The 144,179-nt window shown below is 36.7% G+C and overlaps 10 protein-coding genes, 1 long non-coding RNA gene and 1 pseudogene across 25 annotated transcripts in view; 9 read left to right on the top strand and 3 right to left on the bottom strand.

Annotated features, from left to right (window-relative positions):
• Nucleotides 1–10,768: 10,768 nt before the first annotated feature.
• LOC104603460 (uncharacterized) lies at nt 10,769–15,994 on the top strand. Its single transcript, XM_010267494.3, has 5 exons — nt 10,769–10,899; nt 11,076–11,794; nt 14,634–14,917; nt 15,033–15,260; nt 15,351–15,994. Exons 2-5 carry the CDS (start codon nt 11,377–11,379, stop codon nt 15,861–15,863), a joined length of 1,443 nt encoding a protein of 480 aa, XP_010265796.1. The 5' UTR covers nt 10,769–10,899; nt 11,076–11,376; the 3' UTR covers nt 15,864–15,994.
• A 4,793-nt stretch (nt 15,995–20,787) lies between these two features.
• On the top strand, nt 20,788–21,486 carry LOC148802741 (ubiquitin-like domain-containing protein). Its single transcript, XM_088897971.1, has one exon. It carries the CDS (start codon nt 20,788–20,790, stop codon nt 21,484–21,486), a length of 699 nt encoding a protein of 232 aa, XP_088754097.1.
• Nucleotides 21,487–26,206: 4,720 nt separating this feature from the next.
• LOC148802740 (ubiquitin-like domain-containing protein) lies at nt 26,207–26,908 on the top strand. The gene has a single exon (XM_088897970.1). The coding sequence runs from the start codon at nt 26,207–26,209 to the stop codon at nt 26,906–26,908; it is 702 nt and encodes a 233-aa protein (XP_088754096.1).
• Nucleotides 26,909–37,614: 10,706 nt separating this feature from the next.
• Nucleotides 37,615–38,310, top strand: LOC104603573 (ubiquitin-like domain-containing protein). The gene has a single exon (XM_010267639.1). The coding sequence runs from the start codon at nt 37,615–37,617 to the stop codon at nt 38,308–38,310; it is 696 nt and encodes a 231-aa protein (XP_010265941.1).
• Nucleotides 38,311–55,322: 17,012 nt separating this feature from the next.
• Nucleotides 55,323–56,030, top strand: LOC148802739 (ubiquitin-like domain-containing protein). The gene has a single exon (XM_088897969.1). The coding sequence runs from the start codon at nt 55,323–55,325 to the stop codon at nt 56,028–56,030; it is 708 nt and encodes a 235-aa protein (XP_088754095.1).
• Nucleotides 56,031–72,363: 16,333 nt separating this feature from the next.
• LOC148802738 (ubiquitin-like domain-containing protein) lies at nt 72,364–73,056 on the top strand. Its single transcript, XM_088897968.1, has one exon. It carries the CDS (start codon nt 72,364–72,366, stop codon nt 73,054–73,056), a length of 693 nt encoding a protein of 230 aa, XP_088754094.1.
• Nucleotides 73,057–73,835: 779 nt separating this feature from the next.
• On the bottom strand, nt 73,836–74,374 carry LOC104603574 (histone H3.2-like; annotated as a pseudogene).
• A 23,836-nt stretch (nt 74,375–98,210) lies between these two features.
• On the top strand, nt 98,211–98,897 carry LOC148802737 (ubiquitin-like domain-containing protein). The gene has a single exon (XM_088897967.1). The coding sequence runs from the start codon at nt 98,211–98,213 to the stop codon at nt 98,895–98,897; it is 687 nt and encodes a 228-aa protein (XP_088754093.1).
• A 4,101-nt stretch (nt 98,898–102,998) lies between these two features.
• LOC148802736 (ubiquitin-like domain-containing protein) lies at nt 102,999–103,694 on the top strand. The gene has a single exon (XM_088897966.1). The coding sequence runs from the start codon at nt 102,999–103,001 to the stop codon at nt 103,692–103,694; it is 696 nt and encodes a 231-aa protein (XP_088754092.1).
• Nucleotides 103,695–104,831: 1,137 nt separating this feature from the next.
• Nucleotides 104,832–105,541, bottom strand: LOC104603461 (histone H3.2). Its single transcript, XM_010267495.3, has one exon. The coding sequence runs from the start codon at nt 105,422–105,424 to the stop codon at nt 105,014–105,016; it is 411 nt and encodes a 136-aa protein (XP_010265797.1). The 5' UTR covers nt 105,425–105,541; the 3' UTR covers nt 104,832–105,013.
• A 3,473-nt stretch (nt 105,542–109,014) lies between these two features.
• HEN1 (double-stranded RNA binding protein-related / DsRBD protein-like protein) lies at nt 109,015–136,017 on the bottom strand. Of its 15 annotated transcripts, none has more exons than XM_088897728.1 (13): nt 135,642–136,017; nt 133,559–133,718; nt 133,388–133,454; nt 133,179–133,272; nt 131,526–131,873; nt 129,684–129,773; nt 124,603–125,057; nt 123,902–124,147; nt 122,271–123,214; nt 121,375–121,526; nt 121,180–121,296; nt 114,297–114,434; nt 109,015–109,689 (listed from the first exon to the last, which is right to left on the bottom strand). In XM_088897728.1, the coding sequence occupies exons 5-13, from the start codon at nt 131,796–131,798 to the stop codon at nt 109,252–109,254; spliced, it is 2,853 nt and encodes a 950-aa protein (XP_088753854.1). In that variant the 5' UTR covers nt 131,799–131,873; nt 133,179–133,272; nt 133,388–133,454; nt 133,559–133,718; nt 135,642–136,017; the 3' UTR covers nt 109,015–109,251. The 15 variants fall into 15 exon arrangements, with proteins under 15 accessions (XP_088753854.1, XP_088753852.1, XP_088753857.1 ...); XM_088897726.1 differs by lacking the exon at nt 133,179–133,272 and adding an exon at nt 134,535–134,583 and having other exon boundaries at nt 135,642–135,984; XM_088897731.1 differs by having other exon boundaries at nt 135,720–135,982.
• A 704-nt stretch (nt 136,018–136,721) lies between these two features.
• Nucleotides 136,722–144,179, top strand: part of LOC148802735 (uncharacterized) — a 7,671-nt gene continuing 213 nt past the window's right edge. The window contains exons 1-3 of the long non-coding RNA XR_016082035.1: nt 136,722–137,211; nt 143,066–143,164; nt 143,759–144,179. The exon at nt 143,759–144,179 is cut by the window's right edge and continues 213 nt beyond it. This is a non-coding gene — a long non-coding RNA (uncharacterized LOC148802735). The remainder of the gene's footprint in view (nt 137,212–143,065; nt 143,165–143,758) is intronic.

The following is a 144,179-nucleotide window of genomic DNA, read 5'->3' as shown; positions in this document are numbered from 1 at the left end:
CTGCTGCCTAGTTGGGCTTCCTTGTATGGCGTGGGACCCAAACATTGATCTACACTTCAGCCACATGGGTTCAGCCTAGCCTTTGTTACAAGGCCTGGCCGAATACACTGCTATGGATAGTGCACCCCCTGAAACTCATCTTATGGGCTCTATGGGCCCAACACTTACCCTAAGTGGTCCCTGGGCCAAGCCACCTTGTAACACCCAGGGACTGTGGGTAGATGCAAGATTAGCCCATCAGGTATTATCCTCAATGGTCTTATAGTTAACCTCTCAACCCATAATGATCAAACACTGCCCGACAAGGGAGGACCTCTCCCTCGACTGCAAGGAACAGTGTTGTACTCTCTGCTTACATGGATCCCGGGAATTAAAACATTTTGCAAATCATTTCGAAACCATAACATATATTTATATATATATATATATATATATATATATATATATATATATATATATATAAATATATTTTGCAAAACAAAATCTCAACAATTGAAATCGGCTGTCGGCAGTCTTGGTTTCCATCAGAGAGAGTGCATCCCCGATCATTACCTTTGTCTGACAAAGGGGCTGATCCTGTCACTATGATCACCCACTCAGATGAATTCTCGGACTGTCCCAACATACCTAGGTTTTGACCTCCGCTAAGGATCTTACTGATTGGTACATCAAAGATAGCCCAATTCGACACCTAGTGTAGTATCATAATCGAGTCTAGGGGTCAAGTGTAACTTTCTAGTTTTGCCCATCTATCTCCAAGGTCCAGGGCAATACTGGAAATCTAGTCCGGTTCAAAGGTTCTATTAATCCTACACTGCATGTGCTTCGGGTTTCACCCTGGTAGCTGAGACAAGCCACCCCAATAGTTGGCAGCACACCAGTGTCAGCCTTGGCAAGATAAATCTCCCTAGACTTACACAATGGCTGTGAACATTCTAAACTAACACAAGTCTCATTAAGTGTCCAGTTTAAGGGTATTACACGGAAACACACCATAGGAACATGAATCAAATGTGTACTTTATTCATTTATAATAAATTCATAATGTACATATTTCTGATCGAAGCTAAGGACATACAACTGTCTAACACTATTCTCCTCATTTGACATCACAAATACACTCAATGCCCTAGGGATACAGATTGTCATTTGGGGTTACTGTCGGTGAAGCACTCTAAATTGTCTGACCAAATATCGTCGGAGAAGGATTTCTCCTTTCTTTGTCGTTCGCCTTGTGGCCTGACTGAAAAAACCCATCTCTTATTTGCCATGTTGCGGAAAAACCCATGAAAACAGATTTGAATGACATCCAAACTAAAGGTAAAAAAGAGATAAAGAGAAACGAGCACAAAATACATAGATTTATGTGGTTCGATTTATAGTCTACGTCCACGGGTGAAGAAAGAATAGAAATCCACTATGAAGTTGTCAATGGTGAAGAAATATAGAGTTGTGCCCTCACAGAAAAAACCCTAAGCCCCTAAATATACCCAAAGTCTCACTCATCTCTCACAAGACAGACTCTATTTACAAGAGAGAAAACTCCCAAAATACAAATTCTTCGTATTCGGTTCTGAGCTATAAGATGAATATGGATCGGGTCTATAGTGCCATGACGGTTACACCCCTGTACCCCCAATGGTGTTTTGTGGTGGGCTACGGGTTTGGACTGGCCCTATACATCCACCACAAACCACTATGAAAATTTGCCTTCGGGCTTTTCTCAAAATAATTCAGAGCGAATTCATGAAACGGGTGGCCACAAAAAATTTAAGGCACAAACATAAGATGCCACAATGATAAAGCACCCATCTTCCTAAGCCTCCAAAAGCAAACTTGACTATTGGAGGGAGCTATGAGAAGGAGATGAAATAGAGATACGTTATGAACAGAGGAAAGAGGTGGAAGGAGTTTTACACCAAAAAAATCAATGTGTTTTTTTTACCTTGATTATTGATGTAAAAGTCTTTCACAATAAAGGTTTACACCAATCTTTGGTGTTATTTTACAATCCATCCTAATAGCCACAAAATTGGGTTAAAATGTAATATTACACCAGTCCGCATTTACACCGCAAATAAACATGGTCTTACTGAATGGGCATTTAAAAATAGGTTTAAAATTTGGGCTTCTTAAATAAGTATTTATTTACAGGTATAAACACTTATTTGTACTTATTTTCCAAACACAAGCAAATGCTTATTGGTATGGCGTTTGCTCAAAATAAGTGATTATTAAATAAGCAGTAAAAGTTATGAAAGGATAAAGTAGACATTGGCTGTATTTGGGAGTGCTTCTCCAACGGGCCTTTTGTGTTTTTCACGTTGGAAAAATCAAAAGCCAGTCAAAAGGTGGTTTGGAAAAAGGCTCAAAACAGTTTTTTTTTTTTTTTTTCTTTCTTCAACAAAAAAAGTCGAGAAAACAAAAACTCCATTTGGCTTTTCATATTTGTAAGGACAAGGAGTTATTGTGAACAAAAAGTGTATGAATGCTTCGGTCGCTAAAACTGATGGCATGTCCATTTATGAGGTGGAACAAGTCACTTAACGTCTAAGCATTGTAAAGGTATTAGTTAGGTAACTCTTAAGGTTGTGTTTGTTTGCAGTGTAAATATGAACCGGTGTAATTAAGTATTCTGGTCTGTATTTATCGACGCTTGGATGGAGTGTGGTCTTAAAATTCTATTCTCAATAGAGTTAAAATTCAATAATATAACATCAATAAATATTTACATCAGAGAATATCACACTTTTCATTTGGACAAGTGCAAGTGCGTGAGAATACAAATCTGAAAAAGAGTGTAAATTCTTCTTCACTTTTGCTTTGGGTTGCACTTTATTTTGATTTAGGTTTGAGGTAATTTACATTGCAAACAAACAAAAGAAAAAGAAGGTAAATTTTAAATTAAAAATAAATTAGAATTTATTTCAATTCATCTGCACTTTCATTCACATATTGGTTGCACCAGTGCAACTAAAATTGCAGTACAAACAACTTAGGCCTAAACGAATCAAGGGATGAATCAAATCCATTGGGCTGACGACATTCATCAATTAGCTGAAATGGTCAGTCAGCATTAGAGGTGAATTCGAGTCGAGCCGAGTTGAATACTTGACTATTCGAGTTCATCTCACAGGAATAGTATCAAGTTCAAGCTCGAGTTCAAAGTCAACTCGGTTCATAGCTCGTAAGATTGAACGTAAACTTCATGAGTCAAGCTTCATTGAGTTCAAGCTCGGCTTGATTATCAAATAAGCCTATATGTCAGACTAATTTGACTCGAATCTCGATTTAAAACAAGTCGAACTAAACTTTTCACGAACCAAACTCGAGTAGCTTCTGAAAATCTTGGTGCGCGACCAATCCTAATTAATCTAAATATAGAGAAAAGATCAAATCCGTACGTTTAGCTGTCTAGAGAGCCTCACGTGCAACCTTTGTTCTAACCATGAACCAGCTATTCAAAGTGTACAAACATCCATGAAAAAGGGGAAAAAAGCGTTCGATGATAAAGACTTGGTCATGGTGATTGGCTAATGGCTAATTGTTCCAACCCTCCATTAACACGACTTCCATTGTAGTGATCGAAGGGTTACAGTGGTTATGGTGAATGTTGCTTTCATGGGGATGGTGACTGATCATCAACTTTCCAACACTACTAAAATCAGAAGCCAATCCATTTCTTCTTTCTATTCCACGCCGATGATATTTTTATCTTGGGAGACTGACTGGAGAGGTCGGTGAAGCCAAAAGGCTCATACATACAATAATGACAGAAATTGAAAGTTAGGTTTTCCATTGAAAATATTTGCAGTGATGCGGCCTATCGGTACTATTTTTACATCCTTCAGGTTTGCCCTCGTACTTTTTGTCTGATTACTTTTTCCTTTCTTTTTCCATCTTCTGGTGGTCAAAGTTCTTCACATATCATGTGTAGATAATTTTCCCATCTAAAATAATATAATTTTTTAGGGTGAATTATTTCTTTTGTATTTATTATTATTATTATTATTATTATTTTTCACGAAATGTAGCTTTGGCCCTACAAGTGCGGGGTGGCTCAGTTGATACATTAACTGGTTTAGACTCCAGATCTCCTGCCCACTAGACCTTGTCCATGCTTATCCACAATACACCAGCCCCCATGAATTGGAAACATCTCTCCCTGCATATTACTATGCAGATGATGAAATGTTCTCCATGTGTGACTGCGATAAATGTGGACAAGATTCTTGTGGGCAGGAAACCCAGACTCACTGATTTGTTCTAATACAGAGGCGGATTTAGTTCTTTCTCCCATCGATTTTAGGGTGTGGGTTTATTAGTATAGTGTTGTGCTATTCAACAGCCCTTGCAGGAATTCGGGGCATATGTCCAAATACCCAAAAAGAAAAAAAAAAAAAACATATCAAATTGGATGTATTGTACCCATTAAATAAAGGGTGTTTTGGAGTTTGACCAGTTTTAGGGGTAGGCAGGCCTAAGTGTGATCACTTCTTATCAAATTATGAAGAAAGAAAACAAAAAAAAAAAAAAAACGGAGCGTGCCCTTAATTTGTATTGCATATTAAGCATATTGGTACTTTGAACCTTGATCACAAGATAGATATGCAAGCCCATTGGTCACAAGATACAGTGCTAAAGGAATATAGTTCTAGAAAATCTTAGTATACATGGTTTTCAAAATTGGATCAACCGGATGGTCGGACCAGAAAAACTGGGAACCAGTCAAGTGATAGGTTTCGTTTTTCCCAAAAACCATTGATTTTGGTCAGCAAATTGCTGACCCGGGTGGTTAATCATTTGAATCATTCGAACAATTTTGGCCAACTGTTTGGTTTCAATGGTTGGACCGTTTGACCCGGAAACTGGACCCCTGACCGGTTCATTCTCCAAATCGTTTTTAAAAACCTTGTTAGTATATATAAAATATTTTTTTGGTAATTTATATATTCATATATTTATGAAATAATTATATATGCGAATATATGTAAACATTTTGGTGGATTGGGCCTGGATTGCCCAAGGCATCAATCTAACCCAACCTGAAGTTCAAATTCATATTTTTCAACATTGACCGGTCCGACCCTAACCTGATCTTTCAACCTAATCTAACAAAAAAATGTGCTCGGGTTTAGGTTAACCCGGCCCAGATTGCATCCCCTACACCCAATTAAGGTATCATACCTAAAGTATTGGTAGTCATCATAATCAATCAACTGGTATTGACTCAAATTCACATGTGCCTTTGATTGACTGAAGTTTTGCAAGGAACATACATATCAAGTATCATGGACATTGTCTCTTTTATATATATTTTTCTTTTTGGCATGAATGGCCGTAGAAGTCATCCATTAAAACTCATCACATGCCTGGTCAATCAAGTGGATTTGGCCCAGTTCATGACCCAGATTAGCTAGCTGTTATCTTTCCCTTTGTGTTTGAGTTTGTGAGTAGAAACGTCTTGTGGGTAGTAGATCTATACTCCTTGTTAGGGTACTAGAAACGTCTGAATTTGTGGCCACATATATACTCCTCTAACCTTGTGGGAGAGGGCACCTCTTGGGCTGCAAGGCACATGATCAAATGCATCACACACTTGGCTATTTAAAGGCATTTCCCCTTAAGGTATAGTTCTCTTCAATTTTTTGATTCTCTAGCCTTCTCTTTGCTCTTTTGCTTCCTTACCCTTGCTCGGCCCAAACCAATTTGCCCCCTACAGCTTGGCCTGACTGATCCTTTCATTTCTTATTGATTTGAGCATCGAAGTGCCTTTTCCGAAGACCTCATCTTTGAGACCTCTAAGTGCAATTTGGCTGTAGGTTCTGCTCCTGAGCCATTTATCCTTCTACCTTGGCTCATTCGAGTCGGTAGGACTTCATCTGTTATACATCCACCTCAGTTCAGACAACATTAGAACTCATAACTTGTTGTCCAGGTGCTGTTTGTAGCAGATCCTACACCCATACCTTACCATGGAAAGACTCCAATTACAAAAATTTGGTAACACACCTTATTTATGTAAGGGTACCAAGTGACTATCTCAGCTATTGGGTTATTGGCTAGTATCATTGACTGACTAATTAGTTAAACATAATAAATACCATTAATGTCAGTAGGAGATTGTCTTGATCTCTCTAGATGGTCTGATTTGGTCCACAAGTCCACAAAATCTGCACATCATAAATATATCCGTATTTATATATTTTTATTCATGGGAAGATGTTTCCAATGTATAACTGCAAGAGCTATAAGGTGGATTTGAGGAACAAATCCCATTTATCTCTCGGATATTCTTGGAAAGCTCCTTTAGACCTAAACATTCTAACTCATTAATTTGGAGATGGAAACAAGTTATGGTCAGTCCAGTTTCAAACTCTAAAGTTAACTCAGTTGTACCTAAGTAATAAGTACTTACTATAAATGATCTCTCCCTAAAGCATGACCAATATGTCAAGCTGCATGGTTAACCTTTAGGAAATATACCCAAACTTATGTAGCCAATGTCTTGATAGCTTCATTTTGGGTCAATTCTCAATAAAGCGGCAACTGATAGATAGTCCTCTCCATGACGGCTCTCACTCTGATAATAGATAGCCCTTTTCCTCTGACAGTTTGTATTTTAATCCAAAATCCAAATAGCCCTTTTCCTATGGCCCTTTTTTTGTAATTCTCACTTTGTTCTAGATACCCATCTTCCTATATACTCTCCTTCATAATTGAAACTTTAAAACATGGTGATAGGCCTTCATACCATTTGTTACATACTTAATAATATATGTGAGAACTTTTAGGCCCCTTTCATTTTTCAGTAAGTTATTTGTTCAGGTAAATGCAGTTATTTGGGTAAGTTTTTTTTGAGAAACAGTTATCCGAATAGGTACATTTATCTAAGTTCTTTTATTTCTCATGTTAATAAGACAATGCCCATTTTAACTATAAAAATTCATTATTAAAAAGGGCATTTTTGTTCCATTCAAATGTTTATAACTTTTTCCGTCAGTGGGAAAGTTATTTATCCACCTAAGAGATGGATATCACTTAAGTGGATAAGTGATACCCAAAAAAATAAACTTTACCTAATCCCCACATAAATCTAAAAAAATAATATAAAATTCTTGATCAATGAGAACCAAAATCTGATTGACCAAATTTTCCCCTCTTAAAAATCCTAAAAAAAACGCCCCCTTAAAATTATTTAAAACACATTAAACCAAACCAACTTTCTCTGTTTAGACATTAAATGAAAGCTTGGCGGTTCACGGGCGTATGCATATATCCAAGGGATGCTTAATTAATTCTATTTCCTAAGGAGGGATAACTAATTAATTCCTCCTTAATTAATTAGTACAGACGTCATTCACTCATCATCCTCTTTTATTTCCTTACGTCACACTGTTGACGCCAATGAGTATACAAAAATGTTAAAAAATAATAAAAAAATTTGATTTCATTAAATTGACATCGATCGTGTCCAGAACATCATCAAAAAGCAAGTGCTGGTTTGAAGGAAGAGGTACAAATCTTGTATAGCTTTTCCTACTTTTCTTTTCCTTTCTTCATTTTTTCTTTCAAACCAAACACAGCCTAAGGGAGTTTATGACAATCAAGGTTTTAAATTTCAGAAATTTTAAAGCTTATGAAGATTAAGTGCCCCTTTAAGTAGGGGTGTTCATGGTCTAGTTCGGTGTTGTTTGGAGAAGATCTCAGACTAAACCAATAAATTACGGTTTGAGAAATTTCTAAATTAAATCAAACTGTTTTGGTATGGAAACCAAACCAAATCAAACTGTTTTATTATATTTTGATGTGGTTTCTAATATGGTTTGGGGATTGGATCATTCTATGGTTCTTTTGGGCTTAACCCAATTAGAAAGCCCAAATAACTCTCCTAAAAATTAAAACTTAAAACTTTTATTTATTATTTTATTATAAAATGAAGAGTTCATTATATATTTATAATTTCACGCATTCCATTTAGATATATTATATATAATATTTATATATCATATATTCATATTATATATATATATATATATATATATATAATTTTGGTTTACAGTTTACGGTCTGGTTCAGTTTATAAAATTCAATAAACTAAACCGAACCCATAAACCGCCATTTAGAAAATTTTGAAATCGAACCAAATTGTTCACAAGTATAAATTTTGAATTGTATAATGAATACCCTTACCTTTAGGAGGTATTTAGTAAAATTCCAGAAAGTCAATATAAACTTTCTGGATGCTTAAACCATTGCTCAAATATGAAACTATTTAAGTATCTTTTCCAAAACACCGATAACACAATGCACCCCAAACGCAAAATCCTCCCAAACGGGCTCTAAAGTTTTTATTGAGCCACTTTGAAAAATTCATACTAATTGTTTGGTGAAAGACATCATAGTTGAGTTTTATGGGTTATTCACCAAACATGACTTATAGGCTATCCTTGTTAGGCCCATCTCTACCAAAAGCCATAAGCCGCTGCCTGAAGTCCTCCCTTAGGCTGTCAGAAGACCAAGTTAGGAATAATTGTCAAAAAAAAAAAAAAACAAAAAAACAAAAGTTAAGATGGAATAGTACTGAGTTGACCAGTGGCTCAGTAGGCTCTAATTTTGCAAAACTGAGTAATAGTGACTTGGTCAAGAATTAACTCACAACTCAACATGAAATCAGTTAAGAAGTTTAGGTGAAAAAATAGAAGAAAGCTCAAAAAGATACCACAAAATGGTGAATATTAGAATAATTTTCAAAGTTCTACTGCTTATTTGCTACATATGTAGAAGTTGGTTAGATAAAGGAAAGAAAATGAGCAGCCCAGTGCATGAGGCTCCTACCAAATGGGGATATAAATTATAAAATATGGGAAAATATTAAAATAATGTAAATATATTAAAGGATATAAACATATAATTAAGCTTCAAGTAATCCAATTTATATGAGCTTCTTAGAGCACAAATTAATAAATTAATAAAAATGTATTTCAAAAACAAAAAAAGAAATGAATTGGGCCGAACTGTATGTATATATGGTTATTAGATTTAGAATAGCAAGGGACCATTAAGTAGAAAAGCCCTACTCTAGTTAAAGAAAGAAAAAAATGAAAACAGAAAACTCTCATATATTGTTGTTACAATATAAAAATCATGATTGGAATAAGTCCAATAGAATGACTCAAAATGTATTAAAAACCGAATTAAATGGTTTTTGGTCTGAGAATTATTTATATAATACTTTGTTGATTTATTCTGAGATTTTCTCTAAATTAGACTGAAACGTGAACGCCCCTACAAATCATTTAGGCAAACTGTTCAATTTTGGATCAATGTTTTGTGACTTTTGTCTATAACATTTTAATTTAAAAAGAAAAAGAAATAGTGTAAAATAATTTATTACAAACATTTAACTATAAACTTTAAATTACAAAAGAATCCAGTGTTTTCAATTTGTCGTTCACCCGATTGCACTGAACTGTTTGAACCATCACTCAACCATGATTCTAGATTTAGTTCTAATAAAATCCGAAATTTTGTCAAAAACCGTCCGACCTAGCCAATTGGATTGTTGATTCATTCAACTCGGTGGGTGAGCCACAAGCTGTATAATAAATATGTATGCAAACTTTCGGAAGCCATAATATTGCGCATGATGCCCAATTGAGGTATTTATTTATTTATTTTATTTTGGATAATTTTTCGAGATCTATGCATTCCAAGGTGACATAGGTGCCTTGTCGTGTTATTTTTTACAAATAAAAAATTAGAACTAAAATAAAAAATATAAATTACATATAAAATAATACACATATTACATGGGGAATATAATTTATATAAAAATATAAATTATATATATATATATATATGTGCGTATTTATAAATTAATGCATTAAATATGTAAAATATTAACATGAAATGATCTGACCTGTTCAACTTGCATGGTCGAACCAATGATCCACGACTCGAAGACAAAAACAGTTCAAACCTCTGGGTCATTTTTAAAAGATTGATAGAATCAATACAATTGACTATTATGTATTAGTATTAGAGTATATATTAAATAAATTAAATAGAAGGCATTCAATAGCATTGAAATTTTGATGACAAAAATCTGCCTCACGTGTATTTGCACGTGCCAGTCAACTGGTCCAAGAACAAGGACTCACCAATTAGGGTCACTTAAACCTTGGATTAGCAACCGCTTGACAGTTGACACCCATATTCACCTTCTTATCCTCATTAATCCTGATCCAACGGTGTTGAACAGGAACAGCTCCTCATTAATCCTGATCCAACGGTGTTAAACAGGAGTAGAGCCAAGAATTTTCCATGAGGGCCAAAACTTAAACAGATTTGGAGGGAGAAAATTAAATATGAATGGACTCACAGAATCACAGGGGCCAACCATTGGGGTGAGAAATGGGGAAATTTACGTATAAGACTGAATTTCAAGTGAGGATTTCTGAACCAAATGGGTGGGTCCCCCTGACTCCGCCCCTGGTGTTGAAGCAATGATCCAACGCAATCTAATATGACAATTCTTAGTGTTAATCCAATGGCTGAGAGCGTGAGATGAAGATCTTCTCTGGATATAGATTTGTGTGGGTCCACGCATATAAACTAAAGTTGTAAACGCCTATTTATTTATCTTAATTAATAGTGTAATTATTAATTAATACCCCCCACCCACCAACTTTCTCAAGCCTTGAATCACGATTTCAAACACCTGAACCGGGTTCGGAAACTTATTCCAATCCGACGATACGGATTTATCAATGAAGTCGAAGCGATGGAACGAGAGGTGGCAACAGCAAAAGCACCGCGGACGGAAAAAATACTCTTTATTTTTGAACGCTTCTCTGTTTTTTCCATGGCTGAGCCAAGATCATTCAACTAATCCGCGTACGCAACTGATTACTGAATTCTTGTTTTTTTTTTTCCGTTGATTTTTTTATTTTTGTATCTCTGCTTCATTTGTATAAATTTGGGATTCTTGGCGAAATTAGAATCCCACAAGCTTTCTTTTCAGAATCTTCAAACCGCTGATGTGAGAACTGAGGATTCTTTCTCTTCTGTAGATTCGTGGAAGCTGGAAATTGGTTTTCAGAGGAATTATAAATCTCAGGGGCTTTTCTCCTGTTAATCCATTTGATCTTCAACGATTTTGTCCACTCTATTCAGAAGAAAAGATTTTGAGGGATCCGTGGAATTTATTTCTTGAATGAGAGGAATTCTGCCATTCTAGTCTTTTATATAAAAGTCGGGCTTCGTGTGTCTGTGTTTCTGTCGGAATGGAGATGAGATTGTTGAGATGAGAGAAAGAGGAGGTTTGATCTTTGATGCTTCGAGTTCGAGTAAATTGATGAAGAAGCAAAGAAGATGACCATGGATCGAAATCAGAGATCCGAGAACGCGGAAGCGGCAGGGAGAGGGGGAGCGGCGGTGGCGATTGAATGCTTGAAAGGGAGCTCGAATGCCGACGAATGGAACGGGAACTTGCTCCAGACGGGCGATATCGTGGAGGAGCTCAAGATCGGGAGCTATATGTGTGTCAGATCTCCGTTCAAGAACGGCAAGAGCGGTGTGCAGAGGCTACTGCACGATTCCTTCAAGAAGAAGGTGACGTCGATTCAAGTTCGAGTCCGTCGAGGGACGGACGAGTTCATCGAGTTGCAGGCTTGCATCGTTCCGAACGAATCGGCCGGGAGGAAACAGTACATGCTTCGGTCGATCGGGGATCCTAACTACGCCGTCGGGTTTGCCGACCGGACGGAAATCGAGTGCCTGGAGTTGCAAGGTAAGACCTTTGACTTTTTGAGTCTCCCGCGTACTTTAATTGCACGGGTGAATGTCCTCTTCACTTCCGTCACTTGCCAACGTGTTCTTTTTACACGTGCGAGGACATATGAATTTACGATAACATCCCTAGAGTTGTTGATTTATCACTCACGGTCACAGCCCTCACGGGTTCGACACTTCGACTTCGACCATGATACCGCGGAAAAACTTGTAAGTTGTAACCAATGAACACATACAGGGATTCGACTGACGGAAAGACATGGTACCGAAAAACTTATAATCAATCAACTGGCAACATCAGGTTCAGTTGGTCAAAACCCTTTCGGTATCGTATCTTTTCAGCAGCATAGATTTTCTCATCGCAGAAATTACAATCATGAGCTTTGCATTTGATTTTTAGCCTTCAAAATTCCCAATCGTCAAGGACTAGAAAACAAAAGGAAAATAGAAGTACCTGCATTTCTAACCCCTGACTGCATTTGATTTGGTGCTGTAAATGATTCAAATTTTAGGTATACCAATATTCGATTCGATTTAATCCATTTGCGGCCCTAATTCTTTAGGAGGAACTTGTTTGCTTTGGGATCCCCCTTTGTCCAACCTCTATACTTAGTTGTTTTGATTGAATGATAATTTTGCTTTCAGAATATATTGAAGCTTGAGTTATTCCATGAGAGTCACCGAATGGCTCCAGAATCGAGATTTGAGTATCATTCAAATAGACATGATACATTGAAGGAGAGGCATAAAGGGTTACTAGTTTACTTTCTCAGGCTTGTAGTTATGGATGCTTTGATGCAATGAATTAAGGGCTTGTTTCAAAAGAAAAAAAAACAAAAAAACAAAAAAATAAACAAGAAAAAAAAATTGTTCTGGTTCTTGAAATGATTGCAAATAGCTAGAACACAAAACTGGGCAGCTCAACCATTCAGGAAATCCAACAGAAGTTGCAATTTAGAAAGTTCTTTTTGTTCTTTTTTTTTGAAAGTGAACAAACAAGCATTTACACTTAAAACATCTCATAAGATTTTATCATTGTAATTCAAATCTAACTTGAAAAACCATTCAGATCTTTTGTTGTGTTATTTGATTTTTAGCTTGACATGAAGAAAGGATGGGAACAAGGTTCAAAATATAAGCATACCAAAGTGTACTGGTAAGGTGAGAAGGATAAGGATGCACGTTGAACGAGGAAAAAACTAAAACAGATACTTCAAGAAGAAATACAATACAATAAACATATCAGAACATCTAGATATGAGACAATAACTTTATTGTAGATGCATCATCCAAGAGTCCAAGACAATCTAAAACTACATGTCGAAGATCCGTAAATATAAGTTTCCAAACAAAATTCATAAGCTATCATAACGTTTTGATTGCTAAATCAATTATTCTCCACTTTATCATTTTTACTTGTGTATTACAGAAGAAAAGCCAATTTAATCTTAAATTATTAATATGCTAAGTAATGGTTACATAACTTCTTAAAATTAAACTGCAAATATAAATTAAGATTTTAATATTTTTATTTCTATAAATAATAAATATGTGGTTACTTTTTTAAAAATAAACAATTTAGTAATTTAATGAACATTGAATCTTACTTAATTTACAAAACTATATCAGATCCATTAAAATTTCTAAGATTCATATTAATATCATATGCAATCCATAAACTTAAGTACTAAAATAATTATTTTGATTCTACTATTTTATTTCTATAAATTAATAATAGAAAAAAAAACACTTTTTGGCATAAACGTTGATGAATCAAGAGATTTGATAGATAATTCATAGATCCATTTTATAATTCGTTCCTACCATGAAAGTTATTTAAAATAAAATTATATTTAAGGACTAAACAAAAAAAAAAGCATTCTTCTTCTTTCTTCCGATGAGTTTTCTTCCCTTTCATTGCGAGAACTCAAGTGTTTTCATAGATAGAAACCTTCCCACAAGCATCTCTGATAAATTAAAAATAGGAGGTTTAGAAGTGAGAAAATATGTTGTAAAAGTGAAACCAGCAAACATCAATCGTTCTGCTACTGACAGGCACAGGTGGAAAGAATGGGCATCAACTATTCAACTGGTCTCTTTGGAAATGGATATGGTCCTATATCAAGCATGTGGTATTGATAGTTTTTATTCAACCATATATATGGTATTGATAGTTTAAACCATGGGCCTCTTTGGAAAGGGATTGAGGGTGCTGAAATGGTTTGATACGAGTTGTTTCTTTTTGTTCAACTGACAACTGCATCCAAACATTTTGGGTCTATGCTGATCACTGGTGTACAAGCACGAGGATTGGAAGGCTTTCGCATCCAATTCAGTTGCTCATCTTTTTTCTTTTTCTTTTGGTACTAAGTTGTACTCATCTAATAAAGTTCTGCTTGAATACATTTGGAGTGTGAGCCTAAGCCATATGCTTTTCCATGGCCTATAGAAAGATGACTATAATTCCTATTTATCTCTTGGGCTGATATGATTTCAGTTATATGAATACAATCTTTTCTGGAACTGTTGTTTGTCTGTTTGGTGGTATTTGGTTGCTTAAATATTTATATTATTAATTATTGATCTCTATTAATTTTAATATTATATCTGAAGCTTTGCATGGAATCTCGGCCAAAATAAATACACCCAAATGTTCCCCCATTTCGCGTCCTTAAATGTGAAATTTCACAAAATTTCATCAAAATTTAGAAGTTAGAACCATAAATTAGGTAGTCACTACTGCATTCAAAATAGATTTCATCAAAGTTTCGCATATAAACTAATTAATATGAAAATAGACTTTTCAAAAATGTGAAAAAAAAATTGTGGGTGCACAGGATCAAGAAGCTCCAGGGTGATGTATGCACTAAACAGAGCTCAGCTTCAAGATGGATACGTATCATATCCGTGGGAGAAGAGGATGCAGGAAGTACTCCCTGTGCACAATTCAAGCTGCTTTTTGTCTCTGCTCCTTCTTCCCAAGGCCTCTGACAGGGTTTCTTCTCGGTACAATGACCTGGAGGACACACTTTCCAGGGCCAACGCTTGGCTTAATGCGTCACAGGCCACTGGAGTACCCATTGTGTTCATGAATATACAGACAGAGTCTCTTCTTACCAAGGTAAATTCCTGATTCCTGAATGGTCACAAGTGTAGATTATTTCTTCCTGGATTTCTAGCATAAGATCTTATTTGCTGCTATCCTAATGCTTTGTGGTGTACTCGTGATTGAGCAGATATCGGGGGAAACAGCTTCATCCACTGTCAATGCTGGATCTTTATCTGACCTATCGAACCTTGCAAATGTGAGCCTCTATGGTTTTGAAGATTACCATGGGGTTGACATTGGTGTGGTGAGAGCAGTTCGTCTCTGGTATGCTCCCATTGGTGGAGAGTTTGCGTTGGAGATCCAATTAAGGGAAGGAGACACAAAGCTCGGATTTGCCATAAGTCGAACAGAAGAGGTTACTTCAATCACCCTCACGGCGAATTTTCTCTTCATAAGCAAAATTCTTTTATTTGGGTTTTACTTATATTTCTTCTTCGATGGACAGGGCTTCATTTACATTTCGTCTGTAATGGATGGTGAAGAGGACGTTGCCTCAACTCGATCAGGACTTAGAGATCTGTACAAAGAGGCTACTAGAGCTTGTAAGCTTCTGGTGGTCTCAAGAGTATCCAACCAGAAGGTTCTTCCTTGGATGGTGTCATCGACAGGAGCTATCCGGTGCTACGACACTGTCTCACTCAGCCAGAAGCTATCATTGCACCGCCATGCTTTGAGGCCGATTCTCATTCATGTGTTGATGTGGGATCGGGCATTGGCTTCTCAGAGTGGAGGTATTGCCAGGTTTAGGGCCAATCCGGTGCCAGTCATGCCCCTACCAGCTGAAATTCAGTTACCACGTCCTAGCAACGATAGCCAAATACTACCTTTACCACCTGAAGTTCCACTGCCACAGTCACCACGTATTGGTGAAGGACCAGAGCCCAGGTTTGAGAGAGACACAGCTGGTGAATTATCTTTCAGGTTCCATGATTTTTCGCTTTCAAGCAGTTGGGTATGACCTTGTTCTCCTTACCTGTTTGTTGTTGTAAATATATGATATTATGACTTGAGTTGATCTCCTTCTTCCTGTGTGCCACTGATCAATTGGTTGATTGATATCTAATGAAATAAAAGGTACAATTTGGTTCACCATTGTCAACGGATGGCTGTCAAACGTCATGTTGACGTTTGTATATCAATCTCCCAATTTCAGAGATTGCGGCTTGTGGTGCAGGGATTAGAATATTGACGGTCGTTGCTTGATTCGAGAATGTTCTTTTTTATGTTTCCAGAATACAGGACTAGAATTTTTACAGGTTTTAGGTGGGTTTGACATCTCAAAATGCCGATGGGTCCCAACTCTTTTCTCTCCGCATGCAAAAATGTGTTCAGTTTCAGTTTTGTATACTTTGAAAAAATAAGTGCAATATAAAATTCTTTTGGGGCTGCTTTTGATTAACTATGTCAAAATGTTACAATTTTGATGATTGCCCATGAAGCCATTCTCTACTCAGTATTAGGACCGGTTCAATACAAAAATAAAGCTTGGAGCTTCCTGTACAAACATAAGACCCAGGGCATGCATTAGTTGGTTTAATATTATGTTCTGCAATTTCTTTCCTGGATACTTTTAGGCTATGTTTAGTTTGAAGGAAAAAGGTAGGGAAAGAAAGGGAAAGGTAAGAAAACCTATACAAGATTTGTAAGGTTTTCTTACTTTTCTTTTTCTTTTCCTATTTTTTTTCTTCAAACCAAACATAGCCTTAAGATATTATGAATTCTGAAGTTAGAAACGAATTCGTTTGGAGGAACTAGGAATGACCCAAAGTGATAAAATGAGAAAATTGACTAAAATGGTTTGATCAGGTGATTGAAAAATGAATACCATCAATAATACTATAAGACAAAGTGATCTGCCACAAGTTAGACACTAAAAGGGTAGAAGTAGACCCAAAAAGATACAAATCAAAGTAGTAAAAAATGATCAAGGGTTCATAATTTAACAACTAATGTGAAATTACACAGAAAGATAGCCAAGATCATATAGTTGGAATAAAGTTTAGATGATGATGACAATAAATATGTACAACATTTTGCAATAACCTAACTAGATCTATTGTTAAATTCCAAATCCAACATTGGAGATTATTCCCGTTCACCAATGTGTGATTTTATTATTCTAAAACAGAAACAGAAACAACATCTGTGGTCAAGATGGCGCCACTTTTGCGGAGATCTGGAGTTAGGGCTATGCGTTGGGTCGGGCTGTCCTTTTAACACATTTGAGTTCAATTTTGGATGGGCTCTGGCCTGTTTTTGACCTTTCCCTTGGAGATGCCACTCAAAAGCCCAAGTGAATCTGAATAAATACCGGATGATTGGAGACCAATTGGACGATAGCTGACAGAAAAAAGAAAAAAATATATATTTTGAAGTTAAAGACGTATTAAACCTGTCAATGAAATCCAAAAATTCAGACTCCCGGTTTGATTAAATTATGCATTTCTGTAATCGAATCGGATTCGAATCTTACAATCAACATTTGATTAATAATCAGATCAGATTTGACCCATCTGATCTTATTAAAATCCGAATCCGCTTATATTTTTTGAATCACTAACTTGGTAACTCTTCTTCATTGCTGTCAACCCTGCTTTTGCTCGTGCTTCTTCTGCTTTTGCCTCATATCTCCGAATCATCTCCCCTCCATATAAATGTAATTCCAAAGATTTCGCTACCTTTAGGTCTTTTTTTCTGAGATTGGCTTCCATAGGGCAAACCCGTGCCCACATCGTTCCAACAATATTTTGCAATCTTGCATTGGGAATATCTCCCTATAAAATAAAGCATATTAAATAGTGAGATATTCTTAATGCAAGGCAGTAAAGACTGCTCTAACAAGTTTTGCCCTGACTGAAGCCAAACCCCTTTTTTTCTACTCAAGACTACACAGGCCCGGTCACCCCTCCCTCTATCTTCCTAACAATACCTTCCGGTTATTGATAATGGAAATGGAGCTACATTTTTAAATTTGACATACAAATGAAACCATTTTTTATGTTGGGTCAAATGGTTAACTCATGATATTAATAATTAAATAATTAAAAGTCTAGACACATCTTTGATATCATAATTGTTTTTTTTCCTCCCTGCAGGGGCTATACAACAGGGGGTAATCCTAGGGGGTCAAATGGATCGGATGATCCGATCTGATCTTTGATCTCATCTTATTAGGCCGAATTCAGATCACCTCTGTTTAGATCTTTGGATTGGATCGGATTTGGATCACCCCCTATCCGATCCAATATATATTGTATACTTATATATATGTATATATGTTATTTATTTATTTATAAATATATTTTTTTATTTTATTTAAATTAGTATATTTTTTTTTCTTTTAATAAGGGACATTAGTCAATCAAAATTTATAAATTAATAATATTACATTTACATTATAGGCATCCACAAAGTAATTTGGTTTGCTAAGCATGACCCCTTTTATTCCTATCAAATTAATTAAAGAAAATCATATGTTATGGTGCTCACAATTTATTCCTATTTTAGAACTTATGGCTTGCAAGATATTGCTAAAGGGAAGATCAAAGTGTCCACCAACAGAAATTACAAATCCAGATGATAGCAGTGAGAAGATATCCAATTCGGAACATGAAAAATGGGTTTGTTTAGATCAATGGGTATTCAGTTATTTTATTTTCTTCTCTGACTGAAGGCATCTTGTCACTAGTAATCGACCTCAACACTTCATATGCTGTTTGATCTATAACTACTCTTGCTTGATCGTTCTCTTCAACATCACAAGCAAGAGTCAGAGTCAGTCTTGTAATTATGTCTCCAATTGCAAAACTTGAAGAAGAAAACATCATCAATCTCAAAATAAATTTCAAAAAGCTAGAGCTCTCTTTGACATGCTCGCGGCTATACAAGCTCCTGTTTCCGAAGAAGACATCATATTGTACATCTTTTCAAGACTTAGCTTGAAACTCACTTTGAATCTTTTACTACCAGAACATATGATTTACATGGTCTCTTTGTCAGTCAGTCATGAAATCTGGCTTAGGACATGGCAAAGGTCGAGGGAGAGGAGGTGAAAGGTATAAAATTAGAATAAATGCTTATTGTATAAATACTTAAAAATAAGCTCAAATTTAGTACTTATCGAATAAGTGCTTATTTCAAAATAAACACTTATTTCTCAAATACTAAGTATTTATTGATATGGTCTTGACCTAAAATAAGTGCTTCACTTATTTTTAAACACTGCCAAACATGGCCCCAATCCTCATTATATCGATCTATGGAGAAAGGAAATCAGGAATCGTATATTGGGTCTGAGGCACCATGACTTATCACCTGTCACCTGTCCATCTTTGGTACAATCTGAATCCGATCGAAAGCACCTAACTATACACCATGGGATGTGGCTGTGAGCTAGCTAGCTGTCTGGACTCAGGAGCAATTCAATGTCAAACCCAACCTGACCCGTTCCGTATATAATATTCCAATACTTAACCAAGCCTATATATACATGTAGTTCAATGCTGCAGTGGCAATGGATGGGGATCTGGCACGAACTCACCTCGACAGAACCACCAATACAAAACCCAATTGAGGCTGATCTGATCCTAACCTGATAGGGTCGGGTCAATGTGGGTTACCTCTTAAGCTGACTTACTGACGTCCCTAATCCCTAGATCCAAATCAAAACTTGGCCCAATTTATCTTCTTAGTATGATCCATTTGATGGCAGTTGGCAAGTTACTGGGCCCTAGATCCACCAAAGGCCAACTTTAGAAGGGTAAGGAAATTAAGATAGGACTGCCAAAGGCCCGTGGGCCGTGGCAACTGGCAATCCCAATAGACCCAAACAAATCCAACCCAATAGCATTTGGGTCAATACAGGTATACCTACCTCGATCCAGCCCAAAGCAACAGGGATTCATACCCATTATTTCCTGATCAAATATAGTTGGATGTTGTTGGGAGAAAAGAAGGAAAAAAAAGCAAAAAATTATTCGGGTTTATCATTTTAAAATTTTATATTAGTATCCTGGATTTTGGATCTAGTGTCACTTTGGTCTCCAAATTTTAAAACATGACAATTTAATCCCTGGACTTTCAAAACATGACAATCTAGTATCTGCCATTAAGCAGTCTATTAATCAGCCATTAAGTGTCATTTGAAAAGACACAAATACCCTTCAAGTGCCATCTAATTCTCTTTATCAATCATCCAAACATTGATAAAAAATAAACAGTCCCAAATTCTTATTGCCTCTTCTGTCCAAGAAAGTTGGGATTACCAGAATACTCACTGAGATGTAACCCTAACTTTCTTGAATATAAGAGGTAAGGATTTGAGACTGTTCATTCTTTATCAACATGTGGATGGTTGATAAAGAAAATTAGATAACACTCAAAGGTCATGCCACTTAACAGTTGGTTAATGGATTGGTAATGACAGTGACATGTTCTGAAAGTTCAAGTTTTGAGTTGTTGCCTTTTAAAATTTCAGAGACGAAAATGGCACTAGCCCAAAGTACAGGAACTATTCTCAAATTTCCCCAAAACAAGAAAAACAATAAAGTTAGTTGGGTTTGATATCTGATATCTGATATCAAGCGTAGCTTCCATTGTTTCGTATTTTTTTTAGTATTTGATATCTGATATATCTGATAATCAGTTAATCACACTTCACACTCCCTCACGCAGAAATTGGGGAAACAGGGAATCTAATTATCATGGTAGTTTTATGTAAATTATGCTCAATAAGTGTGACAAATCACTTTATAAGTAGCCTTTCAATCCGGTCTTAGAGCCACTTCACTGAACTCAAGTCAGTGAGCTCTACCTGGAACAATATCTCTCCAGTATTAGTTCAGGCTTTATCAATTCCATCCAGTCTCTGATATAACTCGGCAATGGTGGTCATCAAAGTGAAACACGACGACAGGATATACACAGTCGAGCAGAGCTGCAAATTAGTCAGAGACATACGCAAGTATCTCCAGTTTCTTGTACCCTACGTAGATCAACTCCTATTATACAACGGAAGGCTGCTAGCAGATGTAAGGATGCCTTTAACTGATCTGGGTATTAACGAGGAGGATGATGATGAAGTGGAAATGATACTCCACGGGAAGCTTAGCCCTCGGATCATCACAGTCACTGCTCACACAGTGTACGGTGTGTTTTCCATTGAGATATCAACCGTCGACACAGTTTTCACTCTGAAAAAGATGATCGATGAGCGGGTGGGTATGTCTCCATGGCGCCAGAGTCTGAGTACACAGGGAGCTCCTATGAGTAACCATTGGAAGCTGGAGAGGTATGCAATTTCCACAACACTGACTGTTTTTGTGGCGGAGAACCTTCCCAACCCACGGTGGAATGTAGCCATTAATGTGGAGGTTCGCAGCAGCACTGGGCAATCAATGGTCTTAAATGTGGAAAAATATGACTCAGTTTACACACTGCATGGATTGATTCGTCGTGCGGGATTAGCTGATGAGGGTCGTGATTTCCATCTTGAATATGCAGGCAGGCAACTTGATGGGACAATGGACATAATTAGTTACGAGATTGAATCTGGGGAAACTGTGACTCTGATTTATCACTGAGATAGATCAAGAAAACGGTGATACATGATGGGTAGGATGAGAATTGTAGTAGTAGTAGTAATTAAAGAAGATGGTGATACATGGGCAAGATGAGAGGAGTAGTAGTAGTAGTATATGATGAACAAGATAACATGGTGAGAAGGGTTTGCTTTAAGCTTTAGATATATCAAATTATTATATGGTGTTTTGATCAGATTATCAGATTATCTTCTTATTAATTGGTGAAATGGTTTTGGAACCCTTTTAGTTTGTTAACATCGTTCCTGATTCATAAATTGCACATATATATGCTCTTATACAGATAAGTTTCTAAAAATCCTCACTACCCAAAATAAAAATGTTGATGATGATGAACTGATGATAATGGAGGTAATAAGAAGATCAATTTCTGATCAGTCAGGTTCTCTCCATTCAAGGAAGGGAATTTTTTCTTAGATATACAAAAACTAGAGTTATTTTCACTTCAGAAAACTACACAGAAAGACAGTTTAGAACACATGATCTTTCAGGAATATCTCCATTGAAATAAATAGCTAAACTTGTCGACAAAACTATTCATCTTTCAGGGATATCTCCACCAGTTTAGAACATATTTAAGTTCTTGGAATTCCCAGATTGATGATAAACACTCAGACAAATTAATACAGAATCACCTGCGTTACTATATCTTATAAGGAAACAGTAAACTGGTTAAAGAAGAATGAGATTTCACCGTCTCCCTATTCCATCATGACTTATTTTGTAGTATATATCCTTGAAATGGCAAGGCATCACCGAGACCAGTGACCAGCTTAATCTCATTGCAATATAGATTAATTTAATTCTTTATTTCCTTTCATATTTGATTACTTCTTTACATTGTTGGTTTCATTCAGTACTGTTGATGAAGCTCTCCACAACAAGCTCGTGCATGCATTCTAGCTATGCACTCCCCTCCGATCAGCCGTTCCAACTGCAGACAAAAGGAACTGGTTAATGTTAGTCAAGGAATTACAACTATTTTGTTTTGTCAGGAAATGCAAATTCAATGCTTCTAAAAAGAAAAGTTGTTAAACCATCCGAATAATTATGAAATAGTTGTTGTATTAAACCTTTCTGTGAAAGCAAAGATTGACAAAAGTAATAATTTTGAATATAGTGGCTCTATGAATGCCATCCCTACTCGTGCTGACAAATTCTCTTTTTTTCTAGTAAATGGGAAATGTAATTTAGAAAATTAAAGAAAATGCAATTTTCTTGCAGATTAGTATATATACTCTGAGCCTATTCTCACTTTAGTCCCCAAACTCCAAAAACGTGCCAATTTAGTATCTACTGTTAACTAGCCATTAGATGACCTATGAAAGGATGCAAATACCCTTTGGGTGTTATCTATTTTTCTTAACGATGTAGGGGATACTTGGCGGGCCTCAGATCATGCCATGTGACATCAACTAGATCAAATCCCAGTCATCTTGCTGCCCTTGGCCTCATATTTGACAACACTTATCAACCACCCAAATGCTCAAATATCCACCCATAAAGATAAGCAATTTGTTAAAAACCGATCTTCTAGTTGAATACCTTGTTCATTATTATTACTACTGTGAGTGTCATCTTGGGTGCACGGTGGAGGCAATAGAAATTGTGGTGTGTATCCTTGGGTGCATAGCACTGGGATTTCCTACTAACTCAATTTTACAATCCTCTCTACCAACCGAATAAAACAATGCCACCTATACCTAAACGTCTTTTGAGTCTTTAACTTTGCAAATAACACAGATGGTGTTATTACCTCTCTCTTCTCTGCTCGATGTTTTCTCTGGCCCATGGAATGACTACAAAGATAAAATTGAAGATGGGTGTTCTTGACCAAATTTTGAACTTAATGGAATCACTATGGCATTCCAAGATTTACTCAATGGAAAGGCAAATCATCACCAAAGATCGATTAAGGGAGGTTCTGGTCTAAAAGTGAACAGAACGAGTCTCATAATATAGAATTGTTATGGTTTGGATTATAGGCAGGGAATCAGTTGTCTACTAGCCTCCATATACAGTGGTAGATTTCCATTTAAAGGAGGAGTGAAGTTTGGGATGACCGACACTAAATTAGTTTGCCTTGTTCCAGTTGCAGAAAACAGAGCAATAGTGTCTATACTCAATTGAGTTGCAAAAGCAAAGAGGATGAAAATGGAATCAAAAGCAAGAAAAATAAGGGGATGTCTACCTATTCTAACCTGTTCAAAACAAGTTGTTAACAAGATTGATGCAGATTCAACATGAATTGGAGCTGGGATTTCCATACATCTTGAATAAGAGATTGACTTATATTTGAAGGGTTTTGAGAGATTTAGAGGGCATCAAAGAAGGGATCGTCCTAATCAGCATATATATAATGAGATAATTGCAGTGAGAAAAATTATGATGTTAGGTGACAAAAAATTATTGTCCCATGAATATAGCAAATTCCGGCAACACCAGAAAGGAGAGGCTGAGGAATTACAAAGAAATTGTGTACAAGAAAAAAAAAAAGATTTTTTTTAGGAAAAGATGTCTAATGAAAGAGCAATAACAACCAACCGTTAACTATTTGCACAGGTTAGGATTAATTCTAGAGCATGTTTAGAAACAGGTGGCGTTATTTTGTTGGGTTAGTAGAGAAGATTGTAGACTTCAAAGGCCTCTGCACTTGCGGGCAACCACCTACTCTGTGGCTCTCTCCTCAACAACCCGTGCAATTATAAATCCATTTGGATTAAATTTCCCAAACCAAGATCTGAACAGCCAAGGTTTTCTTTCGGTTAAAGAAACTCAACCCAAACTGAAAGTTCAGGTTTATCTTCTTCCAACCCAAATTCAGTTAAACTGAACCGGTTTGTTATATGTCAATCCCTGCACCCTTTGCCCAATAGATGGAAATTTCATGGCGTACAAATTTGATCACTAACTGAAGCGACTGTTTTTTTTTTTTTTTCTTTGACAAGACTAGAGAAAACTCCACAAGGAAGCTTATATAAAGCTGGGACAAGACAACAAAGCATCAAGAGAAGCAGAAAGGGACACGTGGCTCACATCTAATTCATGGTTTGCGTAATTCAAGGGTGGTCTTTTCATACTGTACAGGAAGTTAGAATGGATCAATGGGGCAAAGCACTCGACGCAAAGAAAATCTGTAGTTTCAGCAATCAGCACCAAATACAAAAGGAATTTCAAGTGTTGGACTACTTGATTATTGACCCTCTCCTTTACAGGATTGCAAGTCTCACTAGCAAAGCCTCGTGATTGGGATAGAACTCAGCTCAAAACTCAGTTTAAATTGAGCTGAATCAAGCTTTTTCATGAACCAAGCTAGAATAACTCATGAAAAGCTTCGTTCATGTTTACCCAATTTTTTAGTTCGATCTTCTATGCAAGTTTAGATAACAATCTTCTATCTGATCTATATACACTATCTTTTCCTCATAGAGTGAATATCTAGGTTCCAAGAATTAACACTCTATTATATTTATTCTAAACTGATCAGATCAGAAAATTCGTTTTTGTTAGGGGGAACCTAATCCATGGCACTGATGACAAAACCAAAGCTGCTTAACACCATGGCCTTGTTTTACACCAAATCCCTCTACAAACCCTAAACTCTCGCAAACTCAAATTCGTTTAAAAGCCAAAGATACATAAAAGAACCCCCCACTATAGCATATCGTATTCGGGTTGGACCCATAAACTGAATATGGATCGGGTCCATACCACCACAGAGAACTCCATTCCTGCACCCCTGGTGGTGGCCCAAGCCTTGCGCTTCTGGCCACTACTCAAGGCACAAATTCTCTGAGGTTTTTCTCATTTTGATTAGGTGACAGTCATGAAATGGATCACAATAAACAACTCAAGGCACAAATACGATGGAATGTGTATCACTAATGTCATTTGTAAATATTTTTAACATGTTCTACTTCTAAATTGGATCATAATATACTAAAAGCAATTTTAAACCCGACCAACTCACCTAGGCCCAAACAATTCAACCCAAGCGCAACCAAATCTGATGCCTGTCCAAGTTATATTGGATTGAGGCTTAAGCAAAGATTTATAAACTCAGGTTGGCCCTAGGTTGACCCTCAACCCGACTCAACCAGGATTAGATTCATTTTGCAAAACAAATTAGGCTCAAAAACCTTAAAATTTGATGAGCTTATCCCTAACTCCTACCCAAACCCAAACCCAACTTATATAGTTTTAGATTCCTGGTTAACTGAATTTACGTTGAAACTGCTTACAGTAGAGAGAAGTAGAGAGACAGTAAATTATATTTCTTCTTTTTCTCCCTTAAACTTTAAATGCAGTTGGAGTAAACTTGCAGGTGTTGTATCTTGCAATTCCCAAGTATTAATTTTAATTTGTGAGGGTGAAAGATCTGTCAAATAGATAACCGAGACTAAAAGAGAACCTTTTCTCCCTTGTCCAATTTTGAAATCTGAAAGTAAGTTATCATGCGTTGCTTCCTTTGTTTCCTTTTATTATATTTGATATCTGATCTCTGATAATCAGTTAATCACAGTCCCCATACTCCCTCACGCAGAAATTGGGAAAATAGGGAATCTAATCATCATGGTAGTTTTATGTAAAAGATGCTCAACAAGTGTGACAAATCACTCTATAAGTTGATCTCTGGAACCATATCTCCCCAGTAGTAGTTCAGGCTTTAACAACTCCAGTCTTTGATATAACTCGATCGGCAATGGTGGTCACCAAAGTGGAACACTACGATAAGACATACACAATCAAGCAGAGATGCAGTTCAGTCGGAGAAATACGCTATTATCTCCAGCCTCATGTACCCTACTATGATCAACTCCTGTTATACAAAGGAAAGCTTCTATTAGATGGAATGACGACTTTATCTGATCTGGATATTGATGAGAACGATTCTGATGAAGTGGAGATGAAACTTCACAGGAAGATTCGCCCTCAGGTCATCACAATCACCGTTCACACAGGGTACGAAACGTTATACCTTGATATATCAAGCTTCGACTCGGTTTCCGGTCTGAAAAGGATGATCGATGAGAAGGTGGGTATAGCTCCACATCGCCAGAATCTGACTACACTGGGAGCTACGATGTATGACCAGTGGACGCTGGATTTGTATGCAATTTCTACTACACCCACTGTTTTTGTGAAGGAGACCCCTCGGAACCCAGAGTGGAGTTTAGACATTACTGTGGAGGTTCCCAGCGATAGGGAATCAATGGTCATAAATTTAGAAAAATTTGACACAGTTTACACACTTCATGGAATGATTCGTCGTGCAGGCTTAGCAGAAGAGGGACGTGGTTTCCATCTTGAATGTGCAGGCAGAAGACTTGATGGGACAATGACAATGGCCATACTTCTTTGCGATATTCAATCTGGGCACACTGTAACTTTGATTTATCACTGATGGGATCAAGCATCGTGGATGGGCAAGATGAGAATAGTAGTAGTAGTAGTATATGATGAATAAGATTACATGGTGAGAAGAGTTTGCTTTAAGTTTTAGATATATCAAATATATTGTGTTTTCAGATTATAAAATTATCTTCTTGGATGTGAATGTTTGTATTTGATTGCAAAATCCTTACTTTATTGAAATTGGTTTGGAACCCTTTTAGTTTGTTAACATTGTTGTTGATTTACAAATTTACACACACACACATGCTCTTACATATATAAGCTTCTAATAATCCTCACTACCCAAATAAAAATGGTTGTTGATGATGATAATGGTTGATGATGACGATAATGAGATTCTCTCCATGTACCACACAGACTCACCAGGGATATCTCCAGTCAAATAACTGGTTAAAATTTTCGACAAAACTATTATCTTTCAGGGATGTCTCCACTATTTGATTGATCAATTACATGAAAAATACACTTGCACACATGTCTTAGAAAATAGTTTTTTCTCTTACAAAAACTATTTTCTTCCACCACAACCCATTGAAACCGTCTTGAGTGTCTGATGATCAGAGAATCCGAAACTTCTACCACGAACTTGACTACGAAGACCTCGTAGAAGATTTCCACTGTCAACACCATAGAGATCTCATGCGGAGCTCCCGCCCAAATCAGTAACTTAACAGCCTCGAGGTCCCTCCACTTGAGGTTATCCTCTACTACTTCGGCAAAGCCCCCCACGGCATTTCCCACCTCCCTGATAATTTCCAGGCACCAAGCATGACGGAAGTCCAAAAACTCCAACTCTCCATCAACTCTCGATACGGAGTCTTTTCCACTATCTGTAAAGCTTCCACCTACGAATCTAAAACAAAAAGAAAACGACCACCGGAAACGAGTCTGAGCTTTAGTTCAGATTTACAGTTCCATAATCGCACCACTTGAGACTATAACATTGTTAGCTGATGTCTCTCCGTGGTGGCAATTGGGCGGGTTGGGTTGGGTTTGGTTTGGGTTAAGTTTCAACCCAACCCATTTAACCCACCAACCTGTTAATGACCTAGTTATATAAAATTAAATGGGTTGGGTTCAACCTAAACCTGCTTTAACCCAATCCAACCCGTCCAAACCCATTAATCTTAACAAATAAGTTAGTCATAGCTTAGTGGTAATAGTAGTTGTTATTTACACAAGTGGTGAAGGTAGTTCGGGTCATGTTGTACGGATATGGGCCAAATTGGATGATCGGGCAAAGTAAGCGGGGCGGTTTAGGGTTCGGACCCCACCCGGTCCGACCCGTTCGGATTCGGGTTGACTCGGATAAGCTTGTGCCGGGTCGAGCCGGGCTGTGTGACTAATGGTTGGACTGGACAATCCAAACCGGGCAAAGAATAGTGGTACCAAGCCATCCCGCCTGAGGTCTATTTCGGATTTGGGTCGACTCAGATTGGTATATGTTGGATCGGGTCAAACCGCGTTGAACTGGTCTGGACTTGGGTCAAATTGATTTGGATTTATATTGGGTGAAGTGTGTTGATTAAGACAAAACTAAATTTAGTCAATAATTAATAGAAAATTAATGCATTAATTATAAATTATTTAATTCAAATGAAGAAAAAAAAAGCTAAGGATTTAATACTAATGTTCGTATGGTTAACCCAATGGTTATCCACAACCCAACCCATTTAAATGGACGGATCGGGTGACGGGTTGATCACACAACCTGCCAAGTAAATGGACGAGTTGGGTGGGTGAGATACTGGGTGGGTTGGGTGGGTTTAGCGGGTTGGGTGAAAAATTGCCACCCCTAATTTCTACTATCAAATAGCGTCTAAACTAGAATTCCCTCTCCCTTACTCCAGCTCTGGCAACACAGACTCTAAGGCCTACTAGAGCTAATGTGGGATATGCTACAACTAGAAATGTATCCTATGGTGTCGGTCCGATATGTTGTATTGGGCCTATTGGCATATATCGTATAGTGTCTATAGTATCTGCCGATATGGCCTAATTTATTCAAAGGTGGCATAAGCATAGAAATTTTCTCCCTTTTTATTATTTATTATTTTTTTTATTTTATGTCATTTTTGAAACAACTAATGAGATGCTCTCCTTCTCCACCTAAAATTTCTAGTAAGCTTCCTCCCCCACTTTCTCATAAATTATCTATAATTCATATTTATCTCCTACAATATCTCAAATTCTTATTTATTCTCTCCCCCACTTTTTATCTATATCTATCTAAAGAAATATTAAATTTAAAAATTTAAAAATTATCTAAATATTCTAACAAAATTATATAATAACTTTAAAATATTTATTCAAAATACAAAAAAATTATAATAGATTTAATAATATTCATATTATTAATAATTTTATGTTTTTACAAAATTCATCACAAAATTGTGTACTAACAAATTACGATTTTCTGGATTATTCAATTTAAATGTTAATTAAACCATAAAAATTTAACATCAAAAAAATAAAATATTATTTTAAATATTTCAATAACTAAATATCCTAAATAACAATATTAGAATTAGCTAAATAATTATATAACAAAATATTTAATAATATGTAATAACTTTAAAATAAATAAAAACAAAAAAACAAAAGAAATTTAAATATTTTATATATTACTTAGACATTTAAAAAACTAAATACTTTGAGTAACAAAATATTTAACATAACTAGATTATAAATAGTTAAAATAATGAAATTATGTAATAAATTTAAAAAATTTCTTAACAATAGAAAGATAATTTTAACATAATATACAAATTTATCATAATTTTTTAATTTACAACATTAATAACAAAATTACATAATAATAGTATAAGTTATAATTTTACAGATTATTAAATTCAATAAGTAATTAATATTTTAAAATTTAAGTATTGATATTATTTTGATAACTAAATAATATTGTAAATAACTAATTTCACTTATATCAATTAATAATTCTAGAAAATAACTTTCAAGAAAATTAATATTTATTGACAATAATTTTAAAATCTTAATCTATATTTATTATATATTTATCTATAATAAATTAAAATTTATTGTTTTTTGTGATAAATATATTTTCAATATCTAGGTAAAAAATTATTTTTGTTTTGTTATTTAATAGCAAATTTTTAATAATATTGGAGATTAAACTACTATTATTTAACTTCTTTAAATTTAATTTATTGTACTTATTGTATTTTTTTTATAATTTATTGATAAATATTTATTAGAGACTAAACTATTATTTGAGATTAAACTATTTATTAGGGTTGCATGTCAGGTAGGTTGGACTGGGTTTATGGTTAACCTAGGCCCGACCCTAAAATTTGGGCTTAAGGCCTGAGCCCAAACCGAGGCTGAGGTCAAGCCCGATCTTCCCAACCCGAGACCAGTCCACACTATAATTTGATGCACTCAGGTTGGGCTCGGACCAATTTAGGTTACCTAAGGGCTAGACCCGAGCCCAACCCGAAAAAAAAAAAAAAAAAAAAAAAAAAAAAAAAAAAAAAAAAAAAAAAAAAAAAACTGACTTCTTGGGCCCAAACCCAACCCAAAGACCAAAAGTCCAAGCCCAGCCCTTGTAAAATTTCTGGTTTGGGCCCACCCAAGTTGCACTCCTATTTATTGACTAATTTAATATATTTTTTAGTATTTATTGTATTTTTGTAATTATTTTATTTATTGTACTTTTATTAGTTACTTATTGTATTTTTATTATCAATATATTTTTAATAATTGTGTATTTTTGCTATAAATTTTCAATAGTTATTGGAGATTAAACAATTGTTATTTATTAGAGATTACATTATTAATTTAGTTGAAATTAGAAGTGCTCACAAGTTGGTTTGGCTTGGTTGTAGGATGTTTGGCCAACCAAATCGACCTAGTCAGGTTGGGGAGTTGGTCATCCGAAACCAACTAACTATTAGTGAAAACCGACCAACTCGGGTTGTATCGATTTGGGTCAATTTTCGATTTGGTCGGTTAGTTAAAAATATTTAATCTTAAAACTTAAATTTAAATTAAAAAATATATAGTGTCATTATTCTAAATAAATGTAAAAATTAAATTTATGATATAAAATATTTTAGACTAAGAAATATAGGAATTTTCCCATTTTCTTGTATTAAAAAATTATATTAAAAATATAAAACCATTGTATACTATTGTGTGTTTTTATCATTTAGCTTTCGCTTAACAAATTCAATGGATCGCATGGGTCCCTACTAGTTCACTACTATTAAAAATCAAACCTCACATGATTTGAACCCATGTCATCCAGCTTGACAACACCTAAGAAAGTATCCAATATTAACCACTAAGCCATCTTTTATTTCATGTCAATAAATGAAATAAATTAATATTTATTAATATTAATGTCTACATACAATCTAAACAAGCAACATACACTTATATTCAATAACTCCAAATACAAATCAATAATAATAATAATAATAAATAAAATTAGTATTTTATAAATCGATGGAATAAATAATTTATTAAATACACATATATATCAAAAAATAATTTTTAATTTCAAAAAATTTATACAAATAAAAATATTAATAATATAATAATTATATTAATAATAAAATGCCACATTAATATTAATTTTTTTATAAATTAATAATATAAATTTTAAATTTGATTAAATAAAAGTATATTTATTCTTTATAAAATATTTGAGAATATAATATAAATTGAATATATCAAGTCCACTAATCTACATTTATAAAGTAAAATATTTTTTATTTTATAAAATTGATAAAAATAAAAATATTAGTAATGGGATAATTATCTTAATAATTAAAATTTATGAATTTTCATATGATATACATCTTAAAAAATTTAATAGGTTTGATATATTTTAAGTTAAAGTTATTTGTTTTTTTATAAATTATTAATTGATATTTCAATTTACATTTTATAATAACATATTTATTGTTTACAAAAATGAAAACATTATTTACCAAACTTTAGGGAATTAATTTTTTAGTTGATTTTGTTGGTAATGTTAAAAATCAGAAATAGTAAAAAAGAAAAAAATGATATACTAATTCAAATGTAATAGTTGCATATATTTTGTGCCTTGGATTTTAATAGAAAATAAAATAATAATGGCTTTGTTCATCTATTAATGTGTAAAAGTTGACACTATTATGTTCTTTCTAAACTGAAAAGTTGTCAAAAAAAGCTTTAAAGGAATGCCTAAGGTGGTATAAAATGTTTTTTGTGTTAAGGGGAGCCTTATCCATTGCATTGATGATAAGACCAAAGCTGCTTAACACCACGTTTGGGCAGTGAACCTCTGTTTTACACTTAAGAGGTGAGAATTAGATGATGGATTCCTTCCTCTTGGGTAACAAGTTGTTGAATCAATCAACTACTATTGCCATTGTTTCATATTCTAATATGTCACTCTTAATTTTTCATTTTTGTGAGTAAAGAATTATTTTGGACTGTATCTTTGAGTTTACATTGTTTTAAAACATTTATCTCTAATGTCTTCCATATGTTCTATATTAGAGCTAAATTGATGAGAGTATAAAACTTAATTGATGACCAAAGTTATCAAAGCCAAAGGAAAACAAATCTAAAGTTGAAATAAATGCCCTCAAGTTCTAAAAAGAGTTAGGTTGGAACTATGCCATAGGTATTATAAAGCTAAATTGATGAGGGTACAAACTAGATCTTTTTCCATGGAACAATGCCATGAACTCAATTCCTATGCACTTCTTTGTTTTAATTAAAAGAATTAGGTTGCGTGCCTGATGTTAGCACATTGTGGAAGAATTCTTTTCTTGTTTTATGAACAAAAAGACATCTTGACTAAGATAAAGATATTTTTATGAAGACTAGTAAGCATGCATGTGCTTTGCATGTTGCAATTCTAGATGATAATAATGATAGTAATAATATATTCAAATTTATCTATAAATTTTGTGTATTTTTTATTTTTATATTTTTTTATCATTAATCAAATGCAGATTACAAAATCTATATCTGATTACATAAGCACCTCATCCAAATATGTGATAATCAGATTGAGTTGTGAAGTTTCAAGTATCACTGACAAGCCTATCTTTTGGCTAGACTTATTTTTTTAGTGTTTTCTCTTTTTGATGTATTAAATAGAGGGAATTGAATAAGGTGAAAAGTGGTAGATCAATTTGACTTGGTAGGCTGATCAATTTGATTTAGATTGTTGAATTGCTTAACCATCACTTGGATAAAAATGGTTTTGTTTTTGAGTCAGTTTTAAAATATATGGGTTTATATTGTTAAAAATATCGACATAGATCTAATTAAGAACATTTATTAGTGAAAAATAACTTAAAAATATAGGATTTAATAAGAGAAAATGGAATTTAATATCTTAAGTATAAGACTTAATGGGAGGGGATTAAATGAGATGGAAAGTAATAATTGAAATTACATTTTCAACCCTTACAATTAGAGATGGATTAAATACAAAAATATAGGCATTTTAGTAGCCATTAAAACTTGCACTAAAGCTATAATAAAATTTCTTTTATACATTTTCTCAAACAAAGAATAGAAGATAATTTTAGTCCAAAAAAAGTTTCATATTGCATCTACACTTTTGTATAGTATAGATATTTTCATATGAAAGAGTTTTTTTTCTCTTTTCTCATGATATTGGGTATCAGATTTTCCTTAGTAAAAGTTAAACTTGAAGTATTTAATGTGAACTTATATCTTGACCTTTATTTGCATACTTACAAAGCTCGTTCCCTTACATTAGTTTCTTCCAAAGTGGAAAGCTAACATATCTAAAAATTAGGAAACAATTATTTTATTAGCCCTTTCTATGAGACTAATGATAGATAAAAGTAACAATTTTGAATAGTGGCTCTATGCCAACTTGACTCGTACTAACAAATTCTTTTTTTCTATACACAAACATAGAATGCTAGTAATATAAATTTAGAATTCATCATGTAGTTACATCCCAATTTAGAATGCTAAACCACATGTAGGGCTATAACTTGCAAGGCTGTAACTAAAGAACCTAGATCTCAACAAAAACCCTACACACATGACATCCAATCATACATTGGAGACATCTCTTTATTAATTTCACATGCTTGTATGGACCCCCTGCTTTCAGAGTGTGTGTAGAGTTTTTTCTTACCCAAGATTCCATCACATAATCCAAGCACAACCCAATCAATAAAAAATTTTGAACTGATTGAGCTTCAGTCTTGGGACTTCAGCAAGGCTGCATTTGGCAAACTTAGGCATGAACTAAACTCAAGTTAGGTTTGGACTTAGACTTCGAGCAGCCCAAGTCCAATTTGATCTCATTTGAGCCTGCTCAATCAACATTCTATAATATAGCACTTACGTATATAGGTGCATTATATATTCATTCTATCATATGCACATAAGAATATTTTGTCATTTTACAACATTTAAGACTAACAATCTTGACCCCAACCTATTTGATCCATCCAATCCACCCACCTTGGAATCCACCCATACCCATCCAATCAATTTGTGGGTCAATATGGGTTGAGTAACCCAATAGGATCAGTGGAAAAGGGTTAGGGTGGGCTGGGTCGAGGGTACCCATTAGGGTCAGGATGGGTTGGGTCACGCGGATCAAGATGGGTTGGATCAAAGTCAACTTTATCTATACTCGAAAAAACAGAAGTTGCAACGATTCAAACTCAGGCCTCCTAACATGCCCACATCTCATTACACTTCCAAACCACCATGCCACATTTCATTTTGAGATTAAAAGTGAAATAAAATAGATTTTATTAACTTTCATGTTCACATGCAATTTTATACAAAAGCACTTCTTACAAAAGAAATTTTATACAAAAGCACATTTACAAAATCAATTTTATAAAGTAATTTTCTGAAAAGGGCTTTTATGAAAGTACTTTTATAAAAGTACTTTTACAGAAAAGCACTTTTATAAAAGTATTTTTCCGAAAGTACTTTTAGAAAAAAAAATTTACACGAAAGCACTTTATGAAAGTACTTTTATGAAAACACTTTTATGAAAGCATAAAAACACTTTTATAAAAGTAATTTTATGAAAGAACTTTTACACGAAAGCACTTTTATTAAAGTACTTTTATGAAAGCACTTATGAATGCATAAAAGCACTTTTATAAAAGTACTTTTACACAAAAGTACTTTAATGAAAGCACTTTTATAAAATTACTTTTATGAAAGTACTTTTATGAAAGCACTTTTATAGAAGTACTTTCATAAAAGTACTTTTGTGAAAGCACTTTTATAAAAGTTATGCATTTTTTTGCATTTTCTGCAATTTTTTGTTATTTTCTGCATTTTCTGTAATTTTTTGGTATTTTTCTATGTTTTCTAAATTTGTTTTGGTATTTTTCTGCATTTATACAAAATTTTGGAGCTTTCGTACATATTTTTTTTCACTTTTGGTGTTATTCATGCATTTCCTACAATTTTCTGGTATTTGTTGCATAGTTTTTAATTTTTTCTACAAAAGTTCTGAATTTTCTGTAATTTTTTGTTTTTTTTTTGTATTTTTCGTAATTTGTTGGTATTTTTGGTATTTTTTGAATTATCTGCAATTTTTCTACTATTTTCTGCACTTATCTATAATTTTTGCATTTTTGAGTATATGGGTTGACCTGACTTGTTTTTGTCATGTGGCAGTCTTGAAAGAAATTATTCTCTCAAAATTTATTATTTTGGGTATACGGGGCTGTCCCAACCCATTTTTGTATTTATAAGTGAGGGTAGGTGGGTTAGTATGGGTGAAGGTGGTTAAGGGTCCATATGGATGGGTCAATTGGGTCAATATGGGTGGGTTAGGGTTAGGGTGGGATATGACCCTTTAACAAGGATTGATGATGGATTATGGTGGGTTGGTATTCAACCCTTACCCAACCCAACCCACCCATTTGATACCCTTAACAACATTCTTATGATTAACCTAAGCTCATAATATAAATACACATATTTTGCATGTTATCAATACATAAACAACTATTATATAATACGTATGTGTTATGCAAAACCTAGTAAATAGAGATAATGAGAAGCTAGAAATACAGTACACACAGATTTACATGACTCGACTTATAGCCTACATCCACGGGTGAAGGAGAAATCGAAATCCACTATAAAAAATAAAACAATACTGGAAATTATAAAATTGTGTAAGCACTCTATCAAAAAAACCCTAAACTCCAATACACCCAAACTCACAAACTCAAAATCTTTTAAAAGCCAAAGATGTATAAAAGACAATCCTCCAAACAGCATATAATATATGATAGATCAGACCCATAAGCAGAATATGAATTGGGTCCAAGTTTTATTTATTGGGTTGAAGCTTAAGCTATGATTTATAAACTCAGATTAACCTCAGGTTGGCCCTAGGTTTGACCTTCAACCCAACTCAGCCAGGATAAGGTTCATTTTGTAAAACAAATTGAGCTCGAAAACCTTAAAATTTGATGAGTTTATCCCTAAGTTCGACCTCAACCCAAACCCAACCTATATAGTTATAGATTCTAGATTAAGTGAATTTACTTTGAAACAGCTTACAGTTGCATTTACTAATAGACCCAATCCTGACTGTTCTGGATATAAAGGAACCATATATTGGGTCAGACACGGCATGGGTCTTGGGACAATCTGAACCTGATAAGAAGCACCACCATCCCTTGAAAATTTGAATCCGGTTAGATATTAAGTAGCTAGAGAGACAGTAAATTACTTTTCTTCTTTTTCTCCCTTGAACTTGAAATGCAGTTGGAGTAAAATTGTTGGTGTTCTATCTTGTATTTCCCAAGTATTACTTTTAATTTGTGAGAGTGGAAGAACTCTCAAATATATAAGTGAGAGTGTGAGACTAAAAGAGAACCTTTTCTCCCTAGGCACTGCTCTTTATAATCTAAGATTAGGGCTGCCACCTCAGCCAAGTTTGAGAACCACTCTCATGCAATTGAGAGATTGGTTAGGTTAACTCTTACACATGTTTTCTTATATAAGAATTAGTGGTTTTGCCAAAGGGCCCACACCACTACAATATGATATGAACCTATGTGGGCTTGTTACAAATAGATTCCTGGGCCATGAGCCATTGGCCCTCGGCATACCGAGGCCCATATTGACCCACTTATTTGGCTTAAAAAATCACTTGTTTCCACGGTGGAGGAGTTGTTGGATCTATAGTGGATACTTGATCCCATTTACACATTTGAGAATCTTACCATCGAGTAAAACTAAAATCTTTAGTTTTTTCTATATATTTAAATATTAATACTTGGATCTCCCTTCGGAAAAGAAAAGGCTAGTTGGGCTTCTCATTTAGAAAGAAAAAGTTAATTGGGTTTGTTAATATCTTTGTCCCATTTTGGTATCTGGAAGTTATCATGCGTTGGTTCCATTGTTTCATTTTATTATATTTGATATCTGATAATCAGTTAATCACACTCCACACTCCCTCACGCAGAAATTGGGGAAATAGGGAATCTAATTATCATGGTAGTGTTTATGATATGTAGATTATGCTCAATAAGTGTGACAAATCACTTTATAAGTTGCCTTTCAATCCAGTCTTACAGCCACTTCCCTGAACTCAATTCCCTGAGCTCTACCTGGAACCATATCTCCCCAGTATTTATTCAGGCTTTATCAACTACTCCGGTCTTTGATATAACTCGATCGGCAATGGTGGTCATCAAAGTGGAACACTACGATAAGACATACACAATCGAGAAGAAATGCAAATCAGTCATAGACATACGCTTTTATCTTCAGTTTCATGTACCCTTCGATGATCAACTTCTATTATACAACGGAAATCTTCTATTAGATGGGAGGACGGCTTTATCTGATCTGGGCATTGAGGAGGAGGATGATAATGAAGTGAGGATGAAAGTCCACAGGAAGATTCGGCCTCAGATCATCACAATCACCGTTCACACAGGGTGCGATGTGTTATTCCTTGAGATATCAAGCGTCGACACAGTTTTCAGTCTGAAAAAGATGATCGATGAGCAGGTGGGTATATCTCCACGGCGCCAGAATCTGAGAACGCTGGGAGTTCCGATGTATGACCAGTGGAAGCTGGAGAGGTATGCAATTTCCACTACACCCACTGTTTTTGTGTCGGAGACACCTCAGGACCCACGGTGGAATGTAGCCATTACTGTGGAGGTTCCAACCACTGGGCAATCAATGGTCATAAATGTGGAGAAGTATGACACAGTTCACACACTGCATGGAATGATTCGTCGTGCGGGATTAGCAGATGAGGGACGTGATTTCCATCTTGAATGTGCAGGCACGCGACTTGATGGGACACTGGACATAATTAGTTACGACATTGAATCTGGGGACACTGTGACTTTGATTTATCACTGATGAGATTAACAAGACGGTGATTCATGATGGGCAATATGAGAATAGTAGTAGTAGTATTAGTAGGAATGATGGATCAGACTGATGGGTCGAGCTTCTTGTTTATCATATAATCCTTGTAATTCACTTCTCAAAGAGGTTGCAAGGATTATATGATAAACAGGAAACTCGACTCATCAGCCTGATTCATTATTCGTTCTAATTAGTAATAGTAGTAGTATATGATGAATAAGATAACATGGTGAGAAGGGTTTGATTTAAGTTTTAGATATATCAAATTAGTATATGGTGTTTTCAGATTATTAGATTATCTTCTTATTAATTGATGAAATGGTTTTGGAGCCCTTTTAGTTTGTGAACATATATATGCTCTTACAGATAAGTTTCTAATAATCCTCACTACCCAAATAAAAATGGTTGATGAGGATGAATTGATGATAATGGTGGTAAGAAGAAGATCTAATTCTGATCAGTGAGGTTCTCTCCATTCAAGGAAAGAAATTTTTTCTTAGATATACAAAAAGACACAGAAAGACAGTTTAGAACATCTCATCTTTCAGGGATATCTCCATTCAAATAAATAGATAAAATTGATGATAAAACTATCATCTTTCAGGGATATCTCCACCAATTTAGAACATATTTACATTCTTGGAATTCCCAGATGACTTATTTTGTAGTATCCTTGAAAATTTAGTTCTTTATTTCTTTTCAGATTTATGACTTCTCTTTAAGCTCTAGCCTAACAAACGAGCTTCAGCCCAACATTCTCCCGCACAAATGGGTTGTTGGTTTCATTCACTGTTGATGAAACTCTCCACAACAAGCTCGTGCATTCTAGCTATGCACTCCCCTCCACTCAGCCGTTCCAACTGCAGACAAAAGGAACTGGTTGATGAGTCTAAGGAATTACAACTATTTTGTTTTGTCAGGAAATGCAAATCCAATGCTTCTGATTTCTGAAAATGAAAGTTAAGTCATCCGAACAATAATGAAACAGTTCTTGTATTAGACCTTTCTGTGAAAGCAAATATCGACCCACAAAAGTAATAATTTTGAATGGTAACTCTGTATGCCAACCTAACTCGTTATGGCAAATTCTCTTTTTCTACTTCATATCAAGGTTTTAAAAACCGAACCTGACAACGAACTGGTCAGGGGTCCGGTTCTCAGGTCGAACAGTCCGACCGTACGAACCAAATGGACAGTCCATTATAAAAAATTAAAAAAATTAAAAAAATTAGAAAAGGCCAAAACCATTGGATGGTTTGAACGGTATGACCGTCTGGATCAGTGGTTTGCTGACTAAATCAACGGTTTTTGGCAAAATAACGGTTCTGGGGTAAAACGAAACCAGTCACCTGACCGATTCCTGGTTTTTTAGGTCCAACTGTCCGGATCGATCCGATCTGGTTTCGAAAACCATACTTCATATTATCATACACACAAGGAAATGTCGTTCAGAAAATAACAGAAATTTGAATTTCATTGCAGTGTTCTGTATCCATGCTTCATGTTATCATATACACAAGGAAATGTCGTTCAGAAAATAACAGAAATTTAAACTTCACTGCAGTGTTTTTTATCGTGGTGATGCATGTCGGTCGCGGTTCTGTCTCAGTCAGTGTTTTTGAACCATAATTGACCCGGATGGTCAGACAGTTCAGCCCAGGAACTGTCCAGTCAACCAGTTCCATTTCACCCTTAACCCATTCTTTAACCAAAAACTGATGACTTTGGTCAGTGACCCGCTGACCCAAGCAGTCAAACTAAACTCGTTCAACCCGAACAACAGTTATTTTTGACATTTTTATTTTTTAAATTAGAACAGGCCATCCATTTGAACCGGATGATCAAACCACTAACCCAAAAACTGGTGGCGAATGTAATTCCGGTTCCGGGTCATTTTTTAAAACATTGGTTTCAGTTATACATCAGTGCCACATAATCCCTTATGCTTAAATCTTTTCTTGTAGACTAATCAAGTGCAAACGTTTTATACTTTGAAACACAATACCACCATACCAAACATGGCACCATATTTACTTAGGGCTACAACTTGAGACTAGGGCTGCAAGTCAGGCTGGGATAGGTCGAGTTAAGGCCAACCCTAGCCCAACCCTAAGTTCTAAACCCCAACCCTAACCCTAACCCAACCCGACTAGCTCAACCCTAACCTAACCCTAACTAAATTCCTTCAACCCTAACCCAACCCAACCTTCTTCCCATCCCTTAAAACCTCATAGAATATCTCAATTTTAAAACTTAACTCAACTTTCACTACATATATTAATCCTATGTTTCATTAGTATTTGTTTGTTGACATTTTTTTTTGTTCTTTTGATACAAAATTCAAAAAAACAAGTGTTAGAAATGACTATAGTTTATTATGAGTTATGGATTACGATAAATTTTTCTTGGGCGGCAAACAACATAGACGACATGAAGAATAAAATTTTCAAAAAACATAAAATAATGTTATTAAGGTTTTAATCTTTCATATTAGGATTAAGTGAAGTGATGTGATTATCTTAAAAGAAATACATGATACTATGTGGTGGGGCTATACAAATGTCATGCATCTAAACAAACCAATGTATGTTATATATTACATATAACATATATTTATATATTACATGTACTATAGAGTCGGGTTTGGTTTGGGTTGGGTCGGGTCAAGTTGGCTAAGGGGTCAACCCTTAACCCAACCCAAAGTAAAGTCGAGTTCATGAATTTCAACCCTAACCCTAACCTAAACATCAACCCAACCCAACCCAACTTTTTCGGGTTGGATTCGGGCCAACCCGGCCCAAGTTGCAGTCTTACTTGAGAGGATCAAACCGGAACTTTTATACTGATTGGGCTTCAATTTTTAGGCCCTAGCAGGGTTTGGCCTAGAAAACATGGGACTATCTGAACTCAAGTTAGGGATGGGTTGAAACCTTGGTTAGCCAATCCCAATTTGATCCAACCGTGAGCCTGTTAGACATTCAATAATATACATACATCTACACATCTACACATCTACATATACATATATATTAATTATTTTAGGATACTTTTCATTTACATATGCATATGATTAACCCAAACTCATAGAATGCAAAAGCATAAGAAAATACACATATTATGCACATTTTTTCTCTGCACACACATATTATGTATGTTATCTATACACAAACATCTTTATCTAAAATATGTATATCAGTATATATAGTATTGGTAGTATTTGTATATATTTTTAATGTGCATTATTTCTGATTTGGTCTATAAAATGCACTCTAAAACCTTTTAAACCCAACCAACTCATACTGACCCAAACAAGTTCACCCAAGCACAATCAAGCCAAAGGCTGGCCCAAGTTATGTTGTGTTAAGCTAAGGTTTATAAACTCAGGTTGACCCACAACCTGGTCCAACCTGGATTCTCAGTTTGCAAAAGAAGGTAGACTCGAAAACCTTGAAAATTCATGAGTTTAGCTCACAAATGCGCCACCTTAGGTATATTAATTGACATCCCTAACAAAAATTTGACCCAACGTGTATGGTTTTAGATTCTAGATTTAATTAATTTTGAAACTGCTTACAATTGCTTTTACTATTAGGCAATAGACATAATCCTATTAAGGGACGTAGGAACTATTTTTTGGTCTTGGGCCCCCACGACTTACCACCTGTCCCATATTTTAAGAATCAGACCAGCCATTGAATTGGCAATTAAAAATTATATGGCCGTATTGCCTAATTGATGTGGCTCAATTGGTAGGATCTCTAGTTTTTTGTAGTAATAGGGGGGATTCGAGTCAAGCAAAGCCAAATATTTGGCTAGTCAAACTCGGTTCAGCAAAAAAATATGGCTCAAATTTGATTTAAGCTAAAAACATAAGTTTAAATTTGGTTTGACTCAAAAACTTATATGTTCAAGCTCAAATCGGCTTGAGCTTGACAGTGAGTCAAGCTTCATATGTACATTTAAAAGGAGAGACACAACTCCCTTGAACTTGTAATTTATTTGGAGTAAACTTGCAGTGAGACTCAAAGAGAAGCTTCTCCCTAGGTACCGCTATTTATAACCTAGGATTAGGGCTGCCACCTCAACCCACTTGATAACCACTCTCATGTAACTATGTTAGTAATGCCCCATTCGCTTTTCGGTAAAATCACTTACTTGGGTAAATGTATTTACCCATGTTCTTTTATTTCCCATGTAAATAAGGTAATGACAATCTTAGCCATAAAAAATCCATTATTAGAAGGGGCATTTTTGTCCCATCTAAGTATTGGCAACTTTCCCCTAGATGGGAAAGTTAATTTACCCACCTAGGAGATGGGTATCACTTACCCGGGTAAGTGATACCAAGGAAAATAAACTTTCACTAGTCTCTACATAAATCTGAAAAAAGAGCATGGGTTTCTTGGTCAATGGGAATCAAAATCCCATTAACCAACTTTCCCCCTCTCAAAATCTAAAAAAAGAACACCCCCTAAGTGTACATGTGCTTTGATATATGGTAATTCTAGACGATAATAATGATAGTAATGATATATCCAAAATTTTCTATAAAATTCTTGTATTTTTTTTTATATTTTTTCATTATTATTTGGATGCAGATTGCAAAATCCGAATCCAATTATGTAAACACCTCATATTGGGCTACAAAGTTTTAGGTATCAATGACAGGTCTACCTAATTGGATGAATTCTTCTTTTTGTAATGTCCTGTTTTCATAGTGTATCTTTTTTGTTCATTTATAAAAAAAATACAATAAGATTTAAAGAAATAAATAAATGAGATGAAAAGTAGTAGTTCAAATTATATTTTAAACCTTACAAATTAAACAAGGAGTAAATTTGAAAAATGGGTATTTTAATCAAAAGAAAGTTTCACAATCTTATTCATATTTGAAATAGTAGTGTAAATATAGAATTATAGATGTGTTTAATCTTTTTTATAATTTTTTTTTATCTGTGTAAAAATAATTTTGTTATGTATGCTTATTTTTTATTTAGTATAATAAATACATAAAATTATACATGTGCCCAAATGGTTTTTTTTTAATTTATGTATTTTCTATTTTTGTGTTTGCATATTTTATTATTTAATTATGACATTAAAGGTTGACACATTTGACCCAAAAGTTGAACTATTGATCTCCGCCAAATAGGAAAATAATTTTGTTTTTGGTTACTGATGAAGGGAAATTTGGCCCGACCTCGCAATCACCCGACACGTGGCAAAAGCAAACAACTCGGGACAGCAGAGCACCCAAAACGAGCACCGAAAGTAATGAAGTCCAAGCTCACTACCGAGCCCGAACTCCACCAGACCGCTCTACTAGGAGCCCGAGCTCCCTACCAAGAGTCCAAGCTCCCTACTGGGAGTCCGAGCTCCCTATTAAGAGTCCGAGCTCCCTATTAAGAACCCGAGCTCCCTACTGAGAACCCGAGCTCCCTACTGAGAACCCGAGCTCCCTGCAAGGAGCACGAACTACCTCGGGTCCCAAGCCTCGCAAAGTTGTGACCCGAGCTGACCCATGGCAGTTCGGAACACTCCCCAAACCGAGCTCAAGACATCTCACTCGCCACTCCAGCACTTCGCTTCCGAAACACCAGGCTGACCAAACGTACCTGACACCAAGGACGTCCGTATCCAAGGGCGGCGCACCTGACTGATTTGGGATCTGACGCCTGACAACCGCACTTCAAACGGCCTCCTGCTACCGCCACCTGCACCGTCGTTACTAGCCGCAGAGACGGCTCCAACAAAAGGAGCAGTGGTGGTTCTGTCCGGCCAGAGGAAATGACATCCGAACTGGCAGGAGCTCAGAAATAATCATGCCCGATCTGACAGAAGCCTGGAAGTGAGTGCGCGAGGTGGTTATAAAAGGCTCCTACCCCACAAGAACGAGGTATGCTAACTTTTGCGCTATCTGGCTTATCTTGCCTTTGAAAAGACTCTAACTTGAGCTTCAGAGCCCTTACGCCGAGTTCTCCCCGGAGCTTCTTCACTCCCTCTGTTTCAGGTCCCCTGCCACTCAGCTTAGAGGCAAGATCGTTGATAGCTAAGACCGGCCGAATTGTGCATCATCAATTGGCGCCGTCTGTGGGAAAGATTCAAAAGGCCTCCCTCCAAAACTCTCATACCCCTTTCTTCTTCTTTGAAAAACTCAACACTCATGGCCTCTTCCAGCAACGCCGGACGCGGCACAGAGACAAACACCACCGGGGAACAGCCTCAAGTTCCCGTGGTGTGTGTTGGACAGTTCACCATCCCCCTCTCGGTGGACGGAATTCCCAATCTGAATACGCCACAAGCAGTGGCGCCTGTAAACCTTCCTACCACAAACATCCCCTTTCCTCTCCCCATCGAGACTACCTTCACTGAACCAACCGTCGTCCCCCTGGCAGCTAGCCAAAATCGGTTGGACGACCTGATGCAGTGCATGCGGGCAATGCAAGCCCAGATGCAACAATTCCAGCAACACCAGCTTCACCAGCACCAAGTGTTGCACAACCTCTCCCAGTATCACTATCAACAGCAGTTCCCCCAACTGCCACCGAACCAACCACTACTTCCACCTCGCCACCCTGCTCCGAAGCCGGTCAAGGCCTCTCCGTAGGATGGGCGCCCCCACCAAGGAAAGGCCTCCAGGCCCCAGAACCCCCCAAACAGCCAGGCCTCGTCCCCAGGCTGGAGAGAAAGAAAAGTCATCCCCGCCTCGCAGCTCGCAGGCGGGTCGGGAACCTTGCCCGCGAGATCGACACCTCGGGGCTCCAAACCGGAGTTCCCACTTACCGATTCGGCGCACTAGAAGCAGCGGACTACCAGCACTCCGGGCCCATCGAGCTCGGCAACACGGAGGCCAGCAGCGCCAGTACAAGGCCCACTCAGCAGCGAAGGCGCCGTCGAGGTCGACGAACCGCCACCCGCGTCCTGTCAGAGCTCAGAGGCAAAGGCGAGATGAGCTCGGACGAGGTAGGAGTTGCCCCGATTCTCTCAGTTCCTTCCCCCCTCGCGTCAGAACTCCTGGCAGTCCCCTTGCCCAGAGATTTCAAGCTCCCACCTCTAGACAAGTATGACGGGTCCTTCGACCCCAACGACCACGTTGACGCTTTCCAGTCCCAAATGCACCTCGCCAGAGCCAGCGAATCATGCATGTGTGTGGCTTTCACCACCACCCTCAAGGGGGTAGCCCGCACTTGGTACAGGAACCTGGCCCCCGAGTCGATAAAGTGTTGGGCTCAGTTCGTGCAGGTCTTCACTGCACACTTTGTCACCAGCAAACGGTGCCCCAGAGCAGAGGAAAGCATCTTCGGGGTAGTCCAAAGGGAAGGAGAACCCATACGGGGCTACATCAAACGATTCAATGAAGCATGCTTACAGATACTGCGGTTAGACTCCGCGGTGCAGCTCGCCGTAGCAAAAAGAGGGGTGACACACAAAGAGTTCAAATGGCACATGGTAGCTAACCAGCCCGCGACCGTGGCCGAGTTTCTCAAGCTCGCGGACAAGTTCATGAGGACGGAGGAGGAAATCAACAAACGAACCGAGGGCGGAAACGAGAAAAGAAAGAGGGATGGCGAGCCCTCTAACTCAGCCGACCAAAAAAACCCGGCCCGGGACCCAAAATCGAACCAGTCATTCCGAGCTCCCCTACCAGTTCGGACGGATTACACGCCACTGAACACAAGGCGGACCGAGATCTTAATGACGATCAAGGACGCCCCGTACGTTAAATGGCCACCTCGCCTAAAGGGAAATCCGAACGAAAGAAACAAGAATTTGTATTGTAGTTTCCATAGGGACCATGGTCACAGTACCGAGCAGTGCAATAACCTCCGAGACGAAATAAAGGGGCTCATCCGTCGCGGATACTTAAGAAACTTTGTACAGCACAACAATAATAGCAATAAAGCGGATCGGCCAGACGAGCATGAAAAGGATGCCCCCGAAACTAGTAGCAGGCCTGCCGAACCGTTGCAGCGACAGCCTCTAGTAGAGAGGCCAATTCGGGGAACCATCCATGTAATTGTGGGAGGTTCGGTGGTAGCGGGGTGTACATCGGCGGCAGCCCGGACTTCAGTTCGCGAAGCGGTCCTCGAGGAGCGGAACCCTCCGAAAAGGCCAAAGACCGAAGAGCCAATCCTCTTCACGGAAGACGACGCGCGAGGAGTTCGCTACCCCCACGATGACGCGCTTGTCATTAAACTAAGGATCAGCGACTTCGAGGTTAGACGCGTACTCGTAGATTCGGGCAGCTCAGCGGACATCCTCTTCAAATCAGCGTTTGATCGGCTACAGCTGCCGAGGAGCGAACTAAAGCCCGCAAATACTCCCCTGGTGGGATTCAGCGAAGAGGAAGTCAGGCCCCTCGGAAAAATAACGGTACCTGTGGAAGTCGGCACGTGGCCTTGCGCGGTCGGACTCAACCACGACTTCCTGGTGGTCGCGACCCCCTCCCCATACAATGCCATAATAGGGCAGCCAATCACGCATATCCTGCGGGCGGTGGTCTCCACCTTCTATTTGGCCATGAAGTTCCCTACGGACTTCGGTGTGGGGGTAGCGCGAGGCAACCAGCTCGAGTCCCGCAAGTGCTACGTTGTCGCCAAGGCAGCCGGTGACCTCGATCTGGAGCGGCCCGCGGAACAAGGCGAAGAACGAGCCTCGCCCACAGAGGAAACAGTCGCGATCCCAACCTCGCCTACGGACCCAGCTCGCACACTCCAGATCGGTGCTTCCGTCGAAGAACCCCTACGGACCGAACTGGTAAGTTTTTTACTTCAAAATTTAGATATTTTTGCATGGTCCACGGCCGATATGCTCGGTGTTGACCCTGGCCTTATAACTCACAAACTTAACACTGACCCTTTAGTCAAACCCGTTAGATAGAAGAAACGGAACTTAGCCCCAGAGCGTTGGAAGGCGGTCGACGAGGAAATCGAGAAGCTCCTCGAGGTAGACTTCATAAGGGAAGTCCATTACCCGAGTTGGGTGGCCAACCCTGTGCTGGTGAAAAAGACGAACGGCAAGTGGCGCATGTGCGTTGACTACACCGACCTGAACCGAGCTTGCCCGAAAGACTGCTTCCCCCTTCATAGGATCGACCGCCTAGTGGACGCGACCTCGGGACATGAGTTGCTAAGCTTCCTGGATGCCTACTCAGGCTACAACCAAATCCGAATGGACCAGTCCGACGAGGAAAAAACCAGCTTCATAACCGAGTTTGGTCTGTACTGTTACAAGGTCATGCCCTTTGGGTTAAAAAATGCCGGAGCGACCTTCCAAAGACTTGTAAATAGGCTGTTTCGGCCCCTGATTGTTACAAAGATAGAGTGTTATATAGACGACATGGTCGTCAAGACACGGTTTTCACAAGAACTAATAAAAGACTTGGACTCTGTCTTCCAAATCCTGTGTCAATTTAGCATGAAATTGAACCCCAACAAATGTGTCTTTTGCGTCACCTCGGGCAAATTCCTAGGCTACGTTGTCAATCGGCGCGGTATCGAGGCCAACCCGGACAAGATAAAAGCCATCCTAGATATGAGACCGCCTCGGAAAGTAAAAGAAGTTCAGAGGCTAAACGGCCGCATAGCCGCTCTAAGCCGCTTCATGTCCAAGTCGGTAGATCGCTGCCTACCCTTCTTCAAAGCAATCAAAGGCAAAGGGTTCGAGTGGACCCAAGACTGCCAGCTCGCGTTTGACGAGCTAAAAGGTTATCTCGCCAGTGTGCCAACCTTAGCTCAGCCCGAGGAAGGCGAAGTCTTAGAACTATACCTCTCGGCTAGCGACGAGGTGGTCAGTTCGGTACTAGTAAAGGAAGCAGACCGGGTCCAACGACCTATATATTATGTTAGTAAAATCTTGCAGGGAGCAGAGACAAGGTACCTGCAAATAGAAAAGCTAGCGTACGCACTGGTGATAGCAGCACGGAAACTCCACCCGTACTTCCAGGCTCACACCGTCATCGTCCTGACCGACAAACCTCTGAGACAAGTTTTACTCAAACCTAAGGTTTCCGGCCGACTGGCGAAGTGGGCCATCGAACTCAGCGAGTACGATCTCCAGTACAAGCCAAGAACTGCCATTAAGGCCCAAGCCTTGGCAAATTTTATCGCAGAATGCACGTTTAGCCTCGAAGCCCCTGAGCCGGTCGAGCCCGAGATCCCCAGTTCGGGCGAGCTCGGAGCTCCCAAGCCAAACGAGTCCGAACCCCGTGAAGTAGTAGCCAGTGTAGCATCCCTCCTGGTTAGACCAAGCGGGAACTGGGATGAGGAGCCCTGGATCCTTCACGTAGATGGCTCCTCGAACCAACAAGGCAGCAGGGCTGGAATAGTGCTACGCGGCCCGAGCGGAACAAAGCTGGAATACGCACTATGCTTTGAGTTCGCGGCATCCAACAACGAGGCGGAGTACGAGGCACTGATAGCCGAGCTAAACCTAGCGCACAAGGTTGGAGCAAAGCACATGGTTATCTGCAGTGATTCCCAGCTCGTGGTCAACCAAGTTATAAGCGAATACGAAGCGTGCGAGCTCATAATGATTGCGTATTTGGCAAAAGTAAAGGAGGCCCTGCTCAACTTCCAGTCACACTTCATCAAGAAAATCCCGAGGTCAGAGAACGCTGAGGCCGATGCCCTGTCCCGACTAACTAGCACGAGCCACAACTTTAGGAGAACCGTGTACGTAGAGGACTTATCTCGGCCCAGCATTCTCGGTGGGGCAGAAGAGGTCGCTCCCGTCACTGAAGCAGAGCCGAGCTGGATCGACCCACTCGCGAGCTTCCTGCTAGACGGAACCCTCCTCGCGGACCGCAACGCAGCCAAGAGGGTGCAGCGCCAGGCAGCCAAATACGTCATGATAGACGAACGGTTGTACCGACGATCCTACACGCTCCCCTACCTGCGATGTTTGCGCCCAGCCGAAGCCGGGTTGGTACTCCACGACACTCATGAAGGCTTGTGCGGCGGACACCTGGGGGGCAGAGCCCTCGCCCAAAAAGCACTTCGACAAGGATACTACTGGCCAACGATGAAGACAGAGGCAATCAAGCTCGTTAGAAAATGCAACAAGTGTCAGAAGCATGCCAACATCCACCATCAGCCCGCTGCCGACCTCAAATACCCCACCAGCGACAGGCGGGAGAAAATTCCTAGTGGTGGCAGTTGATTACTTCACAAAGTGGATAGAAGCTGAACCCCTGGCAATAGTTACAGCCCGAAACATACAGAACTTCTTTTGGAAGAACATTGTATGTCGCTTCGGGCTACCTCGGGTACTGATCTCCGACAACGGCAAACAGTTCGAAGATATCAAGTTCCAAGAATGGTGCCAAAGTATGGGAATTAGTCAGAACTTCACATCGGTCGCACACCCACAGGCAAATGGCCAAACAGAAGTAATGAACAGAGCCATCCTCCGCGGACTGAAAGCACGATTAGACCGAGCCAAAGGTTTGTGGGCAGACGAACTACCAAGTGTTCTATGGGCTCACCGAACCACGGAAAAAACCGCCACAGGAGAGACCCCCTTTAACCTCACCTACGGCATCGAGGCGGTGATCCCGGCGGAAATCGAAGTGCCTACGCTGCGACTAGAAGCGTACGACGAAGAGACAAACGATGGCAAGTTACGCACCAACCTCGACCTACTGGAGGAAGTGAGGGACCTCACGCACATCCGAACTGTGGCCTACCAACAAAAGGTAGCTCGGTATTATAACGTGCGATTAAAGAAGAGGAACTTCCGCGTTGGCGACCTGGTTCTCCGTAAGGTCATGGTGCCCGAACCCGGCGTAGGGAAACCTGGACCAAACTGGGAAGGACCCTACAGAGTAAAGAAAGCACTCGGTGGGGGGGCATACGAGCTCGAAACCCTAGAAGGGAAACAAGTACCCCGAGCATTGAACGTCGTCAACTTAAGAAGATACTACCTATAAACCACCAAGGCAAGTACCCCGAAGCCTAGGTAGAAAACGAACTGAAGGATCAAAATGGTCAGTTCGGAAAAAAACGCAGCTCGAAGACAGGACAACCATCACTTAAACAAAAAGCCATTTCATTTCAGATAAAGGTGTACATTCAAAAAAAAAAGCCATTTCTTGAGTACATTATCAGAAGCCACTTGAACAAAAAGCCATTTTACAAGCCAGGGGCTACTTCATCATTATCAGAAGCCACTTCGACAACACCCAAAGGACCTGCCTCCCCCTCGGAGTCCGGTTCGGCATCCGCAGCATTAGCCATCTCTTGAGTAATGCGCTTAGTGGATATGGCGCTGGTATCGAGCTTGGGGTACATATTCCGGATCATCCACCGGCTTAGCTTGAAACCCCTCCTGTAGGAGTCCACCATCAGATCATCGAAATCCGACTAAGCAATATAATCACTAACAGCTTTCTTCTTCGCATCTTCGATGCCTTGAGAGAAGATCTGAGTCCTCTCCCTGATATCCTCCTGAAGATACTCGACCTGATGCTACAGGTCCAGCTTCAATTCCGCCATATGCTTCACCACCACTCCCATGGCCTCGGCATCTCTCTGAGACCTCGCCTGCCTAGACCGCGCGAGGCGAGCAGCCTCCTCGGCAGCTCGCGCCTGCCTCGAGCACCTCTCCACCTGTTTCGCTAAGGCGTGAATAGAAGAGTTCACCTATCAGAGGGAAACGGGATCAAAGGAACGAATAGAAGAATAAAGGCCGAAGAACTCTAAAGAAGGGAGCACTTACCACCATGGCATGAGTAACGACACGACAGGCCACTTGGTGCAGAGGGAGCTCGGTCCACGCCGCGAATTCCTCGGGAAACATGGCCTCCTTACTCCGTTGAAGAGCGTGAACAGGCGACAGCACACTCCTGAAGTCCCCCGGGGCCTCCGAGCCCGACGGCCCAGCTCGCGTATGGGCAGACTCGGAGTAAGCGGGAGCCCCTATGTGTGTGGTTTCGGCATAAGGAGCCCCCGCCGGCTCCTGCATAGGAGGAACCATCTCGGGCTCCATAGGTTGATCCTCCGCCGGATAGTCCGGCACCTCGGGCTCCGCACCCTAGGGTGGTTCGGCGCGAGCTCACTTAGCCACCCGTTTTCTCCTCTTCATGCCTTGGAACAAGTGCCCACCTCGGGTCCCTCGAGAGTCCATCGTACCTGCGAAAAGGAGTTCGGCATCAGTAAGACACGTAAAAGAAGAGCAAGACAGGATCGCTAGGGGAAGAACCTACCCGAACTCAGGCCAGCAGCAATAAGCTTGGCCTCCGTCAGATACCGTTGACACTCCAGCCCAAGCCGCACCCATTGCCGGAGGCCCTTTGCCGTCTCCTTATCGAGTGTGATGCCGGAGTCGGGAGCGGCCATCCCCCAGCCGGTCTGAAACGGCCACCCCAGTGCACTTCGCACCCCGAAATAGTCCCGCTTCCACGCCGGGACCTTATTAGGGAGTCCATGTAAGAGCTTGAAGCTTGGGCGAGGAGATAGGTAGTATGCCCGCCTACACCCGGGAAGGGGACCCGCTTGCTTTTTCAGCATTAAAATAGAGGAGAAAATCTCCAGATCCAAAGGAAAGTTCTCGTCACAGAATAAGGAGATCGTCCCCACTAAATTCCTAATGGAGTTCGGGTGAAGCTGGCCGACCGTCACACCGAAGTGGTTTAGAACCTCGACGAGAAGAGGATGAAAAGGCAATCGCAGCCCCGCAGCAAGCTGCTCCCGGAAAATCACGATCTCATCAGGACCGTGTTCCCAAGGGAAGCTACCCGTAGGGATGAAGTAGGCGTGCTCCCCGGGCAAGTTGTAGTAGTCTATGAGGGATTGAAGTCCCTCAGGCGTCATAGTCGAAGGGCCGAACTGATCTAAAACCCGGCCACGACGGGAGGTGGACGCCAACCTACCCGAGGCACCTCGGCCCGTAGGTTCAACCCCTTCCTCAGGACCTACATCGGGCTCACTTGAACTATCGGGGGACGCAAATTGGTTCGTAGAACCTACAACAGACCCGCTTGAACTGTCTGAACCCTCCGAACTAGAAATCAGAGAATGGAACGGGATTCCAAGAGCACTCACCCGGGAAGAAGACTGAAGTAGACCGCGAAAGCTCGAACAAGCAAGGAACCTAGGACGCGAGCTGAAGAGCCTGAACGCGAACTAAAACTTAGGCGCGAGCTCAAGAGGTACAGTAGCGAGGACGGACCCCCCCCCCCCCGCGCTATTTATATCCACAGCGGCCGGAAAGCGACGGCCCAGATCGAAGCCAATCCAACGGTCCACAGCCACGCTAAACCGCACGTCTTCCGAAGCCGACCAGCGCACGTCTTTCCGAAACTGACGAAGCGTCACGCACGTCCTGTCAGAGGACGTGGCGTCAACATGCAACTTCTCGAAACTGACAGGGTGTCGGTGCACGTCTCCTCACAATAAAAGCATCTGCAGCACGACTCCCGAACGGCTACCATCACGTCTCCTAAACGCACACCCTTTTTTGAAAATCAAATTAAAGCAAGCGCCCTCAGTACGGACCAAAACCCTCCTGATACCTTACGAACTCCCCGCGCCAAGACAGGACCCTTGTCGCAGGGAGTGGGGGGCAATTGATGAAGGGAAATTTGGCCCGACCTCGCAATCACCCGACACGTGGCAAAAGCAAACAACTCGGGACAGCAGAGCGTCCAAAACGAGCACCGAAAGTAACGAAGTCCAAGCTCACTACCGAGCCCGAACTCCACCAGACCGCTCTACTAGGAGCCCGAGCTCCCTACCAAGAGTCCGAGCTCCCTACTGGGAGTCCGAGCTCCCCATTAAGAGTCTGAGCTCCCTATTAAGAACCCGAGCTCCCTACTGAGAACCCGAGCTCCCTGCAAGGAGCACGAACTACCTCGGGTCCCAAGCCTCGCAAAGCTGTGACCCGAGCTGACCCATGGCAGTTTGGAACACTCCCCAAACCGAGCTCAAGACATCTCGCTCACCACTCCAGCACTTCGCTTCCGAAACACCAGGCTGACCAAACGTACCTGACACCAAGGACGTCCGTATCCAAGGGCGGCGCACCTGACTGATTTGGGATCTCACGCCTGACAGCCGCACTTCAAACGGCCTCCTGCTACCGCCACCTGCACCGTCATTACTTGCCGCAGAGACGGCTCCAACAAAAGGAGCAGTGGCGGTTCTGTCCGGCCAGAGGAAATGACATCCGAACTGGCGGGAGCTCAGAAATAATCATGCCCGATCTGACAGAAGCCTAGAAGTGAGTGCGCAAGGTGGTTATAAAAGGCTCCTACCCCACAAGAACGAGGTATGCTAACTTTTGCGCTATCTGGCTTATCTTGCCTTTGAAAAGACTCTAACTTGAGCTTCGGAGCCCTTACGCTGGGTTCTCCCCGGAGCTTCTTCACTCCCTCCGTTTCAGGTCCCCTGCCACTCAGCTCAGAGGCAAGATCGTTGACAGCTAAGACCGGCCGGATTGTGCATCATCAATTACTTTTAGAGTATGTATTTTATTTGCATCGTTAATAAAAATAATTCTTGTTTATTACACTTATTTTTTTAATTTGAATAATAAAAATATCATAAATGTGTCTAATTTTTTCTAAATTTTTGTAATTTTCTATGTTTATTTCTATTTACAAATTTTATTATCTCATTGTGACTTCATGGATTGGCCAATTTTAAAACATATGAGTTTATATTGTTAAAAGTATTGGACATAGATATAATTAGTAGCATTTATTAGTGTAAAGATAATTTAAGTATAGGATTTAATAAGAGAGAATGAGAGTTAATACCATAAATATAAGACTTAGTGAAAGACATTAATTGAATTACATTTTTAACCCTCACACTAAATACATTTTTTTTTTAATTTGCTTAACAAAAATATCATAAATGTGTCTAATTTTTTCTACACTTTTGTAATTTTCTATATTTATTCCTATTTAAAAATTTTATTATTTGACTATGACTTCATGGATTGACTAATTTGATTTCGATGGTTGAATTACTTAGACATCACTTGGATAAAGAATGGTTTTGTTTCTGAGTAAATTTTAAAATATATGGATTTATATTGTTTAAAAGTATTAGATATAAATCTAATCAATATTATTTATTAGTAAAAAATAACTTAAATATAGGATTTAATAAAAAAGAGAGGGAGTTAATATACTAAATATAAGACTTAATGAAGTGGATTAAATGAAATGAAAAGCATTAATTGAAATTACATTTTCAACTCTCATAATTAGAGATGGACTAAATACACAAATATGAATATTTTAGTCAAGAAAAATTTCACACCCTCATTGATACTTTTAATAATAATATAGATATAGATATTATAAATAAGAATTAGTGGTTTGACCAAAGGGCCCACATCATTCCAATAAGATATGATTCTATATAGGCTTAGCCCTGGGCCTATTGAGGCCCATATTAACCTTGGAGGTTATTATATAAGTTGAGCCCACTTATTTGGCTTAAAAACCACATGTACATCCATAGGCCCTACTATCCATATTCGGTACTTGATCCCATTTACTTGAGAATCTTACCATTGTTTTTTCTACACATTTCATTCAATATTAATAATTGCCAAAAAAAAATATTAATAACTTGATTCTCCCTTCAGAAAAGAAAAAGGCTAGTTGGGTTTCTCATTTAGAAAGAAAAAAAGTTAATTGGGTCTGTTAATATCTTTGTCCTATTTTGGTATCTGAAAAAGGTATCATGCGTTGCTTCCATTGTTTCATTTTATTATATTTGATATCTGATATCTGCAGGCAATCAGTTAATCACACTCCACACTCCCTCACGCAGAAATTGGGGAAATAGGGAATCTAATTGTCATGGTAGTTTTATGTAAAAGATGCTCAATAAGTGTGACAAATCACTCTATAAGTTGCCTTTCAATCCAGTCTTTTAGCCACGTCCCTGAGCTCCGGTCACTGAGCTAGCTCTCCCTGCTGGAACCATATCTCCCCGGTACTAGTTCAGGCTTTATCAACTCCAGTCTTTGATATAACTCGATCGGCAATGGTGGTCATCAAAGTGGAACACTACGATAAGACATACAAAATCGAGCAAAGGTGCAGATCAGTCGGAGAAATACGCTTTTTTCTCCAGTTTCATGAATTCTACGATGAGCAAATCCTGTTATACAACGGAAATCTGCTAGCAGATGGAAATACGGCTTTATCTGATCTGGGTATTAACGTGGAGGATGATTATGAAGTGGTGATGAGACTCTACACGAAGGTTCAACCTCAGATGATCATAGTCACCGTTCACACATTGTACAGTGTGGTGATCCTGGAGATATCGAGCACCGACACAGTTTTAGGTCTGAAAAAGATGATCGACGAGCAGGTGGGTATGACTCCACGGCGCCAGAATCTGACTACGCTGGGAGCTCCAATGCATGACGAGTGGAGGCTGGATAGGTATTTAATTTCCACAACACCCACCGTTTTTGTGGTGGAGACCCCTCAGGACCCACGGTGGTTGGTAGCCATTGATGTGGTGGTTCCCTGCAGTGAGGAGTCGGTGTTCCAAACAATGGTCATAAATGTGGAAAGATATGACACAGTTTTCACACTGCAAGCAATGATTCGTCGTGCTGGCTTAGTTGATGAGGGACGTCTTTTCCATCTTGAACATGCGGGAAGGCGACTTGAGGGGAGAGTGGACATAATCGGTTACGGGATTCATTCTGGGGAAACTGTGACTGTGATTTATGACTGAGATGAATACTAGTAGTAGTAGTATATGATGAATATGAAAACATGAAGTGATGAAAAGGGTGGGTTCTAAGTTTTATTGGGTAGATATATCAAGTATCTGGTGTTTTCTAGATGAGAGTAGCAGTAGTAGTAATAGTAGTAGTAATATATGATGAATATGATAATATGGTGAGAAGGGTTTGCTTTAAGTTTTAGATATATGGTGTTTTCAGAGTATTAGATTATCTTCTTATTAATTGAAATGGTTGCGGAACCCTTTTAGTTTGTTAGCCTTGTTGTTGATTTACAAATTATATATATATATATAATATATATATGCTCTTACAGATAAGTTTCTAATAATCCTCACTACCCAAATAAAAATGGTTGATGATGACGAATTGATGATAATGGTGGTAATTAAGAAGAAGATCTAATTCTGATCAGTGAGGTGCTCTCCATTCAAGGAAGGAATTTTTCACTTCAGAGAACTACACAGAAAGACAGTTCAGAACATTTCATCTTTCAGGGATATCTTGTCGACAAAATTATCATCTTTCGGGGACATCTCCACCAGTTTAGAACATATTTACATTCTTTGGGAGTTTGGAATTCCCAGGTGATAAACACAGACAAAAGAAAATCACTTGGTTCTCATGAGGCCACATTTAATTATTCTTATTGCAATGTAGATTAGTTTTCTCCCTTATTTTCCTTTAAGATTGATTATTTCTTTATCTCTACCCTAACAAAAACATGCTCTAGCCCAACACAAATGGGTTGTTGGTAGGGAAAGGAAAAGAAAGGTAGGGAAATCCATAAAAAATCTGATTTGGGCTATAAAATACACTGTAAAAACCTTTAAATTTTTAAACCCAACCAACCCATCCTGATTCTGGCCCAAATAAGTCCACCCGAGCTCAACCAAGCCTGAGGTTGGCCCAAGTTACTTTGCCTTAAGCTAAGGTTTAGGCTGCATGTGGCATTCCCTATTTGAAGGACTTATCTCATTTTTGCAGTTAAAAATTCAATGTTCATAGGGGCATTTAATTGCAAAAAGAAGATAAATCCTTAAAATAAAGAATGCCAAATGCTGCCTTACAAACTCATGCTTAACCTCGGATTGACCCTAGGTTGACCCTCAACCCGATCCAACACAGATATGGCTAATTTTGCAAAACAATTTAGACTGGAAAACCTTGAAAGTTGATGAATTTAGCTCACAAAGGACGCCAACTTAGGTCTATTCATTGATATCCTTATAAAAATTTGACCCAAACCCAATGTATATCAGTATATGGTTTTAGATTCTAGATTAAGTCAGTTTTCTTTACAGCTGTTTACAATTGCTTTTGCTTAGACTTAATCCTATTAAGGGCCCGTTTCCGATTTAGGCTAGGGACACAGGAACCATATATTGGATCTTGGGCCCCATTACTTTTCTGCTGTCTCAATTAAAATGATGGCTCGGTAGGATCTCTAGTTATTTGTAGCGAAGACCTGGGATCAAAATCAAATACCGGTCATGGGGAGTTCAGATCTGCTACCAACCAGACGTTCCCAACATGTCCCAACCAGCCACTACAGCAGTACATTGGGAGCATTTTGTTGATGGTAGACACCTAATTGATTATGGGTATGAGATGGGAGTTCGGATCTCCTGTCCACACGAACTCTTATTCACGTCTACCCACAACACACTACCCCGTGAATTAGAAACATTTCCCCTCCCCTGCATAATATTATACAGATAATGAAATGTTTTTCATGTATGGCTGCCATAAACATGGACAGAATTTGTATGGGCAGAAGATCCGGACTCATGAAATGGGCTACACAAATGTGATTTGATCTCAATTTAGTTAAAAATTAACTTAAAATCCACCAAAATGCAATAAAATCAGAAGATTAGAACTTCGAACCTTCTGTCTTGTGCCCAACTTATCTTCATAGTATGACCCATTTGATGATAAGTTCTGATTGATGCTCCAAACATAAGGGCAGGTGGCAAGTTTTGGAGCTCCTAGATCTTCAAAGGTCTGAGCCAACCCAAAAGACCAAAACAAATCCAACCCTATAAAATAAGTTAATTTGGGACATCAACAGGCCGGTTCTGACAATACCCAATAGTATTTGGATCAATATTGGATCTATCCTACCTCGATCCAGACCCATTGTTGCATGTATCCATAGAAACCACACCCATTATTTCCTGAATATAGTTAGGATGCCTTTAAAAGAAACAAGAATCACAGTATCATCACAATATCTTTGTGCTAAAACTGGATAAACCTGGTTAATAATAAAACTTCAAAATGAAATAGTGCTAAATTAAGGAAAAATCCTAAATATCTTCTGTAAAGTAATGATCAATGATGGTTTAGTTTACCTTTTCTGCTATGTTCTTAAGATTTTCTTATCCTTTTCACTAGGGAGTAAAACGGGTTGGATCTGGATCGGATCGAAGTAAATCCGTATCCAAGTCTAATAAAAGCAATAGAGTGAGGTCCTGATTCGGGTCCTAGTCAGATTTTAAGGAGTTGGATTGGTCCATATTAGATCCCATTTACACAGCCTTTTGGTACCGCTGTCGCTACAATCACAATCAGTAGTTCAAACCTAAGCCCAAGAAAATCACTGCACCCAATGACTACACCAACAGCGTATAAATTCTTTTTTGAATGCTTCAAATGAGGATGACTATTGGTACCTAGATTCTGGGGCAATTAATCATATGATCTCAGATTTAAGCAAACTACAGTTGCACTCTGAATACACGGTCCTGATTAGGTCACTGTTGGCAATAGTAAAGGTTTGACAATTTTTAATACTAGTTCTAGTATTATACCATCCTTTACTTGTTCTTTACTTTTGAAAGACATATCGCATGTGCCTAATATTCAACGAAATCTGCTCTTTATGGCTCAATTTGCTTTTAATAACGATGTTTATTTTGAGTTTCACCCTCACACTTGAGTTATTAAGCATGTAGACATTTGGCACTCTCATCTTGGTTTTGAACTTTGATAGACATTTGGCACTCTCGTCTCAAGCATCCATCATCAATAGTGGTTAAGCACATAGTGAGTTGTTTACGGCTCGCAATATCTAGCATGACTCCTTTCTGTTCAGCTTGTCCACAAGGGAAAAGCCATCAGTTGCATCTTCCACCAACTAATTCAGTCTACTCTAGGCTTTTAGAATTAATTATCTCTAATTTATGAGGACCCTCTCCTTTCATTTTTGTACCGGGTTTCAAATATTATATACTACTAGTAATTAAGCAGATGAGTTTCATATGAAAATTTTTTCTTCATATTAATTACTTGAATTTTATATATAGCATAGTTAAGATAGAAATTGAAAATTAACAAAAGTAACAATATGATTAAAAATAAACTTAAATGCTTGTAGCAAATAACGTTTATTATTATTATTATTATTATTGTTGTTGTTGTTGTTGTTGTTGTTGTTGTTGTTGTTGTTGTTGTTGTTGTTATTCTTATTATTATTATTATTATTATTATTATTATTATTATTATTATTATTATTATTATTATTATTATTATTATTATTATTATTATTATTATTATTATTAAATTTTGTATTCCATTTCTATCAAAATAAAAATAAGTTTTATTTTAACAATTATTTTTATTTAATATGATGAATATATAACATTAGAAATGTTTTCAAATGTTTTCAACAAAATTTTGTACATTTTCATTTTTTGTGTTCTATCTTCTTTTAAATATTTAATATTCAATTATGACATCATGGGTTTCTTTAAAAAGTTGGACCATTGACCCACCATCTAGATAAGAAATTATTTTTTCTTTTGGATTCGTTTTAAATTAGAGAAAATTATAGTTAGAGGTTGGTCCAAAAACTAACAAAACTCTAACAACTGGCTCTGTATTTTAAATTATAAAAACCCCCACCATACCATCGAAAGGCTTATGTGGTTGTTGACAACATGGGACTTAATCTATGTTGGACACAACAAAAAGCTATACCAAAATTGCCCTTTAATGTTGGGTGATTGGAAAATAAAAAATAAAAAAAAAGGTTTTTAGTTTATCTCACGCTCCCTCCCTCCCACACACACACACACACACACAATTGTCTCTTGCTCAACAACTATATGGTTTGAAAATAAATAAAAATGGTTTTTGGTTTATGTATTTACGTTCTTTCTATCAATTTATCTTATTCTCTCTCTACCTATCGTGCTCCCTCAATCTCTCTCATTCTCTTTCTCTCCTGCTCCCCCTTTCATTCTTTTTATTTTTCCTACACACTTATATAGTATTTATCAGATTGAATAAAAGAACATGAGACCAATTTGGTATGGTTCAAAAATCATTAAACCAATTTGATAAAAATTCACAAGAAACTCTTTGCTATGAAATTTACACCAACTTGATAAAAAATTATAACTTGATTATACAAGTGGTTGGTTCCTTTAGTTCTTTTATACAATTTGATTAATATTGTACAAGTTTATAAGAAAAATAAAAAAAAATGCTAGAGGGAGTGGGAGAATGATAGATTGAGAAAGAGAGAGAGAGGTTTTGATTTGGCTATAAACTGAAGCCGAGAGAGTGGAAGAGATAGAGAGAGCAGGAGGTCGAGAGATGACTATGAGAGTGAGAGGGAAGGGAGGGAGATCAAGAGATAAAGGGAATTGGATAGAAACTATGAAAATCTATTGTTAATATAGGCTTTTTGTTGTGTATGACATGGATTAAGAGTCCCACGTTGGCAACAGCTACATAAGCCTTCGATGACATGGCAAGGGTTTTATAATTTAAAATGTGGAGCCAGTTGTCAATGTTTTGTTTGTTTCAGGGCCAACCTGTGACCTAATTTTAATCGCACAACCGGCTTTGACTATATATTTTCCTTTAAATTATATGTTTTATTTACATTATATAAAATAATTTTTACTTACCACACTTAATTTTTGTTGCCTATGATATCATTTGACCCAAACCACTAACTCACCATGCAAAAAGAAAAATAGTTTGATTTCTAGGTTGACATTAAATTTGTATTACATTCTCATCATTGATAAAATTATTTTTTATGCTTAATACTTATTTTTGTTCAATGTAATGTATGCATAATATTAGAGATATAACCGGTATTTTATTTTTTATAAATATATAACATTAGATACGTGCCCAAATTTTTCTCTATTATTTTGTGATTCTTTGTATTTTCTATTTTTAAAAATTTTATTATTTGACTATGGTACCATTTCAATTCTAGGTAGATTTTAAATTTGGCATTCCATTTTCATCATTAATAAAGATACTTCCTACACTTAATACTTATTTATTTTATTTTTTATTGTTTAATTATGGCATTATTTATTAATCCATTTTATCCCAAATGGTCGAATTGCTTGCCTACCACCAAGAGGGAAGAAAATGGTTTTGTTTTTACATTACTTTTCAAAATATTTATTTTTATACTATTAAAATTAATGTTGTAGATTTAATTACAAGAATTTAATTTTGAGAAAAATATATTATAAATATAGGTTTTAATGAAAGAGAATAAGAAAATATTTTTATTTCCAATTGGTTTTAAATTTTACATTCCATTTCCATCATTAATATAAACATTTCTTATTTATCATACTTATTATTGTTTAATATGTATTTTAAAAATGTACCCTATTTTTTCATTTTATCCATTTTTGAATTTTATTATTTAATTGTGGCAACATGGATTGAAAATTGTTTAATTTCTTGCCACCACTTAGATGAAAACACTATTTTCCCTACGTAGATTTTAAAAGTATAAACTTTTATGTTATTGAAATTATTAATTTATTAAGTATCGATATAATTAATAAAACTTAATGATGATTGATGAGAAGAAACAAAAATGGCTTAAATATAGGATTCAATGAACATGAATGCAAGTTAATAAATTAAATGTTGGATTTAATGAGAGGGAATTGAATACATTAAAATTATTAAAATTACCTTTTTAACTCATTTAATATCAATAACCAATTACCCTATTTAACCTCATTTTTATCAATAAATTTAAATATAAAGGAGGTAAATTTTGTCCTAAAAAATTCCAAAAATATTCTTAAGGCCATTCGTGCTTTTTAAAGTAGTATAAATTTATAGATTGTTATAGTTGGGGGTGGAAACAAATTGAACCTTTCACGAGTTATAAATGCTTGGATCTTAAAACTGGGTGCTACTTCATTAAATGAGTATTCATTCCTTTTCAAAGACTCAAGTTCCTCTTTAGTCCCATCCACCTCAAATTCTATGAGGTCCACAACACCATTATTGCTGCTAGTTTTATTGCCTTCATCGTCTAATGGGCTGCCCCTGCTATTGGTTCAGCTAATGGGCCAACACCCAATCTGAATTTATCTTCGTCCAACCTGGATATGTCCTCCTCCATGGGTCCATGCATGTCACCTATTGACAACACTTCATGTGATGAGCCTACACAGCCTGCCTCCATAGACCCAAAATGTTCATCCTATGACTACATGGGCCAAAACTGGTATTTTTCGGCCCACCAAGAAGTATTTTTTGGTCTCTACTAAGTATCCTTTATCTGAGGCTGAGTCCACATGCTTCTCATCTACTAATCAACATGCCCATTGGAGACCTATTATGAAGGATGAATTTTATGCATTACTATGGAATGGTACATGGGATTTGGTCCAACCCAAGCCCAATGCTAATGTTGTGGGCTGCAAATGGTACCGTTGACTGTTACAAGGCCCAAATGGTTGCCTAAGGATACAACCAGCCTGAAGGCCTCAAATATAGTGAAATGTTTAGCCCAATTATTAAGCCTACGACACTTCGGGTGATTCTCAATATTGCCATTTGTCAGCATTGGCCCTTGCACCAACTAGACATACAAAATGCCTTCTTACACGGATACTTATCTGAAGTGGTTTTTATACATCAACCCCCAAGATTTATTGATCCTGATCAACCACATCATGTGTGTCGTTTGCGCAAGTCCCTTTATGGACTCAAACAGACCCCTCATTGGTGAAGGATTTGTCATGTCTAAGTTTGACACGTCATTATTCATCTCTGTTCATGGTACTACATCTCTTTACGTATTAATCTATGTTGATGACATCATTGTCATTGGGTTTAGCTTGCCTGGCATATCTACTTTACTCTAGCAAATGGGCTCTCACTTTGCTCTCAAGTATCTTGGCTCACTTCACTATATTTTGGGCATTAAAGACATATGCACAAAATCTAGGCTCTTCCTCTCTCAAAGAAAATATATGCAAGGTCTATTGCAGACCCTCTCTATGGATGGCATTAAACCAATTCAAATGCCTATGGCATCATCCACTCAGCTCTCTCGAAAATGATGGTGATCCTCTTCATTGGTGCTCTTCAAAATCTGTTGCTCACTCAACCTGACTTGGCTTATGTAGTCAATAAGGCGTGTCAATTTATGCACACTCCCACTACCACTCATTGGGCCTTTGTCAAGCATATTCTACATCATATCAAGTATACTATTGGCACTGACCTTTGCATTCAATCATGTGCTTCGTTAGATATCCAATATTTACCAACTCTGATTGGGTTGTTGCCCTGACGATAGGAGGTCGCATGGTGGTTTTTGTATTTACCTTGGTGACAACATTGTCTCATGGTCTTCCAAGAAGCACACCATGGTGCCACATTCCAGCATAGAGGTTGTGAGTATCACAGCCTCGCTCTTGCAACATCTGAAGCAATTTGGCTATGTTCCTTACTTAATGAGTTGGGTGTGACTCATGGGCACCCACACTCTGGTGTGATAATATTGGCACCACATACCTAGTGGCAAACCCAAATTTTCACGCATGCACCAAACACATAGAGTTAGACTTTCACTCTGTGCGTGAGAAGGTCACCTCCAAAACCTTACATGTCTCTTACTCCTCTCATGTTAAATTGCGGACACCTTCACAAAACCAAGGTTTTAAGTTTTGATACAATACATCTAATACGGGACGTATCTTTCAAATCCCGATACGATATGATTTAAAATTGGTGGTATCGTCTTTTTTCTACTGTATTACATAGTATCAGGTCACATCAAGGGTGTGTCAGACTGTATCGTGGGTGTATCAGGGCATATCGGTAATGTATCGATCGATATGCTACAAAAAAGATACAGACAAAAAAATAAAAAAAAAAAAGTAAATTGAAAAAGAAAGTTTCTTTCCCCTGAAATAAGCCTTCTTTTACCCCTAAATAATTCTAAAACTTCAAACCTCATTCCTAGAGTATTAGATATGCAAAAATATGCAACAAACAAGTGTAAATTGTTGATGTTTTTTGAAGATTTTTTAAAATTTGAAAAAATATGGCAAAAGTAGGTAATTTTTTTTAATTTTTCATAATATCTTGTATTTTTTTTTCTTTTCTCGAATGTTTAAATCTATTTGATCTACATTTTCTACATTCAAAATCACTATCTTTTTGTAATAAGTAGATCTATGGAAATTTCGTAAAGAGACTTAGTAAAAATATAAAATAATAAAAAAATTAAAAATGTAATTTTTTATCTACCTATAAAGACTTAATATGTCTTACATCTATGGATTTATCTATCATATCCATAGAGCAATTGAAATTTCTTTGTAATCTTTTTTTTTTATTTTTTATATTTTAGAATTAAAAATAAATAATAATTAATTATATTTTATCACTTGATTACAATGATTGAATATATTATATTCTATGGATGACCTATCATATTCATAAAGCAACTGAAATTTCTTCTTTAATAACTTTTTTTTTTGCTTTTATATTTTTAAAATTAAAAATTAATAATAATTAATTATATTTAATCATTTTATAACAACGATTGAATATATTATAATTCTATAGATGATCTATCATATCCATAGAGCAATTGAAATTTGAATACTTTATACAATGCTTATTTATTTTTTATTTTTATAATTTTTGAAAATAAAAAGTTAAATAGTAATTATTTAAATAATAAATAATTATTAATTATATTTTCACTTAGAAGTTGTGCCAATGCATCTTTTATGATTGGATAAGATAGTTGGATTTTTCCCGTTGAAGAATTATAATTTATAAATTATAGTTAAGCATAGGTTTTTTAATGAAATTATAATTAACCAATTTATTTCTTCGTAAAACCATTAAAATATATTAATTCAATGTATGTACTAGCGGGGACTCGTGTGATGCACAAGATTTGTTAAGTGAAGATAAATAATAGAAACACATAAGAGTATACAATTGTTTTATATTTTTTACTTTTTAAATAATTAATAATTATTTATATTTTATATACTACTGTTAATAATTTTTTTACAATACAAAAATAACAATAATTAATTTCAGATAGAGTTGTTAGTCAAATAGATGAAAGCGATCAACTCGACCCAAGTTAGTTGGTTTTCTAGTATTTCTATTTGGCTCTGGTTTAATAATTTCCCAACCCGACCAATTTGGATCAGTTTTGCTTTGGTCATTTGTAAACCAACCACAATCTAACAACTTAACCATAGATATATATTAATATTTTATATTTTAAATATATTTTTTTAATATGGGAAGTGTGAAAATTCTCATATTTCTCAGTCTAAAATATTTTATATTAAATTTATTTTCTAATAATGCCACTATAATTTTTTAAATTTAAATTTAAATTTTTAAGTCTAAATCTTTTGAACTGAATGACCAAACCAAAAATCAACCTAAACTGATACAACCCAAGTGGGTCAGTTTTTACAAATGGTCAGTCAATTTCGAGTGACCAACTCCCCAACCTAACCAGGTCAATTTGGTTAGCCAAACAGCCTACAACCAAATCGAACCAACCCGCGAACACTCCTAATTTCAGCTAAATTAATAGTTTAATCTCTAATACATAATAATAGTTTAATCTCCAATAATTATTAAAAATATATTGATAATGAAAATACAATAGATAACAAATAAAAATACAATAAATACTAAAAATATATTAAATTAGTAAATAAACAGTATAATCTCTAAGAAATATTAATCAATAAATTATAATAAAAATATAATAAATTAAATTTAAAAAGTTACATAATAGTAGTTTAATCTCCAACAATTATTGAAAATTTTCACCTAAATAACAAAACTAAAATAAATCTAATTATATAAATAATTATTGTAATACAATAAATATAAATTTTAGTATACATACTTATATAATAAATATCGATTAAGATTTTCATAGTATTATTAATGAATATTAATTTTTTGAAAGTTATGTTGTAGAACTATTAATTCATATAAGCAAACTTAGTTATTTACAATATTATATAGTTATTTAAATAATATAATCATTTATATTTTAAAATATGAATTATTTAATAATCTGTAAAATTATAATTTATACTATTGTTACATAATTTCATTATTATTTTTTAAAATATTAATTCAATATTGTTATAATTATTTTTTCTATTTTTACTATTTTTTAAAATTTATTAAATAATTTCGTTATTTTAACTATTTAAAATCTAGTTATCTTAAATATTTTGTTATATATAATATTTAGCTATTTAAATATTCAAATGCTCTATAAAATCTATATATTATCCTAAATAATCTCTTCTCCTAAAATTTATCCTAAACTACCTCCCCCATTTTCTCTAGAATTGTCTCTAGTTCCTATTTATCTTCTAAATTATCTCTAATTCCTATTTATCTCCACAATTATCTCTAATTTAGTAGAGAGTTTCTCTCCTAAATTATATCTAATTCCTATTTATCCTCTCCCACAATTTTTATCTACATATCTAAAGAAAGTTTGGATTGAAAATTTTAAGAACTATTTAAATATTCTAACAAAATTATATAATAACTTTAAAATATTTATTAAAAACATAAAATAATAATTTTATATTTCTACAAAATATATCTGGAAATTATGTACTAACAATTTAAATTATGTTTTTTTGGGTCATCAATTTTTCAAACATTTAACAAAAAATTCTAAATATTTTATAGATTATTTAAATATTTAAATAACTAGATCTTAAATAGTTAAAATAACGAAATTATCTAATAAATTTAAAAAATTTCTTTAAAGCATAAAATTAATTATAACATAATATTGAAATTAATAATAATTTAATATATTACAAAAATAATAATGGAATTATGTAATAATAGTATAAATTATGATTTTATAGATAATTAAATTCTACAAATAACTAATATTCTGAAATTTAAATATTTTACATATTATTTAAGTATTTAAATAAATGGGTATTTTAAATCCATTGTTTAAAATATTTTACATATCATTTTCCAATGTCATGTAATGGAATATTGATTAAATCCATTGCAAAGTATAAGTGGTGTTTTAGAAAAATTGTAACTATAGGGTAGATTTTAGTAAATCCATGAAATTATAAGGGGTATTTTTGTAAATGACCAATTCTATTATTTAGCTTTCGCTTAATAAATCACGTGCATCGCACGGGTCCTCGCTAGTACTCTATAAAATATTTATAATTTTTTGTTATTTGAATTTATTTTTTAAACTATTACATAATATTAAATAATTTGTTATATAATTATTTAGCTATTTTAATATTTTGTTATATAATTATTTAGCTATTTTAATATTTTGTTATTAAGATATTTAGTTATTGAAATATTTAAGTAATATTTTATTTTTTAATGTTAAATTTTTATTATTTGAATTACATTTAAATTGAACAATCCAAAAAGTAATAATTTCATGATGAATTTTAAGTATTATTTGAATTACATTTAATGTTAAATTTTTATTATTTGAATTACATTTAAATTGTTAGTACTTAATTTCGTGATGAATTTTGTAAAATTACTAGTAGGGACCCATGCGATGCATGGGAAAATCTAAAAGATTTAATAATTTTGTTTTACATTTAATGTTGATTTATAAAAATAATTATTATTAATTGAATATGAACAAGTATTTTTTAATAAATTTAGTTTTATTGATAATTTGTAGTAATCTTAATAATTTTTTTTTCTTTTTATTATTTTTAAATGAAATTTTGATTAACTTTAAATAAATAGAAATAATTATAAAAGCTAACATTTTTATTAATTCCACTAATAATTAACAATTATATAGGAATGACAACAGGGTGGGTTCAGGGCAGTGCACCCCATCCCTTTCCTTGCCCATAGTCAAGACACTTTACCCCATCCCCGCCCTGTCCCTAGTGTCACGCGGGTTCAGAGCAAAGTAATCACTCGTCAATGTTGGGCGAGTTCAAGGGCAAGGCACCCCACTCCTCATCAAGGATGGAGAGTCCTCGAATTTTTCTACCCCATCCCAAGTATTGGGCGGGTTCAAGTTGAGGTGTAAATTGGGTTGTACTAGGTTGACACAACACAACCCGCATGTGGCCCGCACAAAGTGCAAGTCGTGCCATGCTGGCCCACGAGGCGTCCCGGGCCATGCCTCCTTCTAGGATAATTTGGGGGCCGGTTTGGCACGGCCCACGGCTTGAGCCCGCACGAGCCCGTGTCGTGCCATGGGTTGGGCTGGGCCTTGGGCCAGGCCATGCCGTATACCAAGCCAAGCTCAAGGCAAGGCACCCGCTCCCCATTCAAGGTTTTTAAAATTGGACCAGATAGGAAACCGTTCTGGGGTCGAATGGCCCGATTGTTCGGTCCGAACGAATGACCCGCTTTGACAAAAAAAAATTAGAAATACAAAAAAAAGGACAAAAACTATTGTCCAGGTTGATGGTTCGACCGCTCAGGTCAGTAGTTTGCTAACTAAATAAACAGTTTTTGGACAAAAAGCGGTTTTGAGGTGAAATAGTGTTTGGTTCCCAATTTTTTTTGTCTAACCATCTGGTTCGATCTAGTTTTGAAAATACTTTCCATGTCAACCCAATATTCAATTTGATGATAGAAATGATCAAAATGATATATTGAGTATCAATCACATGGTAAATTTCTATTATTGTTAATTGAAAGATTTAATAAATTTCCATTCAGTCGGACCTCAATCCCCATCCCCGACCCCAACCTCGATTGGGGATTCCTATTAATCCTCGTCTCCACACCCATCCCGCCCAAACAATCCCCATCCCCAACCCCATTGGGTCGGGGAAGTCAGGTCCCTGTCGAGGATAGGGAAATTGTCATCCCTAAAAGTGTGTTCTAATAAATGACCCTAATAGAAACACATAAGAGTATACAATTGTTTTATATTTTTTACATTTTAAATAATTAATAATTATTCATATTTTATATACTACTTTTAATAAATTTTTTTATAATACAAAAATAACAATAATTAATTTCAGTTAGGTTTATTTATCAAACTGATGAAACCAACCAACCCAATTAACTCAACCCGAGTTAGTCGGTTTTCTAGTATTTTAGGTTGGCTTTGGTTCAAAAATTTCCCAATTCGACCAAGTTGGATCAGTTCCACTTTAGCCATTTGTAAACCGACCAAAATCGAATGACCTAACCATGGATATATATTAATATTTTATATTTTAAATATTATTTTTAATATGAAAAAGTATGAATTTTCCCATGTTTCTTAGTCTAAAATGTTTTATATCATAAATCTAATTTTTAAATTTATTATTTAATAATCGCATTGTAATTTTTAAAATTAAATTAAATTTTTAAGTTTAAAACTTTTGAACAGACTAACCAAACCAAAAAATCGACCCCAACCAATACAACTTGAGTGGGTCGGTTTTCACAAAAAGTTAGTCAGTTTCAGCTAACTAATTCCCTAACCTGACCAGGTCGATTTGGTTGACCAAATAACCTACAACCACACTGAACCAACTCATGAACACTCATAATTTCAGCTAAATTAATATTCTTATCTTCAATAAATAACAATAGTTTAATCTCTAATAATTATTGAAAATTTATAGCAAAAGTACACAATTATTGAAAATATATATAATAAAATCTACAATAATTACAAAAATACAATAAGTACTAAAAATATATTAACTTAGTCAATAAATGGTATAATCTCAAATAATAGTTTAATCTCTACTAAATATTAATCAATAACTTATAACATAAACACAATAAATACAATAAGTACAATAAATGAAATTTAAAAATTTCAACAATAGTAATTTAATCTCATTAAAAATTTTCTATTAAATAACTAAACAAAATAAATATATACATACTTATTGAAAATACACTTTTCACAAAAGACAATAAATCTTAATTTTAGTATATATAATTATATAATAAATATAGATTAAGAGTTTCAAATTATTATTAATAGATATCAATTTTTGAAAGTTATTTTCTCAAATTATTACTTGATATAAGTGAAATTAATTATTTACAATATTATGTAAAAGTATTAAATTATTATTAATTTAAATATTATGTTATATTTATTTTTCTACTTTTTAGATTTTTTTTAAATTTATTTATTTTAACTATTTAAAATCTAGTTATGGTAAATATTTTGTTATTTAAAATATTTAGTTATTTAAATATTTATATAATATGTAAAATATTTAAATTTTAAAATATTATTTGTTTATTGAATTTAATTATCCATAAAGTCATAATTTATAATATGATTACATAATTTCATTATTAAATTTGTAATATATTAAATTATTATTAATTTAACTATTATGTTATAATTATTTTTGTACTTTGAAGAAATTTTTTAAATTTTTTACATAATGTCGTTATTTTAACTATTTAAAATCTAGTTATGATAAATATTTAGTTATTTAAATATTTAAATAATCTACAAAATATTTAAATTTTTTTGTTATTTGAATTTTATTTATTTAAAGGTATTACATATTATTAAATATTTAAATTGATAATTTAGAAAACCATAATTTAAATTGTTATTACATAATTTCGTGATATATTTTGTAAAAATATAATTTTTTTTTTTTGTGTTTTTAATAAATATTGTAAAGTTATTTTATAATTTTGTTAGAATATTTAAATAATTCTTAATTTTTTTAATCCAAACTTTCTTTAGATAGCTATAGATAAAAAGTAGGGGATAGGATAAATAGGAATTAGAGATAATTTAGGAGAAAAACTCTTTACTAAATTAGATATAATTTTGGAGATAAATAGGAACTAGAGATAATTTAGAAAATAAATAGAATTAGAGATAATTTTGGAGAAAGTGGAGGAGGTAGTTTAGGAGTAATTTTAGGAGAAGAGATTATTTAGGTTATTGAGAAAGTGCTTCTCATTGGTTGTTTCAAAAATGACATGGAATTAAAAAGATAAAAAATGAGAAAATAGATAAATAGCTTCTCTCAAAGGAGACACATGTTGTTTTTAATATATATAGATAGATAGATAGATAGATAGATAGATAGATAGATAGATAAAATTAATAATAATATGAATATTATTAAATCTATTAGAATTATTTTTTATGTTATTAATAATTATTTTAAAGTTATTATATACTTTTATTAGAATATTTAATTTTTTTTTTAAATCAAACTTTCTTTGTAGACAAAAAGTGGGGGAGAGGATAAATAGAAATTAGAGATAATTTAGGAGAAAGTAGGAGATAGTGGGGGAGGTAGCTTAGGAGAAATTTTAGGAGAGGGAAGTGTGTGTGGGTGAAGAGAGAGAGAGGTTTTAGGTAACTTTTTATGGGGAAGGAGAGTATATCATTGGTTGTTTAAAAAATGACATGAAATTAAAAAATAAAAAAAGAGAAAATTACTAAAACTTCCGTCTATATATATACACCTTATTGAGGTTTTATATTTAGTGTTAATGGCATACTTTTATGTTTTATTTAAATATTTATAGTGTTTTCATATGTATCTATGTGCATATTAATTTTTCTCCAATACACATGCATATCCAAGGTGTGATACTTCCATTAAAATTATTTCCGACTTTGTGTTTCTCATACTTTGAACCACAAAACCTCTTGGCGGTCCTTGGTTTTCCTTCCTCCGTTCCAAGCTTTGAGTAGTTTCACCCACCATCAGGTTGCATGGTGGTGTTGAAGATAATGGGCCCACGCCCAATCCAGCTCAGTCCAAGGCGCCCGCGTAACTAACTGGATTACCATGTACAGCTTAAACTTGTATATCAGCTAACCAACAAGAGTAAATCTCTGAGATTAATCTGTTGTAACTTATCTACCAATACCAATATAAATACATCATCAACCGAATCACCATTTTCTGTGATCGGTTTTCACTCCAAATTCCTTTGTCTTTCAGTCTTCCAATCCAGTTACAGCCACATCCCTGAACTCCGGCCATTGAGATCCTTTTCCCCAGTTCAGGCTTCACTTCTGGTCTTTGACATAACTCGGCAATGGTAGTCATCAATGTGATGCACAACGATAACATATACAGAATCAAGCAGAGATGCAAATCAGTCAGAGACGTAAAGTATCACCTCCAGGATCATGTATCCTACCATGATCAACTCCTTGTTTACAAAGGAGAACTGCTAACAAATGAGGAGGCTCTATCTGATATGGGTATTCTGGAGGATGAAGATTATGAAGTAGAGATGTATCTTTACAGGAGGCTTCGCCATGAGATCATCACAGTCATCGTTGAAACAGAGGATGGTGTGTTATACATCGACATACCAAGCGACGATGAAGTCTTAAAACTGAAAAATACGATTGACAGGAGGGTGGGTATAACTCCAAGGCGCCAGAATCTGACTACGCTGGGAGTTCGGATGTATGAGCAATGGAAGCTGGAGGATTATGCAATTGCCACTAGACAAACCGTTCAACTCAGGGAGAAACCTCCAAATCCAGAGTGGTTTGTAGCCATTGATGTGGAGGTTCCCAGCACTGGGCAATCAATGGTCATTAAGGTGGACCGATATGATACAGTTTACACATTGAAAGGTCTGATTCGTCGTGCTGACTTTGCTGAGAAACCTGACTTCCATCTTCAATATAAAGGCAAGCGGCTTGATGGAACAGTGGCCTTAATAAGTTATGGTATTATTGAAGATGAGGATACTGTAAATTTGATTTATGACTGAGATTTGGAAGATGGCTACACTTAGTATGATTTGAGTATGACACAAAGTGAAGATAGTATGCGTTTGATTTCAAAATCCTTCTGTCTATTATCTTCAATCCCTTCGGTAAGTAGAAGAAATTGTTAGATTTTCTTTTTTCAAGAGAGAAACTAGCTGATTGTGTGAGTTTCTTCTCTCCCTACCTCCTGAAGTGGGAAACAAAACAAGTCAAAAGGTCACAAATTTTCTTTTCTAAGACATTGAATGCATCAATGCAATGAGAAAGAAAGACAACAAAATTCAGGCCACTAGTTGTGATTTTCTTGGTTACCCTAATGTAGTTGGGTCCAGTTTCTTTCTTGTCACAAATCTTGGCTACTCTTAGATGAAATTCTATACCCTTTAACTTCAGTTTAATTCCTGCAGAATCAACTAAAATACTGCAAATTAAAACTGGAAGTCACGAAATTCCTGCAAAACCCAGGTTCTGTAAGCATGTGTGGAACATGGAAAGGAACCCAATCGCTGGGAATTGGGATCACCTACTTTAATTTAAACCTGGGATGTTCTTCAGGATTCAGGAATCATGATTTAAGAGGGTAGCAACAGAACTAGTTCAGATGACAAGGAGGCACTATATTTCCATGTTTTCCATTTGAGAAAGTCGCTCTCGATCACCTCTAACACTGCAAGTTGTGTAAACAACCCTTCCAACCATATGACTCGGTGTTTTGAATGAATAGTTTGTCATTGAGAAAACACAAAAGCTGATGACAGAAGGAATCAGATGAGATGTGCATCTAGGCCCTCTCACCACGGATCCTGGGAGCGAGCTGGATGTCCTTTGGCAATAATGATGACCCTCTTGGCATGAATAGCGCAGAGGTTGGTATCCTCCAAAAGACCAACCAAGTAAACCTCGGCAGCTTACTGGAGAGCGGCGACAGCGCTACTCTGAAAGCGGAGATCGGCTTGAAGTCCTGACCGATCTCATGGACAAGGCGCTGAAAGGGTAGCTTTCGGATCAAAAGCTCCATGCTCATGCTCTTCTGATACTTCCTGATCTCACGAAGGGCCACGATTCCGGGCCTGAACCTGTGTTGACTCTTCCGGTTTCCGGCGCCGACTTGCTAGCTGCCTTGGTTGCCAGCTGCTTACAGGGAGCCTTTCCTCCTGTTGATTTCCTTGCAGTCTGCTTTTCCAGGACATCTCTGTATCTCTCTGAGCGGAAGAGAAGAAAAGAAAAGTTGATAGGTTTGTCAAAGGAAATGAAATGAAAGCTCGAAGAGAGGCTGAAGCCGAAAACAGTAAAGCACGGTCGTAATGAGAACTGAGAAGAATAGAAGAAAAGGGGTTACGATGTGAGTGAGCAGAGTATGTAGAAAATGAAACGGTGAAGTGGCATTTTGAATTTTGGGAACTGAACTCTTATTTTGAATTTTTCTAATTAGTACCCTGGGTCACTGCCACTTTTGTCCTTCAACTTTAAAATGCGGCACTTCAGTGCCCAAACTTAAATTTGGAATTCAGTACCTGAACTTTCAAACCGTGTCAATTTAATACATACCATAAATTAGACATTAAGGAGCCGTCAAGTTGCATTTTAAAACATAAATACCATTTAAGTGTCATTTAATTTTCTTTATCAATTATTCAAACGTTAAAAAATAAACAATCTCAAATCCTTGTCTTCTTTATTTAAGAAAGTTGGGGTCACTAGAATGTCCACGGTACAAGACCCTAACTTTCTTAAATAAAAGAGACAATGATTTGGAACTATTTATTTTTTGTCAACATTTGGATGGTTGATAAAGAGAATTAAATGACTAATTAACGACAAATTAACAACTAGTTAATTATAGGTACTAGATTGACACATTTTAAAAATTCAGGTACTGAATTATCATATTTTAATTAGGGACCAAAATGTCATTAAGCCCAAAATACAAGGTACTAATCAGAAATTTTTCCTTAAAATTTTTCAGCATATTGGTCCATTAATAATAGTTGTTGGATTCAGGAGGTTGTTGATGGAATAGATTCGAAATTGTGGAGATATACAAATTGTAGTCCATGTTTAATTGTTTACCTCCTTACTCATACACTTATTTCTTTTTCTTTTTTTTGGTATTGAATCACTCGCCTTTCCACAATTGACGTGCTAATTAAACCACCTCTCAATTGGATAAATTACAACTAAGTCCATATGCTTGGTTTCTTTATGGATAAATTACAAAGATCCCTCATTCAAATACCCCTTAGTTCCATTGGTTAAGTTATGAAAAAATTCATATTCAACTATTTAATATTTTTAAATTTTCCAAATTACCCATTGAATTACTCCCCATTGTTTTGATAGATCTTTGTAGATTTCTTATATTCAAATATTCATATGAAATGGATGAAATGGTAGAGGATTCTTTTTGATAGATATAAATTTAAGGTTTCATTTATATGAATAAAGACAGTCATGTGACTGAAATTATTCTTGTTATTGTAGTCGGACTCATTTGGAGAAAATATAAGTATTTTTGCGCCAATTAGGGTTCAAGAGAAAAGAAGAGAAAAGAAAATAAGTATTTTTCGTAATTTAGTGCATTTTGTATTGCAAATGAAAGTTAAGGTTTGGTCGTGGGATGCCCTAGGTCCAAATTTATTATGGAGTGGATTTTAAAAGGAGGCCTGGATTGGTTGAATGTTATTTGGGGTCTGCGTACTTATGGTTTTAGATTTTTGATTTGACAAGAAATAAGGTTTAGAATCAAAATGACTCTGATCAAATGATTGGAATCGGTTCTGATTTTGGGTCTTACGATGAAGGGGTAAACAGTGTCGAATTTGGGTGATTTTAGTATCGTTGGGTTTGGATTTTTGGGACATATGTACCTATGATTTTGGATTTATGATTTGGCATGAAATGAGGTGCATCATCAAAATGACTCCAATCGGATTATCAGAACCGGTTCCAGCTTTGGGTCTTAAAATGAATGGGTAAACGATGTCAGATTTGGGCGATCTTGATGTTGTTGGGTTTGAATTTTTGGGATCAACATACTTATGGTTTTTTATTTTATGTGAAATGAGGTTCAAGATTAAAATGACTTTGATCAGATGATCAGAATTAGTTCCAACTTCGGGTCTTAAGATGAAGGGGTAAACGGTGTTGGATTTGGGTGAACTTGATGTCATTGGGTTTGGGTTTTTAAGCTCTATGTACCTATGGTATTTGATTTCTTATTTGACATGAAATGAAGTTCGTAATCAAAATGACTAATCGAACAATCAAAATCGGTTCCGGCTTTGGGTCTTAAAATGAAGGGATAAACGGTGTCAAATTTGGGTGATCTTGGTGTATTTGGATTTGGATTTTTGGGCTCTACGTACCTATGGTTTTGGATTTCTGAGGCCACAACTTTTGTAAAATTTCAAAAATGCCCTCGTGTCAACTGAGAAGTTAGTGGAAGCATGCTTAAAGCTCGAAGTGCTATAGAATGGCTAAATAACATAAAAATGGGGTGTCTACAGGCAACACCATGATCACCCAAATCTAACACCATTTACCCCTTCATCTTAAGACTCGAAGCCGAAACTGATTTTGATCGTCTGATCGTGGTCATTTGATCTTGAACCTCATCTCACGTCAAATCGAAAATCCAACACCATAGGTAGGTAGAGCCCAAAAATCCAAATCCGACGACACCAAGATCACCCAAACCTGAGACTGTTTACCCCTTCATCTCAAAACCCAAAGCCGGAATCTATTCCGATTGTTCAATCGGGATCATTTTTTATCTTGAACCATATCCCACACAAAATTTGAAATCCAACCTTATAGATGTACAGAGCTCGAAATTTTGAATCCAAAAGTACCAAGATCACCAAATTCCAACACTGTTAACACTTCCATCTTGAGATCCGAAGCTAGACTCGATCTGAACCCTTTATTTGGAATCCTATTCACTATAACTTGAACCTTGGGACCTACACAACCAGATCATTCTCCCAACCTCTAGAATCATATTAACCTACCTCCAATCAATCAAGCCAATCACCTAAAGTTTGAATGTTCAATTTAGGTAAATTGGTGAAATTTTCTATTTATTGTCTTGATTGATTGAGAAGATCGTCCCAAAGCTGTCTTGACAGCCCCTTCCCTCAATCAATCTCCCTTCAAAAAAACCTCTAAACCTCAGTCAGTGATATCTCCATATTCTCAAATCTCATCCCTCCATTCCCTTCTAGAATCCTCTCCAAAAATGTATAACTACCACCCATTCTCACACACTAAAAACACACATTCTAGTCTAGGGAGAGAACTCCAGATATTCAAACCTAAGGAAGCCCATACAAAAACACTCCTACAGACATTAGCCACGTCCTAAACTCTCTCTCCCCACCATCTCTCACATCCCTTTGGTTCATCTATATTAGTATCAGTCCAAGAACCCTAAAGAAGTACAAGCATGTTTGAAACAACAACATTACAACAAACACCACATACTTTCATCAGATCATCTACATGTGGACTACATTCTACATGACCTTTAAAGCCCATGATCACTCAGGAGACATGGCAAGTGATTAAAGCAAGAAGCTAATGCATGTTAAAGATCAAGGTGGTCGGACTAAGCAATGGGCATCAAGTTTTTCCTTTTCTCTATCATTCCAGATATGTTCATTGCTTTAAACCTTTCTTAATTTAACTAGTTTTGTTTCTGATGTTAATACCATTTAATTGTAAACATTAGCATTGACTACATTAATTGATTTTTAGATGATTTCTCAGTTTTCATTTTGGAAGTAGTTTAGTAGGATTGGCCTACTAGTCGTCCAAAGATGAGCATCTATTGTGAACATATTAAGTCATTTATAGGCAGATAAAAAATTGCATTTTTAATTTTTTTGTTATTTTATATTTTTCCTAAGTCTCTTTATGAAATTTCCATAGATATACTTATAACACAATAAATAGTTATTTAGAATGTAGGAAACGTAGATCAAATAGATTTAAACATTCAACAAAAGGAAAAAAAAAATTACAAGATATTATGAATCGAGTGATTGTGAGAAATTATGAGGCCCTTCCTTGGCTCAGACCAAAGTCAAATGTGGGCTTAAGGCTAGCCCATGGTGCATCAATGTCTAGATTACCTAGAATTAGGTCAAGAAGCAAACAACCATGTTTAGGTAATTGTAAAGAGTTTTGAGGCCTCAAACTTGTCCCTTGATCAAAGATGGACTTAGGAATCACCCATGGTGAGTCAAGAGGTTTAAGAAGCATACCTTGTTGGTGATCCAAGAGTTCTACCTTGATGTCCAAGTTAATGACAAGATTTGAATGAGTTCATCCTAGGAGAAGCTTAATCTACTTAATTTATTGTAGAAAATCCAGGGTCATTTCTCCTACATTTGAGTCATAGATGGGCTTGAGATTGGATTGATCCAAGTCTTAACTATCTCGTTCTTCATCCTAATGGGTTTGTATCTCTGGACTCAAGTTGAAAGTTACCCTTAAGTTAGGCTGATTAAGGTCATGGTTAAACTACTCTTAATGTTGCTTGCCTTCAGATTCTATGCCAATGATGGGATCCACATCAACCCAGTTTATGTCTTGTTTGAAAATCCTTGTGCCATGCTAGACATCTAATTCAATGATGGGGTTGGGCTCTAAATTTGTTTGTTGAGGCTTTTGTTTTACCAACCATGTGTCATGCCAATATTCAGTGTATATGTTTGAGATAGGATTTGAGTCATCTTGTTTAGGCCCTTGCTTTTCCTACCATGCACCATGCTAGCTTTTTCATTCAATGATAGGGTCCCGATCGACCTGGTTTAAGTTTAGCCAGTCTTTTGATTCAAATTTAGAGGTTGACTGCTAAGATTCCAAAGTAGAACTTTGCTCCTAGTCTAGACCTACATTAGGGTCTTTTTGCCCTTGGTTTATGGGAATCACTTGAGGCAATAGAACCTTGTTCTAATTCTACTTGGTCAATTTGCACATCATTATCTTCATTTTGAACTAGTTCATTGTTGTGTATATGCTTTATAAACTTAATGAATTGAGTTGGATCAAAGGGTTGATCTTCTTCAATCTTCTGTTGCATTACAAAGATAATGTGCATTACCATTTTGGATGATTCCTTTCTTAACCTCTGAATTGGCTTGATGAGTTAGACCAGATCAAAAGCCTCATATTCCTTGGCTTTTGATACAACTTTTATTGATTGGATGGACTTGATGTACTTGGTAGGATCAAATGGATGGCTCTTTTGTTGCATGGTGTTGATCTGCTGACTTGGTAGGGCTTATTTCTCTTTTGTTGGGCATTAAGGGTCAATTGGATGTTGATCTTCTAGAGATTGGACCAACTTATTCTCACAGATTGCTTGTTGAGATTAACTATTTGGAGTTAATGCACTATAGGTTACCACTTGAGTTTGAATCACATTCCCTAATTGGTCCACCTTACTTCTAAAGGCTCGACCTTTGTAATATGTTCATTGTCAGATGAGGTGTCGGTTGCTGATGATACTTCGAGAGTGAATGTATTATTGACTATTAGAGAGCCTTGGCAACCTACACAAACTAGGGCTTAAAAAAGTAGGATTATAAGTCAGAGTCAACCTACTACATTATATTTTATTCAAGCTCTTTAAGACTATTGAAATTTGGTCCTCCTCATTAGGCCTCTTAAGAACTTGGGTTCCTTAGGTCCTCCACCTAACTATGAAGTCTACGAATGATTTTACTGGTCCTTTCTTAACCAATTCTAATTTACACTTTGATAATAGGATGTCAGTGTTGTATGAGTAGTGATTCACAAAGGCGCCAACTAGACTTCACCAATCCTTTCACTAGGCTAGGATTGGCATTCATTAACCAAGTTATAATAGGTCTAGTTAGGTTCCTTCAATACGATTAAGCTATAAGCTCACCAGTTAAGCCCATGGGCCTTAGTATTTGCTGATACATTTTGATATGGGACCTTGGGCATGGTGTCCCATCGTATTTGTCTATGTCAATCCACTCAAAGCTTAAAAGGTAGCCTATGTCCAATAGTCATGTCAAGGTCTGATAAGTCCAAGTTGTTGCCTTACAACTTGCTAAGGCTCTACACAAGGTGGGTCAACCATTGGTCTAGCCCTGGGTCAATTGTGGTCACAGGCAAGAGTGTTGCCCCTTGTATAGAATTTTGGGCCGGTGATTGTATTGGAGCAGAGGATCAGTGTGTTTAAGCTTGGATTGGTTGGGCTATTGTTTCCCTTTTCATAAGGATTTGGGCTTGGTTTTATATCCCCCGGTTCGATTAGATTGGCATTGGTGAGGGTTGGGTTAGGCAAGAATACCCTGGAATGGGTTGCATTGGAACTGTGGCCCATGATGATTGGACTTGCATTGGATGGCCTTGAATGGGTTGAATTGGCATAGGTGGGGCCTGTGAAGGTTGAGCTTGATTGTATTACCCCTGGTTGGGCTGAGTTGGCATGGTTAGGTTCATGAAGTTTGGGCTTGCGTGTATTATACTAGTTTGGTTGAACAAAGGTCCACGATGGTTGAGCTTGATTGCATTGTCCTTGGTTGGAATGGACTGCCATTGATGAGGCCTATGGTGATTAGGCTTGAATGTTTTGCCCCTGGTTTGGCTGAACTAACAAACATGGGGCCCATAATAGTTGGACTTAAGAGATTTTCCCCTAGTCGTGCTAGGCTCCATTCTTGGATAGGAGTTGGCTTGCTTGGCTTTGGAATTACTCTATGAATTGTTCTATTTGGGTTAAGAATCGATCCATCTGTTGGCGCCAGGATTATTCAAATTGGCTTAGTTTTTTGCTCAACTAATTTTTTATCCGAAATAGTTGGGTGATGTCGATACTTGGATTGAGTTGACCTTGGGTTGTAGCCATAGGTTTTATTGTGTAGGCTTTTAGTTGAAGAAAAGGAAGAATAATACCTGAGTGGGCCTACAACTGCTCCTATCTACTTGCTTAAGTAAAGACAAAAAATAAGAATAAAAATGCAAACAAGCAAGTATAATGCAAGAATACAAATGCAAGAAAAAGACAAATGAAAACAAGTACTAATGCACTAAAATGCCTAGTTGGGAATCCTAAGGGTAATTGCTAGGGCTCTACATGCAAGGGTTTGGCTTTGTTTCTATAGGCTTTTAAGGGGTTTAGGGGAACCTCAATTGGATCGGGCTGCCCATATACCTCAAAACAAGTCTTGGGTATGTTGCTAAGGCCTCACCTTGTCTATCTAGAGACCCCAACCTTATTCAAGTGATGGTTAGATATACCAGAGGCAAAAGAGAAGGGTCCTCCTCTTTGTAGGATGGTTATCCCTATGTAGTCATAATAGGGACCGCCAATAATCGAGTTAGAGGGACGAAATGCAATGCAATATGAGTGATGTATGTGCAACATGAGTGAAAGCCCAAAACTAATTAAATAATCCTTGGAAATTGGTCTTTTGAGTTATGTCCTCTTATTGACTCAAGTCGCTATTTGTGGCTACCCGACCCAGAGGGAGATGATGGAATATGGAGTTGCTACCAAAATTTTTGAGAAAATAAGAATTTAGGAACGCCCAGGACTTTTCATGAAAAACAACTTGTTTTCTTGGTGACTCGTTGCCCAATGGAGAATAGAGATTCTTGGGGTCCAAGGACTAAGGTATAGTGTGGGAAGGTGTTAGGCACCCTACACTCGCCCGTATAAACTGGTCTCTACTTCACCTGTGTTCCAAGGGTAATTTTATAATTTTTGGGCTTAAAATAAAATAGACTTTAATAGTTACAAGGGAACAACATTCAAACTATTAAAAGAAATAAACTATTAAAAGAATTATCCAATAGCTAGCTAAAACGTGCAAGCCATAACCTATCATTAAAACAAGTGAGTGGGACATGAACTAAGCAATAAAATTAATTATTTGCAAAGGAAATAAAACTAGCGGAATTATAAGTGATGTATTCTATTAAATTTTAAAGCTACAAGAAATCAAGAGAACTAATTCTAGAGAGAAGATGAATGTTGAGATGTAGGAAAAATGTATATACAAATGCTATATGGAATTCAGGTTAGGGACGGCTACAATTTTAATGCATACTTATGAAAAATAGAAAAAGCTACAACTACTAACATGCGTAACTTGATGATATAATTAAAGGATTGACTAAGTACTAAATGTTCAACTATGAATTCAGGTTAGGAACGGCTAAACACTATGGGATCATACTAATTGCTACGAATTGAAAGATGTAGAGTGACCAAATGAATTGAGAATGGTTGAGAAGATGATATAGGACTGATCAAAGGAATTAATGAGACTTGGCATTTAGAGAGGAACTTAGTTAAAGACTAGTCATACAAAACATAGTATTAAGCTGGTGGTCAAAGGGGGACAAATGAAAACAAACAGCAACCTACGTGTATGAGGGATATAAATGCAAGAAAACAAAATGGGCTGGGTAAATAGTTATTGGTGATGTAAACAACGAGATGCTAAACTTAAGACTGACACGTTCTGTGATCCTAAATAATGAATGGAAGATAAATGCATGGACCGATTCCTTAGACTATGGAAGAATTTGAAATTTGATAAATAGCTATAAGGAAAATCAGAACCTAAGGCTATGTTTGGTTTGAAGGAAAAGATAGGAAAATGAAGGAAAAGGTAGGAAAATCTATATAAGATTTGGACGACTAGTAGGCCAATCCATACTAATCTTTACAATTAAATGGTCAAATGTGTGCAAGAGATTTGAGAATACTGATATGGGTGGGGTGAGGGAAATGATCAAACTATTTCCACAATGAAAACTGAGAAACCATCTAAAAATCAATTAATGTAATCAATGCTAATGTTTACAATTAAATGGTACTAATATCAGCAAGAAAACTAGTTAAATTATGAAAGGGGTGAGGGAAATGATCAAATGTGTGCAAGAGATGTCTTTTGGGAGCTGAAGCCAAAGGAAATGAAATGAAATGAAAGCTCGAAGAGAGGCTGAAGCCAAAAGTAGTAAAGCACAGTCGTGATGAGAACTGAGAAGAATAGAAGATAGCGATGACGATGTGAGTGAGCAGGGTATATATAGAAAATGAAACGGTGAAGTGGCATTTGAAAACTCACATACCATTCAAGTTTCATTTAATTTTCTTTATCAACCATCCAAATCTTGACAAAAAATGAACAACCTCAAATTCTTGTCTCTTCTATTTAAGAAAGTTGGGGTCATTGGAATGCCCACCAATACGAGATCCCAACTTAATTGAATAAAAGAGACAAGGATTTGGGACTGTTCATTTTTTGTCAAAATTTGGATGGTTGCTAAAGAGAATTAGATGACTAATTAACGACCGGTTAAACTAGTTAACTACAGGTACTAGATTGGCACATTTTGAAAGTTCAGGTACTGAATTGTCCTATTTTAAAGTGGCACTAAGCCCAAAGTACAAGGTACTAATCAGGAATTTTCCCTTAAATTTTTTTGGCATAATGGTCCATTAATAATTGTTGTTTGATTTCGGAAGTTGTTGATGGATTATATTCGAAATTGTGGAGATATAGGGATTGTAGTCCATGTTTAATTGTTTACCTCCTTCCTCATACACTTAGTTTCTTTTCTTTTTTTTGGTATTGAATCACTCGCCTTTCCATAGAGGTCATATCAAGGTTCAAAGTATCAGAAAGGCAATTTTAAGAAACATATCGGGATATGCTCTAGATACACATGTGTATCGGAGAAAAACTAAGATATGCTTGAAAACACTACAAATACTTTAATAAATCATAAACATGCATCAGTAACACTAAATATAAGACTTCAATGAGGTGTATATACATTAAATTAATATATTTTAATGGTTTTATGAAGAAATATTTTGTAGTTAATTATAATTTCATCAAAAATCCTATGCTTAAATGTAATTTATAAATTATAATTATTAAGTTTTAATGTTTTATAGGATGGGAAAAACCCAACTTTCCTATCCAACCATAAAACATGCATTGGCACAACTTCTAAGTGAAAATATAATAAATAATTATTTATTATTTATTTCTAAAAATTATAAAATATAAATAAAAATTATATAATATATTCAAAACATAGTTATTAAAGAAGAAATTTCAATTGCTTTGTGGATATGATAGATCATCCATAAAATTATAATATATTCAATTATTGTGATCAAATGATAAAATATAATTAATTATTATTTATTTTTTAATTCTAAAAAAATACTAAAGAAGAAATTTCAATTGATCTATGGATATGATAGATAAATCCATAGATCTAAAGCATATTTAGTCTTTATAGGGAGAGAAAAATTATATTTTCAATTTTTTTATTAATTTATATTTTCCCAAAATGTCTTCATGAAATTTCCATAAATTTATTAATAACACAAAAAAATGATTTTGAATGTAAAAAATGTAGATCAACATAAATTTAAACATTCAAGAAAAAAAGAAATTACAAGATATTATAAAAAACGAAAAACTTACCTATTTTTGCCATATTTTTTTTTAAATTTGAAAATTTTTCAAAAAAAATAACAATTCACACTTGTTTCTTGCAATTTTTTTCAAATCTAGCACTCTAGGAATGAGGTTTGGAGTTTTAGAGTCATTTGCTGGGTGAAAGAAAGCTTATTTCAGGGAAAATAAGCTTGTTATTCCCCTTTATGTTTTTCAGTTTTTGGCCGTATCTTTTTTGTCGATACACCCCTATACGATCTGATACGCATGAAAAAAAGATGAGACATCCAATTTTCATGCGTATCCTGTATCTGCTTTTCAAAGATACGGGATAGTATAGTATAATATAGTACTATACTATAGTATTTCAATCTTTTTTGGCATAGTATAATACTTTTTTACTAACATTAATAACTCTTCTCAAAGGTAGCGAGAGATAATAAAACATCATCTCGCGTGGTACTACTCAATTGACATGCTAATTGAGCCACCACTCAATTGGATAAATTACAACGAAGCTCATATGCTTGGTTAAGTTATAAAAAGATTCACATTCAATTGTTTAATATTTTTAAAATTTCCAAACTACCCATTGAATTACTCTCCATTGTTCTAATAGATCTGTGTAGATTTCTTGTTGAATTCAAATATTCAGTTGAAATGGTAGAGGTTTTTTTTTATAGATATAAATTTAAAGGCTTCATTTTTTTCTTGATCTATTGGAGAAAGGAGTGAATGATTTTTATATTTTAAGATGAAGAAAGACATTCATGTCAGTTAAATGATTTTTCTTATTGTAGTTGGACTCATTTGAAGAAAATAGAAGTATTTTTAGGCCAATTAGGATTCAAGAGAAAAGAAGAGAAAAGAAAATATGTATCTTCCGTAATTTAGTGCATTTTGTATTGAAAGTGAAAGTTCAAGGTTTGGTTGTAGGATGCCCTATGTTCCAAGTTATTACGGAGAGGATTTTAAAATGAGGGTTTGGATTGAATCTAGCTTTGGGTCTCAAGATAGAGAGGTTAATGGTGTCAGAATTTAATGATCTTGATACCATTGGATTCCGAATTTTAAGTTCTATATATCTACAAGGTTGGATTTCATATTTTATGTAGAATATGGTTCAAGATAAAAATGACTCCAATTGGACGATTGGAATCTGTTCCAATTTTAGGTCTTCAGATGAAGGGGTAAATAGTGTCAGATTTGGGTAATCTTGGTGTCGTTGGATTCGGACTTTTGGAGTCTATATATCTTTGATTTTGGATTTCTGATTTAACATGAAATAGGGTTTAGAATCAAAATAAGTCTAATTGGACGATTGGAATCGATTCTGGCTTCGGGTCTTAGGATAAAGGGGTAAACAATGTCGGATTTGGGTGACCTTGGTGTCGTTGGGTTTGGATTTTAGGGATATATGTACCTATGGTTTTGGTTTTATGACTTAACAAGAAATGAGGTTCGTCATCAAAATGACTCCAATCAGATGGTCGAAATCGGTTATGGTTTGGGTCTTAAAATGAATGGGTAAACCGTGTCGGATTTATGCAATCTTGGTGTCACTGGATTTGGATTTTTGGGATATACATACCTATGGTTTTTTATTTGATGTGAAACGAGGTTCAAAATCAAAATGACTCTAATCAGATGATTAGAATTAGTTTTAGCTTTGAGTCTTAAGATGAAGGGGTAAATGGTGTCGGATTTGGGTAATCTTAGTGTCATTGGGTTTGGCATTTTGGGCTCTATGTACCTATGGTTTTGAATTTCTGATTTGACATGAAATGAAGTTCGTTATCAAAATGACTCCAATTGTACGATTGAAATCGATTTTGGCTTTGAATCTTAAAATGAAGGGATAAACGATGTTGGAATTGGATGATCTTTGTGTCTTTGGATTTGAAGTTTTGGGCTCTACGTATCTATGGTTTTAGATTTCTAAGGCTCCAACTTTTGTAAAATTCCAAAAATGCCCCTGGGTCAACTTAAAAGTTAATTGAAGCATGCTTAAAGGTTGAAGTGTTGTAGAAAGAATAAATAACACAAAAATGAGGCGTACATGTAACACCATGATCACTCAAATCCGACATCATTTACCCCTTCATCTTAAGACTCAAAGTCAAAATTAAGTCAGATCACCTAATTGTGGTCATTTTGATCGTAAACCTCATCTCACATCAAATCAAAAGTCCACCACTATAGGTAGGTAGAGCCCAAAAATCCAAATCCGATGGCACCAAGATCACCCAAACCAGAAACCGTTTACCCCTTCATCTCAAGACCCGAAGCTAGAGCCAATTCTAATCATCCAATTGGGATCATTTTTTATCTTGAATCATATCCCATACAAAATTTGAAATCTAACATTATAGATGTATAGAGCTTAAATTTCTGAATCCAACAGTACCAAGATTGTCCAATTCCGACATCGTTAACTCTTTCATCTTGAGATTTGAATCTAGACTCGATCTGAACCCTTTATTTGGAATCCTCTTCACTATAACTTCGAACATTGGAACCTACACGACCAGATCTTTGCCCTAACCTCTAGAACCATATTAAAATTTAAAATTTGACCAGCTAACGAACCTCCAATCAATCAAGCCAATCACCTAAGCTTGGAATGTTCAATTTAGGTAATGTGGTGAAATTTTCTATTTATTGTCTTGATTGATTGAGAAGATCTCTCACAAAGTTGTCTTAACAGCCCCTTCCCTCAATCAATCTCCCTCCAAAAAACCCTCTAAACCTCAGTCATTGATCTCCATATTCTCAAATCTCAGCCTCCATTCCGTTCTAGAATCATCTCCAAAAATCTATAAATACCACCCTTTCTCACACACAAAAAATAAACATTCTAGTACTCTAAACATTCAAACCTAAGGAAACCCATACAAACACACTCCCACAGACATTAACCACGTCCTAAACTCTCTCCCCACCATCTCTCACACCCGTTGGGTCCATTCATATCAATATTAGTCCAAGAAACCCTCAGGTCGCACAAATTATCAGGGAAAGAAGTAGAAGCATGTTTGAAACAATGACATTACAACAGACACCACAGACTTTCGTCAAATCATTTACACGTGGGCTACCTTATACATGACCTTTGAATCCCATGAGCACTCAGGAGACACGGCGAGTGGTTGAAGCTAGAAGTTAATGCATGTTAAAGATCAAGGTGGTCGGACTAAGCAATGGGCATCAAGTTTTTCCTTTTCTCCATCATTCCAGATATGTTCACTGCTTTAAACCATTCTTAATTTAACTAGTTTTGTTATTGATATTAGTACCATTTAATTGCAATAAACATTGGCATTGATTACATTAGTTGTTTTTGGCCTACTATTCGTCCAAAGACGAGCATCTCTTGCACACCTTTAATCATTTCCCTCACCCCTTTTTCCTTTCTTTCGAGAATATAAAATCCCATGAATGAACATTTACACTGTGTTTGGTTTGAAGGAAAAAGTAGGGAAAGGAAAGGAAAAATAGAGAAACATTTATAAACTTTGTATGGGTTTTCCTACCTTTCTGCTTTGCCTTATAGCTATTTATCAATTTTCAAATTCTTTCATAGTCTAAGGAAGGAATTGGTCCATGCATTTATCTTCCATTCATTATTTAGGATCACAGCACGTCTCAGTCTTAAGTTTAGCATCTCGTCGTTCACATGACCAATAAATATTCACCCAGCCCATTTTGTTTTCTTGCATTTATATCCCTCATACACGTAGGTTGCTGTTTGTTTTCATTTGTCTCCCTTTGACCACCATCTTAATACTATGTTTTGTATGATTAGTCTTTAATTAAGTTCCTCTCTAAATTCCAAATCTCATTAATTCCTTTGATCAGTCCTATATCATCTTCTCAACCATTCTCAGTTCATTTGGTCACTCTACATCTTTCAATTCGTAGCAATTAGTATGATCCCATAGTGTTTAGCCCTCCCTAACCTAAATTCATTGTTGACCATTTAGGCCTTAAGTAGTTGAAATTGTAGCTTTTTCTATTTTTCATAAGTATGCATTAAGTTAGATTCCAATCCCAAGATCCAATTAATCAAAATATTCAACTTCCATATAGAATTTGTATATACATTTTTCCTATACCTCAACATTCATCTTCTCTCTAGAATTAGTTCTCTTAATTTCATGTAGCTTTAAAATTTAATAGAATACATCACTTATAATTCTACTAGTTTTTTTTTCTTTTATTTCCTTTGCAAATAATCAATTTTATTGCTTAGTTCATGTACCGCCCCCCCCCCCCCCCCCCCCCCCCCACTCACTTGTTTTAATGATTGGTTATGGCTTGCACGTTTTAGCTAGCTATTGGTTAATTCTCTTTTCACTAGATATTGTCATTTCTTTAGTTTATTTCTTTTAATAGTTTGAATGTTGTTACTTTGGAACTATTAAAGTCTATTTTACTTTAAGCCCAAAAATTATAAAATTACCCTTGGAACACAGGTGAAGTAGAGACCAGTTTACACGGACGAGTGTAGGGTGCCTAACACCTTCCCACACTATACCTTAGTCCTTGGACCCCAAGAATCTCTATTCTCCATTGGGCAACGAGTCGCCAAGAAAACATTGATTTTCTTGAAAAGTCATGGGCTTTCCTAAATTCTTATTTTCTCAAATATTTAGGAGGCAACTCCATATTCCATCGTCTCCCTCTAGGTCGGGTAGCCACAGATAGTGACTTGAGTCAATAAGAAGACATAACTCAAATGACCAAATTCCAAGGATTATTTAATTAGTTTTGGGTTTTCACTCATGTTGAACATACATCACTCATTGCATTGCATTTCGTCCCTCTAACTCGATTATTGGCGGTCCCTAGTATGACTGCTTAGGGATAACCATCCTAGAAAGAGGAAGACCCTTCTCTCTTGCCTCTAGTATATCTAATCACCACTTGAATAAGGTTGGAACGTACCCAAGACATGTCTTGAGGTAAATGGGCAGTCCAACCCAACTGAGGTTCCCCAACACCCCTTAAAAGCCTATAGAAACAAAGCCACGCCCTTGCATGTAGAGCCCTAGCAATTACCCTTAAGACTCCCAACTAGGCATTTTAGTGCATTAGTACTTGTTTTCATTTGTCTTTTTCTTGCATTATACTTGCTTGTTTGCATTTTTATTCTTGTTTTTTGTCATTACTTAAGCAAGTAGATAGGAGCAGTTGCATGCCCACTCAGGTATTATTCTTCCTTTTCTTCAAATAAAAGTCTACACAACCAAAACCTATGGCTACAACCCAAGGTCAACTCAATCCAAGTATGGACATCACCCAACTATTTCGGATAAAAGATTAGTTGAGCCAAAAACTAAGCCAATTTGAATAATCGTGGCGCCAACAGATGGACCAATTCTTAACCCAAATAGAACAATTCATAGAGTAATTCCAAAGCCAAGCAAGCCAACTCCTATCCAAGAATGAAGCCTAGCACAACTAGGGGCAAATCTCTTAAGTCCAACTACTATGGGCCCCATGTTTGTTAGTTCAGCCAAACCAGGGGCAAAACATTCAAGCCTAATCACCATAGGCCTCATCAATGGTAGTCCATTCCAACCAAGGACAATGCAATCAAGCTCAACCATCATAGACCTCAGTTCAACCAAACTAGTGGTAATACACCCAAGCCCAAACTTCATGGACCCTGACCATGCCAGCTCAACCCAACCAGGGGTAATACAATCAAGCTCAACCTACATAGGCCCCATCTATGCCAATTCAACCCATTCAAGGCCATCCAATGCAAGTCCAATCATCATGAGCCACAGTTCCAATGCAACCCATTCCAGGGCATTCTTGCCTAACCCAACCCTCACCAACGCCAATTCAACCAAACTGGGGGCAATTAAACCAAGTCCGAGTCCCAATGAAAAGGGCAACAATAACCCAACCAATTCAAACCTAAACACCCTAGTCCTCTGTTCCAAGACAACCACCGACCCAAAATTCCATGCAATGGGTAACACTCTTTCCTATGACCACAATTAAACCAAGGCTAGACCAATGGTTGACCCACCTTTTGTAGAGCCTTAGCAAGTTGCAAGGCAACAACTTGAACTTATCAGACATTGACATGACTATTGGACATAGGCTACCTTTTTGGTTTTGAGTGGCTTGACAATAGACAACTACGATGGGACAGCATACCCAATGGCCCATATCAAAATGTATCAGTAAATACTAAGGCCCAGGGGCTTAACTGATGAACTTCTAGCCTAATCATACTGAAGGAGTCTAACTAGACCTATTGTAACTTGGTTAATAAATGCCAACCCTAACCTAGTAAAGGCTTGGTCAAGTCTAGTTGATGCCTTTGTGAATCACTACTCATACAACACAGACATCCTATTATCAAGGCGTAAATTAGAATTGATCAAGTAAGGACTAAAAGAATCATTCACAAACTTCATATCTAGGTAGAGAACCTAAGCAGCCTAAGTTCTTAAGAGGCCTAGTGAGGATGACCAAATTTCAATGGTCTTAAAGAAATTGAGTAAAGAATATGCTAATAGGTTAACTCTGACTTATGATCCTACTTTTTAAGCCTTTGTTTGTGCAGGTTTCCAAGTGGAAGGATCTCTAATAGTTGATAATACATTCACTCTCGAAGTATCATCAGCAACTGACATCTCATTTGACAATGAACATATTACAAAGGTCAAGCCTTTAGAAGTCGAGGTAGACTAAGTAGGGAATGAGATTCAAACTCAAGTAGTAATCTATAGTGCATTAACTCAAAATAGTTAACCTCAACAAACAATCTGTGAGAATAAATTTATCGAAGCTCTAGAAGATCAACATCCAATTGATTCTTAAGGCCCAACAAAAGAAAAATCAACCATACCAAGTCATCAGGTCAACACCATGCAACAAAAGAGCCATCCATTTGATCCTACCAAGTATACAAAGTTCACCCAATCAGTAGAAGTTGTATCAAAAGCCAAGAAAGATGAGGCTTTTGATCCGATCCAACTCATCAAGCTAATTCATAGGCCAATAAAGGAATCCTCCAAAATGGTAATGCACATTATCATTGTAATGCAAAAGAAGATTGAAGAAGATCTGTCCTTCGATCCAACTCAGTTCATTAAGCCTATAAAGCATATACACAACAATGAACTAGTTGAAAACAAAGAGAATGATGTGCAAATTCACCAACTAGAATTAGAATAAGGTTCTATTGCTTCAATTCAAGTAATTCACGTAAACCAAGGGCAACAATACCCTAGTGTAGATCTAGACCAAGGGCAAAATTGTACCTTGGAATCTCAACAATCTACCTCTAAATTTGAATCAAAAGACTGGATAAACTTAAGCCAGGTCAATCAAGACCCTATCATTGAATCAAAAAGCTAACATGGTGTATGGCAGGAAAAGCTAGGGCCTAAACAAGATGACTTAGAGCCTATCTCAAACATATACAATGAATATTGGCATGACACATGGTAGGTAAAACAAGATCCTCAGCAAACAAATTTAGAGCTCAACCCCATCACCGAATTAAAAGTCTGGCATGGCACAAGGATTTTCAAACAAGACATAAACTAGGTTGATGTGGACTCCATCATTGGCATAGAACCTGAAGGCAAGCAACATTAAGAGTAGGTTAACCATGACCTTAATCGTCCTAACTTAAGGGTAACTTTCAACTCGAGTCCAGAAATACAACATGGTGCCCATCAGGATGCAGAACGGGCTAGCCAAGACTTGTCTCAATCCAATCTCAAGCCCTATCACTCAAATGTAGAAGAAATGACCATGTATCTCCTATAATAAATTAAGCAGATCAAGCTTCTCCTAGTTTGGACTCATTCAAATCTTGTCATTAACTTGGACATCAATGTAGAACTCTTGAATCACCAACAATGTATGCCTCTCAATCCTCCTGACTCACCATGGATGACTCCTAAGTCCATCTTTGATCAAGGGCTAAGTCTAAGGCCTCAAAACTCTTTACAAATACCAGAGCAAGGTTGCCTACTTCTTAACCTAATTCTGGGTAATCTAGACACTGATGCACCATAGGCTAACCTTAAGACCACATTTGCCTTTGGCCTAAGTCAAGGAAGGGCCTCATAATTTCTCACAATCTTTGGGTTCAACTGATCCACAATGGGTTAGTTACCATCCCACATTTGACTTCAATGCAAGTCTAAGGCCTTACAATTTTTCACAAGCAATTGATTCATTAGATCTACCACGTCTATCTCTATCATAGGCCCAAATCCAAGGCTACATAACTTTCATCTACATCAAAACTTCAAGTGAGACTCCCTTTACACAAACATGAAGCGGTACACCCAAAGAGCCATTACTAACTTAGGCCCAAACTTGGAGCCTTCACACTTTTTGCATCATGGAAATACTATCAATAAAAAAAAAAAAAGATCAAGATCCAACCGGATTAGCATCACCAAATACAAATACATCATCATTGCCAATCAAGCATAATGCAAACTCATGCATGATCCCATTTTTTCGGTGGTTGCTTATCTTTACTTTCATCCCTTTATGAGGCATAGTCAACAACTTTCATATTCATATTATTTTTGCATTTCTTCACTATTTTTCTTTATCTCTTATGCACTAGTCAACCTGGATCCCTCATTGGGTGTAATGAGTCAACTATTCCTCTAAGTATAGATATCTTCAACTCTAGAGACTCATTTCTTGATTTAAAGTGGTTGAATTTCCTCAAGCATCCCCCAAGGGAATTCTTCATCTTAATCTTCAAACCATGTGGTTACCATTTTCTAAAAGGAGATATCTTTTCTTACCATTAGTTTGCCTTTTAAAAAACAAAAAAAAAGTGAGAAAATACAAGCATGCTAGCGCCCAACCTCGGTAGGGGCTTTCTTCGCATGCTTTCATGCCTTGCGCTCAAGCCACTGCACGTTAGTGCGGCCAACAGGATGCGGCTGAAAAGCTGTATCGCGCGCTAGTGCGCTCATGTTTTTTCAACAGGGTACCAATCCTTACGTTTTCTTCACTCCTCAGTCCAGAAGTTTGCTTCTGGTGGCTAGCTTCTACCACTAGCGCTTCCAAAAGGTTTTATAATACAAAAAAAAAAATCAAAATTTTTCAAAATAAAAAAAAAGAACAAAAAGCCTTAAAAACTAAAAAAGAAATAGCAAATTTCAAATAAAAGCTAATTAAAAAAAATGTTTTCATTTATGCATCTATTTAAAAAAATTTGGGATTTCATTGTCTTTAGAAGCAAGGTTTGAGAAAAAGAATTCATTGGCACTAAAGCACATTGAGAAGGATTCAACCTATCAACATGTGAAGCAATGACATACTCGAGATCAAATAGATTCAAGAAATATTGAAGCCTATGGCTCTCTACCATGGAAAGTTGGCCAAGTGTTGGAATCATGACAAGAATAAAAACACATCATCATTTGTCAAGAATTCATCAATGTTCCACATAACATGACATCGATCATCAATCCAGTCATCATCAGATCAACATTCAACATAACAAGTCATCAATCATTATTCTAATCTATATCATCACAAGTCATCATATTATTTCCCAACATGGCAAGGCACCTTGGTTTGCGTCATGACAAAATCACCAATCATCAACACATTCATCGTCTGATAAACACTTGGCATATCATCAATCATCAGTCTAGTCCACATCATGGCAAGCCATCAAATTTCCCAACATGACAACATGACAAAACATCTTATCAGCATGACAGATCAACATTCCAATCACAACATCGTGAGATCCTCAACATGACAAGTCAACCTATCAACTTTCTGTGCAATTCCTCAATATGACATCTCAATCGAGTCATTTGCAGCAAGTACTATGCATGTCATCAATCCAGATATGAATGGACTTCTTAAGTTCAAAGTGCCTAGAAAAAAATGAAAAAATAAGAAAATAAAAAATAAAAAAAATGAAAGATATCATTTTCATCCCTTCCCAACTCATTTAAGGCTAGAGGCAAAGTAGTTGATTAAAGTTCACTAAAAGAGAGGCCATCTTTGGCCGATTATTACCCCTACTGAGCCACCTATATTTACACATTCACCACTTGCAACCCATGATTGGACCTTAGCCCTTCCTTAATGAACCGTAAAATTTGTCGCCTAAACCCTTTTCCTAAGTGAATAGATCACCTTCTCAATCTCTTTAAGCAACATGAAAAATAATCCAAAAGAAATTCAAGTGAGACAATGATTCTTTGATTTAAGACCTATGTCTTAGGCAAGGGGCAAAGAAAGCCTTGAGGGGTCCACAAAATGGGAGGTCATCTTTAGCCCAACATTTACCCCGAATCACTCATGATCACATATTAATCCCTTGTAAGCCACTTTGAACCTAACCTTTCTTTTCTAAAACATCCAAAATTTTCAAAAAATAAAAAATAAAAACCCAAACAAATCCAAAAATATTTTTCCTTTTATACCCCTTTCACCTTCCCTAGGGTCCTTTTGAGGAATACTCACCCACCTCCATCCAAACTAGGGGCAACATGGTCATGAAAAACATAAATTCAAAGTTTTAACAAAAATTATTTTAAAGAGAAGCACAAAAATGGAAAAAGACAAGCAAAAAATTCAAAAAAAGAAAAGAATAATACTAGAAACTAAGTCAAAGTTGCAATCCATCATAACTCCAACTATCCAATCACTCAAGTGAGGTCATACAATGCACTCATAACCCCTTAAAAGGCCCCTAAGTGTCACTCTCAATTTGAGCATTTTATCCCTTTCTTTATTCACCCAAGCCTTGAGCCACATTTCATCCTAAGGAAACATCTTCCTCATATCCTTGGGCAACGCTCAAGTCAAAGGAGATAGGTGGTATAACTTTGAGAAACCCCTTGCTCAAAAAAAAAGGCCCTACAATTATCAACAAGAAGGTGAGTCCTAAACAATTACACCCCATTGCCTTCATAAACCGACAAACTATCAAAGAAACCTTATATCCTTTGTTTTTGAACATTTTTGTCCCTCCATTTTCTAATCTAAATGCCAAACCACATTTTGTCTCAAACAAAGTCATCTCCGAATCTCATCAAACTATCCCAAGAACTATGCTGGCTTAATCCCACATTGGGTACGTATGTAGTCTAGACCCTTATTCTAGATGCAGTCATTCCAAAGGAAGGAGATCTCCTTAGCCCGTTAAGTTGAAAACCCGAATGGAAAATTCAAACAAAAGATAGGGCACAAAACATAGAAAACAAAAAGAAGAAGCAAAAAAATGGAACCTACTAAATGAAAACCTAAAAGGGCATCTAGGCAAAAGATAAGGCATAAAAAATAAATGGCATGAGAAATGAAGTCAATATCCCTTCAAGATGAGCTTACAAAGGATAAATGATACAAGCTACATACAGTTGCAGATGAAAGAAACTCAATCTAAGGGTGTGACTTATGTTGAGCTTTGCTACATGATACAAAATCAAAGAAATCATCACGAATAGCTAATCTTGTGGCAAGGCCTAGACCTAGGTAGAATTGGTGACATTTATATCTTGAGGAAGTGGCTAAGATCCTAAGTCAATAGTTTTAGATCAATTCTTTGTGTGCAACATGTGTTCTTGGCATCTCATGTAGTCCGTCACCGCCATCTACCCCATCATACATTTCCAAGGCAGATCAACTATAATTAATGACATCAATACCAACCATCGAACTTCAACCAAGGTAAGCACAAGGTATGCAATCATTAACTACTTCATCTCTTACATTGCAAATCATGCACCTTTTCGTTAGAATTTCACCATCTCATCTTCACTTCAGCATTATCACAATCATTGCATTACATCCATTATGGGATGTAATCATGCATCCCAAAATAAATCTCAAGGAATTGGCCAACGATAAATTCCACACAATTCCTCTATTGCAGGGATGAGTATAGTCCTAGATAGCCACACAAACATTGTGGGTGAGAGATTTTATTTCAAAAGCCCCTTTGGAAAGATCCAAGGATTGGTTTGCATACGACAATCCTTCTATCAACAGTCGAACGAGTGCTAGATAGCTATGGGAGCGTACTATAGAAGGAGATTCCAGGGGAATCATTTCCAATCAAAACAATCAACATCTTTCAATCAACCAATACTTTTGTCATGAAAAAGTTTTTCAAACAACATTCTTTTGAACTAAGAGCGTCATTCCATTACATTTCTATGCAAAAATGAGTTCTCTCCTCAAGCTTTGTTGTTCAGATTATCATCCTCCAATAAAGAGGGGCAATCTGTACACACCCCATTTTTGCACTCTTCAATCATACTACAACACTTCGAGCTTCAACCATGTTTCAGCTAACCTCTCAGCTGACTTGGGGCATTTTTTAAATTTTACAAAAGTTAGGGCCTCAAAGATCTAAGACCATAGGTACATAGAGACCAAAAATATGAATCTAACAACACCAAGATCACCAAGCTCAGACACTGTTTACCCCTCCATCTTAAGACCCAAAATCGGAACCGATTCTAATCATCCAATTAGGACCATTTTGATCCTAACCTTATCTCACATAAAATCAGAAATCCGAGACCATAGATATGTAGAGCCCAAAAATCCAAATCCAACGGCACCAAGATCACCCAAATCCGACATTGTTTACCCCTTCATCTTAAAACTCAAAGTCGAAACTAATTTTGATCGTTCAATTGGAGTCATTTTGATCTTGAACATCATTTCACGTTAAATCAGAAATCCAAAACCATAGGTACATTCCAACGACACCAAGATCCCCCTCTGGGTTGGGTAGCCACAACCCTCAAACCGGTTTTTGGCCCAAAACCATGATTTGGTCAATGACCTGCTGACTCGTGCCGTTGAACTATCAACCCATCGACCCACATAATGGTTTTTGTCTGTTTTTTATTTTATTTTATTTTATTTTATTTTATTTTAAGTCAGAATGGACCATCCGATCGAACCGGATGGTCGAACCATTCAACTTAGGAACTGGTCCCATAACGGTTCTGTGTCTGGTCCGATTTTTAAAACCTTGGTTTAGTTTACCTTTCTCCGCTATTTTATTAAGATTTTCTTATTCTTTTTACTAGGGAGTAAAAGGGGTTGGATCTGGATCGGATAGAAGTAAATCCGTATCCAAATCTAATAAAAGCAATAGATTGAGGTCCGGTTTCGGGTCCTAGTCAGATTTTAAGGAATTGGATCTATAGTCCATATTTGATCCCATTTACACATTTGAGTGGAAAATCCGAAAGTGTATACATAGTTGCAACACAAATTAGTAATCGAATTAAAATCTTATCATCAATAAAATTAAAATCTTAAGTTTGTTTCTATTTATCTCATACATAATTGGATTTCTCCATTCAACAAAAGATAATCAGGCTTCTCTTTTTTTTTAATTAGAAAAAGCTAATTAATTGGGCGTGTTAACATCTTTGTTCTGTATCATGCGTTGCTTCCATTGTTCCATTTTATCATCTCTGATAATCACACTCTCTACACCTCCTCACGCAGAGATTGGAGAAATAGGGAATCTTATCATGGTAGTTTTATGTACATTAACGCTCAATAAGTGTGACAAAATCACTTTATAAGTTGCCTCTCAGTCCAGTTACAGCCACTTCCCTGAACTCCGGCCACTGACCTCCTTAGTCCATATTTTCCCCAGTTGAGGCTTCAACTCTGGTCTTTGACATAACTCGGCAATGGTGGTCATCAATGTGGTGTACAACCATAATATATACAGAATCAACCAGAGATGCGAAACAATCAGAGACGTAAAGTATTTTCTCCAGCATCTTGTACCCTGCCATGATCAGCTCCTTGTGTACAAAGCAGAACTGCTAACAGAAGAAATGGAGGTTCTATCTTATCTGGATATAGATGAAGATAGCGAAGTGGAGATGTTTCTTTACAGGAAGCTTCGCGATGAGATCATCAAATTCACCGTTGAGACGGAGGATGGTGTGTTATACATTGACATACCAACCGACAATGAAGTCTTAAAACTGAAAAATACGATTGACAAAAGGGTGGGTATAGCTCCAAGGCGCCAGAGGCTGACTACGCTGGGAGCTCGGATGCGTGATCATTGCAAGCTGGAGGATTATGCGATTTCCACTAGACAAACCGTTCATCTCAGGGAGAAACCTCCAAACCCAGAGTGGTTTGTAGACATTGTTCTGGTGGTTCCCAGCACTGGGCAATCAATGATCATAAGGGTGGACCAATATGATACAGTTTACACATTGAAAGGTCTGATTCGTCGTGCTGACTTTGCTGAGAAACCCGACTTCCATCTTGAATATAAAGGCAAGTGCCTTGTTGGAAAAGAATCCATAATTAGTTATGGTATTGAAAATGAGGACACTGTAAATTTGATTTATGAGTGAGGTTTGGAAGATGGTTACACTTACACATGGGCAAGATGAGTGCTATTAGTATTAGTATTAGTATTAGTATTAGAATAATTCTGTTCTTGGAACAATTCAAAGATGGTATGTGTTTGATTTCAAAATCGTTCTGTCTAATCAAGTTTAGTAATTCCACTTATTATATCTTCAATCCTTTCGGTAAAAGAAATATGATGATTGATGACTATGCTTTTGTTATGAAATGGATAGATTTTCTTTTCCAAGAGAGAAACCAGCTGATAGTACTGTGAATTTCTTCTCTTCCTAACTGAAGTGGGAAATAAAAAACAAGCCAAAAGATCACAAATTTTCTTTTCTAAGACATAGAATGCAATGAGAAAGAAAGACAACAAAATTCAGGTCTTGGCTAGTTGCACGGGTCCAATTTCTTGTAATAAATCTTGGTTACTATTAGATGAAACTGCATACCCTTTTAACTTTAGTTTAATTCCTTCAGAATCAACTAAAACACTGCAAAATTGGAAGTTATGAAATTCCTGCAAAACCCAGGTTCTGTAAACATGTGTGGAAAATAGACAGAAACCGAATCATTAGGAATTGGGATCACCCACTTTAATTTCAACCTGGGATGTTCTTCAGAATTCAGGAATCATGATTTAAGAGGGTGACAACAGAACTCGTTTAAATGACATGGGGGCACTGTATTCAGTGTTTTGAATGAATAGTTTGTCATTGAGAAAACACATAAGATGATGACAGAGGGAATGAGATGAACTCCTCCAAGATCTAATCCCCTGATAGGAAGTTGGAACCCCCATGCACACCTGAATCCATTTTAGAAACGCGTAGGCATTTATAACTTTTAAGGCACGCTTTTTCTTGTATTTGTATTTATACTCCTTCCAAACTGAGCCTTAATATAAGGTTTTGTATTCTATATACAAAATATAAGGTTTTGCACTCTATATACAAAATATAAAGTTTGCAAATATATACAGTATAAATATATACAAAATAATACAAAATATAAGGTTTTGCCCTTTACATATTTGTATTTGTACTCCTTCTAAACTCAGCCTAAGGTTTTGTAGTCTACATATTTATATTTGTACTCCTTTCAAATTGAACCTTAATACAAATACTAATATGTATAGAACAAATACATACAAAATAATACAAAACACAAGGTTTTTCTGCCCACATATTTGTATTTGTATTGTGTGTATTTGTATTTGTATTCTTTCTAAACTGAGCCTAATTTACTTAATTGTAAGGGGGCAATTTGGGGGAATGGAGACGGTCCCCGTGAAGACTCGAATCCCTAAATTCTTTTAATCAATATTGTTTTTAAAAAAAAATAAATTTACCCAAAATAAAGGAAAATTTTAAAATATAAATAATATTTTAAATGTATTTTAATATATAATATAAATAATATTACATACATACAACAATATGTGTTACGCAAATAGAGACTAGCAGAGAGGAGAGGGCTAACCTCCCTCCTACAAACTTGACCTAAAAAATAGGACAGATGCTAGAGGGACAATTCATCATAGCCTATCCGTACAAGTGTAAGACCCCACAATAGCATCGACTCCACGTCCCACCATATTGGAAAGAACTATGCAACAAATCCTATCCGTACAAGTGTAAGGCAGGCCCCCACAATTCCAGTGGATTACTAGCAAAGGTGAAAACCCAGCGGAGCACATATGGTGCTACATGGACGCCTTGGGACAGTAGTATGGGTTCAACCCAAAACTAGGGCTGTTCATAAGAATGCCCAAACCGATCAATCTGGACCGACCCAACCCGAGTTGGCCGGGTTTTTATCAGTACCGATCGGTTTCGAATTGGGAAAATATATAAATCGATATATTGGGTCGGTTTCAGTTTTTTTGCGTGAAAATCGAAACCAACCCAATCCGAACTGAACTAGTCTTCTACTAATTCGGTAGTTCTTAGTTTAGTAGTTTCCTACTTAACTATAACTAATCTTCTACTAGAACTAGAAGGCCCATTAGGCAATTACAATTAGAATAGGCAATCTATCCTAGTTTCTAACTTTCTATAATCTTTTACACCAAATAGGCAACCCATTAGGCAATTACAATTAGAATTCAATTAGGTGTCCTTTTGTACAGGAGCAAAACCGAAACCGATCCAAACCAACCCAACCCGATTCAAACCAACCAGATCGGTTTGGCCTATCAATGGGTCAATTTCGGTTTCCACCTCAGGTAATCCGATCAGGTCGGGTCGATTAGGAAAACCCCAATAAACCGACCCAACCCAACCCGTGAACACCCCTACCCAAAACTGTTGTATAAATAGGGAAGTTGCGCCAAACCTCCATCAGTGATGGTAAGGATATCAAGGGAGGCGTTTTATTGTGTGTTGCATTGGGCCTAAGAGCATAACCGATGTGTTGAGAGAAGCACACCAAGCCACTTGCTCCATTGGCGCATTCACCGGTTGGGGGTTTATTGGCCAACACTTATGGAAGATTCACGAGTTCTCTAAAGAGGGTGCCCCGACTTGGGGGTTGGATTTTATAGGGCCAATTCATCCCACATTGGGGCAGAAGCAATGGATTCTTACGGCCTCATAGTAATTGACGAAATGGGTAGAAGTAGTAGAACTGGCAAAATCGACAGGAGAATCAGTGTGGTATTTCATCAAGGAAAACATTATTTGCAGATTAGAGTCTTGAACGAATTGCATCTGATAATGGGATGAGACCCCTTTGTCAACAGAATAGTCGAAGCCTTCTTAGAGGGCTATTGCAATACATTGGCAATGGACAAGCAGAAGCAACAAACAGGGTGTTGTTGCCATTTCTTAGTCGATTAGTAAAACTTCAAATGGAATTCTTAGTCAAATATTTTTGTTTTAAAACTGGATAAATCTGGTTAATAATAAAACTTCCAACTTGGAACAATGGTAAATTAAGGAAAAAGCCTAAATATTTTATGATAAAAGGAATGACTAATGATGGTTTAGTTCATGGTTTTGAAAACTGGACTGGACCTGGCAGTCGGACCAATTAACCCAGGAATCAGTCAAGTAATTGGTTCCATTTCCCTCAAAATCATTGATTTGATCAATGACCCACTGACCCAAACAGTCGAACCTCGATCAATCAACCCAGATAATGATCTTTGATTGTTTTTTATTTTATTATTTTTTTTTTAAGTAAGAATGAATCGTCTGTTCAAACCAAACGGCCAGACCGTTCAACCTGGGAACCGATCCCCAGAACAGTTCCGTGTCTGGCCTGATTTTTAAAACCTTGGTTAGTTTACCTTTTTCTGCTATTTTCTTAAGATTTTCTTGTCTTTTTACTAGGGAGTAGTAAAACGGGTTGGATCTGGATAGGATTGAAGTGAATGAAGTGTAAATCCGTATCCAAATCTAATAAAAGGAATAGATTGAGGTCCGGATTCGTGTCCTAGTCAGATTTTAAGGAGTTGAATCTATAGTCCATATTTGATCCCATTTACACATTTGAATCTAATAGAAGGAAAATCCGAAAATGTATACATAGTTGCAACACAAATTAGTAATTGAACTAAAATCTTATCATCAGTAAAATTAAAATCTTAACATTGTTTTTGTTTATCTCATATTAATAATTGGATTTCTCCATTTACACATTTGAGTCTAATAGAAGGAAAATCCGAAAATGTATACACAGTTGCAACACAAATTGAATTAAATAAAATTAAAATCTTTAGTTTGTTTCTATATATATATATATATAATCTTTAATAATTGGATTTCTCCCTTCAACAAAAGATAATCAGGTTTCTCGTTTTTTTTAAATTAGAAAAAAGGTTAACTGGGTTTCTTAATATCATTGTTCTGTATCATGCGTTGCTTGCATTGTTCCATTTTATCATCTCTGAAAATCACACTCTCTACACCTCACGCAGAGATCGGAGAAATAGGGAATCTTGTCATGGTAGTTTTATGTACATTAATGCTCAATAAGTGTGACAAAATCACTTTATTAGTTGCCTTTCAGTCCAGTTACAGTCACTTCCCTGAACTCCGGCCATTGATCTCCTTTTCCCCATTTGAGGCTTCACTTCTGGCCTTCTATATAACTTGGCAATGGTGGTCATCAATGTGCTGCACTACGGTAATATATACAGAATCATGCAGAGATGCAACTCAGTCAGAGACGTAAAGTTTTATCTCCAGGATCATGTGCCCTACCATGATCAACTCCTTGTGTACAAAGGAGAACTGCTAACAGAAGAAACGGAGGTTCTATCTTATCTGGGTATTCTGGAGGATGAACATAACGAAGTGGAGATGTATCTTTACAGGAAGCTTCACCATGAGATCATCGTGGTCATCGTTGAAACAGAGAATGGTGCGTTATACATTGACATACCAAGCGACGATGAAGTCTTAAAACTGAAAAGTATGATTGACAGAAGGGTGGGTATAGCTCCTAGGCGCCAGAAGCTGACTACGCTGGGAGCTTGGATGCATGATCATTGGAAGCTGCAGGATTATGCAATTTCCAATAGACAGACTGTTCATCTAACGGAGACCTCTCCAAACCTAGAGTGGTTTGTAGACATAACTGTGGAGGCTCCCAGCACTGGGCGATCAATGGTCATAAAGGTGGACCGATATGATACAGTTTACACATTGCAAGCTCTGATTCGTCGTTCTAACTTCGCTGAGAAACCCGTCTTCCATCTTGAATATAAAGGCAAGCGGCTTGATGGAACAGTGGCATTAATTAGTTATGGTATCCTTGACGATGAAGATACTATGAATTTGATTTATGACTGAGATTTGGAAGAGGGTTACACTTACACATGGGCAAGATGAGAAGGGGGAGACAAGGGTTGGCATTGGAATAATTCTGTCATTGGAACAAGTCAAAGAAAGTATGTGTTTGATTTCAAAATCCTTCTGTCTAATCTAGTAATTCCACTTAATATCTCTTCTACCCTTTCAGTATGAAGAAATGTGATGATTGATGACTATGCTTTTGTTAAGAAATTGATAGATTTTCTTTCCCAAGAGAGAAACCAGCTGATTGTGTGAGTTTCTTCTCTTCCTACCTGAAGTGGGGGAAAAAAACAAGTCAAAAGGTAACAACTTTCTTTTAAGACATAGAATGCAATGAAAAAGAAAGAAAACAAAATTCAGGCCACTAATTGTGATTTTCTTGGTTACCCTCATGTAGTTGGGTTCAGTTTCTTTCTTGTCACAAATCTTGGTTACTGTTAGATGAAACTGCATACCCTTCAACTTTAGTTTAATTCCAGCAAAATCAACTAAAATACTGCAAATTAAAACTGGAAGTTAACGATAATCCTGCAAAACCCAGGTTTTGTAAGCATGTGTGGAAAATGGAAAGGAACCCAATCACTGGGGATTGGGATCACCTACTTAAATTTCAACCTGAGATGTTCTTCAGGATTCAGGAATCATGATTTAAGAGGGTAGCAACAGAACTAGTTCAGATGACAAGGAAGCACTATATTTCCATATTTCCCATTTGAGAGAGTCAATCTCGATCACCTCTAACAGTGCAAGTTGTGTAAACAATCCTTCCAATCATATGACTCAGTGTTTTGAATGAGTAGTTTGTCATTGAAAAAACACAAAAATTGATGACAGGGAATCAGATGAACTCTTCCGAGATCCAATCCCCTGATAGGAAGTAGGAACCCGCATTGCACGCCAGAAATCCATTTCAGAAACGCCAGGCATTTATAAGGCACGCTTTTTTCTTGCTTCTTCTGATACTCCCAATTAGACTATTCACAATCTATCTCAAAGGCATTCATCATAGATCAATTAGAATTCTGTTGCCTCTAAAACATTTCAACAAAGAGAAAGAAAGCAAACTATGGTTCCACCGAAAGAGGAGATATATATAGTTAAAAGGTTAATCAAGCAACAAAATAGAAGGACCAGTTAATCAACAAAAGCGAATTTCGTATTTTTCATTTCCCACAAACGGTTACATACGCCGATATGCATCCCAAATTTACAGTCCTACGCATTGAAACATGACCATGAAGAACAAAGCAAAAGACGGCAAAGAGAAAAAAAGATCGACAAGAAGAATGGCCTCAAGAAACTAGCCCAATCCACTTCTAGGCCCTCTCACCACGGATCCTGCGAGCGAGCTGGATGTCCTTTGGCATAATGGTGACCCTCTTAGCATGAATAGCACAGAGATTGGTATCCTCAAAAAGACCAACCAAGTAAGCTTCGGCAGCTTCCTGGAGAGCGGCGACAGCGCTACTCTGGAAGCGGAGATCGGTCTTGAAGTCCTGAGCGATCTCACGGACAAGGCGCTGAAAGGGTAACTTTCGGATCAAGAGCTCCGTGCTCTTCTGATACTTCCTGATCTCACGAAGAGCCACGGTTCCGGGCCTGAACCTGTGTGGCTTCTTGACTCCTCCGGTTGCCGGCGCCGACTTGCGAGCTGCCTTAGTTGCCAGCTGCTTACGGGGAGCCTTTCCTCCCGTCGATTTCCTTGCTGTCTGCTTAGTTCGGGCCATCTCTGTATCTCTCTGAGACGAAGAGAAGAAAGGCTGATGGATTTGTCAAAGGAAAGGTCGAAGAGAGACTGAAGCAGAAGGCACAGTCGTGATGAGAAGAGGATAGCGGGGTCACGATGTGAGAAGGGTATATGTAGAAAATGAGACGGTGACGCGGGAACTTCAACTCTTGTTTTGGTTTTTGAATTTTTTCGGCATAATGGTCCATCAATCATGACCGTTCGATTTAAGAAAGTTGTTGACGGACTAGATTCGAAATTGCGGAGTGACACGGATTGCGGTCCATGTTTAATTGTTTACCTCCTTGCTCTAAATTACAAAGATACCCCTATAATATGGGATCAGTGTCGGTGACGATGACCCCTGATCCTGAACTTTCATTTGTGACTAAACTTTTTACTTTGAGACAAAAACCCCGTCAGCTTTAAAAATTTTAATAAGGGCTCTATCACCAAAAAAACGTTTACAATTTTAAAATTTCTAAACTATCCTTTTCTTATTTATTTAAAAAAATTTATAATTTAATTAACTTTTTTAAATATAACATTAAGTCCTCTCCATTACTCTAATCAAATTTTTGTTGGATTCAATATATAGATGAAATGGTAGAAATTACTTTTTGATAGATATAAGGGACAATAACGCAACCCATTCAATAAATTTTAATCCCTCAAAAAATAATAAATTAAATGGAGAGCCGCAGCAAAACTCCTCAAATTTCAAAATGTCTGACCCCCCTCCTCCACACAATAGACATTCCAAGTCATCTCTATAATTTTTTGGACAAAATTATCCCCAAATATTTTAGTCATATTTCCATGGTGGTTACGTCTCCAAGACTCCAACCTCAATTATACACCTAACTCCCTCCGGTTCGAAGCCAACTGCCAGAGTATTCTACGTTGACAACCCACTTCACAATTTCCAATGTTTATCCCAAAATAAAGGGCAATAGAGAGTAGAATGTTTCAATTGATCCTCTCCGTTATACAACATTGTCAACGGCCTTCAGGTTCGCCATTTTCGGTGTGCCTTCCTACAACAAGAGCCAACAGAGAGAGAAAGCCCTTTGTTATAAATCATATTCACCATTTTCAATGTTCGTCATAGAGATATGTAGTTCGTCATGCAATATCTTTTCAGCGAATCATCTGAATATTCTTCGTGTTTTTATTGTTTCACTATGTATGCCCCCACTCCTTTTTTCCATCCAACTTCGGCCTTCTTAGCCTCCAATTCTATCTTCTTTCTACTCTACTTGAGAATTATAAATACCTAGTTTTGATTTTTTTTATCTGATTTGTTTCATCACTGTGGAATCATTAGATAGAGGTTCTTTTTGTTTGATATGATTCAGCTTCTACTTTGAGAATTCGATATACCAATTATGTTATGTTGGGTTCTTTGTGTGATTTTCAATCCTTACTAGTTCGAGTTCAAATTGGGTTCTTTTTCTTTTTGATGGAGAATCTACGATTATGTGCTAGTGTCTCCGTTCTTCTACTTGTTTTTTTTCTTTGTATTTTTTGGTTCAAAACTTTATGTTTAATCAATGGGGGTAAAGGGAAGGCAGTGTTGTTTTTGTTTCTTTGTTATCTTTGGAAGCTCAAAAAAATGTGAAATTATTAAAAGACTAATGTTCAGGATTAAAATTTGTTGTGGAATTGTGTTTTATATGAATATGCATGATGATTAATGAGATTTGTCGTTATTATGGGTAATGTTTGGGACTGATTCATTTAACTTATTGTTTTTTGATGAATTAAAATTTGTTGGGTGATTTATGCATCATTTTTATCTATTTTTTTTTATAATTTTGCAAGACTAATCATATCTTTTTCATGTTTTTTTTTTCAATTTGAACTACAAAACCTCTTAGATTTTCTAATTGGGAATGCTTCAATCAATGTCCATTGTGCTATGCCATTTTCAACCACTTTTGAGCTCATCATTATCAATATTTCCCCCGAGAATACAAGGCAACAAAGAGACAAAGAGACAAAGCAAGTCCTTCTGGAATCTTCATCCTAATAGTGGAAAAGGAATTTGTGATTGGGTTTGGATCCCAGGCTATTATTAACCAACTTGTTTCATCTTGCTTTGATCCTACTCCAAATATGTTTCTTTCATGATGTACTTGAGTTGCGGTCTTATTCATAAAGATCTCCATTGAAGTAGTACAACAAGATTTTATATTTATGAAATTTATAAATATTGCACACTTTCTTACTTTAATAAAATTTCATTTCTTACTTATAAGGAAAAAGAAAGAAAAGATACGTATGCGTTTTTACATAGAATTGTGTAACCATTAAGTCTACACACAATTTGTGTATTTTTTGTTTATTTATGTCTATATTGAACTAACATATATACATACATACATATATATATATATATATATTTCAACAAAAAAAAAATGATTTGAAAGACTTAAACCTGAGCCACTTGAATGAAAAATAGAAAAATAACCCTCAGAATAGCTAGCATTGCTAGTTAAGGGGCTATTTTCAATTTGGTAGTCTAAAATATGATACGAACTTTTGGTATATTTTTCTTTGGCATTTTTACTTGTCTATAATGCTTGTTACATGCCTCTAGTGTTGGTTTTTCAAGGGCATTTAATATTTTCTCTTTCATCACGTGTATTACATCTTTTACGCTCTAAGTATATGTCTTGTTTGGATCTTATTCATATAGCTAGTTAATTGACATAGTGGTTTTAAAGGAGTAGAACTGAAGAAGATAAATAAATAATAAAAAAATGAGTGTGCTAATTAAGCAAAACTAAAAATAAAAATGAAGGTGAAGAAGTATGGATTCGCTAGACGTTGACAACAAGAAGACTCTCAATGAGGGAAAATCTTATTTATGAAGAAGTTTAGGCACTTAAGGACATTTCAAAAAAAAAAAAAAAATGTTTTAGAAGACTAACTCATTTAGGGATAGTTTTGTTTGAATCCATAGCACATCCTAATAAATCTCTTAAAATTACCTATGGATACACGTAAATTCAAATTTGGATATTATCTATGATATGGAAAAGATATGATATGAAAAGAATTTTGACCAATCAAAATCCACGCATGAATTTTGATATACAAGTAAATAACACCTTATTTGCTATTATGTTCATAATTTTAGTTTTTTGGCCGGTTGTTTTTTCGATATCATATCTTTTCCATATCATAGTGGAACCCTATCACAGCCATCGGATTTGAATCAAACCAAACTTTATAAATAGATGCACAAAATAAATTCTAAGCATATATGAACATATTATATTAAATCGAATGGAATTGGATTTTATCGAATTGTACGGGTGGATCCATATTCCCTACAATTATAAACAGATGGAATTCGGATCACCTTAATGGTGACATCTCTGGTCGTAGCAGAGATTTGGTTTCCAAACCCTCCCCACCTTAGGTCCATTCCCTACTTAGAAGTATTCCACCCGATACTTTGAACCTTGCTCAGGACAAGATAATTGAAAAAAAAATGGTCACATTTATAGAACTTTCCCCAAAAATCTTAAATTAGATGGAGAAAACAACCTAAATTATATAAATTGCAAAAGGAAACATGTATGACATTCTAATCCACTATCTTCTTGGAACCAATAAAATCATATCATTATATTTACATGATACATACACAAACAAGAAATCATAGTTCTGTCTGGCAACATGGAGGAAAAAGATCCTCATTGATAAGTTGGTTCAATTACCGCAAAAGAATATCTAACCAATTTTTCTGTAAGAGAAGCAAAATCTACCATATGAAAGAAATATTAATTTATGCGACAATTCTCAGAGAGCAGATATTCACAGATTATTGCTAATCCAGTCCCATATAACTTCATAATGGTGAACCACGTTTCGACCTCTGTAAGACTCATCCACCTGATGCAGAGGCCCTCTCCTAAAGACAGCAATCTGAGATGCAAAACCTGGTTCCACGTCAGCAGAACCGCCTACACCACTGAACTCAACACTATAACCGTGTCTCATGGCAAGGTCTAAAGCCCAGCTATTAAACTGTTCTCGGGTCCATTCAAACTTATGATCATGGTTACGGAATCTGCAAGGCAGAGACTGTGTTTTCTCATCTGCATCATCCTCTCTGTTGGCAAGAGTCGTCCTCTGGAGTATTGAGTTGTACTCATAGTTTGGCGTGGAGACAATAAGAATACGTGGGCAGAAAGAGCTAAGCACGATATTCCCAAATATGCATGCTTGTTCCTCTTCCATATGCTCAATTACCTGTAGTTAGTGTGTAAGCTAACCGTTAAGACTATATGAAAGTAGAAATGTAACAGTCTCAACATCTACATCACAAGCGTATGGAACTCAGACCAAAAAATGATACCATCCACATCTTCATGAATTTCCAGTGCAGGTGATACCACTAGATTACACCAGCAGATTAGTCAAGATGATATCTTCCAACTTTCGTATATTATACACTTGAGACTGGGAATAAAGTGCTTTCACTTAAAATGCTGGAAGGTTTCATTTTCAATTTTTCACTACACATGGATGTGGTTCAAGCCATTTGATCAGAATATGTTCTGCGGAGATGAACTTCTAAGGCAGTCTGAAAATTTTACATTGTTATGGATACACTTGCAAAGTTGAGTAAAATTAGGTTAAGCATTCATTAAAATTTGAAGCGCCACAGGCTGAGATACCCTAACCATTAAAGAAAAATAAAAATAAAAAAAAAAAGAAAGAGAAGTTTATAAAGCTTCCTACCTCTCATGCCATCAATTCCCAGTCAATCCCTTTAAGTGATACATGGAAAATTGTGGTATAATAAGATTAACCATCAAAATTGGTTTTATCCGGGGCTAGGGCTGCAAGTCTGCAACTTGGGTAGCATGGGCTGGGCTTAGGACATCAACTGCTGAACTTCAGTCATGGAGACCTGTTGACATCATGCTGTCACCAGATGATGTCATTAATCCATATGTACGGTGGTAGCTGAACTTGGTTTTGGTATGGTTTGATGCACCCTTCTTTTAGGAGGTTTTTGGTACAAATATTATGGTCATTTAAATGTGTTTAGGTATTTTCTGTATTTTTTGGACTGAAATTACAAAAGAAAAATGGATACAGGATCTAACTTCTCTGAAGATGGGGAGTGAATCTCATGCTTTTCCAAGCCCTAGAAAATATTTGGGGATTTTTTCTTCCCTTTTATTTTGCTACCTGATGGAGGCGCATGTGGCAAGGTCAGGATGGCACCACGTGGCAGGGCCAAGATGCAATCTCGGCCATCCGCTGCTAACAACCTCCAACTCATCCCTGGCGAGCTCAAGTATAAATATGTGTCATTCCCTAGGTAAGTTATCTTGGCTCTTTCTGCTTTCAAGCTCTCTAGCTCTCAGGTGACCTCATCTGAGCACTCTCCTCAGGCCTCGTTCGACCCCCTGTTTGGGACTTGACTAACTTGACCGTCAGAGACTCCGCCCCTGGGATAACACCAGGGGCCTTTGACGTGCTCTCTTGCTCCCAGGTCGGACACTTCGGCCCTCGAACACTACTAGCCCTCGGCTAAGGAAGTATATTTACCTTGTTGCCCTCAACCCATCCTTGGCAACAACAATTGGCTCCGTCTGTGGGAACCATTGCTAAGACTTTCCCCCTAAGTAAACACTTAATTCCAAACTACTAAGCTTCCAACAAATGGTTGATAAGCAAGATAACATGTCAAACGATCAAAAATTGGTCACCATGGACCAATTTAGGATGGTCCTCGACAGGCTTGACAACATCACGCAGAGATTGGATGAGGTGGGGCACCTGACAAGAGGCCGCCCACAAGGCAGCCACCCCATTGGGAGCCAAGGGCAATGGACACTCCACTCGTGCTCCACTGGTCCAGCGCCCCTTTGGCCCTAAGAAAGCTGACCCCTCCGTGTCCAATAGTAGTCAACGTGCCAACAAGCTGTCCAAGACTTCCTACCTCCCCCCCCCCCAACCGGGGGGGTGATCCAGTTGGGTCCCACAATAACCGCCGAGACCATGAACATCATTACCGTGTTGAGAACCCCTGGGACAAAGGCGGGCACTCTGGCCACTACAGTCCTCCTCCAAGGGTTGGAGGCCGACGCCACACCTCTCCCTCACTAGTGTCGGACCACCACCACCTCCTCAATGATCGTCGAGCCCAAAGAAACCAAGATATACCAACATCAGAGAACTCTGGGAACCGATCTGACCCATTTCATGTCCAGGAGGACCAGGCTCCCATCGATAGAAGAGTTGGCGATCTACAGGTGCATAGCGGCACCATGAAAGATGAACTTTGACAAGTGAAGGAGGGCCAAGGTGATGCCTCCACCAGTCAAAACCCCTCGTCCAACAAAATGGATGCCTTCATAGACTCCATCACCTCGAAGCCTCTCCCACCTCACTTCAAAGCTCCCACACTAGAGATGTACGATGGAACGACCAACCCCGACAACCACTTGGAAAGCTTCTGAGCACTCATGCTCCTATATGGACACTCCATCGCCTTGACGTGCCGAGCTTTCCAAGTGACATTTAAGGGAGCCATGCGCAAATGGTTCTCCAGGCTCCCCACTAGCTCCAACTCGTAGGAACAGTTCGCCAATCTTTTCCTCTCCCACTTCATCAGCAACCAACGGTGCCAGAAGACCGTTGTCTCCCTCATGTCCATCCGACAGAAGCGTGGAGAAAGCTTGCGGTCCTATATCGATCGCTTCAAGAAAGAAGAACTCGAGGTCTGAGACCTCAACCCCTCGGTATCAATGCACGTAGCAATCAACGGCCTCCAGGCCAAACCCCTCAAGTGGTCCGTCGCCAAGACACCACCCAAGAACAAGGTGGAAATTTTGAAGAAAGCTCAAAAGTATATCACTGCCGAGGAGGCCTCAGCCGGCAAACACCAGGAGGGCAAGGCCGACCCCAACCAAGGGGCATCAGAGAAAAAGAGGAAGGACCGAGACGGTAAATAAGTAAAACCAATATAAATGTTGGGATTTGAGAAACACATGCATGTAAAAGTAAAAGAGTTTAACGTTCAAAAAGTTGGAAATTCAATGCAGTTTACTCTTTAGTTAACCGATTGAAAGGGTAAACAAGTAAAACCATTGGTCAACCCGAGACTATTGGTTCGGTTGATGTAAATAAGTAAAACCAAACAAACCCGTGAACAACCCTACATTACATATTTCAACTCATTTATGGGGAGATGCAGCTAAAACAGTTGTGTACCTTATTAACAAATTTTTTTTTGATAATTTACCTTGTTACCAAACTTCCTTCAACGACTTTTCATCATTTGTCTCCTCATCAACTCCTCTTCCTAGAGGATCCAATCTTTTGTCTTTCTATTGCTATTCGTAAGGTAAAAAGAAATGTACTAATACCTATTACTAATTATGTATCTTGTGATGCCCTTTCACCATCCTGCTATGCCTATATCTCTGCCCTTTTCTTCTATGTCCATCCCTCACAGTATTAAAGAAACAATGCAATCATCTTAGTGAAAGGATGCTATGAATCAGAAAATGGAGACCCTTCTAAAGAATTAGACGTGGGAAATAGTTCACTCTTGTAAGGGTATAGTTCTTATGGGATGCAAGTGGGTATACACTATTAAGCACAAGGTTGATGGCTCAATTGAGAGATATAAGGCTCAATTAGTGGCAAAAGGATATACCCAAACATATGGCATTGATTATTAGGAGACCTTCGCACTTGTGGCTAAAATGAAATCCATTGGATTAATTTTGTCTCTTATCACCTATTTGTCATGGCCCTTATATCAAATGGATGTGGAAAAGTCCATTATCAATGGTGACCTTCAAGAAGATGTTTACATGGGCCTTCCTCCTAGTGTGACCTTCCTTCACAATAAGGGAAAATATGTTGTTTAAATAAATCTCTCTATGGCTTAAGTAGTCTCCTAGAGCTTGATTTGATAGATTGAGGAAAGTTGTAGAGAGATCAAATTTCCTTTTGTTAAGTCAAAAGACCAATTAGTTGATAGTCTGACGAAGGGAATTCCCAAACCAAAGCTTGACAATAATCATGGCAAGCTGGGCATGATAGATATCAATGCTCAACTTGAGAGGGAGTCTTGAGAATATGTTTTGTTGTAAGGGTTTCCTTGTCTTTTTATCTGTTTCTTTTGGGTGCCTATAGCTAAGGGCATTTATGTAATTTGACCATCTAATATAAAAGCTTCTTTCTGGGAGTGAACAATAACACACCCCACACATACAAACATCTCAATCCATGGCTTCTAATAACATGGATATAATCAATGTGCTTAAAAAACTCGACTTTTACTACTAGTTCATCTCAATCCATGGATTCTACTACCAAACACACTGAAGTTAACAAGCATTTCATTAGAGAGAAGATTGAAAAGGACGAAGTTTGTACTCCCTAAATTGGCACTAAGATCAGTTAGTTGATGTCCTTAAAAAAGAGTTTCAATTCTCTTTGGCATAATAAGTTGTGTTGCAAGTTGGGCATGATATTTATTACCCAACTTGAGGGGGAGCAATGTAACATGTGGTCTTTTTATTGTATCTTTTATGTGTAAGGGCATCTATGTCCTTTCACTTTATTTTTTAATGTATGTTGCCACCTTAATATAAATAATATCTTGTGCACCACCTATCCAATCTTGTTGGCTGTCCACTCTTGTTCTATCTCTATTCTCTACTCTCTCCACCCATATGGTACCGATGGCCTCCATATCAAGCCAAAAAATTCTTGAAGACATAGAAACCTTGCTTCATAAAATTGCTTTAACCAATCCACTAATCCTAACTTGCAATACTTCATGAACTCAATATTCAAGAATAGACAATTAAGACAAAATTTAATACCTCCAAGCAAGTCCCAATGTCAAATCCATACAGCCGTGAGTCAAAAGCTGTGATGGAGCCATCATACAGTGTTGCAAATTTGATGTTTGCGCTTGGTTTAGAAGGATCAGAATTTGAACTTAATTTTGAATGAAGTACCTACAGTATCAAAAAACAAAATATGTAAATAATGCAATGCTTTCTGTAGCACTAAAAGGAACTACAAAGAAACAGTAAATAGAAAGAACTTTATCAATATTGAACTTTTCATCATACGCAATTTTGTTGCAAGCTTAGACAGAAACACAACAATCTTACCATCTTTATATAGGGAAAATTCAAAACAACAGCCTTCTGGAACATGAGAAAGGAACTTATTTTGTGGATTTTGTTTATTTGAAGCTCCAAAGAAAGAATGTGACAATACCTTGGTTATCAGGGTGGCAAAGCTATAAGGTTGATTTGGTATTCACCTGCTGTGAAAACAATTGAATGTAAGACTTGAATGACCAAAAGACAAGTCTAAGAGGGTAAGGATGGGTTTATGGGTTAATTAGGACTAAAGAAACAAAGAATGGTTAGGTTAATAAGACTAGGATACATAGTTTGTAGAAATAATGGGCCGGATAGGCCATAGTTTCTTTGTATTCTGTTTATTTGTTTCTTGAGTTAACTGACCTTCCTCTTATGGGCCTCTTAACCACTTTCTGTGTTTTTATTAGTAGTCGACCTATTGAGAATATTCTTGTAATTACTCTCACTTATTTCTAATCTTGATTAATACAAGTAATTCGGAACTGGAGAGCAGTCAACGGTAGACTCTTCTCCCTCTTCCATGATTTTCATCTTCCCTCCTCTCGCACTGATTTTCTTCCTTCTTATGTTGTTTTTTCATTTATTAAACACAAAATCTATTCCCCAATGAACGCTACCAGTAGTATGTGGAGTATAAGAGAACGTTTCCACAACATATTTCCATTTCCACTTCAATAGGTAGTGACATCAAATGTTACTGGAATCAACATATTCCCCAGTTGAACAATACCAGCACTATATGGAGTGCAAGGGATAATATTATAACATGAGTTGGTGACAATATTGTAGATTTGTGAACTACCAATCACTTTGAGGTAGCTTAATGTTCATTTCAAACATGAAGTTAAATATTAATTTTTTGTTGTAAAAGAATATTTGATTGATCCATTACAACCATTTACATTTTCTGAGTTTAGATTTTTCTTTAACGCGTTCTACCAATGAAATTTCTAATCTTAAGGTTTTCATGACAACTACAGAACATATTCTTTTGTCCATAACCTTAGTTTCTTAGCATTGTTTAATGATTTGGAACAAGATAATAAGTTAAAAAGGTGTGCCAATGCTTCTTTTATCATTTTATAAAATATCATTCTATATTTTGCATATTTTACAATGTTTTACCATGTCTATAATTTTTACAATATTTCCACACAATATTTGCGACATTTCCTTACATACTTCCTATATGTCCTGTCACCACCAGCCAAAGGTTTTTCATCCTCAAATACTTCAATTTACCTTTGACTTTCAAAAACAAGAGGCACACACTTGATCACTACTACTACTTCCCAAGGTTGTTACTATGTTCTTCTTTGACACCGCACACAACTAGCAACCATGTTTCAAAAGAAATTCACAAAATAACCACCAAACATCCCTCTTGAACTGAAAAGCTGCAGTGCTAAAGGGTTCTAAATACACCACCTGCACCACAACTGTCTAGGGCTGTCCAATTCACAAACACTGAGATGCAAACAGAAAACAAATCACTGATCCATTGCAATACGCCTTATTCAACACAGCACACCATCCCTCTTGGTAACTACCAATAGAGGGTTCACATCACCACACAACCACCAAGATTACCTATTCTGTTTTATCAGACAAAGAACCAGAAAATAGATGGAGAGAGAAGTAAGAGAGATCACAGATTCTTCTAGATCAGATCACAGCCCTCTAGTACTCTTCTAGGCACTCCGATAATGCCCAGAAAATAGAAAAGGCCAGCTAAGATATATAGATAATTCAAAGAAATTACAATGTCCAATATGCCCACACTTAAGTATGGGACACTTAAGTAAAGACAAGACAAAGGTCTAATTATATAACATTAAAACATAAAGTAAAGATGAAGTAAAGATGGAAATGCCAAACCATGATTGTACATCAACATGCAACTTCATTGCATCTTTCATCTCATTAGAGCTAATACCCAAGAAGATGGAGGAGAAGAACTTCGTGGAGGCCAATCGATGGAGGAAGTATCTCAAGGTGGAGGCGAAGAACTTTCTGTTGGAAGAACTGGGAACCAGAGGGCAGATTAGCTTGAAAATCAGGGAAGCTAAGCTGGCTATGGTGTTGTTGGTAGGACTAAATGTGGTAGAGTGGTTCATAGACTTTGTAGTTGCAGCAAGTGCAAAAGGAAAGGATAGATGCTGGAAAGAATTCCTAACAGAGGTGGGAAGGAGGTATGTGGTGGAATGCAGGAAAAATCATAAAGGATCCTTCATAACACTTTCAGAGCATTATAACAAGGCCAGGAAGCAGATGGTCTGTTTCCCAGAAGGAAGAAAGAGCCAAGGGTGGATTGAAATAGTTAAGGTTCTGAGAGAATTTCTGTCAAGAATGAAAAGGAAAAAGGGAAAAGGTTTAGAAAAGAAGGTAAGAGAGGATCTCTCGAAGATAGTAGTGAACCTTGAACCCCCCAACTAAATTGCCCCTACATTGGTGCAAGATGGAAATAGAGCGGCATTACTGGTATTGGCAGAAAAAGAAGTGGTCCAATAACTGACTGTTGAAGTCGACAAACCAGGTAGAAGTTGGGAGGAGATTGCTGATTTGGTGACAAAACAGTTGAGGATGACAACCACATATGTATTAACGCCTTTTGATGGGTGCAAAGCTTTGCTTGATCCCCTGGATAACAAGCCAGAAGTTGAGGCTGTGTGTTTGCAAGATAAGCTGGGCTCGGTGAACATATTCAGGTGGTCTCCTTCATAAAACTCAAAGGAACCCTCGGGTAATGGATGGAGTAAAAGTGCGCGTGGTTGGTCTACCTTTCCACCTTTGGAAGGATGAAGTAGAAGAAGCCATCGCAGCACTGGGTGGAGCAAGACTGGCTGGTGTTTTATGGGGAGATCTCAGGTCTGCAGCAATCTTGCTAAATGGAGTCAAGCCTGAGGAGATTCCAAGGAAAGTGAACCTGAGAGTTCAAGGAGCTCTCATGGCGGTCTGGTTGACTTCCTCCATTGAAGCTGAAATGTGGAGGGAAGCTCCAAGGGATGAAGATGGTAAGGTTAAAGAAGAAACCTTACATGCAAGCAAGGGATTGGTAAACCTGCAAGGAAGATACAGTTACACAAAAAAGGGCAAGCAAGCTCTTGGAATTCAAAAGCTTTGCCAAAGATGGGATGTCATAAACGTGATCAACAAGGCATTAGCTGGGTATCCGACAGATCATATGCACTTGCTGTAACAAATGGCATTAAAGCTTCCTCCTTAAACACCTGTTCGACTGAGAAAAGGTGAGAAGGGGGCAGTAAAATCCTTTGAATTGAAGTCAAAAGAGAGTAGGGGAGCTGAAACGTCAGGTCCTTTACAAATAAATAGGGTCCAATCTCTACCCAATCCGGGTCAGGTAATTGTGAGTGGGCCCCAGGTTCTAAAAATTGGGCCAACTAATAGAAAAAAGGGACAAAACTTGTAGTGGGCCGACCATTGAGGGCTTATCTAAGGTGGGACAGGGGGAACAATATGTTAAAACAATATATGGGCCAAACCTTACCAGCCCATCAAAGGGACCCAAGATAGTTAAAAGGTCGCGTGACCAGGGGTAGTGTCTATAGATGGTAAGCACCATCTATCTTCTTCTTCGTTGAGCTCAATGAGCCGAAAACCACGAAGATTGAACTTTGCCCATCCTGGAAACTCATTACAGTGGGTTGCGTCAGAAAGATTGAACAGGATGTCACCGGAAAAACACAACCCGAGGAGTATCAGGCAAAGTGATTTAGAACTGAAGCAATATGATTGCTCTGAGGAGGAAGATTCCAATGATACTGATTCAGACGACATAGTAAGCTTAGGGAGCATCGACTTGAGAAGCTCAAGGAATGTTTTTGATGAAGATAGCTTGGGCACGGAGGTACTCTTTCAAGAGAACAAGGAAGAAGATGATTCACAAATAGTTAAGGAAGACGTGAACTTTTTGGATCACCCGGCAAATAGTTAAGGAAGATGATTCACAAATAGCTAAGAAGTTGGAGAGATTAATGAGAACTTTTCTTTGGGAGCCAGGGGAGGAAAAGAAAGATCACCTAATCAACTAGGATATAGTTTGTAGGAGTAAAGAGGAAGGTGGACTGGGATTAGGAAGGTTAACTCTCAAGAACAAAGCTCTCTTAGGAAAATGGTTATGGAAGTGGCCTAGAGAAAGGGAGAGGTTATGGCATGAAGTGATAACTAGTATACATGGCAAACTAGAAAATAGATGGGATGCGGGTGTATCACGTCAAGCTACGTTGGCATCTCCTTGGAAAGAAATCCAGAGTATCCTCCCTCAATTTCTCAACTTTGTAAGGTATGATGTCAATTCTGGTAACTCTATGTTATATTAGGAAGACACTTGGGTGGGTACCGTTGCCTTAAGGACCAATTCCCGCCTCTCTATTTTCTTTCCCTTTACAAGGAAAAAGCTATCTCTTATTTTCTCCCGTCTCCTACTTCACCCTCATCCTTAAGTTGGGACTTTGGCTTTCGGAGAGGTTTGAGGGATGATGAACTTAACAGTGTTTCAGATGTGTTGTCTCTTATTGGCAGTGTCTTTCTGGACCCTCTTAGTTTGGATGTGAGATTATGGTCCCCTCATCCAAAAGGTTACTTCACTTGTGCTTCATTTTTTAAGTCCCTTTTCTCTTCCCTGGGACAGTTGGGTTTCCCAACCAAGGAGATATAGTCTAGACCTGTTCCACCTAAAATTATTATTTTCTGTTAGGAGGTGTTTTATAGAAAAATTAATACCTTGGACAGCTTGCAAAAGAAAAGGCCTTTCATGTGTTTGTCCCCTAACTAGTGTGTACTTTGCAGGGCTAGTGGTGAGGATTGCTCCCACTTACTTGTATCTTGTTCCTTTTCTAGTGCTATTTGGAGTTGGATTTTTTTCTTTGTTTAGGTGCAGGTGGAATCTGTCCACAGATTTAAGTCAGCCGTTTGATCCTTCCTTTTTTGCGTGGCCTACAAAAAAAGGAAAAATGATGTGGAGATGTATTAGAGCAGCCGCCTTGTGGTCGTTGTGGTCAATCTGGGAAGAAAGAAATGCCAGGATATTCAAGGAAAATGAAAGAAGCATTCAGGCTGTTGAGGATTGTATCTTGACTATGCCCATTCATTGGTTAAGAACTATGGACTTCTTTAATATATGTTCCTTTGATGACATTTGGAGAAACTGGATAGCGGTGGCTAACAGCCATACGAGGAAGGACAGGGAATCTACAATGTGGATGCCTCCGCCTGAAGGATGGGCAGAGCTGGACTTTGATGGAAGCAGCCAAGGAAACCCAGGCCCATCGGGGATAGGAGGGGTGTTGAGAGATAAGGAGAGCAACATCTTAGCCTTGTTTTCAGGCCCCGTAGGAATAGGAGACTCCAATAGAGCTGAGATTTTAGCAGCGGTACAAGGTATTCAGACTGCAGAAGAATTAGGAGTTCAGCACTTGGGAGTTGAACTGTTGAAGGAGACTCTAAGATTGTTGTGGGATGGCTGACAGACCCAGCTTAAGCTATGTCGCGACATAGAGACTTACTGAGGAAAGTCAACTGGCTCCCAAGAAACATGACTGCTACCTCTCTTTGGGTGGGAAGATCAGCAAATACCTTAGTGGATGGGTTAACTAAGCAAGGGGCTTCAAGGGAACATTTATTTTGGGCTGCTCTGTAACTTTATTTCTGGTTATTTCTATTTTTATTTTTTTTAATTTGATGTAATACTGTGTTAGAAGAGGTAACAGTTCGTGCCTCTTCTTGGGTTTCCTGTATTGCCTTATTTTTCTGGATTAATAAATTATCTTCATTCATCAAAAAAAAAAAGATGGAAATGCCCCTAATAAATTGACTGCTAAGTAAGTTAAACAAATGACCTGTGTAACTGAAGACTAAAACTTGTAGCCATTTTAGATTTGGAGCAACCAAGGAAAATATACTTAATGCACGAGAATACAATTTATTAAACCCAGAATCAAGTTTTGGCATAATACATATGGAACCAAAAACAAGATAAGGAAAAGGTGATAAAGGAGGAAACAAAACAAAGAAAGGTGATTACTAAAGAACAAAAGAGGGAATGTAATTTATAAGATAACATTAAGTAAAAACAGCAACATTCCGATAAGTTTTAACAAGGTTCTATGATATTGATGTTTCTTCCTCTCAACCACCCTATTTTGTTGGGCTGTGTATATACAGGAAGTTTAATCACACTATGCTAATCATAGTAATAGAAACTCCAAACCGATTATAAATTTCAGCATGAAAAAGACACAGATATAGAGAACAATTCAAAAAAAGGACAGCCCAGTGCACGAGGAACCCGCCAATGCGTGGTCTGGGGAGGGATAGATGTATGCAGCCTTACCCCTGCACATACAGAGAGGCTGTTTCCAAGATTTGAACCCTGGCCACCTAAGTCAGAATGGAGCAACCCAACCGTTGCACCATGGCCCACCCTCATAGAGAACAAACCATGGAAACAGCCTCTCTGTATGTGCAGTGGTAAGGGTGCATACATCTTTCCCTCACCAGACCCCGCATTGGTGGGAGTTGTGCACAAGGCCGCCCTGCTGAGAAACTATAGTCATTAACTAGTTCAGACCTTAGCTGCATGTATGAGACTCTTCTTTGAAATATCAACTCCAACAATTTTTTCCAAAGCGGTAGGATGATCCAACAATGCATCCAGTAGACTGCCAGACCCACATCCAAAGTCAACCTGTCAAGCAAAAGATAAATACAAAACTCTGAAACAATTTTTTTCTAGAAAGAATGGTTGAGTATGTTGAGTAGGTACCAGACTAGTAGCACAAGATTCATTGATGTATCGTAAAGCGTACTCCACTCGCTGTTTTGAAAGAGGAGGGTTGAATAGGGCCTGCTCAATTCTGTCTTCCAAAGGTTCCATTACCCGCAACAAAGTTACAGAGTACTCCAAAAAGCAGCCTTCTGCAAGAGAAAAATGTTCAAAAGATCATATTGCACATCTAGCTATCTCACACATTCAGGAAAAGGATAAGACCTGGGTAAGGTGTCACAAAGAGTATGCAAAAAAGTGAAAAAGTGCACAGGTTGTGGGTTCAGTCACCAACAACAGTAAAACAATGCCCTCAACCATATTGACAATTAATAGTTTTGTATGAACCCTGCACCAACCATATTGAAGCAATGCCCTCAATATGACAAGTGCACGGGTTCAACAATCACAATCTTCTAATTAACAGAAAAACCAAGAAATAAATTGGATCTTCAGGTGATCATGACTTCGTAAGTTATGAGGACTTCCATGAATGGATCAGATAGCGCAAATGTTAATTAACAACGAAGAAAGAAACAAGATGGAAAATTCATCAAAAAAAGAAAAGAAAAGAAAACACATGGCATGATGTTAGATAATCAGATGCATGTGGTTCTAGGTTATGGAACTTCCAAGTGGAGGCTGCTTTCATTGAGCTGAGCTAAAGGTGAACGTTGGATACCTGATTTGAAAAAATTACACTACAACAGGCATAGGCTTTCAGTCCAGGCCCATTCAAATTCTAACAAATTCCCAACATGAGCCCACCCAAGTTGCACCCAACAGACTGATAAGCCTAGTAAGCCAATTGCAGATAAGGAAGCAAAGACTTTTCCCTCACGATATGGATTTATTTACCACACTATATTTCCACATGAAATAGAAGCCAATATTACCTAAAGATAATAGAGAAAGACACTCCACAGAATTGCCAGCAGCAGCAAAAATCAAGTCCTGATGAGGTACAACTGTACTGAAACAGGCTGACTGGTTCACAGACATCTGGTATACACATGCTTCAAGCTCGGGAACAACAGCTGCAGTCCCTATTTCAAACTCAAACTCATCACTGCTTTCAAGAATTTCTTTCATATGATCCCCTTCTCTCACTAAATAGACAACATAACTTATGCATGCCAAAGATCCATTAGATGGGAAGACACCAGAATCTGGACCCTCAATGTTAAAATGTTCCTGCTTTATATCTAAACGATCCATGCAGTTCATTGTTAGTAAACTGCATTTTCGAAGAACACTTGTCCGCTGAACAGAATGAACAGATGGACACAATTCAAATTCTTTCAAAAAGTTCTCATGATGAACACAAACACTGGGACTATCTTCAAAGGAAAGCCTTGCTACAGACATATACAACTGCTTGAAGCATTTGCTTAAACATGAGAGAACCTTTAATGCAGAGTTTTGAATGGCATCATTTTGCTTTCTATAAAAATCTTTTGGTAAATACTCAATAATCAAATCTTGGTTCTTTGACAGTATTCTTACTTCACATCTGAAAGTGCTTGCCAGTGTCACTTTTTCTCTTCCAAAAGCATCAACTGATTCTCCATTTGCATTTGTTTGTTCTTCAGTTTGATTTGTTACATTTGACTTGAACTTTTCCGATATTCCATTGGGAGAGTCCAAAGAATTATCCATACTTATTATAGAGAATACAGGTTCTGATAACCGATGCTGTCTGCAGAATGTACAAAGGAGATCCCTGGGAGAGGAACCCCTCCAGTTTGAACGTGTAGTGTATGCTATAGGTAATTCTGCTACAATAATTGCATCTCTGGATAATTTGTAACCTCCATCTGGTAGTCTGCCAACAAGCATCCTGTAGGAACAGATGTCAAAAACTGAGAAAAGACAATTTTTTGAAAATTGATGCCATGATGTGATTCTGAGTCTTCTGACTCGTACTATGCATAGAAAGAACAAATTTCTTTGCCACCTCTAGGGGACAAATCATCCGGTTAAATTAGCAGGTTGGAAGACTAATTATTCTTCTAAGCTCAAGCTTTGAGGAACTGAGCATTCTTTTCGCTGGTCATCTAGACTTATATGGTTGATAAGATGTTTAGAAGATAATACATATCAACCATCTGCAGAGGGCAAATATTTAAGCACATATAATTTCCTAGGTATAACAGGAGGCTCTTTAGATGCATTTATGCCAACGTTATTACAGATTCTAAAAACTTCTGTTAGAGAGCCGCCCAGAAAGAAGCAAATTACAAATATGCTCATAGAGATGATGTGCACACATGACTAACTTTATGATACATACATGTAAATCATGGGCTGAAAAATTTAAGAATTTTCTTCTTTCAACCTATATTAACAAAATTTAAAGAAATTTAGCCTTGCAAATCTAGGTAGAAAATTATAGCATCAGACAGGACAAAGAGAGGATTCCACCAGTTCCCAATAAAAGGAGCCCTTCTTGACAAAGTCTTAATATTGGAGGTGAATGTCCTAGTTACTAGGGAAACATTACAGAATTGATTAGCAAGAAAGGCACCTGTAATAGGTATTTAGAGATACATCTTCATAGAAAAGGTCAGAAGACTTCCATGTATATCCAATGGCTGCTAGGATTGCATCCCCATAAATATGTTGACCAGACAAACAATATGCCCTTGCATTAAAAATTGAACTCTTTACTGCCTCTTTGAATTTCAAAGAATCTTCCAGTGATGAACTCAAATGAAGAGGTAACTTCAGTGCATAATAAAGTCTCATTTCAGAAGAAGTCTTGCCAACAGTCCTGTCAAAAATAAACAGCAGCAATAATAAAGAAATAGATCATATAAAAATAGTATATGAATAAACAGAAGCAACAATATTGTCTATTATTTTATTTTTTTTATCAAAAAAAAATAGACAATAGATATATATATATATATATAGAGAGAGAGAGAGAGAGAGAGTCCAGGTCTTGAATGGAACAAGAAGCAAAAAAAGGCTTTTCTTCCTAGCCATGCAATACATGTGACATACACCCATCAAATTGGGAACCAGCATTAGCATACCATTTCTAAGTCAAAGTTGACCCCATTGGCTACTAAACATCTGGCCTACTGATTTTCTTTTTATTCTCCTTGTGTGTTCCTCAAATCCCTTGGATCATTTTTACATAAATCCAAGATCATAAATGGCAGACAATCATAAGAAGAAAGTCATATAACACTGCGATGTTCAAATATGTATGCTTCTACTAACCTCGAAACTAGGACCTCAGAAGCATCTGTAACACCAAGTTGTCCTGCCATAACATCCATGTAATATTCATCAGAAGAAACATTAAGAGTGATTGGTTCAACGAGCTTCTCAATTGAGCATGGAATACGTATAGCTTTAATCCTTATGCCTTCAATGGAGCTAAATTGTTGATTACTTAAAGCCTGTATAGTCTCTGGAGAGAATGAGTTTTTCCTCCAAATCCAAAGCTTTTCCTCAGATGTAACAACAGAACAGGATAATCTAGCAGCTCTCATAACAAGTGATAGAACCAAAAAATGATCCGATTCCACCTTTGGGTTGATGGATTTGCATAAGCTATTAAGCTTTGCATCATAGGAAGCAAGGACAGAAACAGGAATGGCACCATATAAGTCGCCCACTCTCTGGATTGCTGCTCTGAAGTGACCACTCAGTGGGTGAGTTGATGAGAGGAACTTCACCAATGAAACAAAAATGCAGCAGAAAAAGTGTCAAGGGCATGCATATTCATCAAGAGACTTGTGCAACAATGACAATGTAGTAAAGTCAGAAAGTTCAACTTTTTATCAGTAACTAAAAAGCAAAATTTTATTAATGGGAAACAAAAAAACGAATACAACTGAATTAAGATGTCAAGGTAATACCTTGTTACAACTTAGTTATAAATACTCAAACATACAACAATCAGATTTTCAATGATCTCCCAAAACCTATCTCCAAACTAATGAACTTGTGTGTGCAGAATATGGTAGAACCAGCACCCAATACATTACTATTTTGCCTATATCAGTCAGCCACAATTCTTTCAATCCTTCTAGATTTGTTCTTGAAGAATCTTCTATTTCTCTCCTTCCATATTCCCCAACATATTGCAAAAGGGATACACCTCCAAACTTTATTTTCAAGCCCATTTGTGTTTTCATCATGGGAAGAGCTTTATAATTGCCTGTTCATAGGAAATGAGCTTAGCTTTGTAAATTGAGAAAAAAAAAGAAGCCAAATAATGGAGACAGGAAATATTCATTTAAGCTCAATTGATCCATCCCCCAATCAGAAATCTACAACAAACAGATCAACTCTGTGATTCCTCAAACACAATAATAGGATCATCCAACAAACAAAAACGCTCAAAGAGATCTCTAGAGCTCTTTTCACACCCAATTGTGTTTTCATTGTGGGAAGAGCAGTACTTGGAGATAAGTGTGCACCATTGTCCTTCTGTCCCTCCCCCCTCTCGTTCGTTTGCAAAACTTTAGTCATAATGGCAATAAATACTAAGACAAGCAACAAGAGATGACTAAGAACAAAGTTGGATATTGAAGCTCCTTAAGAAAAGTCATGCTGAAAATGGGGAATAAAACCAAATTAAAAATAGATTTTGTGTTTCCACTGCTCAGGCCAATTGCCCCATCTAGCTATGGGCAGAGTATTGCATTTCTGCTAATAGGGGAGGTTTAATTTCAATCCCAACTTGGCCTTTGTTGTTCATTCTATGAAGTTTGTCATGGGAAAAAAATGAGATTTTAAAAGTAAAAAACAATATGTAGTATTTTAAGTAAGGACAATTAACAGAAGGGGTGTGTTTGCAGATTTTTTTGAAATGCAATTGAAATGTTTTAGCCGAGATCAAAGTATAGAAGTTTAATTACTTGTCTAAAACATAAGGGAGATTTAAGTAAGTTTTCCCCATTTTTGTTGCAATCCATTAACCACATCTATATAGGAAGTAAATCACTTGAGCATTCTCAAGTTACAACCATATACACATATTTAGAGCAAATGAAGCTATTGCCTCGACAACTTGACACAAAAGGCTAAGGCTATAATGTATAAGCCTCTTGCCACAAGAAGACTAAGCATCATACAAGTAAAATGAGACTATTAAGGCTAGACAGTTTAGGCACAGCTTCCATCTTCCTTCCAAATTATATTTTTGCCCTCATCTTCTTCCTCAGATTCTATCCATTCGACTTCATCCTCACAATAGCAGGCTCCTGGACAGGTTGTCTTCTCTACTCCATTAACAGAATCCTCTCTTCTTATATTCAGCTCTAAATGAACTAGGGCTCTTAGGAATGTTTGATCTTCTCCTTCAGTCATCACTCTAAGGTCATAGGCTTCACCTGCGAAGAAGAGCTTGATAGAATCTAGAATTGAACAAAAAATGTTCACCTCAATCAATAGTCTTACACTATCAATTTTCTCCCAAGTTTTGTTTCTGGCATCAAATTTCAAGAATCTTCCACAACAACAACCAATTGCCTTAAACATGTCTGTGCACCAAGTATGTAAAAGGATTCCAGAGAAACTAATCGCCACTACTCTTCTGCCTTGTGAATTACCAACTTCCCTAACTGTTGGAAACCAATAGCTTAACCACACTTCTAGACCTCTAATCTAATCAATCTTAAACTGAAGAACCCAATTAGTATTATCCTTACTATGAAACATGAATAAAAACAAGCCACCATTAAGCCATTGGAGTCTTATCAATCGTCCCTTTCCCCACTCTGAAAATGTCCATCTCTCTGCCTCCCCAGCATCTGGATTAGCACCAATAAATCTTCCGACAAGACAAGCTTTCAGCAGATTCAGCCTATCAAGAACCTTACCTGCAACCTTCACAATCACTCTTACAACATGAGCATTCCTTCAAAGCTCCTATGAGACAGAGTTCAGTAGAGATTCAAACTCTATTAAGAAGTTTTGATGCTAACAAGGTTGATGACCCATCCACTACTAATCATTGTGCCCAATATCAAGTATCAAGGGATATCTAGTAATCAAGTTGGCGGGTACAAAATTTAAATTTCCAATATATTGCTTCAGCACCCTTGCAATGGACAGATACTTGTTTCTACAACACAAATGGTGTCAGGTCAGTTTTCTTGCTTTGTCAGTTATCACATGCCAAATAAACTCCTTATAGGGAGCCCTAATGTCCCCAGAAAACTTACGTGAAACCAAATGTATTGATCTTGGGCCAAGCAACTATTAGCTGAGCCTAAATATATTCTGAGGTCCCATTTTCCCCTATCTTCAACCTCCGACCACCCACCCCCTAACCTTTCAGCTCCTCCTCTTCCACCTCTCAACAATTCAACTCCCATTTTTGAACACACACTTTTATCTCATACCCATTAAGCTAGAGGAATGGAAGACAACCCATAGCACCAACCTTAAGTTGAACCACTCCCTAGCAAAGTCTATCGTCATGGATAAAGGGACCAAGTGGATCTCCTCCACTTCAACCAAGATTCGCACCATTATCAGGTTTTTTTGATAATTTTCACACCATTATCAGGTTCTTCATCTATTCATGTGGGATTGATTTTCCTAAAACTCCCACAGACACCCCCAACAGCCTGAAATGTCCACCGTGCACTAAGAGGAATACCATAGACATTAATTCACACAAGGCTTCTAACACCCAATTCTCGTATTACTCCAACTAACAGATTCCACCTCCCCAACCTTAACTCTGGAGACCAAACTTGACCAGACTCTCGACTTATCAGCCTCATCCTTACTATTCAATATAAAGATGATATCAGGAAAAAAAAAAAAAAAAACTGTGTTTAATTTTCTAACTTGGATACTTTTCTTCATTTTCCACTCTACACTAACCCATTTCAATACTTCCTCCTCCTCTGGGCTCTGGCTTGGAATTGATGATCTTCATTACCAATCTTGTGCGTCCCATTAATTCATCATGAACATTTTCACTTCTACCCTGAATGATCTTCTCCATATTGTCACCCATGAGAAGTTATCTCTTGAAGCTTTTTTTGTTAAAAGCTAACTTCTCTGTACTTAATCCTTTGACTACTAGCCATTCAAGCAATCCATCTCTTCATTAACAAAGAAATAGAACATAGAATATTTAGCAGTAAATCCTATCACACAACTAGGATGAACAGTACCCAACCCAACAGTAATTTACCAAATAACCACTACATGTAGTTAGAAAGTTTGATATTCAAATAATCATAGAGCATTATTTTAACGTAGAAAGAGTAGCCAGTGCTAGAACAGAAGAGAATGTGATAAATTAAAGAAAAGAGAGGAGAATTGCAAGTGAAAGTACCATCATTAAAGCAGGAATCCTGTTTAATCCTTATCCCAACCATATGGGGTTGGCCACAGGAATCCTGTTTCCCATTCCATTCTGTTAAATAGTACCATATCCATTGTTAAATTATGATTTATGAAAACTTAAATCATTTCTTACCAATTCAACCCTTATCCTTTTCAGTCTGCCCCTAGCTCTTCTAGCCCCTTCAACCTTTGTCTCATATTAACATATATAATAAAAGACACCAAAAAAATGGACCACTGAAAAAAATACACTCTAACTGATTCATTCTCAATATAAATCATAGATAATAGAAAGAACAAATGACAATGAGCATTTGTGTGCTTGTGAGCACATAAAAATTCTCTTTGAATCTTCTACCATTTCCGAGGTAACTCAGTCAGCTATTTTATTCCAATTTATGATGCAACAGCTGGTTGGAATATAAACAAAAGAAAACACCTTACTGATAATTCTAACCACCCAATCAATTGCCTGCATTTTATGGGCCTATAGTCCAAAAATATCATTATTCCACCAACAATAAAATATTACAGAGAATCCAACCTCAGAACTAAAGTTGGTCCATCAAATATCAAGAGGGCCATCCAACTCAATCATATTTACACTCAAGAGTTAAGGGTCATTGGATTAACTCTATGATTCCCCAAATAGTTAAAAACTAACAACACAGTCTTCTTTATTGCTTATCTAATGCATCAAAAGGCTCAGTTGTAAGTTGTATTAGTTGAATGCAGAAATATGCAACAATAATTTTAAAACAACAAAAAAGAGAAATGTGACATTAATAGAGGGAAAAATCACCTCAATTATAGCACTGGTTGTAAATGTTATCCAATGAAAAAGTAAATAGGATAACTGAACTATTTGAAATGAAATCATAGAATTTACAACATGTTGCTAAATGCATATCAAATAGCATTGTATATTTTCCAAGCTATTTGTGCTTATTATGCATTAACCTTGAAAAAGATAAATAACAAACCTCATTTGAAAATAGATATGAAATACGAGCAACCATGTCATCCCATGCTTCCTGTATAGTAGGATTAGTTGTTGCAGGCTGGATACCTAACTGCAAGAGAAACAGAAGAAAAAAGGTCATTAACAAGGGAATGACTCATGAGTTGTCTCAGATGCGCAGGGCAAAACTTTTCAACAAAAAGCAAGGGAAAAATAAATAGAGATTCTTATTAGGGTTATCCCTCTTCAAAATATTATTGATTAGTTATCATCTATAGAAGTAAAAGAAATAGAGCACTAAGTTCATCTGAAGAATTAATCAGGTGATGAAAGCTTCATCCAAGGATAAGGCCACTCCATGGCCACTATCTGCACTTTTCACAGTGACACAAGCAGGATTATCAGTTATCACGAGGGTAAGAAGGGTAATTTTCAAGTCCAAAAGCCTCAACATAGCTATCTGCTCTGTCAAATTCATTGGAAGCAGCACATAGTTATCTGCTCTCCCTTGGAGTTATGGTAATCTTTACCAGTTCTGAAGGAATTTCTGTTGTTCAATTTGTTGCCAGTCTCTAAGGGGGCCAAATCATAAATCGCGACATTCAAAAGAGAGAAGAAAAAGAGTTAGCACCAGGGACAAGGGAAAAGGGAGAGGTAGCAAATTTGGTACACTTGCCTGTTAAGGGCTGGCAACGGGAGGAATGGTTCATGCAAGGGGCTATTTGTATATGTGAGAGCTGGCACATGTGACATCTATTAGGAGTTTCCCTTTGGGCACTGGGTTGAATTAGGGTTGTCAACGGATTGGGTCTGGGTCAGTTCTAGGTAGAACCAGTCCCAAACCGATAATTAATTGGGACAAAAGAATGGACCCAGAACCGCCCTAATTAGTAGTCGGGTCCTATCAGGTTTTACCCAATAGACCCGATTATTCTCAAAACTATATTTATTTCTTTAAACAATAACTTAAAACATAAATTTTCATAATATATAATCTTAATAAAAATGACAATAAAATACTAAATTGTTTACAACTTTATATGTTAATAAATTAAACATTTTAACTAATACCATCATATATATTATCTATCAAATTTACCATTTCAGACATGAAAAATAATAAGAATTATAATAAAATTACGAAAACATTATATATTTAATAAAATAATTGGTTTGAGCATTGATCAAAAAAAGAATCAGTTCGGGACAAGCATGAAGCAGAACCAACCCGATTATTTAATCGGGACAAAACCATGGAACCAGGACCAACATAAATACATAATCGGTTTGGTTCGGGAAGTCGGGCAGAAACATCACAGCCCTAGGTTGAATCAGCAATTGGATTCCATCTTAATTGTAAGGTTGCTTTAGCATTTCATCTACAAGATTTTATGGATTGGGTTTTAGGCAAAGCTTGGGAGATGCCACTACTCTTGTTTGAGACTTTGAGGATCAAAAGCTTTTGACAAATGCTACACTCAGGCAGTTCTTGACTGAAGGCTGAGATTTAGAGGCTTACCTAATATATTTCTTCTCATACCTAGGAATTTATTCTTTTAAAGTGTGGCACTCTAGCCAGGAAATTGTGCAATAAGTTGAATTATAGCTACCTTTTTCTTTGCTTGCAACCGCTGTATCCCTCTTGTATACATCTACCATACTTCCTCTGTTACCCTTTCATTTTATTACATTTATTACCAATTAAAAAAAGAAAGCAATCTGAAGGCTTCTGCTAACAACCTTATCAATTTCACCATTTCCCAATGGAGGTAAGATAATGCAGCTAAATGTGGAAAATTATGAGTAAAAATATAGTGCAAATGTGAAATATTTAATACAAAAGGAATATAAAAAGTAAAAATACCTTTTCTAGAGCCAATTTGGCAGCAGATTGCTCCGCATCTTTCTTTCTTGTAAAGATATCTGAAGTAACAGAGAGCTCTGGAAGCTGCAAGGTACAGCGAAACATGCAAGGACCATGTTGGGGGATAACAAGACCTGGACATCCATTTTGGGAAGATCCCTGCACTTCCTCTGTAGTATAACATGCCTTGCTACCATATTTCTGGTGTATAATAGCCTTAGGTGTAAGAGTTGGGTTCCTTGCTGCAACAGCTGGTGCTCCTCTAACTTCCATTAGTTCTTTAAACCAAGATGTTTTAAGTGGCTATAAATTACAAACATAATACTTTATTGGTCTCTTAATCAGCTCCTGTTCAACATAAAAAATATCAAAAACTGTCTCAGTTCTGCATGGAACATAAAAGATTAATATCTTTAATCTATAAAACAAACTGACTTCCCTCTAAAAACGTTTAGAAAGATTGAACTTAAACTAGAAAGGGGTCTCTATCAATTTCACACTTGAGGCGTTATCAGAAAGTAGAAACAGAACTCCATGAAAATTCTATTTTTAGCAACAAAGATTCTATACACTATACATCCCAATAATCAAACTAAAACATAAATTTGGAGACTAAAAAAGGTAACTACAAAATCTTAAAAAAAAAAAGTAATAAATTAGTACAAGAAAGTTTGTCGATGCAAAATTGACAACTAATAATTTTACTCTAACATAAGAATTTCACACTTCCACTAAATTAGAACTTTAAAATTACATTAATTGAGAAAGAAAAAGAGCCAGTGAATTATCCAACTAGGGGTGGCAAATGGGTGGGTTGGATTGGGTTGGGTGTGGGTTGAATACCAACCCACCCATATTGACAAGACCCACTATAAATCCTTGTTAGTGGGTCATAACCCACCCTGGCCCTCACCCACCCATATTGACCCACTTACCCACCCATAACCCTCACCAAGTATAGATACGTGTTTCCTTTTTTTCTCCCTATCAACGACATAACTGGGTCGGGTCAACCCATATACCCAAAAGAGAAATCTTAGAGAAATATTCATCCTTTTTCATGACTGCCATGTGGCAGATACAGGTCAGGTCAATCTGTATACCAGAAAATCAAAAGAGAACCACTTCACTCTCATGATTGCCATGTGATAGATATTGGTCAGATCAACCCACATAGACAAAAAAAAATTTTAAGAGAACTGTTTTGTCCTCATGACTGCCACACAACAGATATGGGTCGGGTCAGACCATATACCCAAAAACAAATCCAAGAGAACTGCTTCGTTCTCATGACCACTGCACAACAGATGCAGGTGGGGTCAACCCATATACCCAAAAATCAGTTTTGGGAGGGTTTTTGTTCTCATGACTGCCACATGGCATATACCGGTCAGGTCAACCTGTATACCCGGAGATTGTAGAAATACAGAAAGATTGCACAAATTTTGCAGAAAAATTACAGAAAATGCAGAAAGTACATTAAAATTCAGAAATTTTGCAGAAAACTGCAAAAAAATGTAGAAAACTACAGAGAATTTGCAAAAAATGCAGAAACTTTGAAGAAATGCAGAAATTGTGCATGCAAAACCGCACAAGAATTAGTTTCTAAAAAGCTGGAATTAATTATATAGTATTTGGAAACTTGACACATACTTGAATTATGATTACTGTGGCATGAGTGAGAAAATAGAATTTAATATGTTGCACTTGGAAAGTTTTCAAGGTATTGCAATATGATCTGAAAATCCTGAACAAACACCAAAACAAAAAGTACACAAAAAAGGAATAGTAATAATCTATAGGTATAACACCATTTTACAACAGCAGATAAAATGAACAGAAAACAGACATATGGTTTCTACCCCCCAAGTCATGGCCTCAAATGCTCTCAAGATTCATTCCCTAAGAATGATCCACAAAGAGGTTCACCTGAAAATGCAGGCCATGGACAACAAATGGTTAAAATAACAATATAAAGGCACATTGATAAAGCTGTTATAAGAAAGAAAATACCAAATAAGAAAGAATAGCACCCTTGGTCCATATTGTTGGATAAACCACTCAGATATCTTCAGGTTGCATGCTTCAGTCATGGTCATCTCACGTCATTGGAAACCAATCATAAACATGTCTGATACAGCTTCCAGCACCTTTCAACCCTTCCGATCAGCAAATCAACATCTTCAACAATTTCTGTTAAAACAAAACAATGGTGACACCAGTAAATAAGTTAGTTTTGGATATCTGAGGCTAACTATATTGTGAAACAAAGAGTACTTTCTTCAATGTATTTATTGAGGCTGAAGTGTCTATTATGCAGTTTACTAAAATATCATATGCAGAAGAAACAAAAAGAAAAATATTGCTAAGGAAAGCACAATGACTCGTAGTAAAATAAGTGTTGAAAAAATATGACGAAACTAAAAATGCTAAATTCAGTAACCAGTCCACTCACTTGTTGCCTTAGCTTTTCTAAATCAAAGCCTTACAAAATGCTTTGATTCATATCATCTGACAGTTTTTCCAATTATCTTTTCAGCGATCCCAATATCACACAGCCAGTTGTGATTTGAGAAAGTTAAATCCAAAATCTAAATAGCATATGGGTTTATGACAGAAATAACTGTTTCCAATTTAGCTATGTCAGTTGTCTGTTAACTGTTATTTCCATTTTCTGTTTTCAACTCAACTCTACAGACTTGCCTAACCATTTGGGTTCAGCTACATGAGTCCTGTTCCACCATCTCATCTTTGTCCTTCCCCTTGCTCTTTTAGGACCTTCTTTTTAAAATTCACCTCTTCACACTAGTGAGTTAGAGGTCTGTATGCCAAACCATCTTCATCAACCTTTTTTTTCATCTTATTCATATATGTGTCTGTTTCAAATTCTAGCCTTCTTAGGTGTTCAGTAGCGCTGGACAAACCACCGATCTATGAAAAACTGCTTCTCAAAGATCAGCTACCTTTTAATGCTGAGAAAACATATGGCATGTTCAGGAGTGAACTCACCTCTTCATTTGGTTAGAGGTGGTTTTATGATAAAATATGATTAAATACCCTGCATGAGAATAGGAAATGTGGAAATGATAAGTAAAATGTTATTTTACAAACGAAAACACAAAAGGAGACATATCCCAGAAAGTCAAACTGTACTAAATAGCTGATACTACAGAGATACTGGCAGTGATGTTTCTTTTAGCCGTAGGTTAGCCTTTGAGAAATGCTGCATTCTCTTCATGATTTCGTCTATGTGCTCCTCACCATTGTTTTAATAAAATTTCATCTTACAAATGAAAATGCACAAACAAAAACGAAAGAGATGAGATCTATTGATGAGATGATAGATCAAAGAAGTGGATGGTAGCGATTTTGCCTATCACTCAATAAGGATGTTGGCTTCAGAGTTGGAGACTGGCGGAACAGAGAGCAGATGGCTTCAATGGCTAAACAGAGAAAGGTTTGCAACCCTAACAGCGCAGCCAGAGAGATAGTTGTTGGAAGTACAACAATGGCACCACAAAAGAAACTTGGCAAAGCTTAGACCTTGCATCGTGGCTACTGTAACAGCGTCTGCAATGGCTTCCTCTTTAAACCCTAGACCAGCTTTCAACCCAACCGAGACTCTGAGATGAGAGATGAAAGACTTCAACCCTCCCTTAACCGACCCTGACCCTTTACGAAGCTATAAATGCTAATTTTCAAAAGAAAATTGAAAAAAAAAAAAAGTAAGTCCTAAGACCCTGAAGCCCGAAGAAACAAACTGCAAAAGCAATGTAAAAATTCAAGAATGCTGCGTGTGGTTGTGCAACGTAACAATGAACCCAAATCAGAAAACGCCACCAAGAGAAACAAATCCATCCATGACAAGAGTTAAAAAGCAAAACAGTCAAGCAATGCATTCAAGGACGCGATAAAAAGGTACACAAAATACTCGAATGAGAGCCAACGGGTTCTACGAGATAGCAACCAAATATAAACACACATAAATATCAATGCAGAAAACCCTAAAGAATACCAAGTTCCAGTGATTTAAATGTTTGCAAGCATGGAAAACCAACAATTAATTCATAACACCGCACTAAAGAATCAAAAATAGATGGAGAAATCAACCGAAACCTGGCGATATTACATAAAAGGAAACAGTGATCTCATAAGTAATATATATCGAATTTCTGTTCTATCTATCCATCGTACGTCCGGACATCATTCTGTGTTTCTCGGTGGTGTTGTGAAGAGTGTGACTGAGAGCGTACACCGAGCGGGGGCTCTCCGTTTGGGCAGCGGCGAGACGGTTTCGGTGTGACTGTGTGAGTAGGGAAAGTCAAGTTAAAACAAAGACTGGAAGGGTGGTGCCTTCCTTCGGAATGAGGACTTCGCGCCTTCCTTCGGAGTCAAGGTTTCGGGTGTAAACAGAGAGACTCAGGAGTCTCGATTCTTCCAAAGGCCTTTCAATTTTCTCGTTGGAAGGGTGGTGCCGTGGCGGTTTTACGGGACCCTGTGTTTGGTTTCATAGAAAACAAGGGACTGAGGGAGACATAAAATTGAGGAGAATCACCAAGGGTTCGTTTGGTTTTTAAGAATACTAAAGAATGACCTCGTATTAAGTACGGGGTAACAAATGTGTGTATAGTTTAGTTTGAAACTTTGAATGTACTATTTAGTTATTAAAATTTAAATTAAAAAAAAATAATATGGGTCTTGTAGTTTGGTAGTTGATAATTTATTCTGACCTATTTTATTTGAAACTCATTATTAATTTATGTTTTTTTTAATTTGATTTAAGATATTAAATGAGATCTTATCAGTAAATAATAACCCACTTTATTTGGTATTTACTACTTATCTAATAAATCTATTTTGAGTTATTTATTTTTAAAAGTTAAATTAGGTTGCTTCCTAAAAGTTAAATCAAGTTTGTAATTAATAAAATTTTCTTTTTGAAAAAAAATCATTTAAAAACAAACACGGGTTTATGGTAATCTTTTAATGGGTCCCACCATTTGTATTTAATAAATTATAGACAAACATGTGTCAAGTTAATAAATAATTGTCTATTGAGAATGTTTAGGAGTGAAACTATCCACCTTTTGAATTAACAGTATGCCACGTGTCTGAATAGTGGTAGTGGGTTGTGGGCTTTAATAGCAACTTCTCAGAAAATGCCACAGTCTAGATTTCTAGAAAAATGAAAAAGCCACATGTTTGAATGGTGGGGGGCTATAGCCTGATAATGGGTTGTGGGTTTTAATAGGAATTTCAGAAAATGAGAAGGCCACATGTCTGAATGGTGGACTGGTGGGGTTGTAGCTTGAAGATATTCCTTTAATATATATATATATAGTACACCAAAATATCAATGTGAAACCTCACCTTCAAAGACCTTTTACTTCAATAACTGATGTATAAAATACATTGATTTTTTCGATGTAAAACTCGACCAAAAGTGATCTTGATGTAAAAGCAACAATTTTTTCTCCTCTGGCACCATCAAGTTTACTTCACCATCGAGTTTCATTTGCCATCACCATCCACCACCGTTGTTTCCATCTTCTTCTTCTTCTTCTTCTTCTTCTTCTTCTTCTTCTCCTCCTCTCGCTATCCATTCTCCTTGTGACAGGTTTGAATGTAGAACACAAGACAAGCTCAAGCATCTCATCATCCCCATCTCGCAATGAACAAGAAGAAGGTACACACTGAGCTAGATCTAGATGTTGTCCTTCAGATCTGAGGGAATGATGTCAACTTGTTTCAGATTCCCAAAATATATTTGTTTTTCTGTTGTGGTTTTCTTAGATCTGTGATTTTTTTTTTGTGTTTTGGTTCTTAGATCTACGATTTGGTTTGTATTTATTAGATCTATGATTTGTTTTTTTTTTTTTTTTGGGGGGGGGGTTCTTAGATCTACAATTGATATTGTATTTCTTAGATCTAGATTTTTTTTTATTCAATTGAATTTGTATTCCTTTGAATATAGGGTCATTTTTTTATCTGGATTTGTATTCCTTTAATCTTGTCACTTTTTGCATTTGTATTTCTTAGATTTGGGTAACTGTGTTAGCCCTTGCTACCCTTTTTGTATTTCTTAGATTTGAAATCTTGACTTTTTGTAATTGGTAGAAAGAAACCATGAGTTATTTTGTCCATCTAAGGGTAATCTAGCAGAAAATCTGTCAAGGAATGAGTAAAAGAATCATCATATCATGCTTTTTTTTTAGGAAAATTATCTTTTAATATGTGTTGAATTAGTTAGTCTAAAGAAAATATATATGTAAAACTAAGACAGAAAAATCTCAATGTAATATTTACAAACACAAACAGAATGATGAAATAGAGAAATCTCAAAAGTTTTTTTATCAGAATTTAGCTCAAAATTATTGAACTTAACAATTTTGGATATAAAATGATCTTGGTCCAACATGTATGCTACTTTGGAGTGCTAGACAGGGTATATACTCAGTTTCACCCTTAAAACATACTCTTTCTTCTTCCTCATTCAGATGGGCTCTGGACTAATGTTTGTCATTGCTTGTAGTGTACATTATTTTAAAATGTGGGTGAAGTCTTATGATATGCTAATGTGCAATATGTGAGCCTTTAGGCATGAGGCTTAAGCCTCAAGAGATTTCATTATTTATGGAAAAATGAACTAAATCAAGAACATGTATAAAACTGTAATAAAGGACCACATTTGTTATAAGAAAGCATATATGGAATATTCATCATATAAACAATGGCTAAAAACTAGTAAAAGATTTTAGGAAGCTCTTAATCTAAATCGAAACCTTAAATGGGTGTTGGAAGCATAGATGTTTATACAAATAAAAAATACATTTGAAGATCACAGAAATAGTCTCTAACTTATTCTTTGATAACTAATAAAGGTTATGTTACATTAAAAGAACAAAAAATCAACCCAACTTTAGCTTCATCATAGAGGAGCTCCCAATCTTCTTAATAGCTTATTCACCAAAGACATGACATAAGTCATTCAATTCAACCATTGAAGCTTTTATCATAAATCATATGGTCCCTTAGTACATTGATAACCAATAACCTCAGAACTGAAAAACTTACAAGACTAAATGAAGGATTATGATTCCTGATATAATAAAGATGGGCATTCTGTTGCAATGGAAGGGGCTCAAGGAATGTCATTACTTGGGTTTCTAGACAGGCTTCCTAACCCTGGAACCTCTAATGGTTTTGGTAGAAATTCATGAGATCTCCTCTCGCTTTGTAGTTTTAGATGGATTCCCAAAGAGATAAACCAAGTAGTTGACTCTTTAGTCTCTAGAAAAATCTGCATTATAGTGCTAATATAATGCCAAGAAACTAATGGGCTGGGCTTTGCTTTTTATTTTTATTATCAAGGCTTTGTACATCTTCTCATGTACATCATTCCCTCTTTTTGAATAAAATCCGTTACCTTTTTTCTCATAAAAAAAACCATTCTTTGATAATTAATAAAGGTTATGTTACATTAGAAATAAAAAAGATCAATCAAGCTTTAGCAATAAACTCCCTCTCTAGCATATCAATTTGTAAGAGTATTAGCTAGGACTGTAGTAAGATCTGATTCAGAAAAATATATCAAACCTTACCAAGTAAAAAGAATTGGACTCAATATGCCAATCCATGCCAATCTTGATACCAGTCAGCCCTTGCTACCCTTCCTTTTGCTAGTTCATTAATAAGGAATTAGATAAATTTTCTCCTCATCTGAATTAGATGTGCTTATTTGGGTAGTTACATATCTAGCTTCTTGAATTGAGTGTAGCAACTACCGGGACCATTGAATTCATAGCCCGAGTTAGGTAAGCCAAATTCACTGAACTCATAGCAACCCATTTCAACGTGTGAGTAAGTACCTAGTTTACATTTTCACGTGCTTATTTGTTATTTTGTGACCTGCAGACATAAGGGTACCATCATACATTGAACGACGTAGGTGGGTTATTAGGGCCTTTTCTGCAATTCTTAGTGTTCTCATTACCCTCATAATGGTTGGGTACTACACACTCTATGAGCATCCAGGAACAAGGGAAATGAAGAGCATAGGAAAAGGGAAATTTTTGAAGATTATTTTTAGCATTGACAAGACATGCCTCTCACATATTAGGATGAGAAGGCAATGTTTTGATTCTCTGTGTGATCTACTTAGATTACATGGTAACTTCACACCAAGCCCCTATATGAATGTGGAGGAGCAAGCTGCAATGTTTCTTTACACTATTAGGCACAATGTGCGGAGTAGTACAATCCATGCTAGGTTTGGTCGATCATAAGAGACCGTACCCGATATTTTCACAAAGTCATTTGCAATGTGATTAAATTGTATCCCCTATTGGTTATACAACCCACTAGAGATCACATACCATCAGAAATCAAACATGACCCATGATTCATGCCATACTTCAAGGTGTGCTCTACTATGTGTTTATATCAATTGATCATGTCAACTCAATCCATCAATTAATTTGACATAAATGCAATGGACATATAGGATTGCATAGGTGCTATCGACGAAACTCACATCTCATGCAAAGTGCCTATTGAAGAACAGGCTAGATTCCGTGGTAAGAAAGGGAAAACCACCCAAAATGTGATGGTTGTAGTTACATTTGACTTGAAATTTACATATGTATTAGCTGGTTGGGAGGAGTTAGCTACTAATGCAATGGTTCTATATGATTCTTTACGGAAGGAATATAGTCTTAGTGTACTTGATAGTAATCTGTGATCTTTTTTTCTACACCATACCAATACATCAAATGGTTTGTGTGTGAACTAATTCATACTTTCTTCGATATGAATGTAGGCAAATACTATCTCGTAGATGCAGGATATACAAATATGTCAAGCTTCTTGGCTCCTTATCAGAACACACGATGCCACCTTAATGAGATTCAAAGTTGTGTGCTTGAATCCCTAAGAGAAATCTTCAACCATAGACATTCCTCATTGAGAAATGTGGTTGAGAGTGCTTTTCGATGTACTGAAAAGTGATGGGCCATCCTAAACTCCACCCAACACTTAGATTTCAGGACACAAGTCAAGATTGTCATTGCATGTTGTGTCCTTTATAACCACATAATGGGAGTTGATCCAAATGATGCATTAACCCAACAAGCCATTCGAGAGGCAGATGCACAAAATTCCATTGTTGGGAGTAGTGATGGCTTGGATGATTTATCAATTTGGAATAACCTAATACGACAACTACAGAGAAATGAACTTGTAAGGTGGTCCTCATTCAAAGATAGGCTTGGAGTATAAGTGTTTCAAGACTAGCAAAGAATAAGGTAGTAACTTCGATTAGATGAACAACGATGCATGTGTTATTAGTATTGTTATGGACATTGTTGTGATGTTAGTATTGTCTACTTCATGTATGCTTAATTAATGTTGAACCCTTTGGATTTCACCATTTCCAAGTTATTGTATTGCTTATTGATACTTCTACTTTCACCACCATTAAACATGATCTCGCTTTGATTTTTAATGGTAATGTGTTGGTTGGTGTTGTTCTTGTCAAATCTGCTATGTTGAATAAGTTTATTATTTACCTTTTGTTATCCAAATTTATGTCCACTTTATATCTTATTATATATCTATGTATTTAAATCCATTCATGGTGTGGGCATTGTTAATAAGAATGGTGTTCGGAAAAGAGACACAAAGCTCATCTATTGGTCACAGGGGAGATCAACAAAGGGTGAAGCCATTGTTTGTGTCACGTCCACTAACTTCGAGGGCAGGTCATAGTAAACAAATGATGCCATGGATAAGGCCTTGATAGAGTTACTAGCAAAGCAGGTTTCCCTAAACAATAAAATTGACAAGGGCTTCAAGACATCAACATATACCTATGTCTGTAGAAAAATGTCTCACCAGTTCCTAGTGGATCTCAAAATCCACAACATAAAGACTAGGATGTGCACACTAAATCCAATTTATATGGAGGCAAAGAAACTACATGAGACATCTGGGTTTAGCTGGAATGAAGCTAGAAATCAAATTCAAGTAGACGCACAAGTGTGGGAGGTGTACATTCAGTTAAACCAATGAAACTTCACTAACATGGAATGCAACATGATTGGTATCACAATAAAAACACTGGTTGTTGAATGCAGGCAAACCTACTTGCACACACCGTAAAAGGAAGAGTCATGGAGATGTACAAGTTGATGCAGGTGGTGCTAGGTAATGACCAAGCTACGAGAGAATATGCTTCGACAGGTAGTGAGATACAAGATGATGCGAACACGGGTGATGATGATAAGGGTGGTGGCATTGTTGATGATGATGCATTAACACCTGTGGGAGACACCGTTGTCATCAATGACAACGGGACTCAATCATAGAACACCATACGTTGACATGTAGCTTCCTCATCGAGTAACCGTAAGAGAACCCAAGGTAGCTAGAAGAAACCGCATATGCATTTTATTGAGGTAATTGATTGTTTGAATCATACCATTAAGGACATGACTGCTACCCTGATCATTCAAATAGAGCAGGATATGGTTAACAACTTGTACCAAAAAGTTATATATGGACCTCGCTTCCAAAGGCTTTGATGTTCGTGTATTGAATAGGGTTTTTGGGTACTTGGTGGAGAATGAAAAAGAAGCAAGGATGTTCATTGCTAGGGATAAAGTCTTGTAAGCATAGATGATTTATACAATTCTAACAAAGCTTCTTGGGTTTGGTAGAATGCATTAGATAAATAATTGGAATGGACCTACTAACTACATGGTAACCTGCATGTTGGATTGGTGATGGTAAACTTGTTGCTGACATTACCAATTGGTAACCTGCTATTTAAGTTTGTAGTTTTGAACTTTATCATCATGGTATATATGCTTGTTATGGTAGTTTAAATGAGATAAACATGTTGACAGAAGTTTTTCATGTATTGTAAGATGCAAAAATATTATGTGGTTTTCAAGGGTCGCAAACCTGGGGTATATGATTCATGGCCAAAGTGTCAAAAGCAAGTAACACAATTTAAGGGTAATTCATACTTCTTTTATACAAGTCATGAGGAAGCCGAACAAGTGTATTTCACATTTTGTTCTGTAGACTCCACATGTGGTGAACTAGAGTTATAGGTTAAACCAACACTCAAAAACCTTAGGCCTTATGTGGTAGGTGGCCTTATTGGATTCATCATGGGCATAATTTTCAGGGAGAAATGTGGGTTCAGGGGTAATAACTAAACCAATAATGGCTTGCTATTATTGTTTTTGTTTTTTTTTTTTTGGATAGGTATGGTGTAGGTTTAGGATAAATGTATTTATATGGACAGGTTTAGGTACATATTTTGACAACTTGAGAATTGATCATGTTTTTTTTTTTTTTTTTGAGTTTGATTCTATTTCACCATGAGTGCGTAAAATGACCACTGGAGTTATACATAAGTAGATATTTTTCCCCATGAGTGCCTAAAATGATCATTGGAGTTATGCATTCTATTTTGCTGAAGTGATGCATTGAGGCCATTAATTTTTAGTTTCCTTTTTCTGGTATAATCACAGTTTTGAAAACGAATGAAACTTATCTGGAGAAGTCACCATGTTCAAGGATTCAAGCTATCCTTCATTTGATCAACCATCCACCAGTATATCTACCTCAGTGTAAGTCATAAATATCAGAAAAATACAAGCATCATTGTTCAACCGTAAGGAACTATTCATTCATTATTTGGAGCTTAGTTATGTCAAAAGTCATTTTCTCGCTTTCATGTTTTACCCATTTCCAATTTGTAAGTCAGGCAGATTTTGCATAAATACTGGTATCTCTTCCATTTTTTTTTCATGTATTGCTATCCAGGGAAGTGAACTAGATGATAAGAGTGGATTTAGATATGGCCTGAAGTGAGTACCAATAAGATTACAAGTGTAACTACTTTTTGTGGTTTTAACAGGAGAGACATGGTTTTTAAGATTTATTTTTTCTTGTTTTTGGTGCTTTATATTTTTATTTTTCAAACTTCCACCATCATCGTCCTTCCTATCATCACTAAACATTCTATTTGGGTCATAAACCATATTCATAGTTTACTGATTAAATCGTTTGATTTCTTTCTATACCTCCACCCCTTGTCCATTGACATCTTTAACTTTGCAGAGCACGTCATTAGTAATGTTAATCAGCATAACCACCATCCACTACCGGTAAGAAAACTAACTTGATGAAATGATAGAAATATTTGTTTTGACATATTGCAGGGTTGAGGTTGTCCATGGTGTTGGAAATGCATGTTATTGTATATGTAAGGTGATGGTGAGTAGAGGAAATGGGCCTTAGATCCTTGGACATCCTATTTGAAAGGCTAGACACTTTGTTTTGAGATTCAATTGAGTACATGAATGCAAGTTATTGTATCTACTAATGCAATTCAAAGTCTTTGGAACCAACATATTATCTATGGACGGGGCTACTCTTCATTTGTTCTTGTTTTAGAGCACCTTTGCCGTGTACAGGGTTATTGTTTCTAATAACAATTGTCCTTATATTGTTTTTTTTTTTTTTTTTTTACAAATAAGCGATTCCAATATCGTTACTGATAAAGAGAAGACAAGCACATAGGTATCTGCAAAAACAAGAGTTCAATATAGATAGTTATCTATGGAGGGTGATTTTTGGGCC

This window comes from Nelumbo nucifera, chromosome 2 (genome assembly GCF_055504915.1).
Source record: "Nelumbo nucifera cultivar China Antique chromosome 2, China Antique-T2T, whole genome shotgun sequence".
In the NCBI taxonomy this organism is placed as follows: Eukaryota; Viridiplantae; Streptophyta; class Magnoliopsida; order Proteales; family Nelumbonaceae; genus Nelumbo; species Nelumbo nucifera.
This window is presented reverse-complemented; position numbering and strand designations above follow the sequence as displayed.

Coding starts and splice junctions, on each gene's coding strand:
- LOC104603460 (XM_010267494.3), top strand. CDS start 11,377: ATGACCATGGATCGAAATCAGAGATCCGAGAACGCGGAAGCGGCAGGG. Junction 14,918..15,032: donor CAGAGTCTCTTCTTACCAAG/GTAAATTCCTGA, acceptor GTGATTGAGCAG/ATATCGGGGGAAACAGCTTC. Junction 15,261..15,350: donor CCATAAGTCGAACAGAAGAG/GTTACTTCAATC, acceptor TTCGATGGACAG/GGCTTCATTTACATTTCGTC.
- LOC148802741 (XM_088897971.1), top strand. CDS start 20,788: ATGGTGGTCATCAAAGTGAAACACGACGACAGGATATACACAGTCGAG.
- LOC148802740 (XM_088897970.1), top strand. CDS start 26,207: ATGGTGGTCACCAAAGTGGAACACTACGATAAGACATACACAATCAAG.
- LOC104603573 (XM_010267639.1), top strand. CDS start 37,615: ATGGTGGTCATCAAAGTGGAACACTACGATAAGACATACACAATCGAG.
- LOC148802739 (XM_088897969.1), top strand. CDS start 55,323: ATGGTGGTCATCAAAGTGGAACACTACGATAAGACATACAAAATCGAG.
- LOC148802738 (XM_088897968.1), top strand. CDS start 72,364: ATGGTAGTCATCAATGTGATGCACAACGATAACATATACAGAATCAAG.
- LOC148802737 (XM_088897967.1), top strand. CDS start 98,211: ATGGTGGTCATCAATGTGGTGTACAACCATAATATATACAGAATCAAC.
- LOC148802736 (XM_088897966.1), top strand. CDS start 102,999: ATGGTGGTCATCAATGTGCTGCACTACGGTAATATATACAGAATCATG.
- LOC104603461 (XM_010267495.3), bottom strand. CDS start 105,424: ATGGCCCGAACTAAGCAGACAGCAAGGAAATCGACGGGAGGAAAGGCT.
- HEN1 (XM_088897728.1), bottom strand. CDS start 131,798: ATGGAAGTTAGAGGAGCACCAGCTGTTGCAGCAAGGAACCCAACTCTT. Junction 125,058..129,683: donor CATATCTATTTTCAAATGAG/GTTTGTTATTTA, acceptor TCATTGGTGAAG/TTCCTCTCATCAACTCACCC. Junction 121,297..121,374: donor AATCTTGTGCTACTAGTCTG/GTACCTACTCAA, acceptor TTTGCTTGACAG/GTTGACTTTGGATGTGGGTC.